The following is a 144179-nucleotide window of genomic DNA, read 5'->3' on the forward strand; positions in this document are numbered from 1 at the left end:
AGTGCTCAGTAAATACGATTGAATTATTGAATTGAATGAATGAAAGAAAAAATGCTCACCCGATTGTTTCTATCAGCAGGGGTTAAGGACACCATAAATCTTATGAAACAGAAACACAGAGAGAGGTAGGAGCTCCTTGTTGAAAGAGATAAGCAGAGGCCCCTGGAAAGCACAAGACTTGCCTAAGGTCACTGGGCAGATAGGGGGCATTGATAAGTGGAAGTACTCATCTTCTCAGAGGAAGCCTTCCCTCCCTAAATAGCACCAACCCACTATCCAGGTCCCTCTGCTCTTCATTACACTACACTATCACGCTCCATCACTTACAATAACCTTCCCCTGTTAATATTGCTCTGTGTTTTACCATCTGAAGTGACAAATGCTATACTTAGATGTACATACGTGCTGAGCATTGAACTCAGAATGATCTGAGAACGATCCCTTGAATTGAAGCCTCTGGAGCTTTGCTTCAGCCCCAGAGTAACTCATTTTCTTGTGGAGGAGAAGACGGGAAGGAGAATGAAATAACATATGTTAGAAACTGTCAGAAAGGTGAGGAATATGTCCAGTTTTGAAAAACCACCGAATGTATTGTTTTTGCCCAAGAATTCCTCAAATAATGGTTAAACGATAGAAGTTGAAACTTTCCACGTGTTCTTTTCCTAACCAAGACATTGGCCCCTTCTGGATAAATTTGGAAAGGAAGGAGAAGGGAAGCGAAAGTTATTGCAAAATCACTTTTTGCTGGGGACCGGTTCAATTTTATCACCTCATTGAGTCATTTGGACATTTCCATAACTATGAAGCTACCAAAACCCATAAAAGTCTTTGCTAGGTAACCTCGCTGTGGTATTTGGCTTCTTGAGGTTGCCAAGTTTGGTTTCAGAAGGAGATTGCAGAAAGGGGCAGCTTAAGTACAGGAATGCAGGGCTCTTAAAATTGTTCAGTACTTACTCCTCCAGGGCACCTGGCCAAAGGAGTAGGTGAATCCATTACCTATTTGTCTCCTGCCAACATGGCCGACAGCCTTTGTTTCCTCTCGGATCTGTCAAAGTGCAGGGAATTGAAAGGAGCAACAGCCTTCCGACCCCATTTTTTCCTCTGAGAAGTAAACTAGGTGCACTGTCTATTACTTCTCCTCTCAGGAAGATGCACAATACTGAACTTTCAATAAGAGATTGCTACAATTAGGAGACTCCTGAAATGAGGCAACTGCTGTAACTAGATGATTGCTGTAATTAGGATAAAATCTTCAGGCACCCTGGGACCTAAAGATGCTACTTTGAAAAAAAAAAAGTCAGTCTTAAAAAAGCTCCAGTAACCAGTGCTGTATATATGTATGAATGATTTTTCCATTTTCCTTGCTACTTCACTTTCCCTGTCTTGTATATATGCTCAGGAAAGTTGGGATCCCATTCATTCATTCAATAGTATTTATTGAGCACTTTCTATGTGCAGAGCACTGTACTAAGCGCTTGGAATGTACAATTCGGCAACGGATAGAGATGATCCCTGCCCAATGACGAGTTCAGAGTCTAGTAGCAATGATATTCGCCTAGCATCCTTCGGGTGCAGGGCACTGTACTAATCCCTTGGGATGTACAAAATAAAAAAGGTCACATTCCCTTCCCACAAGGAGTTGCAACTTTAACTGGGGAGTCTATTGTGGCCAGAGAGGCCAAGCAGTGGACCGCTGATTCCTGGATGATGATGATGATGATAACTGTGGTATTTGTTTAAACGCTTACTATGTTCCAGGCACTGTTCTAAGCACTGAGGTAGATCCAAGATAATCAGGTTGCACACTGGTGGTAGTTCAGGTTAGGAAAGAAGTCTAATCTCTTCCCAGTTGATGATACTTTTCCCAGGGCACTTTCCTCACCCTTCAGAATGTTCTGTTTTTTACCTCGCAATCCCTGGTTGACCCCTATTTTTTTTTCATATTCCACTCATCAACTGTCTTAGCGATTTTATCCATCTGTCCTTTCCAGACTGAGAAAGAGTCAGTCTCTGACTGTCTTCTACTACTGATTTAAGTGTTGACCCTGGAATATCCAGAAAGGGTGAAGAGATCAGAGGGTGGAAGAGGAATGGGCAGTTAACAAGATGCTTCAGCACTGCACAGGAATTTTCTTTGTGTCATTATTTGAACCTTCAAATTTAAAGCAAGGATGCTTTTTCCAGGTGTTAAACTTTGACTTTCTCTCCATTATTACTCGTATCACTACTCTCAAATGACTGAGACACTTATCTTTCTGGCCTTGAAGTTGTCTTAGGTACGAATTCCAACATTACAAATTTCTGGATCACCTGTTGTGACAATATCATAACTTATTTTGCATCTGTCTAATCCTTTCCCTTTGGGAAGAGACCATATGTCTGTTTTTGGCTTCTACCTTCATTTGCAAACACAGAAAAAAATAATTGGCTTTTTTCAAAACTTAGCTCTTATTCAAGTAAACCACACATGCCTTCCCTTTTACATTCTTTGATGTCTCAACTCTCTGATGTCCCATTCACTTTCAATTCCATGTGCACATGAAATTACTTACTTTTCCTAATCTCTGATTCAGCTATATTCTAATTTACACCTGGGTATCTTGGCCCAATTTTTACCAGAACCTGAAGATTACAGATGTCTAACTCCTCTTACCGGCTGCAAAAATGTAACAGAGTCCCTCTTCTAGGCCAGTAGAGACTGGGCCCCCATCTGCTGGGCATTGGAAAGGACTGGATAATTCTTCTTCTTCTTATTAATATTATCATCATCATTGTTATTATCATAGCATTGATCAAGTGCTGAACATTCTGTCAAGTCCAGGGGTTGATACAAGGTCATCAGATTGGACAGTCCCTGTCCCACATGGGGCTCCCAATCTAAAGGAGAGGGAGAATAGTAATTTCAACTCCAATTTACAGATGAGGGAACTGAAGCTTCTTAGCCTAAAGGTGGACTTTATTTTCAGTCCTAACTTCCCTAGCCTACTATTGTCAGCGACACTGAGGGGAATGCTGGGAGTCTTGTCACCATGGCTGAGTGCTAGCTCAGCATTCTCCTCAGAGAGGCAGCACTTAATTATTTTCTTTAAATGGTATTTGTTAATTGCTTACTATGTGCCAGGCACTGTACTAAGCAATGGGGTAGATACAAGCTACTCAGTTTGGACACAGTCCATATCCCACATGGGGCTCACGGTGTTAATCTCCATTTTACAGACGAGGTAATTGAGGCTCAAGAAGTTAAGTGTCTTGCCCAAGTTCACACAGCAGACAAGTGGTGGGGCCAGAATTAGAAAGCAGGTCCTTCTGACTCGCAGGCTTGTGCTTTAACCACTTTGCCACACTGCTTCTGTTCAGGGAACTCTGGGCCCACACTGGGATCTGGGGGTCAAGCAAGTGTTCAGTTTGACCTGGTTGCCTGATATAAGGGCCACTGGTTCTGCCGTGCTCTGATCTGGGGAGGTCCGGGAGTCCCAAAGCGGAACACGGATTGGGACCTTCAGGCCTTCCGACTCCCGTCCTGATCCGGAGATTCACTGTACTGGGTCAATCCTAGGCAAGTCCAGCTGTCCCAACTTTACTTTGGACTGCGTGAACCTGTCTCCGGGAATATCCTGAGTTTAAGTGAAGCATCCTGGGATGATACTTCTGTAGAGCCATATCTCTATCTATCTATGCCCTTAAGGCCCATAGATGATACTTCCAACAGTGAGATTTTATCCTTGTGTGTAGGTGTGGCTGAAAAGATTGCCATATAGCTGACTGCAGGTAAAGATCGTCTTTAGCCTCTGCTCTCACATTCACCAGTAGCTATGCTGAGGTTCCTCTCTAGGGGTCCATGTTATAAGGGGGTCTGGGAATGCTATTCTTGAATTTTTGTTTTCGAATGAACCGCAACCACGGGGGTAGATTCCACCGTAAAAGGCAAAGTAAAATCAGCTATTTTCTACGGCCTCTTCATCCTGGGGAGCCAGCTGGAGGGCAGTGGTGAATGAACCAGAACATGGCACCAGCAGATTTGCAAAGACCTTCCATTATCCCAAGCTAGGATGTCAGCTCACTGGTTGATCTTCCCTGTCACAGAAATATCTTCCAACTTAGTAGGTTCCTGGACCAGTGCCAGTTAAAACAGCATTTTAAGTAGGCACATGCTTGCTTCCTTCCTCCTACCTGTCATTTATTTTAGTGTCTGCCTCTTCTAGAGATTATAAATTCCTTGAGAACAGCAATTGTGTCTATCTACTCTGTTGTACTCTCCCAAGCACCACATCCTGTGCTCTGCCTGGAGTAAGCACTTGATAAATACTATCGATTAATAATTAATCATAACTGTGGGTTTTGTTAGATGCCAAGAACTATTCTAAGCACTGGGGTAGGTACAAGATCCTCAGGTCTCATATGAGGCTTGCAATCTAAGTAGGAGAGAGAACAGGTATTGAATCTCTATGTTGCAGTTGAGGGAACTGAGGCATAGAGAACTTGAGTGAGTTGCCCAGGGTCACACACACAGGCAGATGGCTGAGCTGGGATTAGAACCCGGGTCTTCTGATCCCAGGCCCATGCTCTTCCTTCTAGGCAATACTGCTTCTCAATTGATTGCTTGACTGATTGGAGTTGTCATTTTCATCAAACTTCCTTCAGGACAGGGCACATTTATTTTGTTTTACCAGAATGGGAAGAAATGAGTTTTAGATTTAAGCACCAAGTGGGCAGGGTTTGAAGTGCCTGTTTCACAGCTTTCAAGCTAATTTACGGCACTATAATTCACTACATTACAACTTAGATCATTAATAAATGGTGTTTTATAATGGCGTAAGTGAGAAAGGTTTAAAATGTCATTTTTTCATCATATGCTGGCTACTGGCTCTCTCCCTCCTACCTCACCTCTCTGATTTCCTGCTACAACCCAATCTGCACACTCGGCTCCTCGAGTGTTAAACTACACTCTGTACCTCCATCTCATCTAACCTGCTACTGACCCTTTGCCCAAGTCTTCCCTCGGGCCTGCAATTCCCTCCCTCTTCATCACCAATAGACCATCACTCTCCCCCAAATCCTCCTAAAATCACATCTCCTTCAGGAAGCCTTCCCTGATTAAGCCCTCATTTTCCCTATCTGCCTTCCCTTTGCTATTGACTATGAACTTTGCTGTGTACCCCTTAAATACTTTGATTCATTCAATTTTATTTATTGAGCGCTTACTGGGTGCAGAGCCTGGTACTAAATGCTTGGAAAGTACAGTGATGCTCACCCAGGCTCATAGCACTTATGTGTATATTGTTATGCTCTACTATTACCCCTATTTTTAATTTATTTTCATGTCTCTCTCCCCACATATAAGCTCCTATTATTATTACATATTATTATTACATTTGTTAAGCATTTACTATCTATCAAGTGCTAGGGTACATCAGACACGGTCCCTGTCTCATATGGGGCTTACATCTAAATAGAAAGAGGAGCAATTGAGCAGGGGTCACTTCTACCAACTTTACTGCATTGTACTTTTCCAAGCGCTTTAGTACAGTGCTCTATACCCAGAAAGTTCTCAATAAATGCCATTGATTGATTGCTTAACCATTTACCCGGCTTTCTCTGCTCTTCAGGATAATCAAAATCCCCAGCGATCTTTCTTTTTATGCTTTTTAAAGTCTCTTTTCTCCTGCTTCTATTCCAGACATTTCCTGTCCAAGCCTTTTTCCAAGCTTTGCTGAGTTCGCTCTCCTTGTTACTATCAGTTCTGTTCTTGACCTTCTTAATAGGTCATGTTATCACACATCTATGCGAGTCCCTGTGACTCTAGTGTCCTTGCTTTTATATCTGAGGATTGCCGGCCCGTCATGTCATATCTCTGGTTTCCAAGCATTGCTGATAGAACCCAAGAGCTAAACGACTCCATAACAGTATGGAAGGTCATTAGATAGCCACTAAAACCTCCCCACAATGGACACCAGCTTTTGCCTGATGAAATCCAGTGGGGTTTTATGCAAGAACTTAAATGGACTGCTCTCTGTAAACTCTCCTTTAAAATATAACCTCCTGGAGGGCCCAGTCCAGGGTATATTCTGAGTCTAATAATGATTGTGATATTTGTTATGCGCTTAATATGTGCCAAGCACGGGGGTGGATGCGATCCAATCCAATCAGACAGTCCCTGTCCCACACGGGCCTCACGGTCTAAGAATACGAACAGATAATTTAATCCCTATTCTACAGATGAGGAAATTGAGGCACAGAAAAGTTGACTTGACCAAGGTCACACACGGTAGGCAAGTGGCGAAGCTAGGATTAGAGCCCAGGTCTCCGACTTCCAGTCCTGTGCTCTTTCCACAAGGTCTTGCTGCTTCTGATCTGATCTGAGTCTGATCGGATCGTATCGATCCCAGTGCTTAGCAGTGCATAGTCCCTCTGGACTGTAAGCTTATTACAGGCAGAGAATATATCTGGTAATTCTGTTGTATTGTACTCTCCCAAGTGCTTAGTACAGTGCCCTGCACGTACAGCTCAAAAAATACCATTGGATGTTTGATTAGCACAGTGCTTGGTCCACGGCACATCAACAAATACCACGATAATTGTTATTCACCCGCTGTGCATTCTGAACAGCTCAGGAATCATCGAAGCCCAGCTACACACTAAGCACACGATCATGGATCAGGGACAAAAAAGTGTACCTCAAATTCCCGAGAAGCATCTCCTTCACTGAAGACCCGAGGTGGGAAGCTTAGAACGGGCAAGAACAATCAAAACACAGGGTAACCAGGACTTCGGCAGCTGTTCAATTACCCTGGCAATTCGGGAATCATTTCCAAATTTACCCTACGGGAGAATTGAAAAAGCACAAGCTCTCATCCACACCCAGGGCCAGAACTAATTGGAGTGTTTTTAAAATGCAAACCAAGTAAGAACACAGACCAGGGTCCATTTCAACCGTGGCATGTCATCTGCCCTCTATTTGTGACCGTGAAAGTTGGAGAAATGGACAGCCCAGCTCTAACCGTGTGTTCATTAACAGCTATTAAAGATGAAAGCATTCCACAATGGCTTCCATAATATACCAGCCTGGGCTTTATGGAAATAAGCTGCAGGTTATGGCAGCCCTGCCTGCTCACCACCAACTTAGTCTCCCAGTGTCTAAACATAAGGTTTCTTTTAATATCTGTCATTTTCATGGTAGCATGATCTATTCGGTGTGCCTATTTAAGCCCTAGTGGATTTAGATGGGCGGACCTTTGCCTTCCCTGGGCCGATATTAATAGACGAGGTGACTAAGAGAAGATAGGATTACTGGAACACACATGTTTCGGAGCCTCTTTTTCCCAGGGATAACTCACAGATGCTCTCGCGTGCTCCCAAGAAGACCGCTCCCAAGTTTAAGGTTCTTTTTGAGTGGGGATGGCGATGTTTACAGGCTCCTCAGGTGTCTCCTGGGCTGGACAAATAAAACTGTCCAACCCCTCTAGACTCTTAACTCCTTGTGGGCAGGGAATATGTCTGTTATTATACTGTGCTCTCCCAAGCACTTAGTACCGTGCTGTAGACTGTAAGCTTGTTGTGGGCAGGGATTGTGTCTGTTTATTGTTATATTGATGGTATTCCCTCATCCAAAACCATTGTTGGTAGTCATTTCTAATTGAGCTATCAATTTGCTCACACTGACCTAGGGTCAACTGTTTCTTGCCTACCTTTTTCAATACGTTCACACCACAAGCTTTATAGCATTTTCTGTCCAAAGAATTTTGAAGCTTTCTTTGAACATGAGCTCAATAGCCTTGTCAATTAATCCTTCAGCCTGGCATTCATATATTCGAGAATTCTTCCAACTTCTGTTTTACTAGGACAATCACTACTTGCCCCATTAAGACTCTAAGCTCCTTAAAGGACCCTGTCTACCACCTATATTGTACTTTCCCAAATATTTAGTTCTGTTCTCTGAACAAAGTGAGCACTCAATAAATACCAATGATTGATTGTGATTTAGCCAGGAGTGACTTGGGAATTTTACAGTTAGTGGGCTTATCACACAACCTTCCCAATGGGCAGCCTCTCCTCCTCCTCCCCACAAAACAGAGCACTGTATTGGAACTCAAAGGAATAAAAATGAAGTAAAAGCTTCGGGGTCTTGAAATCTAATGGAAGATGCATAATTACGAACCTGCCATTAAACAATAGAAAGCGCAAGGGCCTGGGAAGAGACATCCGACTAATAAAAATGTACCCAAAATATTGACAGAGCTAAACGTAAATGAAAACTACGAGTACTGGAGACAGGAAGATAGAATGCAAGCAGTCAGTGAATGGTATTTATTGAGTGCTTACTCTGTGCAAAGCACTGTCCCAAGCACTTGGGAGAGTACAATTACAAATGAATTGGTAGACTTGACTTCCTTACCCCAAACTTATAGTTTTTCCACTCCCGGAACTCACTCCTGCATCGGCCCTTTTACTATAGTCTCCCTCTGACTTTCCCTATTCCTTTCTCACACTTCAGAACTTTTTTCCTGTTCTCCCACACTCTGTCGACCATACATCCTTCCCAAAGTGGCCCGATTCTTTTACCTATATCTTTCCCTCTGGCAGCTGAACAGAGAATCCAACTGCTCCCTTGGTCACTTATGCCTGAATGTGATCAGATGTTGCCTTCCAGCACCCCAAGAATCTCCAAAATGTGTGCGCCCATGTTTCCACGGGAAAAACATCATCAGGCAAAACATTCTGGTTTATGCCTGTGTCGGGGCAGGGGAAGCCTAGTACTAAACTCCAACGTAATATGAACGTGTAATGTCCTGGGGAAAGGAGACCAATTTTCTGAATCCACGTACATCTCGTCTCTCCGAGCCTGCCTCAGGAATGTCAATGTCTGCCTTTCTACTTGATTGACACGACGGAGTCTCTGCCACCCCACCCGACTTTTCCCTTCACCATGTTGTCACCCTGACTAGCTCCAGGGCAACCCCAGAATGCAGGCAGGCTGGTTAGAAGGGGTGGAGCACGGAGCCATGGGGCCGGGGACTGTTAGTGAAGCTATTTTCTGGGCCAAATCAGAGGCCCATATGAGGATGAGATCTGATGTACAAATCTCATCTCTACTGTTCTGGATTCCTGACAAAAAGTACAACTGGCATTCTTCCCCATCGTGGGCTATTGAATGAGATAATGATGATGATAATGATAAAGATAATAATAATGATAATATGGTAGTGATAATATTTGTTAAGCACTTACTATGTACCAATCACTGGAGACAGTACAAGATAATCAGGATGGATACAGTCCATGTCTATTCCACATGGGGCTCACAGTCTAAGGTGGAAGGAGAAGACATATTTAATCCCCATTTTGCCAAGGACAAAACTGAGGCACAGATAGGTTGTGACTTGCCCAAGGTCGCACAGCAGACAAGTGGCAGAGCCAGGACTAGAATCGGAGGTTCGTGCTTTTCCTACTAAACCACGTGGCTTCTCTACATCTGAGAAACAGTTCCCGGCCACTGAGAAATAGGCCAAGTCAGGAAAGACCTCTTGGAGAAGCTGAGATTTTAGTAGGGCTAAAAATATTAATCCTGGCCATAGTGCACTTTGTGCCAGACACTGTACTAAGCCCTGGAATAGATACATACTAATCTGATTGGACACAGTCCATGCCCCATGTGGGGTTCACAGTCTTAATTCCCATTTCCAGATGAAGTAACTGAGGCACAAAGAAATCAAGTGACTTGCCCAAGGTCAAATGGTGGAGCTGGGGTTTGAACTCAGCTCCACAACGTTAAGGTGACGAAGCAAGTATAGTGGAAGGAGCCCTGGATTGTGAGTCAGAAGACTTGGGTTCTAGTGCTGGCTCCATTACTTGCCTTTTATGTGTCCTTGAGCAATTCACTTAACCTCTCTGTGCCTCAATATTCTCATCTGTAAGATGGGAATTACATTATCTCCCACCCCCCACCCCCCCACCCTGGGAGAAAGACTCTGTCTGCACTATCTTGTATCTACCCCAGTGCTTAGTACAGTGTTTTGCATATTGTAAGCATTTAACAAATACCATCTGCAGGCAGCAACATTTGATATCCTGACCTACGCCTGATAGAAAGATACAGAAAGCCCTTTCTAAAATATAAAACCAAAATGAAACAAGAGAGCCAAAACAAAGCAATTTAGTTTCTCTGGGGGCATATCAGGTGTATTCTTCAGAGCGATTTGTCACCAGCTACCAGGATATTCAGTGCATATCATGGCACCGGGAACACAAACGGAGATGCTAGTTATTATAGATCACGAACAAAACCTTCCATATTGATTCACATGCATTAAAAATTTTGGATCTTTGTGAGAATGTTGTGTCATTTGTCATTATAAAGAATGCCAACTGTATTAGGTTTCTAGGCAGTCCGTTTGCCAGCCTCAGAGGAATGTCATATTGCACATTCTATATTTTATGTTCCAAGTTCCTCATTCTGCATTTGGTGTTCCAAATTGTGAATTCTGGATGGGCCGCCTGCACCATAAATGTTGCCGGGTTTAACTCTTTTTTTAAAAAAAAAAATCTTTTCCTTTGTGAATCTCAGCTAAAAGAGCAAGCAGGTTTGTATGAAAACAAATGATTTAGTTCAGTGAAGTTGACTACAGGTTATTTAGGGACAATGGAACATCTAGCTTTATTCCAAATAGACTATGTGATGCTACAGTGATGCCCAACATTCTCTATACCTGGAGAACCAGACCAGCCGCACGAGACACATCTCTCTTCTCGAACCGTTTCATCGACCATCGCCAATGGATCACCCTCGATATCAGAGAAGTAGCATGGCCTAGTGGAAAGAGCAGGGATCTGGGAGTCAGAGGATCTGGGTTCTAATATTGGCTCCTCCACTGGTCTGCTGTGTGACCTTGGGGAAGTGACTTAACTTCTCTGTGCTTCCGTTTCATCATCTGTAAAATGGGGATTAAATCCCACTTAGACTGTGAGTCCCATGTGGGAAGGGGACTGTGTCCAATCTGATTATCTTGTGTCTACTTCAGTGCTTAGACTAGTGTTTGGCATAGAATAAATGCTTAACTAATACTGTAATAAAAGTCAGGTTCAGATAAACAACAGCGAGGTCCTGAGGAAGTTACCAGAGCTTGGACAATGTTCATCACAACATACAGCCTTTGGGGCCATTCACATGAGACTGTGTGACCTTGGGCAAGTCCCTTCACTTCTCGGTGCCTCAGTTACCTCATCTGTAAAACGGAGAGTGAGACTGTGAGCCCCATGTGGGACAGGAACGGTGTTCAACCCAATTTGCTTGTATCCACCCAGCGCTTAGTATAGTGACTGACACAAAGTAAGTGATAAACAAATTCAATAATAATAATAGACAGCAGAATTCTTAAACAGCTGCTGTTTGATTAATGGAAAGGGATTTTAGTGTCAAGGAGGGAGGGCAGAACTAAAGTTTAAAGGACACAGGGAATCAAAGTGTCCCACAGGGTATTACAGCAGTGGGCTGCTGGGAGTTAGGAGTAAGCAGACCAGGCTGATGGGGAGGGTTCAGGAGAAGGATTCAGCTAACGACCATGCTAATTAATTTTCCACCAGTTAATGCCCATTAAAGGCTTGAAATGTGAATGTTCTGCACTGGAATGACATGTGATTTGCTCCAGTGACTGGGTGTCAACACGTAGGACTCCATCCGCTCTTCACTGATTAGGTCCATATTTCCTACAACTCTGGGAAAATCAAGGTACCCAACGAGCTGACTCAAAAACAGTAGCAAACACTCGAGACATTTTTTCTAAAATGACATTCTGCTTGGAAGTCTCTCCCTCTTTATACTCAACAGCCTAAAGCTCTCCCCATCTTCAAAATCCTCTAAAACTATGACTCTTTTAGGAGGGTTTTCCTAATTCATCTCTCCTCTTCTCACTTTATATCACTCAAACTACACTATGTCAGAATTTTCACACCAACTCAATGCATAAGTCCTTGAAACACTCTTAGCAATTATGTGTATAACTTTGAAAACTCTGTTGCTTCCACCACCTATAATTTATTATATAATTTTGTAGAGTTCTCTCCCAAGCACTTAATACAGTGCTCTGCACGCAGTAAGCGCTCAATAAATAGGACTGAATGAACGGATGTGTCCTGTTAGTTTGTAAGACTCTTGAGGTCAGGGATCATGTCTACTAATTCACTTTTAACCTTCCAAGTGCTCAGCACAGTGTTCTGTACACAGATGGCTCTCAGTAAATTTAACTGATGGATTAAGCATATCGATTCGTCCACCTACCATTCTTTTCACACTCATACAAATTAGAATTGTTGATGGTGATCTACATTTGCCCAGGGATCATCAGTGGGACCATCCATCCTCCCAAATCAGTCCTATTGCTCTTTTAATCATTTCTGTACTCCTTGACCTCTCTCCATTTTGCATTATAACTCCGTGGAAGGAAGAGGTGTGGTCACATGGAGATTCTGTGGTCAGATGGAGATTTGCGGTCAGATAGAGATTATGTGGTCTAACGGATAAAGGAGAACGGGTATATGGATATCTGGATTCTGTTCCTGTTTTTATCGACATGTGTGACTTTGGGTTACGCACTCTCTTGCGCTTCAATTTCCTCATCTATAAAGTGGCCATGTGTTCATACAACATAGGGACCCCCCACAATGGTGTCATTGGGATTAGTGAGAAAATGTACCAGGAGGAACAGTGCCAGATGCAAACTAGCCAAACCCTTCCCCAGGGCGGGAAAGATGATTGTGGATTCATATGCAGACCCCAAAGGGCAGAGCTCAACTGTCACCCGATAGTCCCTGAAGCATCTGATTCCCCAGGAAACACAGCAAGGGATTAGGTGCACTCTTATCTACCCCGCTGGCCTGAAATCTTTTTAACTATTGCCACTTCCCAGGGTTTCTTGTCCAACTGAATATCTGCTTTATTTCCTGAGATATTGGCTTTGCTTCTCAAAGCATTTAATTTCAGTAGATTTAATTTCCACTAAAGAGCAGGGACTGTGTCTCCTTTGTTATTAGCAGGGCAGGCACTCATCAAAGAAACTGAATTAATTTTCCCGATTTTCTCTCTCTTCTTCCTGGTGTCTGCTCGGCCTCCAACCACCCATCTGAATGCAGAAGCCATTTTCCTTATCCCGCCATGCTAGACTAGCAGCCAACTTGACGCCTTCACTATGCTCATTTCCTTTGGCTTTCTACCCTTCAGAGAGTTTTTTGCTCATGCCCCTCTGATCATCTATCAGCCAAGTTTCAGTGATTTTCTGAGTAACTTCTGGCTCCCCTTTCGTTCCCCTGATGTTTGTCAAAGATTTTATTAACTTAAACTCTTTCGGCAAGCACAGGCTCACTGAAATCTCTTCCCTTCCTTCCCTGAAGGCCCAAACTATATATATATATATATATCTCCCTCACAACCCCCAGTCCCCACCGCTCCTTTCTATTTCTTTTTTCATTTTGTTCTATTTGTTTGGGTTTGTTTTTTTTTTTTACTTTTAGACTTTGGAGTTCCATTTCTAAATCGGCACGAGGTGCAATCACTTGCCTTTTCCTAAACGCACCTCTGTGGTGATGTTTCCTCCCATTTCCAGGCATTCTTCCAAATCAGAAATGCATGCATTACCTCCTCCCGCCCCGTTTTCTCTCGATTACTTAATTCTCTTGACTTCACAACCTTTAAATCAATTACAGTGTCGCTGTGCGTCTCTCTCTCCCTGGGTCTGAATCTTATTATGTTGAATTCGCAAAGCACGTGGTCCCAACATGCTGCTTGGTCTGTCCCTCACCCTTTTTCCATCAATCCTCCTCTTTCCTTGTCCCCAGGGAGTTGGGGACTGCCTCCCTTTGGTAGAAATCACTTCTTTGAGGATTGAGATGATCGCTTCCCCTCCATTAGCCAGGGTTGCCTCCGACAATAGGTGTTCGATTGTGTTTACTGAACGTCTGGTTAAAATCCCCTCTGACAAATCTTCTGGAGCCGAGGGAGGGGGAGAAAATTCCTGGACAAGGTTAAAGCCACTTGAACTTGCTGGATCCTCAGTTCAAAACTGAATTTGAAGCCTTTGTGGTCCAGAGCTCTGCTCTTTGCTGGCAGAGAGAGAGGCTCCTTGGTTTGGAGGGGGAAAAAAAAGCTTATGTAAAATGCTCATAAGGCATCTTAAACATCAAATAGCTCTTACAAAACAGCATTTTGATGAGTTAAGTGTAAATGAATCAGAAACATACGGATTAAATTTCCCTTGAAATACATAGGGGCTTAAAAATTAAGGGAAAAAGTGCCTGGCGAAACGTGTTTTGCATTTTGCCAAATCCAAAAGGTTTGAAAAGCAGTTCAAGATGTTGTGCCAGGCTTCCCATACCAGCAGGGTCTCCCTTCCATCGCAGAGCTGGGGTAGCTCTTTTTGCATTCTCCGTCTGTCCTCCAGTCCTGGGGGTTGTAACAGATGCCTCCCGCAATTCCTCCTTTGTTTCCTACCGCTTGTAGCTTAACATGGGGCCAGATATTTGTTCCTCTTCACACCCCCACATATCTCTTCTGCACGCAGGGCCCGCCTTTGAAGTCAACCGGGAATAAAAATCTGGTCCCTGAAGGCTTTCACCACAACTTCATGTCGAAGTATGCCTACGGTCTCCAGCCGTTTGGTTCGATCTTTAAAGACCATTGCTAAAAAGTCACTGAATCCAGCTGGTGTTTTACATTAGGACTTTAAGATATGCTTTATTCAGACTTAAGCAGCATGGAGAACTGGCAATATTAAGTAGAGGGGTTTTTTTTTGCGTGTTTTGCTTTGTTTTCTACCACATATTAAGTGATTTTTTAAAATACAGCTTAATACTGCTTTGCAGACCAACTTTCAAAGCGTGGTTAGCTGGAATCATCTTTTTTTCGGGGTGAAGCCCAGGAGTTACACGGAAGACGTTTTCAAAGCAGTGTTAACTCTTTCAGGTCACTCTAGATCGTGTCTGATGGCCAGGGCATGCAACCTGAAATGCTCGATAGAGAAGCAGCGTGGCCTAGTGGAAAGGGCACAGGCCTGTGAGCCCGAAGACCTAGGTACTCAGTTCCAACACTTGACTGCCAAGTGACTTTAGGCTTATGACTTAATTTCTTTGCACCTCTGTTTCCTCATGTGTAAAATGCAGATTAAATACCCATTCTCCCTCTCCATTAGACTGTGAGCCCCATAAGGGATGGAGATTGTGTCAGATCGGATTGAATTGTATAGAAGGACCTGGGCTCTGATCCCAGCTCTGCCACATGTCTGCTGTGTGACCTTGGGCAAGTCACTTCACTTCTCTGGGCCTCAGTTGCCTCATCTGTATAACTCGAAGGCAGTTAATAATAATCTGTTAAGCGCTTACTATGTGCCAAGCACTGTTTTAAGCGCTGGGGTAAATACAAGGTAATCAGGTTGTCCCATTTGAGGCTCACAGTCTTAATCCCCATTTTACAGATGAGGTAACTGAGACACAGAGAAGTTAAGTGGCTTGCCCAAGGTCACTCAGCCATGTGGGGCTCACAGTCTCTATCCCCATTTTATAGGTGAGGTAACAGGCACAGAGAAGTGCAGTGGCTTTCCCAAGGTTACACAGCAAACAAGAGATGGAGCCGGGATTAGAACCCATGACCTTCTGACTCCCAGACCCGTGCTCTATCCACTATGCTATGCTGCTGTAAATTAGCCTCACACATCCCTAAAGGTAGTGGGTTGGGCAGGTGACTTCTCCCATCCTTCCGGCTCTAGGATTCTAGGGTTCTCTGATTTGAATCCCCAAAGAAATAGAGGGTTTATTTTTTAAATTGGGCTATGGACATAATGACCTGGAGGGAAGACAGTAAAAGTATATTGTAGAAAACTGATCAGACATTCTACAAGTCATTGGATGATTTAAAGCAATGATAGGGGGAATAATTTCTTGAGGTTAAAGTCAATCCATGAATTGTCCTAGTGCTCTCGGGTGTCTTGGAAAAATCCAGCAGGATTAGCGGCTGCTACTGGAAGAATCCCGGAGTTGTATTTCTCACAAGATCTGTGCTCATAGATATACATTCTCTCACTCACCAACTATGGAATTGAAGAAGCGGCTCGAATCTGGATGGGTTTCTGAGATAACGTGCTTTTCCCTTCCTTTTCCCTTCCCCCTTTTCCAGAGGCTCTAGTTAAGGAAGTCAGGACTAGACGCTGTAGTCTTCCATGCCATTCTGCCCTCCCAGGGGAAAGCTAGGTTAGCCATTAGATGGAAACTCTCCCAAGCGCTTAGTACAGTGCTCTGAACACACTAAGCACTCAGTCAATACCACTGATTGATGGAAACACAAGGCCCACCTGCTTTCCTTTCTAATAATAATAGTGGCATTTGTTAAGTGCTTACTATGTCCCAAACACTGAACTAAATACTGGGATAGATACAGGATCATCAAGTTGGACGCATTCCCTGTACCACACGAGGCTCACGGTCTAAATAGGAGGGAGAACAAGTATTGAATCCCTATTTTACAGATGAGGAAACTGAGGCATAGAGAAGTTAAGATACCCAAGGTCACACAGCAGACAAATGATGGAGGTGGGGCTAGAATTCAGCCAGGTCCTCTGACTCCTAGACCTGGGCTCTTTCCACTAGGCCATGCTGCTTCCACTTTCTAAAATAATTATAGAGCAAGCGGGAGTGTGATATAGGGAGAGGAAATGTTTTTTTAAATAACTTCTCTCTCCTTGATCCCCCACCCCCCCCATTAGAATTCCTAATCCTCAAGGAAGAAGGCTGGATCTTTGATACCATTGTGATTTCCAAACCCTTAATACAGAGCTCTGTGCGGAGTAAGTTCTCAAAAAATACAACTGGCTGATTGATTGAAAGGGAAAATCTTTGAGCAGAGGCCTCATGAAAGGGTAAAGGGGAAACAGTACTAAAAATGGTCCAAAAAGAGGTCTTTGGTACTGCACTCTTAAAGTTAGAATTTCTAATAAAATTGAAGTAGAGAGGACCGATCCATTAGTAGAACAATTTAAGAGACCTTTGGGGAAACAGGAAAATTTTTCAAAAAGAGATGAGATGGAGCCAAGAAATGATTTGACTGATAGGTTTAGTTTTGCTGGTAGGCAACCTTCTAGGGCTGTTAAGAAAGAAGGGAGTGGGAGGCGAAACATCTGGAAAAATATGAGCAGATAACCAATCCACTTGGTTTTATAAAAACTAAATGTTATCTCCAAGGAGGTGTTTTTGATGCAATAAATCAGAGGTCAGATTCAGGGGAAGAGGTGAACATTGCATCTTTCTTTCTTAAAGGTCCTGAAAAACCTGCCAACACAGAACTGGACAAATAACTGCCAAAGTAGCCAAGAAGCATAGCTGGGGAGCCCAAGGAGCTGCCTGGGTGAACAACAACAATAATAATTACGGTAATTGTTAAAGTCTTATTTTGTGCCACACACTGTAATAACTGCTGGGGTGGGTACAGGCAAATCGTGTTGGACATAGTCCCTGTCCCCCGTAGGACTCAGAGTCTTAATCCCCATTTTACAGATAAGGTAACTGAGGCAAAGAAAAGTGCAGTGACTTGCTCAAGGCCACATAGCGGACAAGTTTCCGGACCATGATAAGAACCCATGGCCTTCTGACTCCCAGGAAATTGTGCTCTATCCACTAGGCCATGCTGGTGAACTTGAGATGGTTTCCTCACTCCTTCCAGAGTGCATTATCTCCTCCTCCTCCTTCCTTCTGCTCTTTCCCACTCCCATTCGCTCTTGGAGTAGGAGAGGAGAGGAGCAAGGGAGAATCCCAGAAGGGAGAACAGACCATGTGTGCACCAGAATCTTTAATTCTGACATTTATATGCAGCAGAGACCTGGCAATATTTTCAGGAATATCTTTTCTCCAGAAAGCCTCTCTCTGCCGCTAGCTCCCCTTTAGACTGTGAGCTCCTTATGGGCAGGGACTATGTCTGATTTTGTTATATTGGATTCTCCCATGCACTTAGTACAGTGCTCTGCACACAGTAAAAGATTTACTGACTGAGATAAATCCCCATGGCCACCACTTTCTTCTCTCTGTCCCTGATGACCTCACCTGCTGATACCTTGAGTTGAAAGCTCTGCGTCCACAGGCTCTGCCCAGACCCCGACACCAGGCTATCAATCACTGGAATTTGTGGAGAACGGCATTAGGGCAGGGGCCTTTGACGGGGGCGGATAGTTTCTAAGTTCAAAGAAGAACCCCTAAATAGCCCCAGAGGAGAATGTAGCTGGAGTTCCACTTAATAATAATGACTGTTATATTTGTTAAGCACTTACAGTGTGCTAAACACTGTACTAAGTGCTGTGGTAGATACGATGTAATCAGATCCAACATAAGCAACGTATTCAATCCATTACTAACTCCTGTCAGGCCCACTTTCACTACACAGCGAAAATCCACCCTTTCCTCTCTGTCCAAACCAGTACCATGTTAATACATTCGCTCATTCTATACCACTTGGATTAATAATAATAATAATAATGATGATGTTGGTATTTGTTAAGCACTTACTATGTGCCGAGCACTGTTCTAAGCGCCGGGGTAGATACAGGGTAATCAGGTCCCACGCGGGGCTCACAGTCTTAATCCCCATTTTCCAGATGAGATAACTGAGGCACAGAGAAGTTAAGTGACTTGCCCAAAGTCACACAGCTGACATGTGGCGGAGCCAGGATTAGAACCCATGACTTCTGACTCCTAAGCCCGTGCTCTTTCCACTGAGCCTGCATCAGCCTCCTGCTAACCTCCCAACCTCCCTTCTCTCCCCACTCCAGCCCATACTTCACTCTGCTGCCTGGATCATTTTTCTACAAAAACGGTCAGGACATGTCACCCCACTCCTCAGAAGACTCCAGGGGTTACCCATCCACCTCCACATCGAACAAAAACTCCTCACCATTGGCTTTCAAGCATTCCACCACCTTCTCTTGCTTCTCTCCTTCTACAACCCAGCCCTCACACTTCGCTCCTCTAGTGTTAACCTTCTCACTGTGCCACCATCTCTCCAGTCTCGCCATCCACGTCCTGCCTCTGGCCTGGAACGCCCTCCCTCCTCAAATCCGATAGAAAATTACTCTCCCCACCCTTCAAGGCCTTATTGAAGGCACATCTCCTCCAAGAGGCCTTCCCAGACTAAGCCCCACCTTTCCTCATCTCCCTTTTCCTTCTGTGTCTCCCTGACTTGTTCCCTTTGCTCTTCCCCCTTCCCAGCCCCACAGCACTTATGTACATAACTGTAACATAATTTATTTGTATTCATGTCTGTCTCCCCCCGTCTAGACGGTAAACTCGTTGTGGACAGGGAATGTGTCTGTTGTACTCTCCCAAGCGCTTAGTACAGTGCTCTGCACATAGTAAGCTCTTGATAATACAGTGGAATGATTGAATGAAAGATCCGACACAGTCCCTCTCCCACAAGAGGCTCACGGTCCAAATAGGAAGGAGACCAGGTACTGAATCTCCATTTTCCAGATGAGGCCCAAAGAAGTTAAGTGACTTGCCCAAGATCACACAGCAGGCAAGCCGCTATTAGAACACTGGTCCCCTGTCTCCCTGGCCCGTGCTTTTTCCATTATGCCATGCTGATCCCCCAGGCAATCTCCTTAATCCAGACAGAACTTGGTCCCGGCCCATTGCGGGCAAGGGGATTTATTTGTTTAGAGATCAGGGATCAAATCCAGAGTGAACTCGGCTTTGCATCCACGGTCTTGGGGATGGAGTTCTATTTCTATTCAGTTGCCGCACTCTTGGCCAGCTCAGCCCGCAGTGATCACATAACCCTCTTTGCCAGATCAAACAGCTTTTTATAACCTCTTCCCAACTCAAGGAGTTTCCAAAGGAGCTTTCAGGAGGAACCCCTCTCCAGCCTTGCCGCCTCCACCACCTCTGTTCATAAGGAAAGGAATAGTGAAACTGGCTATAAAATCCTGCCTCGCAGCAGCACTGACCACCTCTCCCTGGGTGACAAGTTCAATCATTGAAAGAGTTTTTACAAGACCTCAGCCCGTGGCCCAATAAAACACTTTACAAACCTTGAGACTTAACAAGGATGAACACAGCTCAACATTTCCCTCTGCAGTATTTTCCAAAGCCTCCTATGATTTCTGAGTTTACATCTTTAACGTGCATCCCTTGAAATAGGACCGGTCCCAAACCCTCCCCCACCGCACAAGCTGGTTTATTGTTCGTGATTTAATTCTGTTTTTCCATGGCACCTTTCCTCCAACAGGCTCATAGAGGATGAAAGGAGGAGGAGACGGGGATTTCGGCCACAGAAACTAACCCTCTGTTTGGAAGTGGGTTCAAGGTTCAACTTCCAAATCCAAGGAGAAGCAGCATGGCCTAGTGGATAGAGCATGGGCCTGGGAGGCAGAAGGACCTGGGTTCTAATCCCGGCTCTGCCGCTTGTCTGCTGTGTGACCCTGGGCACGTCCCTTTACTTTTATGGGCCTCATTTACCTCCTCTGTAAAATGAGAATAAAGACAGCGAACCCAGCGTGGGACGTGGACGGTGTCCAACCTGATTAGCTTACATCTATTCCAGCACTTAGTACAGTGCATGACACTAACAGATGCTATGAAGAAAGAATGCCCCGCATACAGTAAGGACTCAATAAATACCACCGATTGATTCAGAATAATTGGAAAGCAGATCGAGCAGTTGTAGGGCTAAACTTCCTTCATGGCTGAGAATCCTGAATCTACCAAAGATGCCACTTCTATAGCCATTCCATTAATATTCCCTCTGTAGCTGTACCTCACTCTTCAGTCTCCCACCTCCATCCTTCACTAATGTTGTTCCACCAGTTGGAAGGCCCTCCCTCTCCAAACCTGCCAGACCTCTGCTCTCCCCCACTCAGATCCCTCCATAAATCCCATCTCTTCCAGCAAGTTTTCCTCAGTTGATTTCCCAGCACCCTAATCCATATAATCCCATCCGCCAAATCTAGTACTCACGAACCAAACTGCTTAAGCTTGGGCAGCGGCCTCAATGGAATCCCATCCTCAATCCTCCAGAAAGCTACAAGATGACCCGATATTTCCATCTGATCTTTACTTTCCTCTAAGGACTCTTTCTGAAAGCTATAAAAGCCTCTGCCTCTCCGCCTCTCTCTCTCTTCTCCATATCTATCTTTGTTTCCTCAGATAATCCTACTGATGTTCAAGGGATCATATAATTCCCCTTTAGATTGTAAACTTCTTGAGTGCAGGAGTTGTGGTATTGTGGTAGCCATATTTAATTCAGCATAAGTAAGTGTATAAACACAAGCAGACACACACTCACACATTCAAACTCAGCGTTTTTCCTCTCTTCATTTTGAACTCAGGGACAAACTAGGGGCGAGGCATTGTCAGTGGAGCCTAGGTGGATCAGTAGTGAAGTGAGTAGACAGCTGATACTCACAGTGCTCCAAGGATGGGGGGGGGCAGCATAATAATAATAATGTGGTATTTGTTAAGCACTTACTATGTGCCAGGCCCTGTACTATGCCCTGGGGCGCATACAAGCAAATCAGGTTGGACACAGTCCTTGTCCCACATTGGGATCACAGTCTTAATCACCACTTTACAGATGAGGAAACTGAGGCACAGAGAAGTGAAGTGACTTGCCCAAGGTCACATAGACATCTTGGCTCCCCTTCTTATCCCTGTCCAGCTCTGAGGACTAGGTGAGCTAGCTGTGGATGCTCAAATGCTCCAAACAGCTGAGTAGGGGGAAAATGAATGAATTTGTCTCCTTGCTGTCAAATCCATGAGGTGAAGGCACCTCTTGGCCCTATGATATTGGCACCTGAGGCACACACACAAAAACATACATCCACATTGGAGAAGCAGCGTGGCTCAGTGGAAAGAGCCCGGGCTTGGGAGTCAGAGGTCATGGGTTCGAATCCCGGCTCTGCCACTTGTCAGCTGTGTGACTGTGGGCAAGTCACTTCACTTCTCTGTGCCTCAGTCACCTCATCTGTAAAATGGGGATTAAATTTGAGCCTCACGTGGGACAACCTGATTACCCTGTATTTACCCAGTGCTCTGCACATAGCGCTTAACAAATACCAACATTCTTATTATTATTATTATACACACATGCACACTCACACTCACCCATCCCGTAGACTGCATTCAAATTGTAAGCACTCAGTTGTGTGAAAAACAATTATGTTTCAACACTCTGCTGTGGTGTGGTCTCTGGGGCTAGTTATTACTTCAGGCATTTCCATAGTCCTTTATGTTTGCAAAGTGCTTTACAATCATTTTTATTAGTTATTTCTGTTTTATAGTTAGTCGTCATGTAAAGGATACATTATGCAAGTACAGTTGTTAAAAAAAAAAAGAATTCTCTTCTACTACAGACAGGGAAGCCATACTGCAGTCACGCTAGCTCAGCCATATTGGAAAACAGTTGTCAAGCCGGGTCTGTTCTTTACCAACACAATGATAGCTTGCATAATTCCATTCCCAGTAGAGACAGGTCCTTAACTCTCTTGCCATTTAAAATGGAGAGAGAAACCACAACACCATCTTCAGTGTAAGCAAAACTCTTTCACATTTACTAAGTGTTAAGGCAGACAAAAGAGCTTTGATCACTTTCAGTCCCTTTGAACAAGGGACTTGTTTTAATTATAAAATGCTTTAGCGATTACTAGAGTTTTGCCTGGCAGAGAGGGTATATGAGATCATTGCACAAAAGCCCGAGTTCCTTTAGAGCATTCCAGCCCAAGGCACTTTGTCTTAGAGGTAAAGAAGAAGCATTCCTTGGAACCTCCCACTAAATGAGATGCAATGAAAACAATATGGAACTCACTGACTTCAGAGAGATGATGGTAGTAAGACTGTCAACCATGGGGACCTTCCTTGTTCCCTCACGTGCTTACTCGGAGCTTCACCCATCTCTTCTCCCACGTGACAAGGCTCGTGGATGTCTCCATTGTCTTCACCCAAAACTGAGAGGAGCAGAGGTGTCCAGTAACCCCAAGACCAACGCTCATGGAACAAACTCTTATTGTTCTGCCCAGAAATGCAAGGAATGTTTTCCTTTCTCAGAGCTCTGTTATACAGGGCAGTGCTCATGCTGAAGATTGAATATCAGATGAAGTCAGTATGGAAACAAAAGGAGCTTTGGGTCTTCATGCAGTAATGAAGATTAACTGAATGGCTGACCTGATAATGACAAGTAAATGGAATTTAAAGAGTGTATTCCTAATGCAGGATTTCCCCCATCAATATGTAGTATTTGACAAATAAAATAACTGATTATAATGCCGTGAGGGAAAGCATAGTTCCACTGGTTTGCTGTGAAAGCTTTGCTGGGCCTTCAGAGAGTTTGATTAATTATATTGAAATCCTAGCTCTTTATTTTTAGAGCAGCTGTATAAACCAGAAGAGTGACACATCTTATCAGATTTAACGAACAGGCAATTCTTGACACATTCTAATCATCGGCGGTTCCAGAAATCAAAATCAGCTCATCAGCCATCCCAACTTTCAAAATAATAAAAAATAAAAATCAAAAGTTGTCCAGTCACATCGAGATTAAATGTTTGTACACGTGTGTCGGCGGTTTGCATGGGACAAATGCTTTGGTGCAGCTGGACATTCTTTACCTACGGGTTGTGTGGAAGGGATCTCGGTTGAGTACTGGCCCGGTCTCCCACACCCACACATAGAGGTACTCTCTCCGCATCATTATCAACAACACTAAGTGCCTACTTTTACCCAAGCAATGTACGAGCAACGGTAGCGCCATTTTTGACACAGTGAGAGTGAGGGCCCTCCTCGTCCCATTTGAGTGGGATTAGGAAAGCCCGGCTGAGATACCGACCCAGACTTTGCCCCCCGAACCCCTGCGTGGAGCGGTTCTGCCGGGAGCTCCCTCCCACTTCCATTCCGGCAGACCGTTGCTCTCCCCCAATTAAAAACCCCTCTGAAATCACATCTCCTTCAGGAGACCTTTCCCGATTAATCTATCATCACCCCACACTGTACCCACCATCCCCAATCTACCACTTTAGCACTTTGGTATATGCAAGCGAAGGCAGCACCTATGTGCATATCTTCATCCTCTTTTGTTTCCTTTAACCTGTAATTCATCCTGGTCTCTGTCTTTCCCTCGAGGGCAAGGATCTTGTCTTCTAATTCCACTGCCTTCTCCCAGGCACTCAGGACAGTGTGATATAATAATTGTAATAAATACTATTGATTGACAAGGCACATTTCTCTCAAATTTAAAGAAAAAACACACCACACATTGCTTTCCAACTCCAAAAACATACCTCTTATAGGGAAAAATTGCAGACCAATCTCAAGTCTTCCCGAGTTGCGAGCAAGGTACAGCTAGCAGTTGGCTTGGGAAAGAGTTGGGGAATAGATTCTTGAGGAACTCTTGAATCAGGGTAGTCAGTCTGACTCCTCTTTCCTTCCAGAGCCAATGCTCCAACTTTCCAAATACTCCATGGCCATTCTGATGCATCTTGGGATGTCATTGTCTAGAGCAACATTTCATGAGAACTTGGTGCCCAAGTAGCAGAATTTTAATTATCTTAAGCTGCACATCATGGATGCCGAAACAGTGGTGTTAGACTTCAGTTGGAGAATGACTTTGGTCTTTGTCGGACTGATTTTCAACGCAAAGGGATTCCAAGCCTGGGCAAAAAATTCAATAAGCAATTGTCTCTGAGAGGGTTGGCCACAGTTACACAACCATCTGCAAATAGTAACTCATGGAAGAAAGCTTAAACACACGCACTCACTGTTTCCCCCCAAACCCCCCGCCATTTTGTACTAGCATTTATGTTTTCTGGCTGCCTAATAATAATGACTTCTGTTGCCATGTGCCAGGCACTATGCTAAATAAAATTTAAGCAGATCGGACACAGTCTCTCTCCTACATGGGACTCAAAGTCCCATGCTTTAGAGAGGCAGCATGGCAAAGTGAACAGATCTTGGCCTGGGTGTCAGAAGGACCTGGTTTTTAATCCTGGCTCCACCCTTTGTCTGCTGTGTGACTTTGGGCACATCACTTAACTGCTCTGTACCTCAGTTACCCCATCTGTAAAATGAGGATTATGACCGTGAGCCCAATGTGGGGCATGGTCTGTGTCCAACCTGATTGGCTTGTAGCTATGCCAGCACTTAGTACAGTGCTTGGCACATAGCAAGTGCTTAACAGATAGCATAAAAAAGTTTAAGGCAGGAGGGAGAATGGGCATGTTATCCTCATTTTAGAGAATCATGAATTCTGATTTTTAGTTTTTCTATCAAGATCCAGCATTAATTTTGTGTCTAAACCTGAAAATCCCCTAACTTGTCTATGCCCCAAGGACCTACATCTTTAAAGCAAATATAAAAATACTTCTGCTACCGGTAAAGATTTTCTTATAAGTTTATTATTCCTTTTTAAAGGCACAGAACTGCTTCAGGAAGTGGAAAGCATTATTATTGCTTTACTCAGGCTGATTTTGTCTAGATATCTATATACCTGTAAAATTTTTAATTGTCCTTTTAAAAACATTACTATGTAGTGCTATTTTCCAAGAGAAAGAGTGGGGAGAGTGAAAACGAGAGGGAGAGAATACAAGTAACTGTCCGAGTTCAAAGATAGCACAACTGGTGAGATTATCATCAATGTGTGCTAGTCTGGTTAATCAGAATGGTGCATGACTGACAATTGCTACTGAGAAGCTGCTCATCATTTCCTGCATGTGTCCTTGAGTGGTGTTATCTATACCTGCTAGGCAGTAACCCTTGTTTTTTTTTTTTTTAAGTCTTTTACAGTATTCGTTAAGCACTTACTATGTTCCAGGCATTGTCCTTCTAAGCTCTGGGGTAGATGCAAGTTAATCAAGTTGGACACAGTCCACGTCCCACATGGGATTCCCCATCTTAATCCCCATTTTACAGATGAGGGAACCGAGGCATAGAGAAGTTAAGGGATGGGTCCAAGGTCAAACAAGGGATGGAGCCGGGCCAGGTCCTGACTCTCGGGCCCAGGCTGTATGCATTAGACCACACTGATCTCGGGGACGACATGCTCTGGTGATCTGCAGAGTTAGTGAGCTCTTTTTTGTTCTCTCTTTCCACTTGGCAAATGGGCATGTTGACAACAATCCTGCTAAGTCCCCTCCCACTAAATGTATTCCCCAACCCCATCCTCTTTTCTTTAGCTTTTTCTCCAGCATTCCTTATTAGATCAACATGCCGTAGACCGTGGGTGAGGCTATCCCCTAGGATAGTGATGTGTGGCCCAGGTTAAAATGCCCAAGCTGCTCCCTCCTTTTCTCCTTTCCCCACCCCCATCAGCCACAGCCTGCCAGGACGAGGGCCAAAAGTGGCAGGTGGACCGAGAAGGGAGGTGTCAAATTTAGAATTGCTCTCTTCGGCACCATTACTATTCAGCCTGAGATCAGTTCTCTTCCTGGGTGCCGGCTGGGTTTTTCCCCTTAGACTCAGATAATACCGATAACGATAACTGTCGTATTTGTTGAGTGCTTACCAAGTGTCAGGCACTGTTCTAAGCACTGGGGTAGATATAAGCCAGTCAGGTTAGACACAGTCCCTTTCCCACATGGGGCTCATAGTCTTAATTCCCATTTTACCGATAAGGTAACTGAGGGACAGAGTGAAGTGATTTGCTCAAGGCCACAAAGCAGACAAGTGGCAGAGGTGGGATCAGAACCCAGGTCCTTCTGTCTCCCAGGCCCGTGCTCTAGCCAGTAGGCCAGGCTGCTTCAGGTGTGCTCAGATGTCAGCATCCAGAGCACAGTCATCAGTGTATGAAGCTCCTGTATGAGCGATTCCTCTTTTTATATTGTGAGCCCCCTTAGTGACAGGGACTGCATCTAATTCCTAACCGTATACTCTCTTCCCAGCGCTTAGTACAGGGCTCTGCTTCCAATAGGCACTTAATAAATACTATTGCTACTTCAAGTCCAACACGTAATGACTCTCTTTCACTTGCTATTCCCCAGCTCGCTCCCAAGAGTCCATTCCCAAGTTCTTCTTCTAACTCAACCTAATTCTTGACTCTCCCATCCCTGTCCCCTCATTCAGGATGTATATTTGGTCCAAGTCTCCCTCTCCTTCAAGTGTGTCAGACCAGAGTTCTCCCCATCTTCAGAGTCTTCCTAAAATCCCAATTCATTCATTCAATAGTATTTACTGAGCGCTTACTATGTGCAGAGCACTGTTTTAAGCACTTGGAATGTACAATTCAGCAACAGATAGAGACAATCCCTGTCCAATGACAGGCTCACAGTCTAAACCGGGGAGACAGACAGCAAAGCAAAACACAACAAAACAAAAACAAGACAACATCATCAAGATAAATAGAATCAAGGAGATGTACACCTCATTAAGAAAGTAAATAGGGTAATAATCCTTTTTGAAGCCTTCCTGGAAGGACTCACAACACCCTATCCTTCCCTGTCTTCAGGGAGCCCATACTCTAATGGTAGATTAAAACTATTTGCAAGTAGTAAATAGCTGAACAAACTGGACAGGACTTAAAACTTCACTCCACCGAGAATTGAATGGATTAAACAAAGCTGCTTCAATTCTGATGCCACCAGCTAGATGTAAGATCTCCCCTGCTAGATGTAAGATTCTTGAGGACGCTTATTCTACTTATTCTATTGTAGTCTCCCAAGGGCTTAGTACAGTGTTTAGTATACTCAGTATACTCATTAATGGAAGTCTAAAGTTCCAATGCAAAATATGAGGAGTGGTTGAGTTGAAAACAGTATTTGAATCACTGAAGAATCTCATATTCAATGAGAAACTTGTTCTGAATTTGGTTAGGAAAGTTTCTGTTTGCACTCTTTATTCTAGAAAGAAATAATATCAATAAGAGCTTAGTATAGTATCTGGTATACTCAGTATACTCATTAATATCATCATGGAGTAACCTAATTATCTTTTTAATGGTGGCTAGTGCCCAGGTTTGTAAATGTCATCGAATACTTTTGTAAGATAACATCTGAATGTCAGAATAAAACAATGATGCCAAACTGGATCAGACAAGTACTCCATCCTGCCAACTCCTCTGTCTACCATGTTATGTGGTGGTTTTGATGATCAGAAAATATAAATTCTTCTCTGAAGGTAGAGGGAACTTATTTTGTCAAGGCAAATTAATAATAATAATAATGTTGGTATTTGTTAAGCGCTTACTATGTGCCGAGCACTGTTCTAAGCGCTGGGGTAGATACAGGGTAATCAGGTTGTCCCACGTGAGGCTCACAGTTAATCCCCATTTTACAGATGAGGTAACTGAGGCACAGAGAAGTTAAGTGACTTGCCCACAGTCACTCAGCTGACAAGTGGCAGAGCCGGGATTCGAACTCATGACCTCTGACTCCCAAGCCCATGCTCTTTCCACTGAGCCACGCTGCTATACACTTCTGGGACTGAAACTGTGCCCAGGTTGAAGGTAGGAATTTTGCATACCTAAACATATGCTGAAACAACACGTATGATGGAGAAGCAATGTACCTTAGTGGAAAAACCATGGTCTTGGAGTCAGAGAAACTGGATTCTAAAACCACTTCCACCACTTACCCACTTTATGACCTTGGACAAGTCACTTAACTTTCTGTGCCTTGATTTCTTCATCTGTTAACTGGGGATTCAATATCTGCTGTGTCTCCTACAGACTGTGAGCCCCATGTGGGGGCACTGTATTCGATCTATTTTGTATCTATCCCATTTCTTGGCACGTAGTTAAGCGCTTAACAAATGCTACCGCTATTACAATAATGAATAAATTCTAGGAGAATCTGAATAATCCAATTTAGTCAGAAAGGACACCTTTTAGTCATCTGCTAATAGCAGAATAATCTCCTCATTACTAATCAATCAATCGTATTCATTCATTCACTGAAGGACCTGCGTTGTAATTGTGGCTCCGCCACATACCTGCTGCGTGGCATTGGGCATGCCACTTAACTTCTCTGGGCTTTCGTTACCTCATCTATAAAACAGGGATTAAGACTGTGAACGCTGTGTGGGACAGAGACTTTGTCCAACTTGATTAACTTGTTTCTCTCCCACTGCTTAGAACAGTGTTGGCAAATAGTGCCTGCTTACCAAGTACCACAATTATGATTATTATTGAGCATTACTGTGTGTAAAGAACGCTGTACTAAGTGCTTTGGAAAGTACCATATAATATATTGTACAATACAATAGAGTTGGTAGAACTGAACCCTGCCCACAAGGAGTTTATTGTCCACACGGGGAGACAGACAAATAAATTACAGAAAGAAAAAAATAGGGTATAAGGATATTTAGATGAGTGCTGTGCGGCTGGGGTGAGTATCAAAGTGCTTAAGGGAGATTCCACAATGTTTTCCTGCATCACCTTCACTTAATAAAATGAGGCTTCTACACTTTCAGACACTTAGAACAGCGCTCCACACACAGAAAGCACTCAATAAATACTACTGATGATGATATATGTGTTTTCCCTCTTTGCACCCACACAAAGAGGAAAAAAAAAAGAGAGAAAGAAATCAAAACACAAAGAGTTGGCAAGCAGAACTAATACGGACATAGCAGCAAATCTTCCAGTAAACTGGAAGTCAAAAGTTCCATTTCAAAATTTGAGGAATAGTTGAGTTGAAAACAGTATTTGAATCACTGAAGAAGAATCTCACATTGAATGTGTAACTTGTTCTGAATTTGGGAAGGAAACTTTCTGTGTGCACTCTATTTTAGAAAGAGGATAATAGTAACAAAATTAGTGTTTATTGAGCCCCGACTTAAGTGTGATGCACTGTACTAGGTGTTTGGGAAGCACAAAATGAAGAAGTAATACATTTCCTGCCCACAGGGAGCTTGCATGCCAGAGGAGACACAGATATTTTTACAGAATTACTCAAAATAAATGCGTGAATGTTCAATTCTATGAATACAGGAGTACTGAGGATGAGTATATTTACATTCAGAAGTGCTAGAAATGACTGGTAGATTTATACAGCATAGGAGTCTGGCAAATTAATTGGGAAAGTCTTATTAGAGGAAGTGGGATTTTAGAAGGGATTCAAATATGGGGAAAGCTGCAGTCTGTCATTTTTGAAAAGGGAGGAAGTTCCAAGATGAGGGAGTAATGTGTGTGGGCAGAGGGAAGCAGCATGGCCTAGTGGAAAGAGCTTGGGTCTGCGAGTCAGAGTACTTACTAATGTTGGTATTTGTTAAGCGCTTACTATGTGCAGAGCACTGTTCTAAGCGCTGGGGTAGATACAGGGTGATCAGGTTGTCCCATGTGAGGCTCACAGTTAATCCCCATTTTACAGATGAGGTAACTGAGGCACAGAGAAGTGAAGTGACTTGCCCACAGTCACACAGCTGACAAGCGGCAAAGCCGGGATTCAAACCCATGACCTCTGGCTCCAAAGCCCAGGCTCTTTCCACTGAGCTACGCTTGAGTTCTAATGCCGACTCTACTTACTTGTCCTGTGACCTTGGGCAAGTCACTTAACTTCTCTATGCCTCAGTTTTCTCGATTAGGAATGTGGATTAAATACCTGTTCTCCCTCCTTCTTAAACAGTGAGCCCCATATGGGGCTTGACTGTCTTGTATCTACCCCAATGCTTAGTACAGTGCTTGGCACAGAAGGCACTTAACAAATACCATGATTATTATTATCACTACGGAGTCCAATCATGGTCCACAAACGGGGAATCAGTTGAGCAAAGTGGGCTGGAAGCCATAGCTTTCCAAGATTTGTACAGGTTGGGAGGATGAGAACGAAACAGGGTCATTTCCCACTAGAATCCTACCACCGCTCCTTCAAGAGGCCCTCTCATCCTTCATCTCCCCTACTCCCTCTCTCTTCAGTGTCACCCTTCCACGTGGATTTGCACCCTTTATTTACCCCACCCTCAGCCCCAAGCACTTTTATACCTATCTGTAATTTGTTTCATTGATATTAATGTCTATCTCCCCCTCTAGGCTGTGGGCTCCTTGAAGGAAGGGAATGTCTGTACCTATTCTATTGTACTCTCACAAGTGCTTACTACAGTGCTCTGCCCACAGTAAGCTCTCAGTAAATACGAGGGAGTGATCGATTGATTGACCTTATCCTTCCTCTCCACCCCGCTCCAAGTCCTCACTCCAGTCTTAACAACATGTGGGAAAGTGGGGATCCTCATGTCATTTTCACCTCCAACTCTGGGAACAACTTGATGAGGGAGGTACTTATCGTGAAGGCAGAGCTTTCGCGAAATTTTTCATTTTAGCCCTTTTCTGGAAGCCATTACTAGAGTACCTACAATCTTTAGGAAACTTTATGTGTAGATCCATGTACCTTGTCTTAAAAGCCAGCTGGGATGCCGTAAATAGTATCTGTTCTATTTATGCCTGCAGAGTAATTAGAGTGGAATTTAAAGACTCAGTTTATAGATCCAAGACGAAGATTTTCTGTGTACACTAGAAGAATGAATCCTTTCCAGACGACTTCTTATTTGGCTGAAGAAGAACTTGAGGAAGGATTTCATAACATCGGCCAAAGCCATTTTTAAAAAAGACCTGGGTGGGATTCATGCTGTTGATATCCAAATAAAAAAAATGCCTAGATTTTAATCTGTACAAGGTTACTTTGTTGTAGTTATGAAACCATGAATCAACTTTAAAGCTTTCAGGGATGAAAGGAGATATTGAAGCAAGGGCCTGCTATCTTTTTTGTTGAATGGGAAAAGAAAAAATTCGTGAACCAATTTCCTGATGGCTTTGCTTGGCGGGCTCGGCTTTGTTTAGCTGATGTCTTTTTGGAATGCATCTCTGTTCTTCTCTAACCGTGCCCTGCCTCTTAGAGAAGGCCAGTGTGTATGTGTACTATAGAGGGATAAAGGGTACGTGGCCAATACGCCATTTGTTGGATCTGTTGCAGAAGCAGAATAATAAACACTCACTGGTGAGAATAACCTATTGTGGGATGTAGAATCAGAAACAATGCCTCTGTTCATCCATCAGTCAGAAACAAAACTGTCAAATGCTTTCTGCCTCTATTTCTCTTTTCCCCCCATGTGGGTTCATCTGTGAGTGGAATTTTGGCCACCGATTTGGTGTCTTACCGAATTGTACAATCCAGACAGTACAGTGTTCTACACATCGTAAGCGCTCAATAATTGCTATTGAATGAATGTCTTCTTCCCAGTTACTGTGTTTGTGACAATTGTATTTAGAAGAGCTCTTCCTCTAGGCAGCAAGGCCTAGTGGAAAAGTGGGAGTGAGAAGACCTGGCTTCTAATCCAGGCTCTGCCAAATGCTTGCTGTGTGACCTTGGGCAAGTCATTTAACTTCTGTGTTGCTCAGTTCACCTGTTCTCCCTCCTGCTGGGACTGTGAGCCCCATGCGGGAGCAGGACTGTGTCCTATCCAATTCACGACATCTACCCCAGTGCTTACAACAGTGTTGACTCATGGTAAGCACCTAAAAATTCCACACAACAAATACACCTTCATGACTTTGTCTTGTCATTCATGAGTAGGCTCCGTCTACATTGTCCTGTTCAGGATGGTTTACCTTTGGGCTAGTGCTTGTTTGAGGATGAAAGATTCCTTGACCAACACTTGAATTCAGTATCCGGCTGACATTGAAAAGATTCAGTAAAGTGAAATTTTCCATCTTATGTGGACCTGTGCTTCGGGGAGCTGGAGGCTTTGTTGATAGTGAGATGACAACTCTCTTGCACCCAGCAGGTTATCCCCCAGATCTGCAGTGAAGGGTTCCTGCTGGCTAATTCAATAATAACAACAGCTATGGTACTTATTAAGCACTTCCCATGTGCCAAGCACTGTACTAAATGCTGAGGTAGACATAAGATAATCATGTTGAATAGAGCCTCTGTCCCACATAGACCCACAGTCTACGTAGGAGGGAGGAGGATTTAATCCCTGTTTTACAGATGAGGAAACTGAGGCACAGAGAAGATATGTGACTTACCCAAAGTCACCAGCAGACAAGTGGCAGAGCTGGGATTAGAACCCAGATCCTCTGATTCCCGTGCTCTTTCCACTGGGCCATGCTGCTACTCATGAGTCAAGTAAATTCAATCAGTGCTATTTATTGGGCACTTACTCTGTGTAGAGTACTGTACTAAGCACAGTAGAGTTAGTGGACTCTATCCTTGCCCTCAAGGAATTTACAAATTAGCAAAGAGTTGAATCTCTGAACACTGCACAAGCAACTGAATCTTCAACAACTGCAGTTGGTTTGGGGCTTTTCTCCTGCAGCTTGGGTTCAGATTGACAGCAATCCATGGAGGTGACTGAGTTTCATCTTCGGGATGACCCTTAGCTCCTGCTTGTTCCTGCTTCTCCTGGCTCCAAGCCCTTCCCCCCAAGGATCTCAGCTCTGCTGGGTTAAACGGGGCATTTACTGCTTGCGCTGAACTGGGTTTCAGGGTTCTGAGCTACTAAAATCCACACTCCTCTCTCTGTGGACCTCTAAGACAAGTGGCAGTCTGCCTCCCCAGACCCACAAAAAACTCCCAACCTAAGCCTGCCCAGTCTCCAGGGAATCAAAAGTGTGTTTTCCTTCCATGGTATGGAAATTTTAAGAAACTTCTGTAAAAATTTATTTCAGCCACACCCTTATCCTACAACTTCCTAAACTCCAAAGGAACTCACTCATTATTCTTGCATCATCCCACCCCTACGCTCTCGCCTATGTCCCGGAGGCCCAAGAACAGCAAAATGAGGTAGCTGCCAAGGTTTAGTCTGCAAAGAACAGAAACCCTTCCCCGTCACCCTCGGAGCGACTCTGAGCGACAGGGTTCCCATCCAGGGGAACACCTGCTGTAAAGTGTATGCCCATCACAACTGGGGGATTTGCTCGCTAATAATCTAGTATTTCTGGGTATTGGTATTTTCACTAATTAACTTCATCGAATATGTGTACACATGAGGTTAAATGTAGTGACACAGTATATCCAAAATAAACATTCCTGGCCTATTAGGAGTATACATTCCAAGGAGACCAGCTAAAGATGGATCATTCTTCTTATTTCTTTTTTAATTTGCTGTTGCTTTGCAGCCTACAGCATTTCCTGGAGGTGGTGATGGGAAGTGATTTGCTGGTTGGCGTATGCCAATTCCGAGAGAAGTCTCCACTGATTCAGGGTAAGCTTCCTGGAAGTGGTGGGCTAGGAACACATTTTGTACAAGGGAGGGGGTGGGGAATGAAGGGCATAAGAAGGAAAGGATGAAGCCGGTTTGGATACGGATTTTAGGAGGGGCAAATGGGTGATGGGAGCTAAAATAAAGTTGGCTTGCCGGGCCTAAAGACAATGAAATGGCGACAGGCAGAAAGGGATCAGGGCAAGTTAATTTTAGCATCTGTCTCGCCTGTCAGATTTTAAGTTCCTTGAGGGCAGGGTTCACTTCTACTGTACTCTGACAAGTGCTTAGTCTAGAGTTCTTCACACATTAAGCACTCAATAAATACCAGTGGTTAATTGTTTCAAAGAGAGGACATGTGGGAGGACATTCAAGGATTTGAAACTAAGAATGCATAGTTTGGACTCCTGACTCAGAGACTGGGGATCCAGAAGATTGAAACAAATAGGGGGGCAAAAAAAGAAATCAATGAGTCACCTAGGAAACCATTCAGAGAGCGGCGTGAAAATAATCACATACTCTACCTCCTTGGTTCATATATAAAAAAACAATACTTCCAAAACTAAATTCTATTAATGGTAGCCTGAAGATACCTTCCTTCTTCCCCATACTCTAGTGACTTAAGTCTGCGAGTGGGGAATTAATAGAAGAGTTTGTGGTTCCAGGGGTCGCTTAGCAACAGAGAGCAACCAGGTTGTCAGGTCCACTTGCACTTTTGTGGGTTTTGAAACACCGGTGGAAGAATAATATCATATCTGGGGTTTAGGCAGTGAAGTAATGGAGCCACATAAAAAGGAAAAGGGGAAGAGGGAAAAGCAAGGGGGAACGTTCCTACCTCAGCCTTCAAGCACTTTCTGGGGTAGTGTGCCATTTCAAAAGCTAGAAGAAAAGAGGCTGGAGGAGTGGTGCTAAAGAAATGACTATTTCCCCCTTTTATTTCCCTTGGCATTACTGCCGCGGTCATTTTCAGGCTCCCTCTTGACTTTCCCCATCCATTCAATCTCACCGTCCAATGGGGCTCATGCTGTCTATCGGATTAAACAAGAATAAACAAGAACCCTCCTCTATTTTCCGTAGGAGCCTAAATGCCAATTTAATGGGGGTAGTCATGTACATTTGTGCAAAACGTGGGGGCATTCATCTTTCTCCAGGAGGCATACTGTCCACTGGGGCTCATGCTGTCTATCAGATTAAACAAGAATAAACAAGAACCCTCCGCTATTTTCCATAGGAGCCTAAATGCCAGTTTAATGGGGGTAGTCATGTACATTTGTGCAAAACGTGGGGGCATTCATCTTTCTCCATGAGGCACACTCTGACCGGCTCAGAGGCAGCTGCTCTGCGGCAGCAAGATCTCAGATCTTGCTTAAAAGCCGGTCAATTATGAAAGCATTCCTTGGCTGGTTTATACGCACATCATACTCACATAAAAGAGCCTCCAATGGAAGATAAACAAGTGATATTGTTTTTTTGCAGAGCAGAGACTTTCCCCTTCCCAAGTCTCCATTTTGCATACCCTTTACCCAGGCTGAAAGTTCAGAGAAGACTCTAAAGAAGCGGTTGAATTGTGGAATCATTTAACTGCTTTGAAGTGGGACCTTGGGAGAGCCATATTAAGCGATTCCACGCATACGGAAGGGAGTTGCTTATTCGGGGGCCATTGATCCTGATTATTCTGAACTATAGTTCACAAGCAGACACAGATCAGAGTCGGGCTTAGGAGGCTATGGAGGGGATACTCCTGTCAGCTCCAGGCAGACGTCTAGTACTCCAAGCGTGATCAAGTTTGAGTAAAAGCTCCTGAGCATGCCCAGAGATTACGATAATATTTCCATGACTCCACTTTCGGAACCACTTGGGGAATAAAAGCCTTTCCCCTGGAAACTCTCCCAGGAGCAAGAAAGTAGGGATAGAGGAGAAAAATAAAACTTGAGCCACCAAATCTTCTGATGCACCTGAGCGCTGACCTGCTTGAACAATAAGGACATTGTTGAACAGAGAGGTAAAAGGTCAATCACGCAGAACTGTCTACTATAGATGACCTGGGTGAGGACATCCTGAGGCCCCTTAATCACTGGACTTCAATGCTGAACCTTTGTCTTTTTTGTTGTTTTCATCTTTCCTTCTTGTTCTGGCACTAAACCTTTCTTCCCCTTATTCTTAGACTGTGAGCCTCTTTTACTGAAGCTTGTGGAATTTAAAGCAAGAAATATAATAAAAGGGGCCCAGTCGCAGCAGAATTTCTAAAAAATGCCAAGAATTTAGCTTGCCATTTCACTACCTTCATTCCTATTATCAGTGATTAAATCATCAGTGGAAATTATTGAGCATCTACTGAGTAGTGTACTATGAGCTTGGGAGAGTACAACAGAGACATGTTCCCTTCCATCAGGAAGCTTAGAATCAAATGGGGGAAGGCAGGCTGATGCCAATTATTTACAGGGAGTCGGAGCGGGAACATAACAATAAAACAGGATGTGGTACAGATATATCACCTGGGGTATACACCTCCCTCTACCACTGCAGTCCTGGGGTGCATATTTCTAGAAATCTATTATCTCTCCTCATTGTGATTTATTTTTGTATTTATTTCTCTCTCTAGATTCTAAGATCCTTGAGGGTGGGAATAATGCCTACTTTTAGCATTTAGTACAATGGATTACACAGATTAAGTGCTCAATAAATTATATTGACTGATGAAATAACTGAATAAAGAATTGAATGTACAAATACAAAACATGTAAATGTTAAGACTAAGAGAACATATGTAATGCTCATGGTTAATATGCTTTCTCTGCTTAGAGTCTCGAAGTCAATATAAAGGCCAGAAAATGGTATGGTCCGTCCCTCAAAGGTTTTAGGATGATAGAAGACAACCGGTCAAATATTATTTGATTTCTGTACACTGGGGAGAGATTGGGTCTGATTTTTTATGACCAGCTGGTATAGAGGCTCACCCCTTCCTGCCTGTTCCTTCCAATCTTCTACTACAATCCAATCCTGACACCTTGCTCCACCACGCTAACCTACTCACTGTACCTCAATCTCATCTTTCTTGCCACTGACTCCTTATCCACATCCTCCCTCTGGCCTGGAATTCCCACTTCCCTCATAAAGGAATTCCACAGGACCACCACTCTCCCCACCTTCCAAACCCTCCTAAAATCATACCACCTCCAAGAGGTCTTCTCTTCGAATCCCAGCTCTGCCACTTGTCAGCTGTGTGACTGTGGGCAAGTCACTTAACTTCTCTGGGCCTCAGTTACCTCATCTGTAAAATGGGGATTAAGACTGTGAGCCCCACGTGGGACAACCTGATTCCCCTGTGTCTCCCCCAGCGCTTAGAACAGTGCTCTGCACATAGTAAGCGCTTAACAAATACCAACATTAATATTAATTTAGTGCTTTATCCCTTAAGCACTTTGCTATTCACCCCTCCCCCAGCCATCCAGCACTCTCATACATAGTCATCTGTAATTTATTTTAAAGACTGCCTACCGGCCTAATCTGTAAGCTCCTTGTGGGCAGGGATCCTGTCTACCTCCTCCACTGTACTGTACTCCCCCAAGCATTTGGTAGGGTGTTGTGTGCACAGTAAGTGCTTAATAAATATCACTGATTGACAGAGATAAAACATGGCCTATAGACTTCGCTTCTAATCCGTCCTTGTCTACAATGTGACCTTGGTCAAGTCACAGAAATTTTCTGTCTCAATTTCCTCTTCTGAAAAGTGGGGATAAAATACCTGTTCTCCCTCCCCACAGAATGGGACAGGGACTATGTCCAACCCAATTTGCTTGTATCCACCCTAGGACTTAATACAATGCTTGGCACATAGTAAAGGCTTAACAAGTACCACAATTATTATTTTTATTATTATGTGAGCCCCGTGTGTGTCTATTTTCATGTTATATTCATTCATTAGATCGTATTTATTGAGCGCTTACTGTATGCGGAGCACTGTACTACCCAGTGCTTAGCAAACAGTAAGCCCTTAATACATATTATTATTGTTATCATCATTAGTATTACTATTACCTCACATCCTTCTTAGAATGTTGGATGAGACTTGGCAGAGGTTTGGCTATGTTTGCACAGACTCATAGAAATACTCTTCTCATCAAGGTTGACCATGTTCCACCTGCTTCAGGGAACATTTGGTTTGCAGATTTTTGCATTGCTACATAGCTAGAGCGCGCTGAAATTCTTCTTTAGCAAAAAATATTAGGGCATGTGTTTTTGGAGTAGCGGGTCACATGTTGTCTTTTTCATGCCCTGTGCATGCGGTTAGCCAACAAGCAGGCTATCTGAGTTAGAGTCTCAAGATCACTATGAGCCCCATCATTCAAAGTAAGGATGTGCTACCCTAAATATGGTTGGGGCTTTTGAAACACCTCAACTTATTTCTTAAAACTGTTTTCAACTCCACATAATTTAAACCATGTCCCCACCATGTAAGTTTTCTCTTAATTTTTAAACCCAGGGGTATTTTAAAGAAAAATGTAATCCATATGTTTCTGATTCATTTACACTTAAATCATTAAAAGGCTGTTTGGTAAGAACTTTTTGATGTCCAAGAAGTTTCTCTGAGCCCTCTTTATGAGTCATTTAAAGCGTTCCTCTCCACCCCTCCTCTACCACTGAAAAAACAGGAAGTTGCTTTTACCAGGAGCAGATGATCTCGAGTTCCAGAAGATTTAGGTTTTGTTCGAAACCCAGAACCCACAAATATCGAATTGGTTCTAAACATAGGCCAGGGTGCACTCCAGCCCATAATGGGGCTACTATGAGATTTGAAGAATGCTGGCTCCAGTTCCACTTCATAGTGTTCCTAGGAGTATATGGAATTAACCCCTTTTATGGAACTGTTCCACCACACGAAGGTCTCTGTGATACCAATTATGATATAATAATAATAATAATGGTATCTGTTTAGTGCTTAATACATGCCAGGTGCTGTTCTAAGCACTGGGGTAGATACAAGATAGTTGGGTTGGACACTCTCTATCTCCATTTTGCAGATGAGGGAACTGAGGCACAGACAAGTGACTTTGCCCAAGGTCACACAGCAGACCAGTGGCGGAGTCAGAATTAGGACACAGGTGCTTCTGACTCCAAGGCCCATGGTCTATTGGATAATAGGCTACTCTGTTTCTGATTTAAGGGCTGCTCTTTTAGTTTTGACAGTTCAATACTTCTGAATCCAAGAAAACTGGGGTTCGTCTCTCAGAAGGCCACGGTAGGTGATGGCCTCATCCCTAGGCAGTGGTGACCAGGTAGAGATGTGAGAGAGGGAGGGAAGAGTGTAACTTTCTGCATATTTTTTGCTCATATAAAGTTTCCTCACAGAATTACTAGCCCAGTGGCAAATGGTAGGGTAAAGTCCTGAGACACAGCTTTCGCTTTTACAAAAGTCACCATGGATTGGCGTGTGCTTACTGACGTATAACGCACAGTCCCATTTTCATCCTCCCTGCTAGGACAGTAAACAGGCTGCTGCTCCCTGAGAGACAGATTGTCACCGATTTCCCAGCATCCTTCACATTTGGGGAAAGAGGTCCTCCAGTGGTATAGTTCCTGACGATGAACTCCTGCAATCTGGCTTCTCCCACAAAAACTGCCATCTCCGAGGTGACCAACAACCTCCTTCTTGCTAAATTGAGTGGTCTCTACTCTATCCCAACCTTCTTACATAATGAGGAAGATGCCCAACTCTTCTTAAATGTTCCACAATAAATGCTTGATGATGATCCCATGACCCAACCCAGCCCCCACCCAGCCCCCACCCTCCAAATTACTCCTCTGCTAAAAAAAGGCTCTCAGATTGCCTGCTTCTTGAAAGCAGAATGAGTCCTAAAGGATGTGAAGAGGAAAGGCAAGATCTGGAAGAGACCAGCTCAGCCAAATTTCAGGGAGCCATTCCTCCCCTCTCCACTACTGCCGCTTCTGTTTTGGGACCACTCAAACTCCTCCTGCAACCCCTCTCCATCCTATTCAGAGGTTGGCGATATATAGATTTATGTAAAGAGGCTACTCTATAAGCATGAGCATGATAAGTAGACTGGACATTTGGCAATCAGGAGCTCTTCTGGAGAAAAGACTGTGGAAAGATTGGTAGCACATACCCTAAAAATTGTAAATGTATACAATGTATACATTTCATGTATACAATGTGGAATGAAGATTCAGATGTGCAAAGGGCTTTTGAAAGACATCCACCCACCAGTAGGATCTCACAGTCCATGGAGTTATATTAAATATTAAAAAACAAATCAGTAAGTGTCATTATCTAGCTCCTACTGAGTGTTAGGTACTAGGGAGAATACAAGAGTAACAAGACACATATTACCTGAACTTGAGGAGTTTACAATTTAGTGAGAGATGGACTACAAACAGAAGTTATGTATGAGTACATGCACCAGAGTAACAGAAGTCATGTATGAGTACATGCAACAGAGTTTGCATGTATATTGATTTGTTTACGTTCATTTTTTTATGGTTTTTGTCAAGCACTTACTATGTGTCAGGCATTGAACTAAGCCCTGGAGTAGATACAAGCTAATCAGGTTGGACACACTCCCTGTCCCACAGAGGGCTCCCGTACTAATCCCCATTTTACAGATGAGGTAACTGAGGCATAGAGAATTAATTAATTAATGTTGGTATTTGTTAAGCGCTTACTATGTGCCGAGCACTGTTCTAAGCGCTGGGGTAGACACAGGGGAATCAGGTTGTCCCACGTGGGGCTCACAGTCTTCACCCCCATTTTACAGATGAGGGAACTGAGGCACAGAGAAGTTAAGTGACTTGCCCACAGTCACACGGCCGACAAGTGGCAGAGCTGGGATTCGAACTCATGAGCCCTGACTCCAAAGCCCGTGCTCTTTCCACTGAGCCACGCTGCTTCTCTAGAGAAGTGAAGTGACTTGCCCACGGTCACACAGCAGACAAGTGGTGGAGCCGAGATTACAACCAGGGCCTATTGACTTTTAGGCCCATGCTCTATCCACTAGGCCATGCTGCTTCGTCTCTACTCTGTTTCTAAGAGACTCAGCTGGGAGACGAGCTTGATTTCAGAATTGATGTTTCCACTCCATTCTAAAGTACGTGTGCTCATACTGTCGCTGCATCACTGTCCTGGAAGAAACCTTGAAGGTCACTACAGTAGATGCCTCAGAATCAGAATCACCTACTGTTGACTCCCTTGCTGTACTATAAGTTTCTTAGGGGCAGGGAATATTATCGTTCTCTCTCAAGTTCTTAATACAGTGCACTACACACAGTGGACAGTCAGGAAATGTTATTAATTGAAGTCATACTGGAGATATGGAATATGCAGTCTATCTAGAATTTAATGACCTCGATAACCAGTATTGTTATGAGTTATCATTTGAAATGCCAGACGGCAGAATGGATTCTCTCTTTTCTATTTTTGGATTAAATCTCTATAATAAAGTGTAGCGATTCTTCGAGAGCAAAGTCTGTGTTCTTCACTCTTAATAATAATGATACTTGTTAAGCACTTACTTTGTGCCAGGCACTGTACTAAGCACTGGGGTGGATACGAGCAAATCAAGTTGGACACAGTCCCTGTCCTATGTGGCAGTCAATCAACTGATGGTATTTATTGAGTGTTTAATGTGTAAAGGACACTCTACTAAGCACGTTCTCTGCCCACCGGGAGGTCACAGTCTAGAGAGGGAGAAAGACATTAAAATAAATTACGGATCTGTACATAATAATAATTCTTAGTCTTGAAGTCTCGGGACCAAGGCCAAGCTATCCTCCTCAATGGGTGACTCCATCATCCTTAGTCCTTCAAAGGCCTAGTATTGTAGTCCGTGCACAGAAGACACTCCTACTGTTTGACCTTTGCTGGAAGAATTGAGCAACACTCCGAACAGCATTAGACTTTGTAAAACTCCGGCCCGAAAGAAAATGAGCAATTTAAAGTCTCTGTATCTTGGTTTCCTGATGTGTAAAACAGGATTAATGGAAGAACTATAAAGACATATAAGCGTCTACTGTCACAGGAAGTGAGGGAGCGTTTGCTTGTCTCTTCTTAGTAAGTTCTGCTTAATACAGTGTCCGGCACGTGGTAAACACTCAATAAACACCATTTATTGATTGATTCTTCTCCGCCCCATCACAGAAATGTCCTGAATGAAATAAGACTCCAAAGCAGATATCCTGAGTCTCTAATGACCTTCAGCCCTGGACAATGTTTGATTCTCAACAAAGCTTGCAAGGACATTGAGAGAATGCAAGAGTAATTCCTGTGTATGTTTTTGGCTCTTGTGAAGAAAAGTTGCTATAGAAAATTCACATTCTTACTTTAAGGTGGCCTCATTGGTGATTTACTTGTCACCTGCATAACAAAACAGTCACCTTTATTGTACTGCCCCCCCAAAAGCAAATGGATGCTAGGCACAAGTTAAACTAGTTGAAAATAGAAATAAAATCACACTCGCTGTGTCGTTGTGTTTATGAACCGCACTGCTAAAATGGCTGAACGTGGTCTCTTTAGCATGGTCCACCCCATGTTTTCTTGCTATTATAATTTAATGCTACCTTGTGTGATGGCTTAAATTGCATCTATTACAAAGGCTATTGCTGTTCCTGTTCAAAATTGAGTCCCGGAACTGAGATTTTATTTTAATCCAACATTTTCCAGATGTTCTTTCACCATCATCTTTCCCAGAGAGGAAAGGTTTGAAATTGGGCAGTAAATGGATAGGTCACGCATGCTCTCCCTGCAAACACTCCTCTAAACTGAAGTTACTCACAACTATATTCTCCCTAAAGCAGCGCTCAGCCAAACCATTCTTTGCCAAAGAAAACTATTAAACAGCAATTAAGGCCCAAAGCACCCACCAACAGTACAAGACTACACTGCCTTTGATTCATTATTGAAATGGAAAAGAAACCACTTCTCTGGTTTACAGTACACTAACTTCAATTGGCACATGTACAGTGATTGTACTGCAGAGTTTTCTTGGTGTACACTGCCCTGACAGCATTTGTTGCATGCAACTCATTTTCTCAAACAGGCTGAACTTTCCATACGGTATCCAGAACTTGGGACAGAGATGGGACCGTAGTATCCAAAGAGTTAACGGAACAAAGACACTCAAAAATTGGGGAGAAAAGGCACAAAGACATCCTGTGGGAGTCTGGTGAAGATTAACAGACCACCACAAAAAGCCCCAAAGCATCCTTCAAACCTCTGAAAAAATGCACTAAAAATGTTACCATGGGAACAACCAATTAAATGAACCAATAAAAAAGAACAACTATCTACACCTCAACCAAACTACACAAACAAACAATAAAAACAGCACCATAAATCAATCAAGTTCTAAAAGTAACAAGAATGTGAAAAAAATGCAAAACAAAAATTCCTCCTTCCCCAAGGAAGAAAAAGGAAACAAAGGCACAAGGATACCTTGTCTTTCCAGCACCCATCCTGCAGCCACCAGTTCCTCTGCCTGCTCACGGAGGGTGGGTGGGAGGGCGGGATGAGGCAGGATCTGGGAGGAGGGAGGAGGAGAGAGAAGGAGGGAGAAAGGAGGAGAGGAAGAGCAAAGAGTGAAGAGGGAGGAGGGAGTAGGAAAGAGGAAGCAGGGAGGGGATTCGACCACTTAATAAGGGCCACGATTGCCTTCATCATAATTTGCTAATTTTTTTGAATAATATTTAAGTGCTTGCTATGTGCCAAGCACTATACTAAGCGCTGAGGTGGCAAGAAGATAATTAGGTTGGACACAGTCCCTGTCCCAGATAGACTCACAGTCTTAATCCCCATTCTTTACATTAGGGGTAACTGAGACACAGAGAAATTCAAAGACTTGCCCAAGGTCACTCAGCAGACCAGTGGCAGAATCAGAATTCGATTCAGTTGTATTTACTGAGCACACACTGTGTGCAAAGCACTGTACTAAGCGCTTGGGAGAATACAATATAACAATAAACAGACACATTCCCTGTCCACAATGAGCTTATAAACAGTTACAGATATGTACATAAGTGCTGGGAAGTGAGGCTGAATAAAGAGAGCAAGTCAGGGAAATACAGAAGGGAGTGGGAGAAAATGAAAGGAGGGTATGGTGAGGGAAGGCCTCAAGCCCGCGCTCTATCCACTACGCATGCTACTTCTCAGCCTAATTGTTCCTCTCCACTGCCTGTGAAGAGCCAGTGAAAAATGGAGCAGGTGGGTCATTCTGGTTTATCTGCATCACCTGCAATCACCCTTATCATCCCTTCCTCTTCCCCTCTCCCCTTCCCCCAACAAATCACCATTGTGAAGAAGTGGAAGAAGATAATAATGTTGATGTTGGTTAAGTGCTTACTATGTGCCAAGCACTGTTCTAAGCACCAGGGTAGATACAAGGTAATCAGGTTGTCCCACGTGGGGCTCACGGTCTTCATCCCCATTTTACAGATGAGGTCACTGAGGTCCAGAGAAGTTAAGTGATTTTCCCAAAGTCTCACAGCTGACAAGTGGCAAAGCAGGGATTAGAACCCTTGACCTCTGACTCCCAAGCCCGGGGCTTTTTCCACTAAGCCAGGCTGATGGGGAGTCTTTGCCAAATTTGCCTTTTCTGTGACAGAGGAACTGGGATGGTACTTACTAGGGGTCTTATTCCCTTCCTACACCACCCCCCGCCCCACATGATGACTCGGTCCACACCACGCACCTCGAGCTGAGAATATGAAAAAGGAGTCACAGACCTGGGCCTTCCCAATACCTGTTGGATCCCCACAGACAGTAAGTACTCAATAAATATGATTGATTATATCTCCATACTGTGGGGCATGGTGTCACTTGTTGGAAAGGGCAAGAATCTGGGAGTCGCAGGAGCTGAGTTCTAATTCTTCCACTGGTCTGTCGTATGGCCTTGGGCAAGTCACTTAATCACCCTGGGCATCAGTTTCCCCATCTGTAAAACAGGGCTCGTGGTAACTGCCTCTGCCTACCTCATAGGGACACTGTGATGGGCTGGGAACAATACCAACTCTTGTTTATATTGTACTCTCTCAAATGTTTAGTTCAATGCAGTGCACACTATAAGCATTCAATCAATAAAACTGATGGACAAAATGAAGTAATGTACAAGTGCTTTAGAAAATGAAAAGCCCTCTCCACGTTCAAGGCAGAAGAGCAGTGTAGGAAGAAGAGTAAACTCAGAAACCCCTGGATTGAGAGAAAGAAACAGTAAGGGACCAATGGAGGTTTGGCAGGGCTTCTGCTAGGATGTTTCTCTTTCCTCCTTTTAACTTTTCTCGTTTTCTTCTCAGTTAACTGCATTTATGTGTCTTTTCTTCCCCTTTGATGAGAAAAGCTGGCCTGGGTAGGATCTGTGTCTCTAGAGTTCTCAGGTCGTGGAAGCTCCATACCTATGGCAGATCCAAATGCAGGTTGAGACACTCACTCTTGAAAAGCTAAAAAGACAGGAGAGTTCCTGTTGGCACTAGGGAGAATTCAGGGCAGCAGGCTTAAAGGCAAGATTAACTATCATTTCTTTCAAGGGATTTTGCCATAACTGGTCAGGCCATAGCCTGTCAAGTTCTGACCTTTCTGTTTTTATGAATGAATATGAGCCTTTTTGGCCTTGGGATATTTAATCTGACACCTCTAGCCACTTCAGAATTCTCTTCATAAAACAACACCTAAAGCTGAGATATAATCTCAGATGGGGCACCAGGTTTTTCTCACTCTTAATTCTGCCCCCAGCATCTCCTCTGTCCCATTCCCATTAGAGATAATCCAGAATTATAATGCTTAATGACTACAGAATTCCTTTGTGCTTTGTCTCCGCTGGAAGATTTTGATTTGGAGTATACAAACATTTTCCAGTCGCCTATTGTGCTCGGAACGGAATGTTATATATTTAGTGACATTGTTATTTGCCGGTTCCTGTGTTCTTTTAACCTCTGGGGTAATGGACATTTTGGTCTGGCTTAAACTGCAGTCGAAGGCGACCTTATAAACAGATTACATTTTGTGGCGGTTCCAAATTCGTAGGGTCTTTTGCTAGACCAGCATTCACTGGTAACAACCTGAGTTTCAAAACAGAGGCATTATTAGGTCCCTAAGCTGGCTGCCTTTGTGGTATGTGGAGGAAAATCATTCTCTCTGAGGGTGGAGTTCGCCTCTTTCTCTTTGTTTACCCATTGTGGGATTGGAAACATTACTAGGGCACTGTTTTATTAAAAATAATGGAAAACCTCAGTTGGTTAGATGTGCAATAAGCCTGCTTAAAGTAAGGAAGACAGAACTTGTTGTGCTACGATGAGTTGCCTTGCAGAATCCACGGGTTTAGAATTTTAAATCTAACCTGAACTCTTAGCGTTTCAGTTCGCTTAACACTGGCAAAATGCAACTTCCTGTTTTGAGAAGAAAATTATTAGGAAACCTTATTTAAAAGACCTCAGACATCAAATAGCTATTCAATCTTGATATTTTTATGATTTAAGTGGGAATGAATCAGAAACATATGGAATACATTTCACACGATTTTAAAAATTAAGGAGAAGTTTTCGGTTAACACGTTTTTAATTGAAGCTAATGTTTAAAAGAAATAGTAACATCTTGCAAACCTAAAGTCGGTTTGATTCGGCTATCCTAATGCATTTTGCTGACCCCAAAGCTTTTTCACACATGCAGGCAAACAGAGAACTAAACACACTCATCCGGGAATGGTGGCTCCTCACGGAAGGAAATTAAGACCGTTGCCGCCTTCATCGGGCATATACCTGCTCTGCGCAGAACGCTGTATTTGGTAGTTTGGGGGAATTAAAAAATAAGAAAACATGGTCTGTGCTCTCAAGGATCTTTTAATCTAATGGGGGAGGCTGGACAAAATTCAAAGCCATGGCTCACTTATTAGATTAAACAGTACAAGAACTAGTCTTCTTAAGATCATTTTCTGCAACATTTTGGGACAGGATTCAATTCTGTATTGCCAATGAAGATCCCTGGTTGGGTTTTCCCAGCTGCAGCTGGCATCTAACTTTGATCTTCTTCAGGCTAATTGTCAGTTCATTGTGCTTTGCCGATTCTGAGAAATAGTTCATGCGCATCTGCATGTTTTCTTGTGTGAGTGATTCCAGAGACAGACATTTGCATATAGGAGTTATAGAAGGATCTTTGGCCAAGCTCCTCGCCTGCTCAGTTGAATTTCCCAGGGGCTCAGAATCGTCCTGTGGTGCCGATTTCCAGATTTCCTCCTTCAACTATGACTGCTTAGAATAGATTGGACAAGGCTGGATCTAATACTCAACCTTACTTTGCTCGGATGGTGATGGGCAAAGGCTCAGGTCAGGACCCTTCAATCCTGATGTAGTCCCTCATGAAATAGCTCCATATCATCGTGGAGCAATCTTAGGATCTTGATAAATTTCTTAGGGTAGCCAAACGTTTTGACAGTCGCCAGATGGGGTCAAGAGCTCTTGCAAGACCGATGAGCATCACCTGGAGATCGTGATGGTGTGCCCTACATTTCTCCAGCATCTCATGTCCAGTGAAACTCATGACCGCTATGCCCTGCCGTGGCCTGAAGCTGCATAGCATTTCCCGAAGCACAAGGTTGAGGATCTTCTTCAGTAGTCAGTCCAGAAAGACCCTGGCTAGGATCCTGGAGATGCCGGAGAGGGGTGAGCTCTCCTGAGAGTTTCCACAGTCGGTTCCCTCAGTTTTCTTCAAGGTGATAATAATGGTGGGGCCCTATAGCATCCTGTGATGTCTCTTCCATATTTCATATGTTGGGAGAAGCTTTTAAGGCAGTTGAGTGGACTATTCGTGTGCGCTTTTTGATCTAACCAGGTATATCATTAGATTAAGGAACCTTTGCCATTCTTCACGGCCCTTACTGTAGTTTTGTAGCAAATCCACATCCTCACATGTTCATAGATTAATTTTTCTGCCGCGAACATCCTCCTCAATGGTAGAAGTGGTGTCAAGGAAATCATTTGTGTTTTAGCCATCTCTTTTTTCTTCCTCCCTTCCTTCCTTTCTTTCTTCTTACCTTTCTTCCTTTCTCCTTTAGCTTTTCCCTTCTCTCTTCCTTTCTCTCCTGGCTCTGAATCTCTCTCTGTCTTATCTCCGTATCTCTCTTTCCCTCCCCTTCTTCCTGCCCTGCACCTTTGCCTATGATGAGGGTCCAGCCATTCGGGCCCAAATCTCACTATGGGGGAGAAGAAATTACCTGAATTGAAACAGCCAGAAGTAGGAGAAGGACTGCTGAGGGTATGCTACCCGTGGAGAAGACTGCTAATGTAAAACCCCTGAGGGCCCCTTGCATGACAATCTACTAAAGAAGGAGCACGACTTAATGGATAGAGGACGGACCTGAGAGTCGGAAGGACCTGGGTTCTAATCCTGACCCCACCACTTGTCTTCTGTGTGACCTTGGACAAGTCATTCCACTTCTCTATGGCTCAGTTACCTCATCTGTAAAATGGGAATTAAGACTGTGAGCCCCATGTGGGACATGGACTGAGTCCAACTCAATCACCTTGCATCTACTGTAGCACTTAGGACGGTGCCTGGCATAGAGTAGGCGCTTAACAAATGCCACAGTTATTATTACCATTATCATTATTACTCTTTTGCTGTACCCATTGCCCCAGAGGTAATATGACTGGCAGGAAGTGATGAGAGTGTGTGAGAGACATGGAACAATGCAGTAGGACTGTAATCATTCCTCTGAACAAGATTTAGAACAGTCAATCAGTGGTACTTACTGAGCACTTACAATGTGCAGAGCACTGTATTAAGCTACAACAGAGTCGGTAGATGTGATCCCTGACCACAAAGAGCTTACACTTGAGAGATCTGGGTCCTGAAGTTTTTGGAACTGGTCTGAGAGTATCCACTGTCAATAATGGAAGACTCCATCCCCTCCCTCTTTAAGGGTGTTATAACAGCATGTGGGAGTCCATATGACTCTTCAGGGATGTGTTGAAACTCTTGTATTGTTTTCGGTCTGCATATTCTTGTATTCCTTCACCCTTGGCATCCCTCCATTTGTGAACTGTGCTTTTTAACTTGTCCTGAATATATTCACTCATTAAGATTTATTGTGCAAATACTCTATTTCAAGCATTGTATTAAGCACTTGGGACTCTGCAATTAAAGTAAGACGTGGCCGCTGCCCTCGAGGAGTTTACAATATAATGGGAGAGACAAGTAAGCACAAATTGTATACATACTATGGGAACAGAGAGAAAAGCACAGATACAGTGGTTAATACCAAAATGTGAAATAAAATTAGGAGATAAAAATAAATATGCAGAGTGCTCAAGGAGGCTGATGGGATCACAAGAACAGGTGAGATGGGAATTAGTTGGACGAGATCAGCGGGAGGACTTTGAAGGAAGGGAGAGATGTGGATTGGTGGATTTCAAGGGAGAGGAAATTCCAGGCAATAGGGAACACACGCTCAGTGTGTCAGAGAAAGGAGAGTTGAGAATCAGGTACCGTTAGAGGTTAGTTTGGGGAAACAGAGTGTATAAGTGAGGATGGGGGTTGTTAGCTAAGAAATTGGGAAGATGAAAGAAAGCTAAATGGAGAGGTTGAATCCAGTGGTTAAGAATTTCTCCGTGAGACTGAGAAAAAATGACAGCCACTCCAGCTTTATTCTAAAATGTGGATAATAATGCTTGGATTTCTACTTATGTCAAGTTGTTTCTGTGACTGTAAAAATGAGATAAGGAATGTATAATAAGTACAGTCCCCTCTAGACTGTAAGCTTGTTGTGAGCAGGGAATGTGTCTATCAACTTGGTTATAGTGTACTTTCCCAAGTGTTCAGGAAATATGTTTGATTGCTTGATGTGAGACTGCTTTGGGAATAAATGTGCTATATGAAAACCAAGTATTATTCATCGGCTAGATTTTAAACTCCTTGAGGGCAGGGATCATGTCTGCATACTCTATGGTACTCTCCTTACTGTTCAGTACTGCGCTCAATAAATGCTATTGATTGATAACATGAAGAAAAATACAGGTATTATCATTCCATTTTATGAATGAGGAAGCTGAGGTGTACAGAATGATTTACCCAAGGTCACACAGCAGCCTATGCCAGAATCCAAGTCCTCCAACTTCAGGATGCCTGCTCTTTTCTCTAAACCACGATGCGTTCCTATAAAGGTACCAGATCTGATCATTCTTTCACACCATTAAGTAACTATTCAGTGTCGAAATGAGTCTCAGGAGGGGCAGACAAAGATATGCCATATTTTTAAGAGATTCAAAGTTCTTGTGCATAGGATTAATTCCATCATTTTCTAAGGAGAAAATTATGGTAGGATTTTTCAATCCTTCAGTATTATATTGACTCACTGCTCTTCATAATGGAATGGAATTTTATCACCATCAGCATCATCACCCTCACTGTTAATTACACATCTATCATCATCCTCATCTTCATTATTCACGTCAACATCACCATTACCATCATTATAATCATTTAAGTAGAGACCAAAACACTTGGACATTCTGAGTTCATAGATATTTAAGGCTATGTGTGCCTTCTAAAAATTTCAAATGCTTCACTTTCCTTGTCCCTAAAAATACTTGACAGAACTCTTTTTTCAACACAACTTCAATAGCTCACCCAAGAGCTCTGTAGTATTTGCTGGGGAATATAACTTTGGCATAGTCCTTTAAGCCTTTAAATGAGATGAGTATGCCTATAGAATCATATTGCACCAGCTACTTTTGCTAGTCTTCTTGCGGGCTATTTATCATACAGGAAAAGGCCAACAATATGATGTATTCACTGCATGCCATCACCAGGAATGAAAAGCAGAAAAGCCCATACTCTGCTTATGTTAGAATATTCTTTTCTCCCTGCCTTTGCCCAGATTCCAATATCAGTCTCGGTGAATGGAGGAACAGCAATGGACAAGAAAATAAAGATAAATGCATACGGAGCTATCTAACCACACCCATTATTGGTATTGGATGCTTAGTCTAAATGATGTGCACCCTGACTTGAAGGACAGAAGGCTAGGCAAATCCAAAAAACCTAATCAATCAATCAATCAATAGTATTTGAGTGCTTGATGTGTAGAGAACTATACTAAGTCCTTGAGCGAGTACAATACAACTGAGTGGGTAGACACATTTCCTGCCTACAATGAGCTTACACTCCAGAGAGGGAGACAGACTTCGATGTAAATAAATTAATTATAGCTATGTACATAGGTGTTGTGGATGTACACAGGTGCTATGGGAAGAGGAACTTATGTAGGAGAAAGGTAACCTTCTAGACAAAGAAGACTATAAGCTCATTATGGGCAAAAACTGTGTCTGTTACATCGTATGCTCTCAAGTGCTTAATACAGTGATCTGTACACAGTAACCGCTCAATAAATATGAGTGACTAATTCTCATTTAGCCATTTGGATCTCAATACTAGTTGGAAACTGCACTTTTATTTCCTCTCCATTTCAGATGATCTCAAACTTTTTCATGGTATTTGTTAAGCGCTCGCTATGTGCCAGGCACTGTAGTAAGCTTGGGGGGTAGATATAAGCTACTCAGGTTGGACACAGTCTTCGTCCCATATAAGGGTCACAGTCCTAATCCCCATTTTATAGATGAGGGAAACTGAGTCACAAGAAGTCAAGTGACTTGTCTGAAGTCACAGAGCAGACAAGTGGCAGAACCGGGATTAGAACCCCAAATCCTCAAACTCCCAGGCCCGTGCTCTTTCCGCTAGACCATGCTGCTTATCAGATTTCTTTCGGAAATTTTCCCCACATGATGTTCTTATCTTTTTGCTGGATATTTCCCATCGTCCTTCTCCTCTAACATTTTCCAGATACTCTGTTCTCAGTGTGTGGCCTGATATTGTCCTAGGTTTTGTTTTGCTTGGTGGCCTGGGGTTTGTTCACTCTGTATCAGGCCAGCAGACTCCAACACTCCAGTAGTATTTTTTGTTTGGCTGAGAGATGTTTTCCATCCCACATTTGCAATACTCTGATTTTCTGGCTGGGTATTTGTATGCTCCCAGCTTTACACAAACCACATACTCTTTCATCATGAACGATCATTACTTTTGGTTCAGAAGTCAAAATATCACATATAAACACAGATAAGCAAAGGATCTTTAGAACTCAGTGGAAGTCTGAGAAGAGGATCCATCATGAAAGTTTTGAGATGCCCTTGAATAGAAAGGATTACTATGGTACTTTTATAACTACATGTGTCCAAATAACATCTTAATGTTAAAAGGAAATTCATTTTCGTCTCTGCATTGTTGAGTTTGATGACTGGAAAGGTAATTTCACATAGATATAAGGGATAAATGTGCCATTCAACATCTTACATTTTTGTTATTTCAAGTATGCACGTGAAATCATTGACAACTTTGCTAACCCCATTAATTCTAATTTTATGCTCAGGTTCTCCCCTCAGAAGTAGTCTATTAAATGAAAAAGAATAATAATGGTATTTGTTAAGCGCTTACTATGTGCCAAGCACGTTCCCAGTACCATCACCATACTGAAGTAGCATGGCCAAGTGGAGGGAGCACGGGCCTGGAAGTCAGAAGATCTGGGGTTCTAATCCCCTCTCCGCCACTTGGGCAAGTCACTTCATGTCTCTGGGCCTCAGTTGTCCCATCTGTAAAATAGGGATTAAGATTGTGAGCCCCTTGTGGGACATGGACTGTGTCCTACCTGATTAGTTTGTATCTACCCCAGCATGGTAAGTTCTTAACAAATACCATCATAATTAGTAATAATAGTAATAGCAGAAATAGGAACATTTCTAGAGAGAGAAAAGACATTAGTTGAACATTTCTTAAAAAAACACCATAGTATTTACAGCTTTCCAGTGGTCCTGCTGATAAAGATAATCATTCTCAATCTAAGGTATTTACTGAGCACTTGCTGTGACAGAGCACTGTACTGAGCTTGGAAGACTATAATACAACATAGTTGGTAGACACGCCCCCAGCCCACAATGAGTTTACAGCCTAGAGGGGATTAAATAGAGTTGGTAGACATGATCCCTGCCCTCAACTATTTACAATCTAGGAGGGGAGACGGACACTGAAATAGAAGAGGCTCTGCCTTTTAAGCACCATTTCAAAGTGTAATTTAGACATTCCATAGTTGTCCTTCAAGCTCAGAATTCATCTTCAGTGGGATCTTCTTCACTTAGAGGTGTTTTTTAATGGCATTTATTAAGCGCTTACTAGGTGCAAGGCACTGTTCTAAACACCGGGGCAGATACAAGCTAATCAAGTTGGGCACAGTCCATGACCCAAATGGAGCTCACAGTCTTAATCCCCGTTTTACAGATGCGGTAACTAAGGCACAGAACAGTTAAGTGACTTGCCCAAGGTCACACAGAAGACAAGCGACCAAGTCGGGATTAGAATCCAGGTCCTTTTGACTCCCGGGTCCCTGATCTATCCACTAGGTCATGCTATCTCTCGTGTGTTTGACTGAAAAGATCAATATGGGACCACATCCCTCGCAATACCAAGGATGTTCACTGCTATGCTGTAAAGTGCAATGTTTCCAATATTTAGAGTTGTTTACACTTTTGCTTCCTTAAGCCCTCAGTACAGTGCTCTGCACACAAGTGTTCAAGAGATAGCATTGATTGATTGACTTTAATAATGGTAGCAATGGTAAGAGCAGTAAGAGGATTTTGAGTAATAGTAATAATTATGATATTTGTTAAGCGTTTACTGTGTGTTGAGCACTTTTTTAAGCGCTGGGGTAGATACAGAGTAATCAGATTGTCCCACGTGGGGCTCACATTTCTTAATCCCCATTTTTACAGATGAGGTAACTGAGGCCTAGAGAAGTGAAGTAACTTGCCCAAGGTCACCCAGCAGACAAGTGGCGGAGCAGGGATTAGAACCCATGACCTCTGACTCCCAAGCCCGGGCTCTTTCCACTAAGCCACACTGCTTCTCTTACTTAGTAGCATAGGAATAATAATCATAATGTTGGTATTTAAGTGCTTACTATGTGCAGAGCACTGTTCTAAGAGCTGGGGAGAAGCAGCATGGCTCAGTGGAAAGAGCCCGGGCATGGGAGTCAGAGGTCATGGGTTTGAATCCTGGCTCTGCCACTTGTCAGCTGTGTGACTGTGGGCAAGTCACTTCACTTCTTGGTGCCTCAGTTCCCTCATCTGTCAAATCAGGATGAAGACTGTGAGCCTCACGTGGGACAACCTGATGACCCTGTATCTCTCCCAGCACTTACAACAGTGCTCTGCACATAGTAAGCGTTTAACAAATACCAACACCATTATTTTTATACAGGGTAATCAGGTTATCCCACATGAGACTCACGGTCTTAATCCCCATTTTACAGATGAGGTAACTGAGGCCCAGAGAAGTTAAGTGACTTGCCCACAGTCACACAGCTGACAAGTGGCAGAGCCGGGATTCAAACCCATGACCTCTGACTCCCAAGCCCGGGCTCTTTCCACTGAGCCACGGTGCTCACTTGGTGTGTTCCACAGAATAGGCCTTTGGGAAGTACAGAATAATGAAGTGATACAGTCAGTGACCTCAAGGAGCTTATACTCTGAAGGAGACAAGTATAAAAATACAACTAGAGAGGGCAAAAATAAAGAGGACATTTATAGAACTTAGTGTAGTGTGTTGCACACAGGAAGCACTCAGTAAATACGAATGAATGATGTATTCATATATATATATATATATATATATATACACACATATGAGTGCTAAGGAGAATATAAATAATACAGTCATAAATTCTAGCTTTAGCCGAAGGTACGCTATGGCTCAGGGAATTCATCAGAGAAAGCTGGTTGGAGAAGATGGTATTATTAGCAGGGATTTGAAAGTGGGGAGTGTTGAGGTCTGTGTAATGGAGAGGGAGCAGTTCCAAGCTGGGAGAAAATTGTGATCAAAGGATTGGAGGAGGGGATGTCAAGAGCCGGGTACAGCTAGAAGGTTAGCTAGGGCGGAACGAAGACAACAAGTCGGAGAGTAGCCTGAGAAGAGGTCAGGTAGGTTACGCCTCACAATCCTTACAGAGTTCCCCCTCGAAAGGATCTGCTCCTTTAATTCCTGGCCCATCTGCGGTAGTCAACAAGCAATTTTCAGCTGAAGCAGCATTTTCTGCGGCTTTGTTTTGTCATTTCCTTAAAACATTTCTACTTTTCTCCTGGATTTAGGGTTTCCCAATTTCAGCTTGCCATACTGTTTGGCTATCTCCTGTCATTCATTCTCCTCACATGTCCCATCTGAGTTGAGGCGAGCATAGGTTCAGTGCTAGAAGACTGCCTTCATTTCAGGACTTTGCTGTTATTGCTCCTGTTTTGCCTAATGCTGTAGAGTAGAGCCTGTATTTGATACCAACTGAACCACTTAAGAAATCAGGTGTGTAATTGTGACTAGTCCCAGTTTCAAAGCCGTAGAGAAGGTTGAATGGCACTGCAGCTGAATGTAACGTAGCATATCACGGGCCTGAGAGCCAGAGGGCTTTGGTTTAATCCCAGCTCGGCTCATCTGTAAAATGTAGACTAGGACTGTGAGTCCCATGAGGGATTGTGTCTAATCTGATTGCCTTTACCTACCCCAGTGCTTAGTACAGTGCCTGGTACCTAGTTAGTGCTAAACAAATGCCATCTAAAAAATATTAAAATTAAGAGCATTACTAAGACTGTGAGCTCCATGTGGAACAGGAACTGTGTCCAACCTGATTAGCCTATATCGATCTTAGTACTTAGAACACTGCTTGGCACACAGGAAGTGCATAAGAAATATAATCAATCAATTGTATTTATTGAGTGCTTGCTCAATACTTACTAAGCACTTGGGAGAGCACAATATAACACACATTTCCTGCCCACAGTGATCTTACGGTCTAGAGAGGGAAACAGACAGCCCGTGGTTGAGTAGGGATTGTCTCTATCTGTTGCCGAATTGTACTTTCCAAGGCCTTAGTACAGTGCTCTGCACACAGTAAGCGCTCAGTAAATACCACTGAATGCATGAATAATATAACTAAATATATTACCGTGGTCTGGGGTTGGGGGTGGGGGATGGTGAATAAAAGAAGCCAGTCAAGGTCGATGCAGAAAGGAGTAGGAAAAGAAGAAATGAGGGGTTAGTCAGGGAAAACATCTTGGAGGAGTAAGGCTTTGAAGAGGGGGAGAGTAACTGTCTGTCAGATATGAAAAGAGAGATTGATAATAATGATAATGACAATAAATTAATGTCCATCTCCACCCCCTTGCTTGCGAATGCATGTTCCACCCAGAGCAGACACCAGGATGTTCTGATGTTCTTTCCCCACAGAGCAGAGTGTTTTGATTAGTGAATCCTGAAACTTATTACCCCATGTTCATTATTTAATATTAGGGAGCTCCAACAAAGTGTTAGGTATTGTAAAGGGTCTAAAGTTTGTTGCAATCCCCATTAATTGAGCTTCTGATCTCAATTAGGCAGTCAGGGAAAGAATGGAAGGCCACTGGAGCAAGGATTTCTCTATCTCCACCCGGAGACTCTGACTGCAATGGGGGAGCTCCAGTTACCTTCAGAAACTCTAGGGGTTTGAGGTCTACGTGTCTGGAAGAACTCAGGGTGATCCAGAGATTTCCCGTGGTCTTCATTCCCTTCTCTTCCCTTTTGCTCATGGTGCTTCGTTCTTTCTAGTTCACGAATCAGCTCATCTTTCTTTCTTTGCTAAATTCTTTCCATCTTAAATTGAATCATACCTCCTTCTCCATAGCCTCAGAAAGTCATCTTTCTTGGCACTGCACGGTCTATGCTCTTGGATCTGTTACCTTTGGACATTTGATATTTGTCCCACAGCACTTTTGTACCTATCTTTAAATTATTTATTATAAATGACATTCATATTAATGCCTGTCTCCCCCTCTGGGCAAAGAACATGTCTGCTCATTCTTTTGTATTGCACTCTCCCAAGCACATAGAACATTTTTCTGCACATAGTAAGTGCTCAATAAATACCTTTGATTGATTGATTTAATTGATACAGCCATTCTAGATAGAACCCACTTTTAGGCTTTCCGAGGCCTGGCTGGATAGCTCTTCCATGAGAGCATCCCAAGGTCAAACACGGCTACAAACTGTACTAAGCAGTTAGTACGCTGCTCTGTACACAGTAAGTGCTCAATAAATATGATTGATTGATTGGATGATCTCATCTGGCACAGGCTGAGCCTTTCACCTGGCTTTAGAGAAGTGTTCTGGTCTGGGGTCTTCTCTTCTACCGGGGCCCCACGGGATCTCTCTCCTTGGACAGCGGTCCTGGAGGACCCTCCGACGCAGGGGTTTATCATCGTTGAGCTCTGCTGTGTCTGAGCCGGGCTGACGCAGGGCCAATGTGCGGAACTTCCCTTTTAAGGCATCGCATGTCGAGGGTGCATCCAAGCATGCCGGGTGTCAGAGTGGAGCTGGGAAACGATAAACCCCCCTCCGATGAGGTTCCTAGAGGAATGGTATCTGAGAGATACCAGGAGGCGGAGTGCACCGCCTAAAGTGGAGCCATTGAGGGGGGAAAAAGGGACTCATTGAAGGCGACCAGGGCCCCCTCCCCACCACCCCCAGCCCTGCTTATTTAGTCTAGGAGAATGTAAGAGGGCATGCACAGACACACTGGCGTCCCCTTGCATTCCTCCAGGGTAAATAATTTATCAGGACCGATGCTGATTAAGTGTAAATGGGAAGGGTGTCAGGAGTCCAGGTGACATGGTGGTGTGTGCTGCCTTTCACCTCCAAAGAGTGAGGGTCAAGTGTCAGCCCTGGACACTCTCCAAGTGCCTTTTTCAGGAGGGCTTAAGGGGCCTTCTTGTTTGGGAACAGAGATCTTTTGTTAAAAAAAAAAAAACACAGACAGCGCACTAGTCATTCTATCTATAGTTTACAAATACGCAGTATTTGTAAAACCTAGAAGGACTTCACATACGTGAAGTCACAGATAAAGAAAATGCAGCCATCTAGGCCCGTATCCACCTTTAGCATGGGTTTTGGGTGTCTGTTTGGACCCTGAGTGCCTCTCTGACTCTGTTCCTGTGAGAGGTGGCACACAATATTATAATTATTATTATTAGGGGAAGCAGCATGGCCTAGTAGAGAAATCATGGACCCGGGAGTCAGAAGGACCTGCGTCCTAATCCCACTGCTCGGCTGTGTGACCTTGAGCAAGTCACTTAGCTGTTCTTTGCCTCAGTTCTGTCATCTGTAAAATGGGAATGAGACCGTGAGTCCCATGTGGGATGGGATTTTTCCACTCTGCATAGCTCGTTATTCACCGCAGTGCTTAGTACAGTGCCTGGCCCATTGTAAACCCTCATCAAATACCAGAATTATTTTCGTTATTATTGTTATGATTGTGATTGCTCCCAAGGACCGCTGAACAGGTAGGAGAAGAGGTCAGAAGGAAGGTTCTCACCCTATGAGCAGGGTAGGCTCCCTGCCCCACACCCCACCTTCCAGGACAGGTCATGCCATCTGGGAGAGGCTAGTTACTGCTCCCCAGGAGTGAAGAGTTGCCGTGGGCTCACTGGAGACTTGTGGAACCCAATATGCCCAGGCACATCGGGAGTTCAGAATGGCCTCCACTTCCGTAGTTCAACTTTTAAAATGCAAAATACAAAATTTGTCCAGAGCCTGGTGAGGCAACGGTAAGTAACGATTATTTGAGAAGACAAATGATCTTGACAAAATGCTTTTTGATTCTTTGTTCAGCCACTGATTCCCTGTAAGGTAGGTCAGGAATCTCTCCATTTTATGGATGGAGAGACTGAGGCCGGGAGGCACTAGTGGAGTTGGAGCCAGCGGGAGTGTTGGGATCTCTCTCAGTGCTATTCTTGGGTGGTCTTTGCATAAACCCACTAGGCCACACTGTTCCCATTAAGGAAATTGGTATGAAATAAGTTTCAAAGTCGAAGCAAACACAAACCCATTGTGAATTCCAAGCCACAAGTAGTCTCCCAGCTAGCCAAACGCCCTATGAAGCAACAGATTGGGGAAATGGAACAGCGAGATAGAACAGTGGAGGCTTTATGATTAGGGAAAGAGATTGTACTAAAAAGGGGAAAATGCCCATTCAGAAACAAGGTCTAAATCTGATCTCTGCACACTTAGAAATGGTAAATATAAAACACAGAAGGACTATGCTATTTCAGGGAGAGACAGAGGAAGTGAGAGAGAGGGAGAAGGAGAGAGAAAATGAGTGCCATCCTTTAGAAGATATTACTAGTGAAAGTGTCATCCTTAGAAAAGCTGCATGGCCGGTGGAAATAGCACCAACCTGGATGTCAAAGGACCTGAATTCTAATCCCAGCTCTACCAATTGCCTTCTGTGTGTCCTTGGGCAAGTCACTTAATTTCTCTGTGCCTTGGTCTTCTCACCTATAGGGATTCAATACCTGTTCTCTCTCCTACTTAGACTGTGTGTCCCATGTGGGACAGGGCCCTTGTCTGTTGTACTCTCCCGAACGTTTACTACAGTCCTTTTGCGTATAGTCAGAACTCAATAAGTACACTGATGATGATGGAGATGATCATGTCTGGCCTGATTAAGTTGTGTCTACCCCAGTGCTTAGAACAGTGCTTGACACATAGCACATGCTGACCAAATATAATGATGATAATAATAATGATAATCCTTTCCAGTATGGGGATTATTAAAAAGATCAACATACAATTGAGAATTCATTTTCCATTCCTCACCGTGAGTCTTGGTTGATGTCTTTGCCATTGGCAGGACATGTTGCTGTTTTTTCAACTGTCTTTTTGTCTCCTAATTTTCTCCTAACCTCTGCTCAAGTAAATCAGCTCCTCTCTTCATGGCCAACCAACCGGCTGGCCTGCCTGCTGCCGTTATTTCCCAGGAGGCCACAGATCTATGAGACTGGGGTTCATTTAATAATAATAATAATAATAATGTTGGTATTTGTTAAACGCTTACTATGTGCAGAGCACTGTTTTAAGCGCAGGGGTAGATACAGGGTCATCAGGTTGTCCCACGTGAGGCTCACAATCTTAATGCCCATTTTACAGATGAAGTAACTGAGGCACAGAGAAATTAAGTGACTTGCCCACAGTCACATAGCTGACAAGTGGCAGAGCCGGGATCGATAATGTCCACTTTCAGTTCAGCAGAAAGAAACCTCTGGGAAATACCCCTCTTGTCTTCTCTTCTCGAGTATCCTGCCTCCTGAACTATCATTTAAAGTGAGCATTTCCTTGATTCCAGCGGCCTGTGTTCTAGGTCTTTATTGTTGGTACTCTTGTTCGGCCATTTGACAAGGCGTGTGCGTCAATAGTGACGCTGCTCAAGAAGCTGATATGCCCTCTGGGAGAAGTCCGGGTCTAATGATGAATGTTAGATGTTGCATCCAGGAGAGAATTAGGATAGCACCTTTCTGGGCAGGCAGAGAAGAGGAGCCTTCCTCCAGCTCCTGATATGTTTCTGATCCAGGTGAGCCCATCAGTCAATCAATGGTATTTAATTGAGCACTTATTAAGTACAGAGCACTTGGGAGAGAACAGTATAACAGAGTTGGTAGACACATTCCCTGCCCACAACAAGTTCTCGAGACTGCCTTACAGTCTAGAGACGAACTCTGAGCCAGAGACGAGCTTAGTTTCTCCTCCGAAAGTACCAAGGAAGAATTTCCATCATGAGCATGACAAAGCCTCTGATGACCTCTCAGGTGAAAAGTCTATTCACATTAGGTTTCTTCTTCATGACTGATGGTGACTTGATAAATGTGCAACTGAACCCATTTTGTCAAAAAGGCACAACTAGTTTAAAATTGAAATCTGCTATGCCGGTTTGACAAAATGGGTCCACTTGTCTGCTTATTTCCCAGGTGAGCTCAAAGAGTCTCCAGACTCCACTTTGAGGTTTCTTTGCATTTTTTTTTTGTATTTGGCGAGGGTAGAGGTCCTTTGGAAATTACAAATCCACCAATTTCAGAGAATCAAATGACTTGGGTTCTAATCCTGGCTCTGCTATCACCAGTCATTTTACTTATCCATGCCTCAGTTTCCTCCCCTGAAAATGGGGATTAAATACCTTTTCTTCCTCCTATTTAGATTCTGAGCCCCATGTGGGACAGGGATTGTATCCGACCTGATTATCTTGAATTTACCCTAGTGCTTAGGTCAGTGCTTAGTACCTAGAAAATACTTAACAAATACTACAACAAATAAATACGGACAGGAGCTAATGCAGGAATATTTGTGAGAGCCCTTGACAAAATTTAATGTGTTTACTGGGGAGAATGGGTAAGCTAAAAAGGAAAAAAAAAATATAAGGATATTTAATTTTAGAAAAGGAAACTCCTACTAAATGAGAATCTTAGAAGTGAAAAGAGTAGCCATTCAAATCAGTGTCTTACAAGGAGCTTGGAGGCTGTTAATAAATGCCATTTTAAAAGTCCAGATAAAATGTGTACTGTAGAACAAAAACAACAGAAAACAAAAATCAAGCAAGCAAACAGAAACCCTGCATGCAGAGTAAACAGGCTCATTAGCGGGAACAGTCATTCCTTATAAAGTAGCGAACATACCCGAATGAGGAAACTGGAAAGTCTATAAAGAATGGTGGGTTGAGGGCAAGCGGGATGTCACGTGAGTTAAAAAGGGACTGTGAAGAGCATCTCTCCACAGCATAATCGAAAGAGCACAGCCCTGGGAATCAGATGACTTGGGTTCCAATCCTGACCACCCCTGTCCTGCTTTGAGATCTTGAGTAAGGCACTGAACTTCTCTGTGCCTCAATCTCCTCATCTGTAAAATGGGGATTTGATACATCTTCTCCCTCCTACTTAGACTGTGAGCCCCATGTGGGGCAGGGACTGTGTCTGACTTGATTATGTTGTATCTACCCCAGTTTTTAGTACGGTGCTTGGTTCATAGCCATTACTATTAAAATTGGTAGTAATATCAATGAAAGAATATACTCATACATCAAACTCCAGAAACTGGTTAGAGAGCTGGGGTAGTCATTTGTCAGTTAGGTGATAGAAGGAAGAAAGGACGAATCAGAAAACCCCAACAAATTCATTAGTTCTGAAATTTCCTAAGGAAAAAATTAGGGAGATTCCCCATCCAAATTGTTTTTGTGGCAGACAGATATGGAGGGCAGAATCAAACTGTGGGAAGAACACATGATGTTTTAAAGTAATCCGATAACCTAGATACCGATAATCACTGACTCCAGAACTCCTCCAGCCGAGAGGTCGGAAGGTAATGGAGAGAGGAATTGGGAGCACTCCTGGGTAGAGTAACCCATTGTGACAAATGACCTCTAAAACACAGGACAAGTGGACCCCCAGTGTAACGAGAAGCAGCTGTCTGCTGGGACACCCATTCAAATTCAGCATGGCCTCGTGGGTAGAGCACAGGCCTGGTGGTCAGAAAGACCTAGGTTCTAATCCCAGCTCTGCCACTTGTCTGCTCTGAGACCTTGGGCAAGTCACTTGACTTCTCGGTGTCTCAGTTACCTCATCTATAAGATGGGGATTATGACTGTGAGCCCCCAGGGGACATGGATTGTGTCCAAACTGATTACCTTGTATCTACCCCAGCTCTTAGAACGGTGCCTGGCAAATAGCGCTTAAACAAATACCATTAAAAAAAACCCCTCACATCTATGAAAAATGATCTGGAGATGATCCTGGGAAACATAGACTGGTGAAATTGAGTCTATAATTAAGTTTAGATTAGTGAGCACTGATGGGAGACGATCCACTGAGAGGAAAGGCAACATGGTCTCTGTAAAGAGAAATTAGATTTCACTTATCTGTTGGAGTTCTCTGAAGGTGTCAGTAAGAGCACGTAGGAACCAGGGCATGTAATTTCTGAAATCTCTTTCAAAGGGTTCAATACCAAAGGTTGGTTGTTTTTTTTAATGTCTGAGCATGCATCAGATTGGAGGGAATAGTAGGTCATGGATAGAAAACTGAGTAGAAAAAAGAGAAAACAAAGGGCAGGAATATATGTATGTTTCATATTTTAGGGTGGAGAAGTGTAAATACGGGGGCATCCGAGGGATCAGTGCTAGGGCTGGTTTTGCTTAACATCTTCATAAATGATCTGGAAAAGAGAGTGTACAGTGAAATCTCTAAATTTATAGATGACACTAAGCTCTTTTGGGTCATGAAATGACATGCAGATGGGGATTCACTGTAGGAAGATCTTCTAAAGTTGACTGAGTATCAATGTGATCAGGGGCAAGGTAATGTTCCCAAGGGAAAATAATCCAAATTACAACCATGTGAAAGTGGGCTCTGAGCTATCAATCATGACTCAGGAAAGAGAAGCCAGTCATCGCTGACATTTCTTTTAAATCAATGGGTGGTAGGTAGCTGCCAAAAAGGTCCACAGAATGCTGAACATCATTAGCATGGCCAACAAAACCAAAAGCATAACGTTGCCAACTATAACAACACGTGTATATCCACACCTGGAAACCTGCAAGCAGTTTTTGTACCTGCATTTTAGATAAGGTGTAATAGAGCCGGTGAATGTGTAAGGAAAAGTAATGAAGGTGACAGAGGGCTGGAGACTTTTCTTAGTGAGAATAGATTGTTCTGTGCTCATTTTCTCAGGTGGATCATCCACTCCCATGACTTTAGCTACCACCTCTGTGGCGAGGACTCCCAAACCTAACTCTTGAGCCTTGATATCTCACCTGCCGTAAAAACTCAGGGTTCCTCCTGCCTCCAAAAGATCTTTATGTGAATTACCCACTTGCACCTTTAATTCAGTAAGACAAAAACTGAACTTATCTTCTCCCCTCTTAAATAGACACTTATCCCAAGTTACCCATTCCAGAAATGCACAACCTTGGTATCCTCTTGACTCTATCTTTCACTTCCCACATTCAGTATCTCCCTAAATCTCACCAGTTTTTCATCTACATGATTTTGTTGATCCTGATTTCTACCCTTTCAGCTTTTAACCCGTTAAAGTCCTCACATCATCGGCATTTTACCAGTCTCCCTTGCTCCAACCTTCTCTCTCTCCAGTCTGTTTCATGCTCTGCTACCTGAATCCTCTTCCTACATATTCCTTTCTGGTCAGTTCTTCAGCCGTTCAATCAATAAATCAATCAGTGGTATTTATTGGATGCTTACTGTGTGCAAAGCACTGTGCTAAGCTCTTGGGAGAGTAAAATACATGAGAGTTTGAAGACGTGACCCCTAGCCTGAAGGAACTTACAATCCAGTGATTTCAAGCTCTGACTTACTATTCTTAGTACGTACGTTAATGTTGACATATATTCTGCTAAATGATTAAATTATTGATTTTCTGCTACTTTTATCCGTTGCATCTAGCTTTATCCCTCATTCCTATTCTCTGTATATTTGAGTGCACTAAATCCAGCATTAAATGGTAACTTCTCAGGAGGCAGTGTTGCCTAATGGGAAGATCATGGGACTGGGAGTCAGGAAGTAGTAGCACCTCAATTTGCCTGCTGTGTAATCTTGGAAAACTCATTTAACCTCTCTGTGCCTGAGTTCCCCATCTGTAAAATGGGAATAAAGCACCTTCTTGCCCTTCCTTGTAGATTAAGGGAAAAAGGACTCCAGACTGTAAACTCACTGTGGGCAGGAATAACCAAATCTGTTATTTTGTTCTCTCCCAAGCACTTAGTACTGCGTTCTGCACACAATAAACGCTCAGTAAATACCGCTATGTCAAATCTGATTATCTTTGATCTACTACAGTGCTCAGTACATAGTAGGTGTTTTCAAAACTACCACCATCATTATTATTCTTTGGGGGCCCAAACCCAGCCCACACACTTCGCTCCTCTACTGCCAATTTACTCACTGCACCTCAATCTTGTCTATCTCACTGATGACCTCTCGCCCACGTCCTGCCTCTGGCCTGGATTGCCCTCCCTCTGCATATCTAATAGAAAATTACTTTAAAACCTTTTTGAAGGCACATCTCCTCTTCCCAGAGGCCTTCCCTGACTAAGCCCTCTTCTCCCTTTCCTTCCTGCGTCACCCTGACTTGCTCCCTTTATTCACCCCCACCCTCAGCACTTATATACATATTCATAATTTATTTATTCATATTAATGTCTCCCCCCCTAGACTGTAAGGCTGCTGTAGACAGGGACTGTGACTGTTATACTGCTGTGTTGTACTCTCCCAAGTGCTTAGTACAGTTCCCTGCACACAGTAAGCACAAAATATATACAACTGATTAGTTGATGTCAGTGATTTTTGTGTACTGCAGAGTCAAAAGAGAGATAGCTAAAGAAGTGTTTAGAGACTGTGCTTCTAGACTAATTTAGACTCTTTATTTCTGAAAAATGCTAGATCTTCTATATTCCCTCTTTTAGAGAAAGTTATGTGCAGCGTGTCTACTAATGAAAGATGACAGAGCCTCGCTTTTTAAACATTAACGACCACATTCTGAACAAGAGAACTACAATTTCATAATTCCTGGGTGATTCACATATTTCAACTTTTGGCAATTATTACACACATACATCCACACACACACCCCTTACAGTTTATAGAGTCTCCTGGCCTACACTCGAACATGAACAATGCTATCACCTGGAGAATGATATTTAGGGTTGATGAGACACATAGCAACATTCCAAATTTGGGGTGGAAGCAAGGCGTTTTTCTTGTCGAGATCTCTGAGTGGGTTTAGTAAGTTCATGATTCTCCACCCCCCCAACACCACCCCATCACAGCCTGAGGCTGGGCCACGGTGACTGTATCCTGCGGCTTCAGAAAGTTCAACCAGGAGCTTCATGTCTGGTGGGCAGAAATCTGTAAGGGACAAACAATTCCCTCCTCAGTTCTTTCAGTGGAGAGCCTCTGTCGCCACACAGCCTCAGACCCACACTCTTAGAATCTAGTGACCTAAATAACCAAGTATGAGGTCCCTGTTTCCCACCTTCCCCTAAGCCTCTAAGTAATGTTTCACCTCTCCCTTCTGGCTCCTTAGATACAGCGATGAAAGTAGGGGTGGCAAAGGATTGAGAATGGAGATAAAAATACTGGTCTGATTTCACCAGGATTTGAATCATATAGAAGTATGGAAATAACTGGCTTCCTCACTTGCCTGTTGAGTGATCGTGGACAAATCTGTTAACAACTCTGTGCCTCAGTTTCCTTGACTGTAAAATGGGGATTCAATACCTGCTCTCCCTGCCCCTTAGACTGTGAGCTCGATGTGAGTCAGGGTCTGTGTCTGACCTGGTTATCTTGTATCTATCCCAGAGTTAAGTACAGTGTTTGAAACAGTAAGTGCATTAAAAAATACCGCTATTGTTATTATCGTGGTTATCATTATGATTATTACTGTGATTATTAGAATTGAACAACAGCAATCTAGGTAGATTCATCAAGTCAATCATTGCTATTTTCGCCACTGTTTAAATATATGATGGGAGTTGCCAAAGCATTGATGAGCACCCACTGGGTGCAATACTCTGTACTGAGTGCTTGGGGAGTTTACATAAATAAAGGAGAGACAGACAAAAATATTTACAAATAAGGCAATCAGAATAAAGACTGTAATATACAATGGAGTACACATATATACAAAAGTACTGCCGTGTAAAAATAAATAAGTGCTTTATCCATTATTATTATCGGGGTACTTGCTAAGCGCTCACTACGTGCCAAGCAGAATACGAAGTGCTGGTGCAGAAACAAAATAATCAGGTTGGGCATAGTCCCTGTCCCACATGGGGCTCACATTCTAAGTAGGATTTAATTCCCATTTTATAGATGAGGAAATTGGGGAGAGAAGTTAAGTGACTTGTCCAAGGTCACACAGCAGAGAAGTGGAAGAGTTAGGATTAGAACACAGGTCTTCTGATACCCCAGCCCTATGCTCGTTCCACTAGGCCTTGCTGCTTCCCTCGTGGGCAGGGATCATGTCTACCATCTCTGTGGCAACGTATTTTCCCAAGCATTTAGGACAGTGCCCTGCACCCAATAAATGCTCAATAAATATCACCGATCCGTCAATGAGTGTCACTGTGAGAGAATCTCCTGCATACCTGCACCCTTCTCCAGGAAAATCCAGCTATGCCCCTCTTCTAAACCTTGACATTAGGGTGATCTTTGCTTAGACACGAGTTCTAATTCATGCAGACTTATTCACACCCACCCACCATGGAGACTATATTCCAGATGGCAGCAAAGGAATTTCTAATGAGGAGTAGGGGCGGGTGTAAGTAAGGCAGGGCAGCATGATTGGTGAGCTGTCATTTATGAAGGAGCCTTGGAAAAATTCTGATTCACTGATTAAACTCAGGGCCCATAGTTTCCACCTTGGAGGAGAAGATGCCCAGGTCCCCTAGCCTGGAGACTCCTTGTGGGCAGGGAACATATCTGTCAAATCTGTTGTACTGTACTCATCCAAGTGCTTAGTAAAGTGCTCTGCACACAGTAATAATAATAATAATAATTTTGGTATTTGTTAAGCGCTTACTATGTGCCAAGCACTGTTCTAAGTGCTGGGTAGATACAACGTAAACAGGTTGACCCACATGGGGTTCACAGTTTTAATCTCCATTTTACAGATAAGGTAACTAAGGCCCAGAGAAGTTAAGTGACTTGCCCAAGGTCACACAGCAGACAAGTGGAGGAGCCTGAATTAGAACCCATGACCTTTGACTCCCAAGCCTGGGCTCTTTCCACTGAGCCACGCCGCTTCTCGGTAAGAACTTAATAAATACCATTGACGATGATGATGATGATCTGATTGATCGATCGATCAATAAGTAGTATTACTGAGTACAGGGAAATGGGTCCCAAGACAGAATGAGAGGGAGAAAGAGAGAGAGAGAATGCACCATGAAACTTTGTTTACTGGGGAAGCCTTGAAATCGCTTGATAGTTTGACAGTTTCCTCTTCAGTAGTTTCATGGGTTCTTCGAAGATGAAAAGCAGTCCCACCTCTTCTGGAAACAATGCATTATTTGCTCCATCTGCTATTCATAAAACGGACTCTGAAACTTCAGCCTGTGAATTTCCTTAAGTATTTTTGTGCTGTTTTTGACTCCTCCGTTAACGTTTGATACCGGGACATACAGAACAGTCATTACTGTTAGGCTGTTGGTCCTCTGCACTATTCCAAGGGACCGATGGCTTTTTCCTTTTGGAGGTGACATGTAGTAAAAGAGGAACACCGTTCCCCTTCCACTCCTTTGAAAATGCTCTGTGACCTTCGGCAAGTCACTTAACTTCTCTGGGCCTCGGTTACCTCATCTGAAAAATGGAGATTAAGACTGTGAGTCCCATGTGGGACCCGGATGGTGTCTAATCTGATTAGCTTGTATCCACCCCAGCAATAAGTAGTGCCTGACGCATAGCAAGTACTTATCAAATACCATAAAAAGAAAAAAAAAGAACCTTTGGAGACCCTGGTGAGCACACCTCAGTAGGGTGAAGGGGATGTCAGCCAGATTTTGGAGGGTTGAAAAGAGAGTTGACGGGGAGTGAATGGTAGCAGAAATAGTCTCCAAAAAAATGAATACAACTTCCATTTATAACAGTTCTCATTCCAGCATGATTTTTGAGAGTAGGTTAGGTTCACTAGCTCGAACCATTAAAGGCCACTGAAGACCTGGGTAGTTAGAGATCCAATTGATCCAATTCTCTTTTTTAATGGTATTTGTTAAGCACTTACTATGTGCCAGGCACTGTTCTAAGTGCTGGGGTCGATACAAGGGTTGGACACAGTCCACAGTCCATGTCCCATATAGGACTCACAGTCTCAATTCACATTTTGCAGAGGAGGCACCAAAAATGAAGTGACTTTTCATTCATTCAATAGTATTTATTGAGCGCTTACTATGTGCAGAGCACTGTACTAAGCGCTTGGGATGAACAAGTCGGCAACAGATAGAGACTTGCCCAAGGTCGCTCAACAGACAAATGGCAGAGGCAGAATTAGAACCCAGGTCCTTCTGACTTCCAGGCCCATGCTCTATCCATTAGGCTACACTGCTTCTCATTTCTTTTCACCTCCTTCAGTATCATCCTTCTGAATGGGAACAGCGCTGCACTGCACTTCCATATATCCTGACATTAAATGAAAAGTTACGAATTCCAAAAGGTGAAATTCTGGAGACTTATACACTGCATTGACTTCAGTGGGTCCTGACTTCACCTCTTGCATCCTTTGCCAAGTTACCAACAAAAAATCATGGTTTGGGCAAACTTGGGGAGCCTGGTGAAGTAAGGGGAAATGGCCAGATGATTGGATTTATCCTAATTTTTTTACAAAATTCTTGGTCCTGTCTCAGAGCTCGATGCTGTGAAGCACCTTGAGTGATTTGGCAATAATCCCCCATTGTTTGTATTATGATGATGGTATTTGGCAAGCACTTACTCTGTGTCAAGCACTATACTAAGTGCTGTGGTAGATGATCAGGTCGGACACAGTCCACATCAGGCTCACTGTGTAAGTGGAAGAGAGAACAGATATGGAATCCCCATTTTACAGATGAGGAAACCGAGGCACAGAGAAATTAATTGGCTTGCCCAAGGTCACACAACCAGCAAGTGGCAGAGCCAGGATTAGGACCCACGTCCTCTGACTCCCAGGCCTGTACTTTTTGCATTAGGTGATAACTATAATAATAATAATGATGATTGTGGTATTTGTTAAGCATTTACTATGTGGCAAGCACTGTTCTAAGCACTAGGATAGATACAAGGTAATAAGCCTGAATGCAGTCCCTGTCCTACATGGGGCTCACCATCTTACTCCTCATTTTACAGATGAAGTAACTGAGGCACAGAGAAGTGAAGTCACTTGCCCAAGATTACACAGCAGACCTGTGACAGTGCCCGGATTAGAACCCACATCCTCTGACTCCAAGGCCTGTGCTCTATATCTTGGGTGTGCTTCGGAAGCCATAAGAGGTCATGGATTGTATCTATCAACTCTGTTGCATGGTACCCTCCCAGGGGCTTAGCACAGTGCTCTGCACATAGTAAATATCAATGATTGATTCATCTACGTACTTTGAAAGTGACCTAGAAGTTATTTTTGACTCTCTGCCTTTATTGAGGAGAGAGTTTGCACTTTCATGAAGGCGCAACTAAGAGATAAAGAATGTGAGAAGGCCCTTCCTAGATGCTCATGCTATTTCCCACTGTTCACAATGCCCAACAACCATGAGCAGAATATCGTGGTATATACAACGAGGCAGTCAATGATAAACAATCCTCTGGGAGGTCCAATGACATCTTCAGAGAGATTCGGGACTGAAGATAGACCCAAATGCATAACTGGCCTACTGCAAAACTGAGAAAAAAGCATAGCACCTTGTAACTAAAACATGTCATTTCAATATGCTGTCTGGGGGCTCACTGCATCTCCATAATGAAAACACTTCGGGCTAAGTTTTCAACAGATGTGCAGTCATCAGCCACACGATTTTCATTAATGTTCATGGGAATCAAGCAGGAAAAACCCTCAGCGCCTTGCTGAGAATTTCCCTCCATTGTGTCAAATTCCCCCCAGTCATAAATGATTGTTATGTAAAATTCATGTGGCTTCATTTTCCACTTACCTTTCTCCCTCCACCACTCTGGCTGATTCATTTATTGGAGAGATTCTCCCCAGTTTTCCACCCCTGTCGGGAAAGATTTGGATTCATTTGGGTGTCCGAGAGAGACTAGTGTTCTACAGATCTTAAGCTTCTTATTTATTTTGACATTGTGAAAGAGGGAAGGTTGTTTGTCGGAGCTCAGACAGGCGGTAGACCTTTGGCTATTTCTTTGGGAGGGTCACTGCTGCTTTGAATTGCCTTTCTAATAAAACCATCATTGAAATGGGCAGAAGGGGAAAATAAAAAAAAAACACACCATTTCATGAGGCTCTTTCAATACAATGCCCAAAGAAATGAATATGCCATTGCTAAACAAAGATGCTATTATGAAGATGAAACGGGCCAGCCGCAAGCTATCGTATTCTCGAGGCTGATTTGGTCAGCTCTGATCCAAGCACTGTCTACTATTTCCGGATCGGAGCCTCACTGACCGGTCCTGGGCCTCAAAACCACCTGGCAGTAGGGTGCTTACAATATAATTGGGAAGATACGGTGACAGAAAGCCACAGAGTGGCTGGTACCTGGAGGCCAGAAATCTTGTTAGAAGACTGCCGAAACCTTTTGGACCTTGGTAGAAAAGAATCGTGAAGAAAGCTTTATATTTTGGTATCGTGTCAAAGTCTATCTACTAAACTCCTAACTTAGTCCTCAGCTAGAAAGATAAAGCAGGCAGATTTCTGATCGAGGCATTCTCTGAGCACTGCCTTGCCCTGAGATTGGGGAGTGGGGTCAATTCTCAGGTCTGCCAGTGAGCAGATTATACAAAGAGTATTTTTTGTCTAGGGAGAGTTTCTGCTTTCATGTTTGTTGGGCTCTGAAAATGTCGATTGGGAGGGTAGGGTTGATCGACAGAGAATAGGATAGGTGATTGGGCTGAGCCCAATTTATTCCAATTCTACAAGATATCTCTGTAGATTCTCTTTGATACAGCAACTGTTACACTTTGGTGAAATGAATCTTTCTATTTACCACAAAAGCTTGTTGGCCCTTTCTAAATCTAGAGCTTCATCAGGGCTCGCTTGCCACGGAGCCCTGAATTGGGATGAGGAGAGATCCAAAATAGTCATGGCTTTGCCCCGCCAAAGAATCGGTGCCTGGAGTGAAGTCCTATTCATCTTGAAACAGAGGTGTAATCTTGTCATTCTGAGCATATGGACAAACATAGGTTAGGGATTTTAGAGGGGAAGGAAAAAGGGAGGGGACAGGCATAGAAGAGCTGAGAGATGAGAAAGGCACCATTTTTTCATTTCAGATTGGAAGCTCTCAGGTCCTGCAAGAGGCCTGGATTGAGCAAATCTGGGAGTTTAGGTCAAAAAGCCTTATGGACAATTGCCCTACCTCCCCAGTGCTTTGAACTGTGCTAGTCCTCTCCTGGTCCTTTTTTTGGAATGGTATTGGCTAAGTGCTTACTTTGTGCCAAACACTTTACTAAGCACTGGGGTAAGCACAAGATAATCAGGTTGGACACAATCTACACCACACAAAGCGCTCACAGTCTTAATTCCCATTTTACAGATGAGGTAACTGAGGCACAGAGAAGTAACTTGCCCAAGGTCACACAGCAGACAAGTGGCAGAGCTGGCATTCTGACTCCCAGGCCCGTGTTCCATCCATTAGGCAACAATGCTTCTCTTCTTATTTCTTTCAGAACGCTTTTCCAACTATTCCATCTTGGAGGAAACTTCCTCCATCTTGCCTTTTGTCTTTCGGTCAACTCCACAGGACTCTTCATTTCTTCCATTTCTTCCTGAAAAGGCAAGGTCTGACTGGCTCATTTCTGAGGGAGGGGCATCTTGGGTTCCAATGGTTTAGTTTTTGTCTGCTTCTGCAGCAGAAAAGAAGGTGGAAGAACCTGACTTCTCTGGTTTCAGGGAGGAAAAAGAGGGTGGCCCCAAACCATCCAACCAGTATACACCAATCCAAGGTGAAGGGGAGCCCAGCATCGTGTACAAGCTTCCGGGAGTTTCTTCTATGTACGCTTACTGTGTACTGTGTACTGTGTTCCTGTTGGCCCCTTGCCATTCTGCCACAGTGGGTCTTGGACAACGTGGGTGGCTCATTAATCTTGCTAAACTGTGGATTCTTTTTTTAGTACAACAAATGTTATTTCTGGATGAAATTGATCTTTGTCCTCTTTACGATGAAGGGTTGTTGACCTTTCCTAAATTTATGTAATCTGCAATTATCCTTTGTGACCCAAATGAGTGAAATGCGTTTTATCATGAACGTAGTCAGAGAGAAAGGAGAATATTAGCTGACCATAATATGCTATCATATCTCGTACAGGAGAAGTTGAAGAAACTTAGCTGGTGGGGGAAAGTCGTGTCCTTTATGTTGAGCCTCTTTTTTCGTGGGTATTGGCTCAGTGTTTACTATCTATCAGATGCTGTGATCAATACTGGAGTAGATACAAGATAACCAGGTTGGAAAAGTCCCTGTTCTCCCGGGAGCTCACAGTCTAAGTAGGTGGGGGAACACTGTGAAATGTGAAGCGTTCTGCTGGGTGGAGTTGAGGAAGTTTTATAGGTGATTAATAGAATGATTTATCATTCTTTTAGGACATTTCTAGCTCCTAAAATTTTCAATCCGAATCTGAGGACGTTATTGTGGAAAGATTGAGATATCGTTAATGATGCATACATTTGTAATTTCTTTCTTTTAAAATCCAGCTTAACTTCTTGCAATCATCTATTTTTGAATTCAAGCTTATCATGTTCTAGTATTAATGAATGTATTCAGGGGATCGTTGCTTAAAATTTAAAAGGATCAGAACCTGGAAGCATTTGGCAAACAAGAGGAGACAGTTGCTTAGGCATGATTTTTGTCAGCAATTCTCTTGGTCTTTCTCTTAATCTTCCCGTATAAGAAAAGTGACTTTTGGTACTGGGTTCTTCCTGGTGACATAACAACACCTTTGTCAGGGGGTGTCGAGGGTTGGCTTTTATAAATTGTAACCACTGAATACTATAGGGAATTGGAACATATTCATACCCAGCCTCCAAGGGTCCCCTAATCTTTCCTCATTGTTCCAAGCAACACTTCTAAAGAAGAGATGGTGGAAACAGGATCTGAAATCATGGGAGTTTTAATTTGAAATGTCCTTCATTTTCTCCCTTTGTACATTTAAACAGAAATTCGATGAGCAAAGTTAAACCTGGCACGTTAGTTGCTTCAGTCTTTGGACTGTTGCATCATCTAAGCACACAGAGTTTGTGGAATGGGGACATCTATCATGCCAAGTAGCTCATCTGACAACTGTGGATGGGAAGCAAAATGGCCTAGTGGGTAGTCCACGGGCCTTGGAGTCAGAAGAGCCTGGGTTCTAATTCCAAATCTGCCACCTGTCTGCCATGTGACTTTGGCAAGTCACTTTACTTCTCTGTGCCTCAGTTACCTCATCTGTAAAATGGGGACTGCGACTGTGAACCCCATGTGGGACAGGGACCGTGTCCAACCCGATTAGCTTGTATCTATCCCAACACTTACAACAGTGCCTTACACATAGTAAGTGCTTAACAAATACTATTATTATTATATTATTATTATTAAGAATATAAGTTGGTTTGGAGGTCAATAAGGGACTGGGCTGGCACTTCCCAGGGACAGGACTAAAAAGAGGGTGGGAGAGGGAAGAGAATGAGAGAAAAACCATGAATGAGTTGGTAGGGGTATGGTCAAATAGAGGGAGCGATGATGAGATAAAGGTGGTAAGACAGTGAGAAGGTGGTCGGAGAGAGGGGAGAAGGGGAGCGAGAAAAGAGGCACAGAAAATCAAAAGGGAGTCCGATGTCATGGGGAGGGAGTTGCTAAGGAAAGGGAGAGGGCAGATATCCTAAGCCAAGCATGCTCTGGACAGAAGTGTAAAGTTCCCACCTGAACTGTTCTGTGTTGGGCTATTTTTTGGATGTTTCTGGTGCTCAGAAACGTGGATGAGAAGGAGCAGAAGTAGGTGGGGGGAGGAAGGAGGAGGAGGAAGGGAAATATAGTATTTACTGAGCACCTCCTGACCACAGAATGCTGCACATGGTGCTTGAGAGAGTACCATAGAACTAGTAGATATGATCCCAGACTTCAAAGACAATCTAGTGGGACAAGCAATAATTCAGTCAGTCATATTCACTGAGCACTTACTATGTGCAGAGCACTATATTAAGCACTTGGGAAAGTATAATAATAGTCAGCAGGCACGATCCTTGACCCTAAGAAGCTTTCAGTATTCAGGGGGAGACAGACATTTAAATAGATTAGGGTTATGGGAAATAGTAGAGTATAAGAATATTTACATAATCATTATGAGGCTGGTGTGAGTATTGAAGTGCTAAAGGAGTACAATCCATTCAATGGATTTTTCATTTGTTAAACACTTACTGTGTGTCAGGCAATCCACTAAATCCTGGGGTAAATCATGTTGGACACATTCCCTATCTCATGTGGGGCTCACAGTCTTAATCCTCATTTTGCAGATGAGGAAACTGAGGCACAGAGAAGTGAAGTGATTTACTTAAGGTCACTTAGCATTCGAGTGGTGGAGCCGGGATTAGAATCCAGGTCCTTCCGACTCCCAGGCCGTGCCGTTCCTACCTGGCCATGCTTCTTCTCTTTTAATATGAATATTAAAAGGTCATCTCTTGCCACGTTAAGGATTTTAAAGATTTTACTAGTTGCCTTTCCAGTCATTGTTTTTTAATCTTTGGGAATCCCACACTTTCTGAAGTCTTTGTTTGGAGAGAGCGACCGATCTCTTAATTGTCACATAAACTCTGCTATGCTTTCTTGCATTGCTTGAGAATTAGATTTACTGCAAATGTGATATCAAGCTTCCCTGAGCAGTTCCTCATCAACCCATGAGCCATTCACATGCATCCAATGACAAGACAGGATCTCCAACTATAAAATCTTATAATAGTCAGTCTCCAGCACTGAAGCAATGGTCATTACCGACGGTTTAAAGCACTCAATCACCTTCCCTCCCTCCTACCTCACCTCACTACTCTATCACCCAGCCCTCATACTTCACTCCTCTAATGCTTATGAACTAACTGTATCTCAGGCTTGTCTATCTCGCCACCGACCTCTCACCCACATCCTGTCTCTGGCCTGGAATGCCCTCTCTCTTCATATCTGTCAGACGATTACTTTCCCCATCTTCAAAGCCTTACTTGGAGGCGCATCTCCTCCGAGAGGCCTTCCTTGTCCAAACATTCCTTTCCTCTTCTCCCTTCTGCGTCACCCTGACTTACTCCATTTATTCATCCCCGCTCCCAGCCCCACCGCACTTAGCACGAATCTGTAATTTTATTTAGAGTAACGTTTGCCTTCCCCTCTAGACTATAAGCTCGTAGTGGGCAGGGAATATGTCTGTCATATTGTTATAGCGTACTCTCCCAAGTGCTTAATACACTTTTCTGCAGTGTATTAGTAAGTGCTCAACAGATGCAAATGACTGATTGCTCATCCCCACATGGCTTCACTGGATGGGACACGTGAGAACGGATGACAGCAGGATACCCAGGCAGCTGCTGAAGAGTGCGCATTTCCACTAACTTGTAGGTGGCCTAGCAACCACTGACTCAGCAGACCATACCGCAAGAATTTCACAACCTCCCCCAAACCTGTACTTTTTAATAGGGATGAGTGAATTTAGCTTCGTTTGTCAAATGTCTCCCACAATTTTTCCAAACATTTTCAGTTTAGAGAAACCCAGAACATGTTTGCCCAAGAAGTTTTCCCCTCAATTTCTAGGCCCATGTGTATTTTAGAGGAAATTTGATCCATATGCCCCTTGGTTCAATTTACCCAACTCATCAAAATGTTGTTTTGTAAGAGCTAGTATGGGATTTGTGTGTAAATCCTTTCTTTTCCTAATATTAGAAGTCATATTTGTTGACCTCGTGTTTTTATATTTTGGGATTTGGTATAAAATTTAGGATCTATCACATCTGATTTACTTTCAAAGATATCTAAACTTATTAAATAGCCATTGGTCTCAGGCCCCAGAGACTCATTTAAACCAAAGTGGTAAATCATCTTAATAATTTATTTTGTTTTCTCATTCACATTTATAGGTCAATATGGACAGCTCTAAAACCCTTTTACTCTTTCCAAATTTTTATGTGATTTGTATAAGTAACTGAAACATTAATATATTGTGATGAAGGGCCATTTTGTATTTATTGATATATAGCAAATCGGGGTAGCCTGTGATCATTTTTTCAGGTCCACAGATTTTGCAGTTCTTGAAATCTAGTAAGGGGATTTCAACAATTCATCATTTGAGCAGCCATAACCTATTCCCTATCATACCTGGAAGCTAGCAAAAAGCGAAAGTAGCAGGGATTGTGTTTTTTTGATGTTTCTATACATTTAAGGTTGCTTCACAGGGCTTTTCCTTGAGTTTCCCTGGGTCAGCAGTTCCTTCAAAAGAACTGGAGACTGGAGGGACCCAGTAAGCTGTAAGGCCCTGGAGGGCAGGGATTAGGTCTTCCAATTGCACTGTGTCATCTGCACAAAGTAGTCACTCAGTAAATGCCATTGATTACTCTACTGATTGACTGAGAATCCCTGAGAGGCAACTAGATGTCATTACTGATCAATCCAATAATCGACCAATTGCATTTATTGAGTGTGTACTGCATGGCTTAGTGGAAAGAGCACAGGCTTGGGAGTCAGAGGTCGTGGGTTCTAATCCCGGCTCCTCCACTTATCAACTGTGTGATTTTGGACAAGTCACTTAACTTCTCTGTGTCTCAGTTAACCCATCTGTAAAATGGGGATTAAGACTGTGAGCCTACGTAGAGGAACCTGATTACCTTGTATCTACCCCAGTGCTTAGAACAGTGTTTGGCACATAGTAAGTGCTTAATACCAGTATTATTATTATTATTAAAGCAAGAAGTGCAGTAGAGGTGATAAGCAAGATCCCTGCCCTGAGGAAGTTTAAAATCTAATGGGAGAAACAAGCACTTAAGCAAATTACAGGGGTGTGGACCTCCATGTTCCTCTCTCCAGAGGAAGCTTTAGGCTGGGGAAGAGGAAATTCAGGCAGTGAGGATGATGATGATAAAAATAATAATAATAATTTTAAATGGTGGCATTTGTTAAATGCTTGATCTCTCCTAAGAGCATAGCACAGTGTTCTGCACACAGCAAATACTTGATAAATATGACTGATTGATCAATTGGTTGATTAAGTGCTTACTATGTGCCAAGCACTTTACCAAGCACTGAGGTAAATAAAAGATAGGTTGGACACAGCCTATGTAAGTGGAGAACAGGTACTGAGGTACTGAAACCTGTTTTACAGATGAGGAAACTGAGGTACAGAGAAGTTTAGTGACTTGCCCAAGGTCACAGCAGGCAAGAGGCTGAGCAGGGGAAAAAAAATCACATCCTTTGATTTCCCGGTAGCCATCTCCAGGGGTCGAAATGCCAGAGGTCTTCTGGAATAATTGAGGTAAATCTGCAGTAACACTGGGGCTTGACTTCATATACTTTTGCTAACCCTTTGACCCTTCCTTTAATATCTTTGGGCTCTTTGATGGTTTCCCAGGGCCAGATCCAGTTGGTGAAGATAACAGAAACAGGTTTTGTGATCTCATTAGAAATAGGTGGATAAATTGCTGGTTGGTTAACATTTTGCATGCTGAAATAGGCCCAAAATTACTATTGAAATCTTAATACATAAAAATAACAGGGCAATTTCCAAGAGTCTGCACGCAGAGTATGCTGAACCCATTCTGATGAACTGCATTCAATAACTATACTTATTGAAGCAAAGTGATAGGTAGATTTAGAGTCCAGATCTTTGTGGTAGAGCAATGACTTGCACTTGACGGAAATGGTTAAAGCACCTGCCTTTGTCTGACCTTCAAAAACTATTCATTCAATCATATTTATTGAGCAGTCACTACGTGCAGAGCACTGTACTAAGCGCTTGGAATGTACAGTTCAGCAACAGAGACAATTCCTGCCCAATAACGGGCTGTGTCAGAGGAACCCACAAAAATATGGGGGATAGATTGTCTCCTTTACCCTCTACTCCATCCAGTGGCTGAGCCCGTGGAAAAATCAATTAAATTGAAGATATCTAATATTCAGGTTTAACCCATGTTCGAACTTTTCCCTGTTTTTCCATATGCATTACAATGATGGAAATGCAAGATTATTGATCGTCCATCTTCCATTTACCTCAAGTAGGGGACAAATGTTACTTAGTTCATATAGGGTCTTGGTTCAGAAAGGAAAAAAAAGCTGAACTTTTCTTTTTTAAAATATAAGAAATCAGGATGTTCTTATAGGCAAAGTATAAAAATATAAAAATGAGTGATCCTTACTGAGATGCTCCCCCCATCCTTTGTAAGATTTATTACCCAGGTATCATAAATTTGAGCATAATCCTGAGAAGGCATTCTGCAGTTAATCTACATATGTCATATGCAGTTTGCTCTCTCTTTCTCTCTGTATGTATATATGCATACACATAAATAGGGAGAGCATGTATATTCATAAATATAAGTAAACTGGATTTACTCCCACAAGCCTTAGGACTGTTACATTTCTTCTGTGTATATGAGTCAATTATTGAAACATTTTATTATAATGTCAGGTATCTCCTTGGTATAGATTCTTTAGGATACTGGATTTGAATTTTATTTCTGAGTTTAGAGATATACAGGATATTCGCTGTCCTCAAAAACCCTTTCCCCAAACAACTTCTGTTTCACCAAGCAGGAAAGATCAATTCAAAAGGATTTTCTTGGCGAAAACATGACCGATGGAGTTGAATGTGATATCTCTACCATCAGACCTTCAGGGGCAATTCTAATGAAGGGAAAGACAAATAAAATGTGGTATCTGGAATCATCACAGGTGGACAAAGTTTCGAATAATCACTTCCCACCAACAATGTAGGGTAAGTTGTGAAAGTCCTAGTATTCATGTGGGAGCATAGATATGTCCTAATATTCCCTCTAACAAATGCATGGATTAAGCTCTTCTACCATAGAAGTAGATTTGTGGTTTGTCTGCACTCTTCTCCATTTGCTTTTGCTCTAGTCACTTGGATCCAGGTTGTAAAAAAAAACCTCCTTTTTAAAATTGCAGTTCTTCTTTTAATTTGAAGATAAGGACCTATAGTTGCCTTTCTGGGTGATATTTGAAAATTAGATTCTTCATTGCTTTCAGATCCCTTTCGACTTCTGCCCTTGTTAGAAACTCCTGTTATGGGTCACTGATAGTAGGATACTATTTCAATATACCCTTCTTTATATACCATTTAGTAGCTGAAATCACAGAAATTAGGAGAAAGGGAAATTGTCCTGTAGAATTTGGGGAAGAATCATGAAATTAAAATGAAACTGAGGGATAACCAGTGAGGCGACGTAATAGTGACATAACATTCATGGCTATACTCTCAACAGGATGCGTAAAAGTAATAAGTGAAAATGGTAAATGGTAAATATATCTAAACCTGTCTGTAAAATTGCAGTCTTTCAGGCTTCCACATCTTCCTGTTGCCAGTCTAGCATCAAAAACTACTTAATTATGCATCCATTGACTGGTTTTCTTATAAAAACCAATTCTAATATTCTAAACTCGATTAATTGGCAAGAAAACACATTTCATCCATGATTCACTCATATTTGAACAGTTTCACACCGACTTTATCTAAGAAAAGGTATAAGACTAATGAGACCAATTTTCATATTTTTTCCTAGCATCATACTTGGTGAATTTCTATCCTTATCTGTTTTAATGATATTTGTGAAGTGCTTTCTATGTACCAGGCCGGATACTAAGCCTTGGGGTAGATACAAGATAATCAGGTTGGACACGGTCCATGTCCCACAGGAGGCTCACAGTCTTAATCCCCGTTTTACAGATGAGGTAACTGAGGCACAGAGAAGTTGTGATTTGCCCAATGTCACACAGCAGAAAGGTGGAAGGGCGGGATTGGACCCCAGATCCTCGGACGCAAGCCCAGATTCTTTCCACTGGGCCATGCTGCTTCTCATTTTACAAGTTGCTTTCTCTGCTTAATTTGACAGGAGAGGATGTGACCATTTGGAATTGTATGTGTGCGGTAGACAGGGTTTAAGGAGAAGGGGGAACTCCAAACTTGACCTACTGTCCAATTAGACATATTACTTCCATGAACAGAACCTCTGTGGTAGGTATGAAGTAAAAAAAAAAATAAAGTTGCTGGTCTTATACTCTGTGATGGTTAGCCACAAAAAGCTACAAAGTTATACATCAAAACATTCTCCCATTTGAGTGTCTCCCATCTGGTATGCACTTTAGTTATGAAGTTAGTGCAGATTTGGAATGATAAATTCGAGCTTTGTTTTTTTTCCAGTGATCATCAGGGGAACTTCTAAAGGAGAAGGTAGAAATTATTTCAGCAAGGAAAATTCTCCTTTTATTTTACTAGACTGTAAACTGTCTGTGGGCAGGGATTGGGTCTACCGTGTCTATTGTACAATGCCCTCCCAAGCACTTAGAACTGTGCTCTGCCTATTGTAACCACTCAGTAAATTCCACTGATTGATTGTGCTTCAGATGACCATTTTTAACTCCAGTTCTTAAAAGATTTTTCAACAAGTTCTATACAGTGTTGAAAACTGAGCCGAAGCTCTCTGGTAGCTATATAGTGTCCTCTCCTGGAATTGTGGGGTGGAAAGTGACTTTGAAAATTCAGCCACCAGTTGCATACACCTTCCTTCAGATATTTCACAACTAAATTACTCAACTTCTAAGTCCTATTTTTAAGTCACTCTAATGGCAGGGCACTTTCCCTATCAACAAGTATTTATTTATATCCAAGCTCAATCCCGCTTGCTACAGAGCACCGTATCAAGCACTTGCGAGTGTAGAGTACAAAAGAGTTGGTGGACACATTCCCTGGCCCCCAGGAGCTTATAGTCTAGAGGAGGAGACAGACATTAAAATAATCAATCAATAGTATTTATTGGATTCTTACCATCTACAGAGCACTGTACTAAACACTTTGGGAGAGTACAATTCAACAGAGTTGGTAGATACGTCCCCAGTCCACGAGAAGCTTCCAGTCTAGAGTGCATGCCCATTGAAACATAATGTCGGCCCATTTTCCTCTAGTCTTAGAACACTGCTCTTCATCCTAAATAAATATAATTGATAACTATATTGACTGCTCTTTATAGTTACCCTCACTGTATTCTTTTCAAAGTTGATTAATTCCAGTTTCCTTAACTCTTGAGCCCTTGGGTATTTCTAAGTTCTTCTCTATCTCAAAACTCATAATGGGGTCAGCCCTTGTCAGATTTGAAAATTCGCCTTATTTGGTTGGAATTATTTTGCAGAATTCATATTCCTTATCAACCCCAGTAATATCTCAAAGAGTGGATAGAGCATGAGTCTGGGAGTCAGAAGGATCTGGGTTCCAATCTTTTCTCTGCTACTTGTCTTCTGTGCGACCTTGAGCACATCTCTTCATTTCTCTGTGCCTCAGATACCTCATCTGTAAAATGAGGATTAAGACTGGGATCGCCTTGTGGGCCATGGACTGTGTCCAACCTGATTAGCTTGTTTCTACCCCAGTGCTTAGCACAGTGTCTAGCACAGAATAAGTGCTTAACAAATACCATAAAAAGTAGGTTAGCTAGTTTTAGGAGGATTCAAAGCTACCATTTCAGACTCCAATCAGCACAGACAGACTGAGAGGTATTAGACTGAACTGGTACCAACAGGGCATGTGTTCAGGACATTCCATCTGAAAGTGTACCTACTGGGGGAATAATAATGATAAAAAGAATAATGATATTAATATTAATATTTCTTAAGGGCTTACTATATCTTCCAGGCACTGTCCTAACTGCTGTGGTAGATATAAGATTATCAGGTTGGACACATGCAGGGCAGAAAGGAGAAAAGGTTTACTCATTTTGACAGGGAAACTGAGGCTCAGAGAAGTTAAGTGACTTACCCAAAGTCATACAGAAGGCAAGTAGATTGCTACTGCCTGAAAAGTGCTAGAAACACCCTCACTCCAGGACCGGGTGTCTGCTTCTTGGAGCCTACCTTGAGTCAGTGAGGAGGGGAACAGAAATGGCAAAATTTGAAATGCAGCCAGAAAAACCAACTCCCGGTGGCTGATGAGGAGGTTTTGCTGGGGCTGTGCTTGTACTGTGCCATTCTAACATCCCACTTCCCTGCTGATTGCAAAATTTCTGTTAAGTTAGCTTTGTTTTGCTCAAGCATGGGGAAGAGGGAAGGAATACTTTAGAAGAAAAGAACATTTAAGAGGTTTGCCTGTCCCAACCAGTGTCCTGCTATGTTGGAAATACACAATCCCATTTGGAGTGTGCATTGCATCTCTAAATGGGGCTGGGAAAACCCTCAGCAATTCCAAACAGGATCAGATTCTGTATCAATAAACAGTTTCGCTGACTACTCTTTGGTGTGAATGTCTTTGCATACAATGGGCTTGCTCTTAGTTGGCCCAAGCAGGTATTCCACCACCTTTCCTACTGTATTTGAATTCCTAAACTCCAGGCAATAGGAGGTATCTTAGACCAGGTGATGGTTACATACTTTCCCCACCTTCAAAGCCTTATTGAAAGCACATCTCCTCCAAGAGGTCTTTCCAGATTAAGCCCCAATTTTCCTTATCTCCTACTCCCTTCTGCAGCACCCTGACTTGCTCCCTTTCTCCCCCGCCCCAGCTCCACAGTACTGATGTATATATCTATAATTGTATTTATTTGTATTGATGGTCGTCTCCCTCCTTTGGACTGTGAGCTCAGTGTGGGCAGGGCATGTCACTGGTGTTTGGTACTTTCCCAAGTGCTTAGTACAGTACTCTGTATAGAGTAAGTGCTTAATAAATAGGATTGAATGAATGAATAATCTCTCTGGAGTGGGAGAAAACCTTCCTCTGAGGTGTTTTGAGGCTTGCTGTAAGTATGGTTCTGTTCCAGACCAGCACAGAGCAGGTTAACTAGAGAGGTGAAGCTTGACACTCAGGTTAAGTTGACAATCTAAAGGGCCTGGGAATACAGCCAAGTGCAAAAGTAAGGAAAATCCTTGGCTTTTCCCCTTTGGGGCACAAACCCTGGGTCAGCCTGGGGGCCACTGGCCTGAAGACCAGTCAGCACCTACAAAAGGGAGAGATAGATGGGGTGCAGTTACCTATGCATTTTAATTATTTTGTGGTATTTCTTCAGCACTTACTATGTATCAGGCACTGTACTGGGCTCTGGGGTAAATATAAGCTAATCAGGTCACAATAAAGGGGAAGAGGAGACACTAAAACCTCCACGTCCAACTTCCCAACCTGCTGTGGGACTGTGGAGGCTGAATAAAAGCCAATTATTTGATTGCTGTTGTTAAAAGCCCTTTGAACCCTGATGGCTTTTCTTTCACGACTTAACTGGATGATACAGGATGGAGTGTGGCAACTCTTAGCTGGGCATTTAAAACACCTGCAACTAAGAACAAGAGGAAATCCACAGCCAAGGAGCGCTGCCCTGGGTACTGAGGTGGCAAAATTATAGAACTGAAACAGAAATGAAACAGGGCCAACAGTGAAGTCGAGTGAGAATCAGTCAGGCAATCTATGGTGATTGTGAAGTCTTTTAATACAGACCTCAGGATTTAAGGGAAATGTATTGGTTCTATTAAATAAATGGTACATCAGTAGTTTGGGGAAATGGAAGTAACCCCTGACAGAAATATTGACCCACAATCTCCAGGAATCTGAAAAGTGATACCAATCTAGAGTAGGGATATAATAATAATAATAATAATAGTATTTCTTAAATACTTCCTAGGTACCAGGCTCTGTACTAATTGCTGGGGTGGATACAAGCAAATTAGGTTGGTCACCGTCCCGGTCCCATGTGGGGCTCACAGTCTCAATCCCCATTTTTACAGATGAGGTAACTGAGGCACAGAGAAGTGAAGTGACTTGCCCAAGGCCACACAGGAGAGCCAGTATGGTATGCATTTTTCCATGTCAGCAAATACAAAATATTTCATTTCTTTGCTGTCTTTAGGACAATCTCTGCAAATACATTCTCTGCTTTAACATAGTTCTCTGCAAATTTAATATCAACCCTTAAATTTAAAAGGTGAGACATTTTCTTTATCAAACTGCATACCCTTCTGAAACAGCACGAGACTACCAAATCTGCAGAAAGGATAAACTTGTCTGTATGTTTTTCCTGAAAAGAAAAAAAACCACACCAACATATAAATATTAAACATAATTTATGTATGTGTAATATCAAGGTATATATGTGTGTATGTATATGCACATATATGTATTAGAAGGCCCCTGAAATTTCCATAATTTATCCTAACCAAATTATGTTTTTCAGAACTATGCCACTAGTGAGCTTCCCTACTGAAGTGGACATCATGAAATGGTAAAACAATAACCACCAAGCTGGATCAAGAAGATGAGAGTAATTTCTGCCAAGAAAGTAGAAAGGCACTTCTTGCATGTAAACAAGCCAGGTATGGAGTAACTGGCCAGCTCTGATTGAAGTTTTACATCCCACTAAAAGACAGCAACCAGTAATTAGTGGTGAATTTGCCACCTGAAAACCATTTCTCAGAAGAGGGACGGTAATTCCAGAAAAAGGTGCATTCAGTATCTTTCTGCTAATTGTCCTAAAGATGTCAAACTCTCCCTCTTCTGGAAAACAATATCCTTGATTACTCAATTTTTTTTTTTTACAACCACTACATTCAGGCTGTCACCAATTCTTGTTGCTTCTTTTTCTACAGCATCTTCTGGATCTGCCCACCCTTTCCAGTCAAACCGCCACCACGCTTGTCCAGGCTTTTATGTCATATTCCAACTAGATTATTCCTCTTTGATCTCCCAGCCTCCAGTCTTTCCCCTTGCCTGTCCAGAGTTTAGACCCTTTTCCTAAAACATTGTACTGGGCACATCTCTCCATTTCTCAAAAACCTCCAGTGGTTACCTAGACCTCTCTGCAGTAAAAAAAAAAAAAAACCTTCTGACTTTTGGCTTTGGGGCACTTAATCAGCTCTCTCCCCGCCACACTTTTCCTCACTCCTCTCCCACTACCCCATAGCATATACACTTTGTTCTCCTCGTGCTAACCTGGGCTTCATTCTTGTCTCTATCAAAGGTGACCTCTGGCTCACACCATCCCCTATGCCTAGACCTTCCTCCCCCTTCACTTATGGCAGACCGCTGTTCTCTCCAACCCCGAGGCCCACAGCTCCTCCAGGAAGGATTTGCTGATTTATCTCTCAACTCCACAACACATTTTCATTCTAACTACACTTCAGCACTTCCATGTTACCTACCAGTTGGTGACTCAAACCCCTGTAGCACTTATGATCAAACATTTACACTGTATTACTTCCTCCTATCCTTAATTCATTTTAAGTGTCGTTTCCTAGTTAGATTGTCAGCTCCTTGAGAGTAGGGATCATGTCTACTAATTCTGTCGTACTCTCCAGAGTGCTTACGTTGCTCTGCAAAGAATAAGTGCTGAATAAATATCATTGATTGGTAGATTGATTGAGGACTTGTGGGGATCTGGGAAGCAGTTGGAGTTTTTAAGTGGTTCTTTTAATGAAACGGTTAAATCTGTTCATTATGAAGTTCACAGCACAATTGGAATTGTGCACTTCAATTGTAGTTTTTGCCTCATCTCTTCCCTTCCATTAATCGTGTTTGTGTCCATTATTGGTGCTGATGCCTCCAATTTAAAATGGGTATGAATTTTCAAAACAAATACAATATGGTGTTGCTAAAGATGTACATTTGTTATTAGTTCCTCTCGAGTCTTTTTTTAAAAAATTGAACTTTGTGTCCCAGATCACAACAAAGCACGACAAGACAGTCTAACATTTTGCAAGCTTGTCAATAACAAATTCAATATGAAATCCCTGCTGATGTGTTTTCCTATTTTCAGATGAACCAACATCCTGCGATGCTGGGAGTTTCACAATTTGTAAATGTATTTTTCAAAAAAGTCCTCCCGTGGCATGCCACTTCGACTTATCTGGGGTCCCGAACCAACTCACCCCTGATGTTTTCAGCCATTAATCAGCAGTTTTCCTGGAAAATGGCTGACAGAAAAGGTGGAGAAGGACTGGTTAATGGTACTCAAGAGTCTCTCCTGTTTACTGTCATAACCAGTAAGACTACAAGGTCCTGTGACTAAGCAACCTTCTGGAACTTCTGGTGAGGTCCTACATTCTTGCGCTTGCTTCCCTAGAGCTGTTTCCCAGCTGATAATGTGCAGAGACATTGTCTCCTTTGGGTCAAGGCTCATTGTTCAGAACCCGTCACTCCCTCCCTCTCTCTCTCTCAGGAATCTCTCAGTAATCTATCTGAAGTGGCAACCTTTCAGGAATTCCCCACTTAAGAATTCTTGCAAAATTTGTAAGCTTGTATCTTGCCTTTGTTCTGCGGAATAAAGGAAGGTTCTCTATAGAACTGGAAACATTTCCTTTCAAACAAAAGCAACCAAGTAATCCCCAGGGCTAGGAGGGGAGAGATTCATTATCCCCCAAAGACAAAACTGGTAAGGGGAGGGTTGACAGAAGGGGTGAGTACCCCTCTTTCATAGAACTCTACTCAGGAAATGCATTCCCTTCAAAACTGGGGCATTAGTACACACCCAGAGATGTTGGACTTAATTCCACTGCTCTCCTGGCCAATCAGGACATCTGGCCACCCTCTGTGAAAATTACTTTCTTTATTTTACTGTGATGGCTTTTGTACCCTCACTCTTGCCTTGGGTTGAAGGTCTGTATGCATTTTCTTCAGCAAATCTATGAGGTCAGCATTTAAATGAAAAAAGAAAAAGTTGTACGGGTTGCCTGCCACAGAGCACTTTTAAATTGCTAAATAATTGAAGTCAAAACCCTACAGTGTGCAGTACGCAAACAATGATCTCCAGATTGGGAACCTCTGGTTTCTGATACTGCCTTTTCCAGTGTTACCTAACCACCTGCAGCGTAGACCCGGTGAAGACTGAGACAGGTAATTTACAATAATAATGCTTGGAGTGAAGAAAACGTGCTACTTCCAAAATGCCAACCAAGTGACCCTTGTTAGACACCACTACACCCCATGAGGATATATAAATAGTAACTCTCCCTGCCTCCATTTCCCAAACATCCAAACAGGGTAAATGAATTTTACATTTTCCCCAAAGCCCTTTACCTCCCACCACAATTCTAGCAACTGGCCACTCTGTAGATGGAGTTCACCTTTATGTTGTTGCATAAATGTTCCTGCAAGTCTCTTCTGTGTGTGGTGCCCAAATATATGTAGCACTTCATAGAGTGGGACTGTCTTGCAGCTGCTGAGAAAGAACATAGGGTGAGTCAGATGACTGTTCCTTAGTTTCCTCGCTGGTTTCAGAGAACCACTGGATGTTTGGTTTTTATTCAAGAACAGCATTCATTCATTCATTCAGTCAATACCATCTGCAATTAGCTATATAAAATTCGGGGAAAATACATGAATGGGAATTAGAAACAGTCCAAGGCCCCCAAGTGGATCACCATATTAGAATCCACCTTTCCACGGCTTATTGCTTTATTCTATCTGTTATTTATTTTACTGTCTGTCTCTTCCTGTACACTCTAAGTTCCTTCATTCATTCAGTCGTATTTATTAAGCAGTTACTGTGTGTAGAGCGCCGTACTAAGCATGTCGGAAAGTACAATACATCAGTAAACAGTGACGCTGTGGGCAGCAATCACCTCTGCCAACTCATATTATACTTTCCCCAGCATTTAGTACAGTGCCCTGCACATGGTAAGCACTCGATAAAAACCACTGATGGATTGACATCCCAAAGGTCATGGAGCAACACTTTGTTTCCGGTGATCATCATCATCATCATCAATGGTATTTATTGAGAGCATATTGTGGGCAGAGCACTGGATTAAGCTCGTGGGAGAGAACAATACGAGGGAGTTCATAGACATGTTTCCTTTCCAGAAGCAGCGTAGATTAGTGGAAAGATCACAGGCTTGGGAATCAGAGGTCATGGGTTCAAATTCCGGCTCTGCCACTTGTCAGCTGTGTGACTTTGGGCAAGTCTCAACTTCTCTGGGCCTCAGTTCCCTCATCTGTAAAATGGAGATTAAGACTGAGTCTCATGTGGGACCACCTGATTATCCTCTATTATCCCAGCGCTTAGAACAGTGTACAGAGTAACAGAGTAAGTACAGAGCACAGAGTAAGCACTTAACAGATACCATCATTATTATTATTATTATTATTATTCTCACAATGAGCCAGGAACACTGTCTGATTTTCTCACCTGCACATTCTTTCCCAGTGCTTAGTAAAGTGTTCTGAAGGCAATAAGCATTTAAAAAATAATATTACATCTGACTTCTGGATAAGTTAGGAAGGTCATGGTGGAGGTAGAGTGGGGGAATAATAATAATAATAATAATGTTGGTATTTGTTAAGCGCTTACTATGTGCCGAGCACTGTTCTAAGCGCTGGGGTAGACATAGGGGAATCAGGTTGTCCCACGTGGGACTCACAGTCTTAATCCCCATTTTTACAGATGAGGGAACTGAGGCACAGAGAAGTTAAGTGACTTGCCCACAGTCACACAGCCGACAAGTGGCAGAGCTGGGATTCGAACTCATGAGCCCTGACTCCAAAGCCCGTGCTCTTTCCACTGAGCCACGCTGCTTCTCTAATTGGAATGGGAATGGAAAGCAGGGAGTAGCGTGGCCTAGTGGAAAAAGCAGAGCTCTGAAAGTCAGAAGAAGTGGGGTCCTAATCCCGGTTCTGCTACTTGTCAGCTGTGTCACCTTGGGCAAGTCATTTCACTTCTCTGTGCCTCAGTTCCCTCATCTTTAAAAGGGGATTAAGACTGTGAGCCCCATATGGGGCAGGTACTGTGTCCAACCTGATTAACTTGTGTCTATCCCAGTGCCTTAGAAGAGTGCTTGGCACATAGTAAGCGCTTAACAAGTACCATAATTATTACTATTATTATTCATTCAATAGTATTTATTGAGTGCTTACTATGTGCAGAGCACTGTACTAAGCGCTTGGGATGAACAAGTCGGCAACAGATAGAGACAGTCCCTGCCGTTTGACGGGCTTACAGTCTAATCGGGAGGAGCATTTCTGAGTCAGCACTAGGAAACTCCATGATGGCCAGGGAGGGAGGGGATTCTAAGCAAGTGTCTTTTTTGCCCAGGGGACCAGGAAATGGAAACATTCAAATGACTGCCTGATATAGTAATAATGATGGTATTTGTTAAGCGCTTACTATGTGCCAAGCACTGTTCTAAGCACTGAGATAGAGACAAGGTTACCAGATTGTCCCATGTGGGACTCATAGACTCAATCCCCATTTTATAGATGAGGGAAATGAGGCTCAGAGAAGTAAAGTGACTTACCCAATGTCACACAGCAGACAAGTTGCGGAGGTAGGATAAGAACCCATAACCTTCCGATTTCCAGGCCCATGCTCAATCCACTATGCCACGCTGCTCAGAACGATGGTCTTGTGCACCACCATCTCAACAGTTGTATCCCCAAAATGTCTATGAGGGACAGACAGGGGTGGTGCACCTGGCTCTGAGGATGCACAGGAAAACTGGAGTCTGGAAACTGAATCCCTCAGTTCTAAAGCATAGAAGAGATCGAGCCTCTCTTCCTCCATTTCTCCGCTCCAGTCAACTTTCCCATCATTGTGTATGTGTCCTCTAATGCTCTCTGGATCATTGCTTAGGTTTTCCACTGGTACAGAACTTCCAAGCATCAGGCACTCTCCAGACCAGCCCCTCCCAACCTTCAGAGGCCTTCCAAAAAGTTACCTCTTCCCGGAAACTTTCCCCAACAAATTCCACCTTCTATGGGCTTGTCATTCCATTAGTAACTCTTATCTATCATAGGATTTTTATGGGTTTACTATTAATTCATTTAATCATTTCCTTATTGATTTTTACTATGTTTTTATCAGTTGTATCTACTTAACTCTTGTTCCTCTTGTATGTTGCACCATCTCAGGAAGTGAAGGACTGAATATGTATTTAGGAATGTTCAGCTAACAGACTGGAAAACTGCCAAAACAAAGCACAAAAAAATTAGTAAGACTTTTGAGAGCAGGGATTATGCCTTCTAACTTTTTGCATTTCCCAATTTCTTATTACAGTGCTCAACATATATTTATATATGCACACAGTGTAAAATGAGAGTATCTTAGTGTCAGGGCAGCTGGACTTGTTCTAGCAATTGCCAGAGAGAAAGCTTATTCATGATGACTAATTAGTTTTGTTAGATCGATAGGTATCATGTAGAGGTCTTGATTCAGTTTTTCCAGTCCAGATGACCAAATCTGTATCCTGTGTACATCGGAAGAGATCTGGGTTTCCCACGGGTTCTGGTGAAACGTCCTGAGCACCATGAGGGAAAGGGACCACGTTTCTTCCCATCTGTGTATTTTCTTCCAGTGCTTAGTACAGTGCTCTGCACACAGAGTGTTTAATAAATACTATAACTACTTAAAGAATTGGGTCAGGAGGACTCTGGGTAGAATCTCAGCAGTAGTAGAGAACCGTGAGACTGCAAGAGTTTCCACTGTCTTCTCTTTCCCTTTCTTCTTGAAATGATATTAGTGAGAGCCTCTTTGAAATCCTGGGGCATTTCTTTACTGTTCCATAGGTTGAGGCAGGTTCTAAGCAGTTCCACCCCCTCTCCCAACCCTGGCTTCTTGTCTATCTGAGCAGGTTCACCATCAAATCTAGGTCTCTGACTGCTCTCCAAATTCTAATTGTAAACAAACAATGATGATAACAACTGTGGTATTTGCTAAACACTTACTATATGGCAGGCACTGTACTAAACACTGAGGTAGATACAAGGTAATCAGGTTGGACACAGTTCTTGTCCCATATGGGGCTCACATTCTTAATCGCCATTTTACAGATGAGGTAACAGAGAACTGAAATGACTTGCTCAAGGTCACCCAGCAGACAAGAGGCAGAGGGGGGATTAGAACTCGAGTCCTTCTGACTCCCAGGCCCATGTTTTATCCATTAGGCCATGCTGCTTCTCTAATGATCAAGATCAAGATCATGATCAAGAGTATTATTATACTGAGCACTACAGAGTACAGTTTTCTGTACACAGTAAATACTCAATAACTACTATTGATTAAAATTTCATTAACTGTAGGCCTAAAAGCCATTTTCCTATATATCACCAGGCTTCCCATTCTTCATAGAGTCATCCTTAGTGAGGGAAGGTGGGTTAGAAAGACAGTTAATCACCAGGATCCTTTATTTGCATAAGACTTTCACATCAGTTTTCCTACCATCAGAGTGCAGCCAACTGTACAGTTTTTCAAGGAATATAAGTGATTTTGCCACACATATTTGAAAGGAAGAAAGATTTAAAGTGTTGTTGTATTACCATATGAAAAGATTTATTTTAAAATAAAGGCCAACACAAATATTAAATGTATGCATGTTTATGGCTTAAAACCTCAAATACCAGCAAGAATGCAGGTATAGGTTGACCAGGCACCTGTTCTTCATGCCGGTATGTGGCCTGATATTTGAACTCTACCTAAAAGTCTTCATTATTGGTCTTGTATTTTTCATTGTTCTTGTCTCATATATTGTGTTTATTGTTCTTTCTTTCCTTATGAATCTGTCACTAACTCCCTCTTACCCCCACTTTATTCTTATTGAGCATCTAGACAATCTTTTTTATTGAGCACTTACTGTGTGCGGAGCACACTATAACAGAGTTGGTTGACGTGTCCTTCCCACTATGAGCTTACAGTTTAGAGGGGGAGAGAGACATTAACCCAAACAAATTATGGATATAATTTTGATATATTTTGTTATATAATTTATAATTAATTTATTTTATATATGCCTATCAGGTTTTGATTCCCATTACTCTGACCTACCACTTTCTCTGCTCCTGATGGGCCAACTGCTATGCAAAGGCAAACAGTGCTTTCTCTGAATGATTTGATTTAAGCTGAGAAAAAACATTCATTGCTTGAAAAAGTATAGATTGGCTACCACAAAAAAGGACTAGGTCACACGCTCACACCCTGAAATACTTTTGGAGGGAAGAAGAGTGTATCTCAACACTCAGCAAGAAAAGTAGATAATAGTTCTTCTCATCTCCTCTGATGTTTACTGAAATGCCAACAGGTAGAAAAATATAGTTATTTCCTTTGCTTGAGTTCTGGAGAAGTATTTCATCTAAATTGAGAAAATGAAAGTATCATAAAAAAAGCCAAAACACAAGGATGATTGAAGGCTGACATTAAACCAAAGACAAACAAAAATGGAACTAGCTAATCCCGAAGGCCTAAGACAGCTTGGTTGGATTTTCTATTGTGATCACAATAGCTACAGTTTGCAATTAGCTTTTGAAATTAAGTTTTAGAACTCTACATTTAGCAGGCTGCTTAATAGAAACGTATCATGTGTTTCCTTTTGTTCATCTCTCTCTTTCCCTTGTTTCCATTTCTGCCCTTCCACGGTTGATTTTATTCTTTTTAGATTTATTTCAGACATTCGACCTTATCATATCTTGGGGTGTTATAAGATCGAAGTCTGTGTAAGTTTCTCTTGACTGCCATTCTCTGCAACATGATAAAGGCAGCTGGAGAGCTCCAAGATACAAAGATGTTGTTGAGGATGCAAGAGAATTCCTGTCGATAAATTCTTCAACTCTCCTTTCGGGTTTTGTTTTGCTGCCTTCCCAAGGCAAGATGCCTGGGCTCTTCTTTCACTCAAAGTGCAAGAAAGCTGGCTTGACCTTTGCAGACTGTCTTAAATTTTAGGCTCTGTTTGTCAGCTGCTAGAGACCTTACCGGAGCGATGAACTTAGAAACAAAGAGAGTGAAACTACAAATGCTGGGCTGAGAAGGAAGCATTTATTCTAACACAATAGTCCTTTGTCTTTACTGAATTTGGATTGGGTATCTGGTTTACTGTCCGGATACACTAACCATGGACACCTGACTTTCTCAAGGACAAAACTCAAAGAAATGCAAAGGTGATTTTAAATCCAAGCATGATGCAATAGAAAATGCTATGGCTATTTTTTCTTCTTTTTTTTTTTTGACCACCAGGGAAATCTGTGCAATCTACAAGCTAACTCTTCAGATATAAAGCTCCTTCTCATAAGGCTACTTCATCTCCCCTCCCAATCCCACTGAAACTCAAAAACTGTATATTACCTCGATATATCCAATAATATATAGCAAAGCTAGGTTCCAAAAACAGGGCAATGAAAAGCTGCATTGTGCTGAACAAGGTCCTTTAAAAAGAAATAAAATGTTTGTATTCCGGATTTATGGAAAAAGAAATAGGAGTTGTCCTCACTTTTCTGTTCTATTTAACCCCCGCTAAAACAACACAATCGAAACAATTAACTGTCTCCTGTTTATTATTACAATAATATCATAATAATCCCCTGTCTGTGTCTCTATTGTGTTTCTGAGCAGAGTTTCCCTGAATGGGGTCCATCTACTGTACATAAGGTTTCAAATCTGAAGAATACATAGAATAACATTTCAGAGTTTTCATTGTTTCTCGATCTGCTTTTCCTTAGCCTCTCTTAGAAACAATGAAAGATTGCCACATTCTTTATGGGGGGATAAAGGATGAGAAACACATCTATATAGCGTAAGCTGTGCCTACCTCAGTTAAACACTGGAAGAAAGGAATTCTCCCCATCTTGACCAGGCTAAAGAAGAGAGCAGGACTGGATTTAGCCTTGAACCCTGCAGGATTGTCCCAGTTTTCTACCAACCGGGGGTTACCCACCCCAACACATATAAGCATGTAGGATGAATTTAAATTCAGCCATAAAAGAAAAAAAACACACCACCAAAAAAACCCAAAACACTATTATGGGATATAGGGCTTGGGACCGTTATTGTGGAATAGTGTACCATTTTGTTTCAATTACGGAACACAAATAAATCACAATAAAAAATCAATTCAATAGGTTTGGAATAACTCTATACAGTCATAACAGCGCTACCACAACTGTTTAAATCGCCTGTTGAGAACCAACATTGGGTAATGACTAACAGGGCATGGGAACTGACAGCCTCTTTCCCAAAACTTGCTGAAAACCACTAGGTCTCTCAGGCCCTCCTGATTCTTTCAAACAGCCATGAGCACTCTGTGAAAGACTCTTGAAGGATGCAGCGGGATGCAGAGGAGAGGGAGGAGAAGGGCAGTGTTAGATAAAACACTGGACTCTTCCCACCTTCGAAGTCCTATTGAAGGCACTTCTCCAAGAGGCCTTCCCTGATTAAGCCCTCCTTTCCTCTTCTCCCTCTCCCTTCTGCGCCACCCTGACTTGCTCCCTTTATTCATCCTCCCAGCCCCACAGCACTTCTGTACATATTTGTAATTTATTTACTTATTCATATTAATGTCGGTCTCCCCCTCTAGACTGTAAGCTCGTTGTGGACAGGGAATGTGTCTGCTTATTGTTATACTGGACTCTCCCAGGACTTAGTACAGTGCATTGCACACAGTAATCACTCAATACAACCGAATGACTGACTGGAGGGCAGAAGATTTTGATTCCCCCAACCTTGTCTGAGCATCCCTATGCCGCGAAGACCTGGTCATGTCATTTCTCACTGGTTGTATAAAAAACACAGTTTGATGTTTTCCACCTGCCTACCTCACTGTGACATCCTTAAGATGATTGCAAACATATATGAAACACTGGGGGTCTGACCACCTATTGCTCTGGTTGTCAGTTATAGTGTAGCAGGGAGCTAGGGTGAGCAGTCCTGGAAGGAACTCTCACTGCTATAGTAGAGTACCCCCTCTGGAATCCTGCCAGTTCTGTTTCGGCAAAACTGGACACCTCCCGTAATTTCCATTACGTCAATATAGCCATTGTTGCAGCAAAGCATAGAGCATTCATCTCCTTTTTCAGAATTTGTTTGCATCACTCATTTTCCCTTTATTACGCTGGTTACTTGGAAAGCGTGAACTTATACCCAGGAAATAGTTCACTGATAACATAGGAGCCTTCCAGTCTGCAGGGTGTTGCACTAATTTTCTTTAACAAAGAAGTGAGTGTTGGTTCTTCAAATAAAAGTTACTTTTTGCCCCCATGTAATTGAGGTTGAGAGAATTTCCAAATTATGAGAGATATATACATGCACACACATACACATGCTTTTCTTTTGAAACTGCTGATGATTTTTGTGAAATTGCCCTTCTCTTGTTAAGGATTACAGAATCCATCTAACACGTTCTAGGAGTGCACGCAAAAAAATAAATAAATAAATTTACATCACCGAGTGAGCAGAGATTAAGTTATTGGCAGGCTTGAAATAGCTCTTTCTCAACTTCCATTCCCATGAGGTTATCCACATAAAGTTGCTGTTAGTACAAGGTCAAAATGATGAAATTTATTTGTCAAGCCTCTTTGGTGCCAAAGCTTCTGCCAACAATCTGATCTACCTGATAATGGTACTATTTCAGAAATGTCCAGTCAGTAGAACAAATACAATGACTGGGAAGTCTCGTACACTGTTAACAGCTAAAGCTGGAGGCAAGCAAACAAGACATAACCGTTTCCATCTTCTCCTAGAAATGAAAATGCACGACAGTTGGAAACAGAGCTGAAAAGACTTGACATCCTACTTCTTTGCAGTTCTAGAAATGATTAAGCTGGAATTTCAAGGCCTCTGAGGATTCCACAACTATATGCTTGGTGATAATGTGTGGTCATACCATTGTGTGTTCCAAAGATGATCAGAAGCTGTTGCTTTGGCAGACATTCCAGAAAGCCAGAAGCCCATCTGAACAAGTGTCCAGATTTGTATTAACTCTGCAAATTGATGACCCGAGCTTTCTATTGCCAGGCTCCGAATTGCATGTGATTTAGAAAGGCAGATCTGTAAATTGAAGCTTCAGTATGAGGAACAAGATTATATTAATTCAGAGACAAAATCTCCAAACAGCCTGAAGAAAATGAAAATGGAAGAGTTGTGCCTTCAATTAGGCTTTGAAGTTGGGAAAGTAATTGCCTCAGTTACATCACCTGTAAAATGGTGACTAGGATTGTGAGTCCAATGTGGAACAGGGACTGTGTCCAACCTAATTAACTTCTATCTACTCCAGTGCTTAATACAGTGCCTGGCACATAGTAAGTGCCATAGTAAGTGCTTAACAAATACCATCATCATCAACCACATCCCTATCAGTCACTGTGAATCCTTCACTCTGCTGCCTATCTTTTGAGCAGTCTTCTATCTTTGAAAGAAAATTCCCTCCAGTCCCATCACTATTAAAATACTTGATTCACTTTGGTCAGAACCTTATCAAAACTCTCTTGCAAATTGGAATATATTATGTTGCCCACAACCTAAGATTCCAGAATTGAGAAATCATACTTCCTCTACTGCAGGAACCTGTACTTATTTCTCCCTGATCATAATATCAATTATAGGTTCAAACAATGGTTTATGTATATCAGTGGACTTCCAGCATGCATCTTGATCTGAGAACACGTGGCTTTTCTAACAACTATGTTAGCTGGTTCCCTTAGGTCTAGTTCTGCAACAACCCACAAATCCCATTTTAAGTTTGAAGTTGAGTAGAAGAAACATATTCCTTAACCACCCCCTTAAAATATCAGCTATAAATCAATATTTCTCGAGTGCTTACTGTGTACAGAGCACTTTACTAAGTGCAAGGAGCTTACAGTATATTAAGATCTGGAATGAACTTTTTAATTACTTTTTTTCTTCACTCTTCCCAGCTAACTCCTATTCCCACACCTTCCACAACTCTATCACCGTCCCTCTCCAGAAGATCCTTTTGGTTATCCTTAGTGATTTCAAAATTGACCTTCCTATTCTGATTCCCATACCCCTTACATCCCAGCCCAGAAGGTGCCTTCCTAGGAGCATGAGATCTAAATGATGGTCTTGTGCTCTGACATATTTCCTAAAGCCCTGGAAAATTCTTCACAGTGCAAGATCTTGAAGGATAAAGGGGGCATTCCCATGGGGAAGAAGCATGGCATAGTGGAAAGAAAGAGCAAGGGCTAGGGAGTCAGACAGTCTTGGGTTCTAACTCTGCTCCACCACTTGTCTACTATGTGGCCATGGACAAGTGACTTCACTTCTCTGTTGCCTAAGTTACCTATGTAAAATGGGGATTGAAACTGTGAGCCCACATGGGACAGAGAGTGTGTCCAACCCAATTTGCTTAAATCCATTCCAGTACAGTACCTGGTATAGAGTAGGTGCTTAACAAATACCACAATATTTTTATTTTATGGAATGTGAGGGCACAAGAGCACTGGGCATAGGGCAAGTTGGGGAAACCATCAGAACTTTAAGGATACTCCAAAAGATTTTATGGCATTCATTGATCAATCACATCTATTGAACATTTACTGCGTGCAGAGTATTGTACTAATCTCCCAAGTACTTGGGAGAGTATGACATAACAGATTGGTAGACTCATTCCCTGCTCACAACGACTTTACAGTCTAGTAGGGGAGACATACAATAATATGAATAAATAAATTACGGATATGTACACGAGATCTATAAGGCTGAGGGAAGGGTGAATAAAGAGTGCAAAGACAAGGACAAAGCAGAACGATTTTGGGGAAGAGCAAATGAAGGCTTGCTCGGGGAAGAAGATATGTTTTTAATAAGTCCTTGAGGGTGGGGAGAGTGATCGTATGTTGGATTTGCAGAGGGAGGGTGTTCCAGACCAGAGGCAGGACGAGGATGAGAGGTTGACGGAGAAATGGATGAGATCTAGTTATAGTGAGTAGGTTGGCATTAGAGGAGCGAAGTGAGCAGGCTGGGATGCAGGAAATCAGCAAGGCAAGGTAGGAGGGGTCAAGGTGATTGAATGTTTTAAAGCTGATGGTATGGTGTTTCTGTTTGATGCAGTGGTAGCTGGACAACCACTATAGGTTCTTGAGGAATGGGGAAATGAACTGAGCTGTTTTGTAGAGATATGATCCAGGAAGCAGAGTGAAAAATGGACTGAAGTATTATTCATAATCATAATAATTGTTGTAGCATTTGTTAAGCACTTACTTCCTGTCAAGCATTTTACTTAGTGCTGGGATAGATAACAGATAATCAAGTCAGGCACAGTCTCTGTCCAATATCAGGGTTTAAGATATTCCACAAGAAATGAAGTAGAACAATCATTATATCACCCTTGTTGATTTGTCCAAACCATACTCAAAGAGGACAGTGACCTTAATCAACCAACTCAATGACTAATCCCTAGCCCCTGGTAACATATGCCCATGTGGGCACGTACACAGGCAAAAGGTGGAATGTTTTTCACGTTGTTCCCATATTCATTTAATGCTTTTCTTCAAGAAATGGTCACATTTCAATGCTCCATTCCAACACCATAAAAGTTGTTTTCTCCACATCTGACCTTCTCTTTTGTTTTTGTTGTCAGTTTAACCATAAATGAAGTGTGACATGGAAGAGTTTGTCTGATTCTCTCTCTTGCCTTCTCTCTCCCTCTGCCTCTCCTTCAGTAGCGCTTATTTAGTACTTATTGAATGCCTCTTGAGAGCACTGACCATGTTTCCAAACCCTTTTATACTCTCCCAAAGGCTCAGCCCAGTGCTCCATACTCAGCAGGTACTCCACAAATCCACATATTGATTGAGTGCAAAGTAACTGGGAGAATAAAAATGAAGCAGGATCCACATTCTCTGCCTTTAGGTGCTTTCACTTTAATGGGGCGGACAAAGAAGTTATTTTCAAACAGTGGGAGCAGGAGAAACAAAAACAGGTAGCTTTACAAATATAGCAAGATGAAATAAATACTTGATTATGCAATTGGCTATCTCGGTACATAGGTGACGAGGACAGGAATAAAATATCTAAGTGCGAAGAGTGACTGTTGGATTGATGCAACCTGGGAAGGTTTCCTGGAGGAGGGGGGATTTTTAAGATGGCTTAAATGATGGAAAGAGCTGTGTACTGGCTGAGTTCCAGGCTGGGAGAATAGCGACAGAGATGGATAAGAGGAGGGATTTGAGAATGAGGTACACTTAAAATGTGAGATTGGGATGAGTGAAGAGTGTGAATTGGGTGGTATCAGGTGAAGAGAGCAGATGTGCAAGAATAAAAACTATCTGTTAAGCACTTATTATGAGCGAAGCACTGTACTAAGTACTAGGATAGATACAAGATAATCGGGTGGCTGAGTGGATAGCAGCAGTATGGCTTAGTTGATACAGCATAAGCCTGGGAGTCAGAAGGGCCTGGGTTCTAATCCTGCCTTTGACCCGTCTGCTGTGTGACCTTGGGCAAATCACTTAACTTCTCTGTGCTTCAGTGACCATCTGTAAAGTGGGGATAAGAGGGTGAGCTCCATGTGGGACAAAGTACTGTGTACGAACTAGTTAACTTGCATTTACCCAGTGTTTAGAACTGTGCTTGGCACATAGTAAGTACTTAAATACCATTATTTTTATTATTATCAATACTATTAGCTATCGCACTGCCTCAGAATGAGTAAAGTATAATATGAAAGGTGGAGCTACCGCCACCAGGGACCAAAGAGACAGCAGCACTGATCAGGGGCTTGGAATAGGGCATTCTGGCATATTTTCTTATTTAGGAGATGAATTCCCATCAATTCCAGTTTCCTAAAGACCACTGCTCTCAAATTTCCTACACACACACACACACACACACACACACGCCAACTTCCTTCCTAACAAAGGCTCAGAACTGGGCCCATTCTTCAGTAATACCATTTGTGTCAACTCCAGAAGAATGTCAATTCACAATGGATCTTGATTACTAGCTTACTATGTGCCGAGCACCATACTATATGCCAGAGTAGATACATGAAAATCAGGTTGTACACAGTCCCAGTCTCACATGGGACTCACGGACTGAGGGGGAGGGAGAACAGATATTTAATCCCCATTTTACAGATGAGGAAACTGAAGCACAGAGAGGTGAATTGACCTTAATCACACATCAGGCAAATGGTGGAACTGGAATTAGAACCCAGGTGCCCTTTTTCCCAGGCTCCTGCTTTATCCTCTAGGCAATGTTACCTCTCAGAACTCTTGAAGCTGTCACCTCATCTATCCTCTGTGTACCCACGCGGACCTCAGCATGTGTTACAGCTATTAATTTTTATTCGGGGGGCGGGGGCAGCGGTTTAACATACCACAACATGTACACTCGCCTGGGACACAGACACCATCCCCCCCCCCCACAAACACATACATGCCATCTCTCAGAATGTGGAGAGAGACGCAGCTCAAGTCACCCCTCTCCCTCTGCCGCCAACATCTGCCAGCTCGTGTTCCTGCTTGTCCTCTGATCTTGTGGGCAGGGGCTGCTCTCTAGGGTTTCTGGCACCCTCTTGCCCTGCACCGGCAACCACCAGGGAACAACCTCTGTCACTGGCACTGGGAGTGGCAGCAGCTGCCTCTAAATCCTGAGCCTGAACTGGTAGAGATGGCCAGGAATGGTGAAGATGATGCATCCTTTTCTTTTTTCCCCCCTCCTTCCCTCCCTCCCTCCTTCCCTTCTCTATCCTCCTCCTCCTCCGTCTCTCCTCCCCCCGTACCACTTCCCAACTGCCATCTAGATGCCTCGGTTGAGTGCCTATCCAGTCTCTTCCCCTCAGCCTGTGGGCCTAGTCCTCCAGCAGGTAAATTTGCAAACTGCTGAGCTCTAGACTGTAAACTCCTTCAGTGCAGGGAGTGGGTCTACCAACTTGTATCTCCAAGTGCTTAGTACAGTGTTCAGCATGTAGTAAGTGCTCAACAAATACCATTGATGGATTGATTGACATGAGGGCCCATTATTCAACAAAGGCCCATGGCAAGATCCATCTGCCTCTCTCATCTAACTCACTCATTGATTCAACCCTGCAGGAATCAAATTGGACTGATGGAACGAGGGGTTCTCATGTTAGTGGCTTGGGCTCCGGTTATTCACAAGGTCCTGATCTACTGCATTAGTTTCCTTACTGATAGTTGTGCCTTTTGCCGTTCCCCTTGAGTTTATCCTACCCTCTGGTGGATTGTCATCTTAAAATGCTCTTCAGAAGTCTTCATTTTCCTCCTCAGGATCCTCCAATGGCTAAGCATTACTCTCCACATCAAAAAGAAGCTCCTATCCAATGACTTTTCTGTTCTTAACCAGCTATATCCTGACTTATCTCCTCTCGTCTCCTGCTTCATCCCATTTCCTAGTCTTCCCTCCTCTGGAACTAACCTCCTAACCTGGCTCTGGAAACTCTTATCTCCTCCTCATTGTACATCCCCTGTCCTCTGCATGAAACTCCCTCAAATTCACCAAATCTTGTCCCTTCCCACCTTCAGAACCCAACATAACTACTGCCTTCAGAAGACAATCCCCAACTGACTCCCCCCTTCCCCCTACACACACACCACCCTGGTTGTCATCCTATTAGCAACCTTAGCGGTCCTGCGTCTATCAGCTAATTTCATTCTTTATTTTTTGTTTATTAATTTGCCTATTCCTTTTGTTTATTTTTATCGGTCCCATTTGTTTCCGTTTGGCCCACCTGATGTGATTCTGGCCATGCCGGAACCTTCAAGGATCCAGTGGGTATGATATGAGTAGCTCTGGGGCTCCTGACAGAACGTGAGCTACACTGGTGAGAAGCCAGCCAGACGGCCATGTGCAGCAGTTGTGGAAATAATAACTGTAGTATTTGTTGAGCGCTTACTATGTATCAGGCACTGTACTAACTGCTGGGATGGATACAAGCAAATCGGGTTGAATAGTCCCTTTCCCACATGGGACTCACAATCTCAATCCCCATTTTACAGATGAGGTAACTGAGGCCCAGAGAAGTGAAGTGACTTGCCTAAGGTCAAACAGAAGTCGAGTCACAGAGAGTCGGAATAGAATCTCGGTCCTTCTGACTCCCGGGCCCACGTTCTCTCCATTAGGCCAAGCTGCTGCTCAGCAACAGTGGGGTCTAGAGGAGTGTGTGAATGTAGGGGTGGGGGTGAGGGGCAGGGTGTTATTAGTGAATGTGCGCCTTATTGTCTGGGGGCTCCACCCCCATTCAGCCATGATACCACCTCCCAGCCCCACTCCCACCCCAGTCACTTGATATATGCTTTGAAAAGTACCTGGTTTCTAAATCCAGCTCTGCCATTTTCCAGTGTGTGACCTTGGGCAAGTCACTTACCTTTCCTGTGCCTCAGTTTCCTCATCTGCAAAATGGAGGTTAAATTCCTTTTTTTCCCCTCCTACTTAGACAGTGAGCTCCAGGTGAGACAAGGACCGTATCCAACCTGATTATCTTGCATCTACCACAGCGCTTAGTACAGTGCTTGGCACATAGTTAAGTGCTTAACAAGTTTTTATTATTGTTATTATTGGTACTGAGGGCTTTCCATGAAATGACCCCCTTTAAAAATGGACTGTGGCCATTTTAGCAACTCCCAGAGGCAGGGAGTCTGGTTGTGCTGCCAGAGCATTTCAGGAAAGAGATGAGTCCAGAGGAGAAGGGGAATGAGCTAGGAAACGATCTCCACTGCAAGATCACAAGCCCCAGGTCCTTGGGAGCGTCCCTGAAACACTTCATCTCAGGGATCCTATCTCCTGCCAAAGTTTCTTTCCCGCACAGAAGTCCTCGCGTTATCTCTGAGGCAGGCCACCTGCATTTCCTTCCCCTGAGTGGGGGGGTGAGAGAATGGCTCAGGAAAGTCCACGCTAGAAAGCAAAAAGTCAAGCCCTCCGAGCTGCACTGACAAAAACAGGAAACAGCGATCTTAGTGTGCGTACAGTTTGGCTTGGGATAAATTAGCACAAAGACATGCAGCTGTCTGTTGATAATTGATCAGTCCAAAACATTGCAACATAACTTCTGAGACTTTTCCTCCGATTTTGGCAAAGAGCAGGATTTTTTTCCAAGATACTCCTCCTGCTGATTTATTGCATTGTTATTGCAGCAAATCCTAAACTTGGTATGCATGGAGCTGAGAAATATGCATGCAATTTAAGTGTTGTTCATGTGACTGCCTTCTAAGGCTAAAACTATTTTGTGCCACTTGTCCAAAGGGAACTTGTCCTTGCTGGATTATTTCCTGGTGAGGAAGAAAAAAAAACAACAAAAAAGGATGGCTAGATAAATAAACAAGAACTCTGGGCATTAGCTAATTCTGTGGAATGGGCATTCTTCTCTCGGTTCCCAAAGTCTTCAGACATCTAATCAAGCTCTGCCAGTCACGCTATTGTTGATTTTACATTATAAAAACAAGACGGGTGTCTAAAGGTGGCTGGATTACAGAAAGCTTGCAAATTATGGCAGCAATTTCCATTAAAAAGTTTTAATTGCCACACAGCACGAGCCAGGAAATGACAGGATTGCAAAACCTGGATGGTTTAACTGCTGTTTCATGCATTAAGAATCGTCTGGAAAAGACCTCGCCGATTACCTTGGAAAGACGGCTGCTGCTGCAGCATTGAAAACTTTTGAAATGCACCAGAAACTATTTTCTTATCCCCTTCTCCTTCCTTTGTGCCTCAAAACTCATCGCTCCCAAAGAGACCCAGGAAAGAATGCTCACCGTGAGAGTAAATACTTTTGCATATGGAAAGGTTTGAAAAAACACGCTCAGAGATGCTGCTCGGCTGCTACTGTTCTCAGAGGTTACCAGAGTCCTGTTTTCATGGAATTCCAGCTCAAGATTCATTTAGGATGGCACTGATTGGATGGTTCCAAAGGTATGAGGAGATTGTTGTTCAGGAAATCAAAAGCCTCCATCGGAGAGAGTTCAAAATTCACCTCCTGTCATGGAAAATATTTTTGGCCCCACTCCTCACCACTCCTCCAAAGTCAAAGGGGAGCCTCCGAAGCAGCCAACCTTGACTTGGGAGAACCACTGGGCTAAAGGCATGAGAGAGAAAGGGCAGTCTGGTGAGCCAGTTGCAGCTGTCTCTCTTGGAGGGGCTTTACAGTGTAAAGTGACCCAGTGGAAAGAGCACAGACCCGGGACTCAGAAGGACCTGGGTTCTGATTTTGGCTCTGCTACCTGTCTGCTGTGTAACCTAAGGCAAATCAATTAGCATCTCTGGGCCTCAGTTACCTCATCTATAAAATGGGGATTAAGACTTTGAGCCCCACAGGCGACATGGGCTGGCTCCAACCTGACTGGCTTCTCTCGCCACCCCCGCCCCCTCCAGTACTTAGTACAGGGCCTGGCATATAGTAAGTGCTTAACAAATACCAATAAGAAAAAAGAGGATTCTCTGACCAATCTCTCATCTCCCCACCCTATTTTCCTTCTCTTCAGTGTCACCTATGCACTTGGTTCTGTACCCTCTGAGTGGAGTCAAGTGGCTTGAGCTCACCTTTCCTCAGTCTCCAGCCCCCAGCTCATTTGTCCCACCTGTGAGGCAAGAAAGGAGAGGGGACCTTGTGGAGTCTGCCTCCGAGAAGGAGAAATCAGGCTAACAGGAATGGGGAAAGGGGTGACCTGAGTCGGTGGGAGAGCTCAAGAAGAAGAGGGATAGGATACGTGCCATCAATCAATCAGTGTTTTTTACTGAGTGTTTACTGGATTCAGAGCACTGTCCTCAGAGCTTGGTATAAAACAAAAAGGTTGGGAGACATGATCCCTGCCCACAAGGGCCTTAGAGGGGGAGACTCACATAAAAATCAATTACAGGAATGTCTTTCCCCATCTAATATGAACGCTTAGCATGTCTGGCTCAATTTTTCATCCTTTTACAACTATAAATTAATGAGGCTCAATATGTTTGGATCATTGTCTTTCCCTTCCTTTTGTAGCCACTTGGAGTTTTCAGCTTTTCTATCAACCAATCATATGTATTGAGCACTTACTGGGTGCAAAGCACTGTACTAAGCACTTGGGAAAGTACAATAAAACAGTTGGTAGACACATTCCCTGCCCATACCCAGTTTACGGTCTCAAGGGAGATAGAGACATCAATGTAAATAAATATATTATAGATATGTACTTTCCTGTTGTGGTGCTGAGGGGCGAATAAACGGTGCGAAGCAAGTGTAAGGGTGACACAGAAAGAAGTGGGAGAAGAGGAAATAAGGGCTTAGTCCAGGAAGGCCTCTTGGAGGAGATGTACTTAGAATAAGACTTCGAAGATGGGGACAGTGATTATCTGTCGGATATGTAGGGGGAGCGTGTTTCAGTCCAGAGGCAGGACCTGGATGAGAGGATGGTGCCGAGGTAGATGAGATTAAGATACTGACAGTAGGTTGGCATTAGAGGAAGTATGCGGCCTGGATTGTAGAAGGAAATCAGGGAGGCAAGATAGGAGGGGACAAGGTAATTGAGGGCTTTTAAGTCTATGGTAAGGACTTTCTGTTTGATGTGGAGGTGGATGGGAAGGTGCTGGAGCTTTTCATTCTTCAAGTGCCTAACTACTCTCCTACTTGGGAATTCCACTCTTTCTGAGAATAGGCAACCCTGGTGTCACTAATCCATTAATAATAATAATGGTATCTGTTAAGTGTTTACTATGTGCCAGGCACTGTATTAACTGCTGGGGCGGATACAAGCAAATCGGGTTAGACACAGTCCCTTGTCCCACATGGGGCTCCCAGTCTCAATCTCCATTTTACACTTGGGGTAACAGAGGCACAAAGAAGTTAAGTGCCTTGCCCAAGGTCCCACAGCAGACAAGTGACAGAGCCGGGATTAGGACCCTTGACCTTCTGGGTCCGTGCTCCCTCCACCTGATCAACTCGTGGCTGAAATCTCTGGAATTTGGAAGTTGGGAGGGAAAGCGAGTGTCTTTGGTCACAATTCATAACCATAGGAATAGCCATGTGTTCAATGCTATAGTTTTTTTTGGTTTTGTTTTGTTTTTAAAGAAAGGCTACAGTTTGAGATTCATCTTGTAAACAGTGATATCTGCTGAGAAGTGTCTTAGCTTATCAAAGGATGACAGATACAAAGCGCAAACTTTACTGGATTTTAAAAAGAAAAACTGTAATTTTTCCGGGCCATAACGTGTAACTTTTCATTGTGAATGATGACTACATCAGAGGAAGGGACTCTCATCTAGAAGAAGAAGCCCAGAGAGGATCCCGGGACTTTTAGAGTAATGATACTTCAATGTTCCGCACCTCAGCAGGTAGAGTCAATAATTACTTTTGGGATCGGTGACCCTAAAGATAATACATGTCGGGCAAAAAGAAAAATATGTCCTATACAGAGAAATAATTTCTCGTTAATCTGGAGGAATCCTTGGAAGGGCTTAACAAACATGAGGATGTTGGGAGCAGGGAGGAAGTGGACACAATATTCTCAGAATACACACTAGAACACAATATATTTTGATAACCTCTAACAAGGTTGCAAACCAAAAGGCCTTAATAAAACAAGGGGTAGATGTGGTACTGGAGGAATAATACACACTAGAACACAATATATTTTGATAACCTCTAACAAGGTTGCAAACCAAAAGGCCTTAATAAAACAAGGGGTAGATGTGGTACTGGAGGAATGTTCTATCTCAGATAACTTTTTAAAAGGTAGGAAATAAAGTGTAGGAATACATGACAACTCTGGAGATAGAAAATTGAATCAAAGGGCTTTATTTAACATCTTAATAAATGGCCTGGAAGAGGGAGTGGGCAGTGAAATCGAATAATCTGCAGATGACACTAAACTCTTAGGTGGTGAAATGCTGTGTGGGGATAAACTGCAGGAAGATCACCTAAAGCTGAATGAGTAGGCAGAAAAGTGGCAGGTGAGCTTCAATGTGCAGGGAAACGCATCTGGAAAAAAATGATCCAACCTACATCTGCGTGACAATGGGCTCTGATTTAACTGTCACAACTCAGGAGAGAGATAGTAGAGTTATTGCAGACTGTTGCTTCAAATAATCTACCCAGTGTGCAATGGGAAGCAGCAGAATTTAGAAGAGCCTGGCCCTGGGAGTCAGAGGCCCTGGGCTCTAATCCCGTCACCACAACTTGCCTTCTCTGTGACCTGAGGCAAGTCACTTAACTTCTCTGTGCCGCAATTTCCTCATCTGAAAAATGGGGATTAAATACCTGTTCTCTCTCCTACTTAGAATGTGTGGTCCATGTGAGACAGAGATTGGGTCCGACCCGATTATCTTCTCTCTACCGTAGGTCTTAATAATGCCATTTGTTAAGCACCCGGTTAGGGTCAAGCACTGCATTATCATTAATAATGGCATCCAAAAAATCTAACTAAATGTTGGGAGCCTTGGGGAAATGAGAGAGAACAACAACAGAAAAGACATGATTGACCCAATAAAACTAGGAAAAGGCCCAATTCTATAATTTAGTTTTGGATCTGCTTCCCCCACTAGATTGAAGTCTCCTTGAAGGCAGGGATCATGTCTAATAATTTTATTGTACTGCCCCAAGCATGTAGCCCAATGCTCTGTATACTGTAGGTGTTCAATAAATACAACTGATTGATTGAATGGCATACTACTTACAGCGCCAGTCACTGCATTTTTGAAAGATCTAATAGAGCTGCAGAAGGTATGGAAGAGGGTAAATAAAATAATCAAGGAGAAGGAGGCATGTCCATGTACAAATAGATTGAAACGACCCAGATCCTTCAATCAGGAAAAGGCCAAGAGGGTTCATGATTGATCTTTACAAAATTAAAGAATGTGGAGAGGGCACACACAGAAATCTTGTCTCCCAACTCCCATATAAATGTGTGGGGGGCATCCACTTAAGTTTGAATGTATAAGGTTCAAAACTAACAAAAGGAAATACTTTTTCAAATAGCAGGTAAGCATATGGAATTTCTTACCACCAAATTGTGAAAGCAGAAAACATTAATAAGTTCAAAAGGAGTTGGGATCCACACATGAAAGAAAGATCCCTACTGGTTTATGGAAAGGAGGATTGGAGATGAGGAGGATGAAATTAGGGGGACTTCGATAGCACCTTCTTAAATACTAGGATCCATGTGAAGGAGGGCACAGTTATTCCAAGCATTTCAACGCTACTCTTTTAGATAGAATTCTGGGATGACTGAACCATTGTTCTTTCCTTAAATGGCATTTCTTATACCTTTATGAATGGAATTATTTGTAATTATTTTCCTATACAATGTGAGTGGCACATGTGAATAACATTAGAAAGCTTGGGGAGGGGCAGTCAATCTGCAGGACAATCAGATGGGGAAAAACTGTTTCAAAAGGTTTTAAAATGGCTTCACTTTACTTCTCATGGATTTAGCTATAAAGTTGATCGAAATCTACATAGTGAGGTCTTCTAGTATTTTTATTTCTCTGAAACTGTTGAAATCAGGTTAATTGAAATGCATACCTAAATTAAAATTTGAGTGTGAAAATGATCAAATCTATTTTGGTTATCTGGTAAAAATGTTCTAATGAGAGTTTCCAACATACTACCGAATTACCCGAGAAGGTTTTTAAAACTGCTGTTCTCAGAAAGCAAGCATGTGACTCTCAATACTGATTTTAAAGAAGAATTTTTACACTTCACTCCCATTGGCCTCCTTTCTGTAACACTGTAGTTGCTCTGGCCTTTCTTCCTTTGAGGGGGGAACCATAACTACAAAGCACAATGACGCAAATTCTGGAAATGTGTGCGAAAGGCCATTCTTTTGGTTTGTTACTAATCTTGGGCAGCAGCAGAAGGATTCAGGGCAGTAATTCCTTACCAATTATATCCTATGAACAAGGATCCCCAAACCCACTGACCTTTAAGTATGCACGCACACAAAAGCACATATACATGTAGGCACACAAAAACACATATACATACACCACACTCATACACACGTACATATGCTGTGTATAGTCTTTTAAGAAGGTACACAGACCTTCTGAAAGAAATGCATTATTGCATCAAGGGACAATTTTTACACAACCAGAATGTAGAAGGGATTGTCAGATACACATTGATCTTATTAGCCATGTTTGTACACATTGATGAATATATCTGTAAACCAGAACAAAAGCTTTCATATAGCATATAGCCAAGGGTAAATGGTGGTATTTGTTAAGCGCTTACTATGTGCAAAGCACTGTTCTAAGCGCTGGTGGATACAAGGAGATCAGGTTGTCCCACGTGGGGCTCACAGTTTTAATTCCCATTTTCAGATGAGGTAACTGAGGCACAGAGAAGTTAAGTGACTTGCCCAAAGTCACACAGCTGGCAAGCGGCTCCATGTATCCACGGAAGGAGGGAGGGAGTAAATTTTGATTTGAAGGAACTACTAGACTTCTTCTGTCCCAGGCACCCAAGAGTCTTAATGTTGCTTAATCTACAGGGCTCATTAAGAGTTGTTAGAATGTCTTGTCTTTTGCTGTCCGACCCATAGCGACTCCATGGACGCATCTCTCCCTGAACGCATCACCTCTATCTGCAGTCGTTCTGGGAGTGTATCCATAGAGTTTTCTTGGTAAAAATACAGAAGTGGTTTACCAAACCTTCTTCAACACAGCAAACGTCAGTCTCTGCCCTTGACTCTCTCCCGGGCTGCTGAAGCCCAGCACAGGTGAGTTTTGACTTTTGGCAGATAGCCTTCCACTCACTAGCCACTGCCCAAGCTCGGAATGGAATGGGTAGGCCTCTGCTTGACTCTCCCTCCTGTAACCGAGACTGGTAGAATACTGGAAACTCTCTACTGTAATGCGCGATGATCAAAACATATTAAATTCTTTGCTCCTCCTTTCTTTTATTGAATACATATAAATTACAGCTAGTGGCATTCAGGGGATTTTCCAGACTACCTCCAAGTGAACTCTATTTGACTGGCATTAGGTGTAAGTGGAAACTTATGCGTACAGCTGTTCTGTGGAGTCTAAATCAAATTGAGTTAGCAATATTAAACAGCCAATGCTTATACTTAAAAGATGGTCATGTGATTCTGGAAAAACATTCAGGCAAACCAGAAAGGCTAAAGGTTATTGAGAATCTCCACTTTAGGCAACACTAGCGAATTATAGAACGTGCAAAATGAAAGAAAGCTACCTCATGGTGTTTCCATTTCCTTTTGGTTCCATTTTATTGGTCGCTAAACTGAGAATCATTACAACCAAGTCCCTCCAAATTCTCAATCTTCAGGTCTGAGTTTGGGCAAACCCAGGGCAGAAGATGATAATGATGTGCTTGGATGTTAAACATGACATCCGGATTGACATTAAGGGGTGTCTCCTTACTGTTCATTTCATCTTCCAGTTCTGATACCTGGAATCATGGTTTACCCAAGTCTCCTCAAAAAAAAAACCCTAGGGTAGAGTCTTAAGGCCTCAGAGACTCACAAGAGCTTGGGAGAAATTCTGCCATTTCAGTGAGGTAGATATAAAACTAAATGTACAGAATAAAAAGGTAAAAATAAACCCAGACCCAAGGTGATGGATGACACTCAGAGCAGCCTGTGGGTGAACACCGGCTGATGTGTGAGAATGCTGAAGATGCTTATCGCACCTCTGGGAGAACCCAGAGGACAGCTTTGTGTTTGTTTCCTTTACTGTGACACGTTAGCGTGCCAATAGGAGGGAGTTCTGCCCTTGATAATACTGTGCTACTCAGTGAGTGTCCAAACAAAGCCGTCTGAAAATCTTCATTGCTTTAGGTACATATCTACAATTTACTTAATTATTCATATTAATATCTCTCTCCCCCACTATACTGTAAGATCCTTGCAGGCAGGGAATGGGTCTAGCAACTCTGTTGTACTCTCCCAAGCACTTAGTAGAGTGCTCTGCACACAGTAAGCACTCAATAAATACTGCTGAATGATTTAGTGATTATAAAATTGATCATGGGGCTCAATATTCCTGCTGACCAGATGCTCCCAGAGAGGGAGTTTCTCTACTTTCGGAAGCCAGACTGAGTGAGATGAAGCTGGAAGCTAGAAGTAGTAGTGATAATATTTTCTAAATGCTTATTGTGTGCATCATCATCATCAGTGGTATTTATTGAGCGCTTACTATGTGCAGAGCACCATTCTAAGTTCTGGGACAAAATTCAGAGTGATGCTCTGGGACCTTGTATGATTTCAAAACGATTCCAACAGAGCCTCAAAGAGGATTCAGCTTACACAGTGGGAGAATTGGACTTGAGTCAATTTTCTTTCTCGATGAGACAGGCTACCACAAAAGCTTCCCTAAAGCCTGGAGGTTAGGAAGAGCTCAAAAAAACCCCAATTCCCCTAAGCACATCTCAGGGGAATGAGGCATGCAGAGCCCTGGTTGTGCACCTCTTAAAGCGATCAAGACCTAAGTGAAGCTTGTCTTGCCTATGGTGGCCATTTTCCTTCCAAAGGGTGCCTGGTCCACTCTACCCAAAAAGCTCTTCATTCATTCATTCATTCATTCATTCAATCGTATTTATTGAACACTTACTGTGTGCAGAGCACTGTACTTAGCAGTTGGAAAGTACAATTCAGCAACAAATAGAGACAATCTCTACCCAACAACAGGCTCACAGTCTGGAAGGGGGAAGACAGACAATAGAACAAAACAAGTAGACAGGCATCAATAGCAAAAACATGGTATTTATTAAGCACTTATTACGAGCCAAGAACTGTTCTAAGCATTGGGGTAGATACAAGGTTGTCCCATGTGGGGTTCACAGTCTTAATCCCCATTTTACAGATAAGGTAACTGAGACACAGAGAAGTTAAGTGACTTGCCCAAAGTCACAGAGCTATAAATGGCAGAGCTGTGAATAGAACCCATGACCTCTGACTCCCAAGCCCAGGTTCTTTCCACTAAGCCACACTGCTTCTCTTTGTGTGCTTTGCTAGATCAATGGAGGCTCTTCTAAATTCTGGAAAAGGAGACAGCAGCCAGACAAGGTTTAGTTCAGGACTACCTTAGGTGACAACTAGAGTGTCCATTCTTGAAATTTTCTACCGGACAGTCCATTTTTCAGCTGGTCTGGAACCTATCAGGAACTGATATAGCTCCAGACACGCTGAGCTTACTTAAACACCCTATCTCCCTCTGTCTCGGCTCTTGCTGCCAAAACTTGTGTCTTGCGTTTTCAGGGAACTGGAAAAGGAACATAAGTCCTTGGGAATTAGGGAGGAAGTCAGGAGTCAACCAGGTGACAAGCTCATCTACTGCATAAATTCTATAAATTTCCACAAATAAATTCTTCATGTGTGTCCTTATGATGTCCTCATGAAAACCAGTGTGGCTTAGTGCAAAGAGAACAGGACTGGGAGTTAGAAGACCTGGATTCTAATCCTGGTTCTGTCACTTGCCTGCTGTGTGACCTAGTACAAGTCACAACTTCTCTGGCCTTTTGTTCCCTTATCTGTTTGTTTCACGGTACTCGTTAAGCACTTACTATGTGTCAAACACTGCTCTAAGGGTGCGGAACACTGTTCTGGATGACTGTTCTTATCTGTGAAATGGATATCAAATACCTATACTTCTTCTCCCTTAGATTGGGAGCCACATAGGGACAGAGACTGTCCTCACAGTGCTTAGGTCATAGAAAGTACTTAACAAATACCACAATTATGATGACATTACTTTACATTATACCTGCTACTTGCACAAAGGTAAGGGGTTGATGAAAAAATCAATCAATCAATGGTATTTGAGGGTTTACTTTGTACAGAATGCTGAACTAAGAACTTGGGAAAATATAATACACTTGGTAGGCACAATCCCTTCCTTCAAGGATCTTAGAGTCTACGGAGGGTCTGCAGGCCTAATGCAAAGAACACTGGCTTCCAGAGCCAGGATCCCTGAGCCCTCTGGACGAATCATCCCTCTTGCAGACTCAGGCCAATGTCCAGGCTTTAGGAGACCTAAGGCTCTCTTTTTGGAGGTGATTTTTTACTGGTATTTGTTAAGTACTCTCTATGTGCCAGGCACCATACCAAGTAGTGGGATAGATACAAGTTAACCAGTTTGGACGCAGTGTCTATCCCACAGACTTAATCTCCATTTTACAGATGAGGTACCTAAGACCTAGAGAAATGAAGTGACTTACCCAACATCACATAGCAGACAAGTGGCGGACCTGGGGTTAGAAAGCAGGACCTTCTGACTCCCAGGCCTGGGCTCTATCCACCAGGCCATGTTGCTTCTCTAGGTGGTACCTGAGTAGATGGGCTATACTCACACATGTGAAATCTCAGGAAGGCAAACTGAACACACACTGAGGATCCCCAGCACCCAGGTCTCAGGGAGGGGGTTAATTATTTTATTGGCTGCCCTTCTCTCTAGACTATGAGTTCCCTGTGGGCAGGGATTGTGCCTACCAATTCTATTTCATTGTACTCTTTCTAAAGCTCAATACAGTGCTCTGCATACAGTAAGTGCTCAATACCACTGACCGATTAAGAGAAGGAGTCTCCAAAATCAATCAGTAACAGACACAAGACTTGAAAGGGTCAAATTCATAAAGTGTGGCAAACAATTTTTTTTAAGTGCATACAGTGTGGAGTAGTTTTGGTTGTGAATCGTTCTTTTCAGTCCGACTCAAATTCATTAATCGATCAGTGGTATTTATTGAGCAATTACTATGTGCAGACACCGTACTAAGGGTTTGTGAGAGTACTGTATAACAGAATCAGTGGACATGTTCACTGGTAATAACGATCTAACAGGCTACAGGGGGAGGGAGACATTAATATAAATGAATTTACAATATATAATTTAAAGATATGTACATAAGTGTAGTGGGGTTGGGGGTGGGATGAATATCAAATATCCAAGTGCATAGATGACTCAGAAGGGAGAGAGAGCTGAGGGGAAAACGGCTTAATTGGGGAAGGCCTCTTGGAGGAGATGTGACCTTAACAATGCTTTGAATGTGGAGAGGGTGGTGGTCTGGTGTATATGGACGGGGAGGGAGTTCTAGACCAGGGGAAAGATTTAGGTAAGTGGTCGGTGTTGAGACAGATGAGACTGGGACACATGAAGTAAGCTGATGCTAGAGGTGAAGAGAGTGTGGGCTGAAAAGCAGTAGATTAGTGAGGCGAGGAAGGCTGGGGCAAGCTGGTTGATACTCTAAAGCCAGTGGTAAAGAGTTTCTGTTTGATGCGGCAGTGGATAGGCAACCACTGGAGGTTACTGGGGACCATTCTAAATGCTGGGAAGAAATTCACAGTCAGTTGGGCACTGGGTGCTTGTGTGGCCTAATGGAGATTCCAACAGGACATGGACTGAACATTTTTGTAGAAAAATGATCCGTGAAGTATGGATGACTAGAGTTGGTAAAGACCTGGCAGGAGAGACACGGTGATCATGGAGGTGGTTTTCCTAGGGTGAGACTCAGCCACTGAATTCTGGGTGTGCTGACCCCTGCAATGTTCCAAAGGTCGGGAATTCGACAGCATAATTTGTGATAGTGGGGGAAGACTTCATTCGCCTTGACATGATCTTACTGTCAGCAGTATCATTTTTGAAAACTAAAAATAACTCCAGGTTTGTGTATGTAAGTGGGTATCTAGATAGAGTTGTCCTTTGTATTCAAAGACGACATCACTGATGGTGAGGTTCATCTACAAATTCAGGTGTGGTTGAAAAGGCCAGTGTGGGATTCATAGCCCTGACCACACTGTGCAGTCAAAAATGTTTTCTCTTGTTGGAATTACTGTGCTTAATGTTTACAGCACCTGATGCCTGGTTTTGTGTGTGTAATTTCATATATATAAAATTTTATAAATAAAATAATATATATGTACACATATATATATATATATGATGTGTGTATATATAAATATATATATATACACACACACATTGTAATTGACTCCATTGAGCTAGAGAGACTCCAGAGTCAATGGTCAACTGTCAGGACATAAAGCAGATCTGTCTTGAATGCTTTCTCAAATATGTCTCTTCCATTTATTTGTAGCTTAGCCTTTGGGAAAGACTACCTAGGCTGGAATCTTCAAATTAAATTGGCTTCTTGTCCACCCTTGGAGAGGAAGATTATCGGAAAGAGCTGTGTGAATTTGGCTGAGCCATTATCTGGGACTTGTCTTCGTGGCAGCTTGCCTGATCTTCGGGGGATCAGGAAGGGAATATCTGTCTTTATGAAGAAGGTTCATATTACCCTTTATGAGCAGTGTGGTTACGGCCCAGAGATTAGTATGTTTCTTAGGTAATCCAGAGAGAAATGTTATTACTGAGTCAGACCAGCGGTGTCTCCAGCCCAGAATTCTGTCTCCGGAAGTGATAACAGGATGCTTGGAGGAAATGGATGATGGAATCAGCTAACACCCTTGGCCTTTCCCTCTATAACCCTAACTTTCCCCATAATAACGCATTATGGGGCTCTCATCCATTAATTTAGATAGACCTCTGCTTTTTTTGGCCCTTATAATTTTCTGGGGAAACAAATACCACCCACTGACCACCCACCGTGAGCAGAAATGTTTCCTTTTCTCTGGTTAGGATCTGACCACCTTCAAGCTTCAAAGGATGCCCTTTGTTCTGATGGTGTAGGATTTGCTGGATGGCAATAACCTGTTTGATCTGTCCAGACCCACCACAATTCTGTAGGCTTCAATAATTTATAATGGTATCTGTTAAGTGCTTACTAACTGCCGGCCTCACAGTTTTAATCCCCATTTTACAGAGGAGGTAACTGAGGTACAGAAAAGTAAAGTGGCTTGCCCAAGGTCACACAACGGACAAGTGATTTGCCAGGATTAGAATCCAGGTCTTTCCGACTCCCAGGTACGTGCTCTATCCATTAGGCTAGGCTGCTTCTTATTCCAGACAGAAGAGTGGTAATCGTCTCCATCTCTCTTCATCCAGAAACTTCTCCATCCTCAATACTGGTTACCCTTCACTTTACCTACTTCACATCTAGTTTTGCTTCCTAAGGTGGAGCAATCAGAACTGCACACAGTATCCCAAGTACCGGAGAGTCACGGAGTGGTTCGCATTTGATAGAGAGTTGACTCTTTGGGATCTGGTAAAGTTAGCTGTTAAAGATCTGAAGGACGGAATGTGGATAAAGAGCCACATTTTTCTAAGCCTCTAATGTTGCTAGTCTAAACCCTGGCAAGAAATCCTATTTTGGAATCCAGTAACTCTGTAACTGGAAACTGAGTTACTCTTTCACTCTCCTGGTAACACACTCACGGATTGTCCTCTTCAAAACAACCGGAAAATGTAAATTGCTAGAATCCAAGCAAATTCTAATTCACTCTTGTGTAGACCATCCCTTACCACTAATGGAAAAATAAATAGAGTTAAGGGGGTTGAACTCAGTTCAATTTTCCTATTGTAATTCATTGGCTGAGTTTGATTTGAATTGAATAAGGAGGCACCCAACAAGCTAGCTGAAGTGTGCTAGAAAGTCTTAGTACTTTAAGGCTTTTTTTTTTTTTTTTGAGCATGTGGTGAAGAAAATTCCCTCAAAGGTTGTGGCTGAGATTGAGAAACTAGAGAAAGGATTGATTGGTGGGGAAGAAGAAAGAACAGGCTGGTCTGTTCCCAGCATGTGAATAGAGAAACAATGAAGGATGATGGAAAGGGAACATTAGTGGTGTCCATGAATAACAAAGACAAAAAGGACAAAAAGGAGTGTGTGAGCCCCAGGGGAAAACCAGTTCTATCAGGGGACAATCATAGCAGCTGATAAAAATACCTTCTAATGCAACAAAAATAGGGATTACCACCCGAAAATGGTGGGAACTGAGATGTAGGGACTGGACTGTTGACCAGGGGATTTTCTTGGTTTTGTAACATTGAATAAGTAACATTTGGGGACAGAATGCTAAAACGGTTATTTTTCTGGGTGTAAAAAGGAGGGATTCCCACAGCTGTTTGAGGTTAGAAGAAGCAGATGGATGTTGGTGGGCCCAAAATTTACTTTGTCACCTTTACACCTAGGCATGGTGGGCAGAGAACGTGTCTACCAACTCACGGACGTTATTCTCTCTCAAGTGCTTAGTACAGTGAGTAAGCACGATCGATGGGTCGACTGATTACTCAGCTTCACGGATGTGACCGTGATCACTGTTTTGACTGACAGCACTTGTCCCTGTCACAGCATTTGTCCCACTTGAGTCCCTTGAAATGCCAGGGAAGTCACTGGCAGAGCTGCTTACCAGGAATTTTACCCAGGGTTTCCTGCTTTCTATGTTGTGCTTTAATGGCTAGAACACATTTCTTTGCCAACATAAGAGTGAGCCTGTGTTGAAGATGGCTGCCTCCCCATGGAAAAGTGACTGGATGAAGAGGAATTTAACATTCTTAGCCAAACCAAGAAGGCTATAAATTCATACCATAAAGTAGACAGCCAGGGAACACAAGAAGCTGCATTGAACGGCTCAAAAGCTTATTTCAACAGTACAGGGGAACACTGGATGTTGGTGGTGAACAGCTATGCTCCTCATGGCCTAACGAAAGTTCAAAATCAAACAAATCAGAAGGTGATTGTGGTGTCCTGGGAGTTATAAATACCTCCTTGAACATTGATTCCACCCACCACTTCACTCAAGCTACATAATACAGTTTAGCATCCAAACTGTCCCCACAAGACTCGAGGACAGTGGGCAAACACTTGAGGGGAAAAAGTGTCTTAGCTCTCAGGATTGCCACTGCCACAAGCCTAGGCTCAGACCCTGGCAGTGGCTTTTTGCAAACAAGCTGTAGTTTGGATCTCTGGGTTTAACAAAGATCACCCAGCAGCCAACAAGCTAATAAAGCTTAAAAACCACATAAATGTGTGGTTTACGCCCCAGGGTTCTCTCCTCTGGTCTTATTATCACTGACAATGGAGCCAGTGTTGCCAAGAGCAGTGTGTAGTGGCTGAATTGCACATGTGTCATTAGGAAAAGGGGGAAAGAAAATGCTTGAATTTTAAACAGCAAGTTGCACAAAAAATATGGCAATATTGGAAAGATTCCTTAAAGAGGAAGCTGCTGCTTTTTGAGAGCTCTGAAAAGCAATAGTAACTCATAATGAACGAGAAATGAGTGAGACTTGATTTTTCAAAGCAGAGTGTCTTCACCTCTACCTCCCCCCACCCTTTTTTTTTAAGGCACTATATTATCATTCTTTGGGGGAAGGGAAGTGCTGATCTTGGGTTTAGGAGTTTCATCATTTCCTTACCAACACCCACTTATACAGGTACACCCCCCCCCCCCATCCCCAAGCAGTCCGTATCTTCAAACAAGCAGGCATCCATGCAGAGCATCCAAACAATGTGATTGTTATGTAAGCTCCATGAGGGCAGGAATCCTATCTACACTTACTCTATTGTACTCTCCCAAGGGCTTTGTACAGTGATCTTTGTACAGTAACTGTTCAAAAAAAATATATTTTTAATGGTATTTGTTAAGTTCTTATTTTGTGCCAGGAACTGTACTAAGCCCTGGAGTTATACACAGTCCCTATCCCACATGAGGTTCACAGTCTTAACCCCTGTTTCACAGATGAGGTAACAAGTGCACAGAGAAGTGACATGCCCAAAGTCACACAGCAGAGAAGTGGCGGAGCTGGGATTAGAACCCACGTTCTCTGACTCCCTGGCCAGCGCTCTTTCCACTAGGCCACTCTGCTTCTACTATTGATTAAAGTAGGTAAACCAAAAGCCACTCATTCTTATGTAAGTTAACCATGGAAATATTAGAATGCGTTCGCAAACTAATGCAAAATTTGGCAGTGAATCTATGAATTTTTTTCATATTCAGCCCCACTTTTAGCGGGTAGACTTGAGCTAAAAATCCATACCCTCCAGAAGAAGTTTCCATGACTCTAGTCTCTCCAATCACTTCAATATCTCTTAGCATATATTTTCGGTTCTTGATGGGGCCAGGATCAATTCAACCCTTCCAATTCTGTCCTTATCCTAATGGAGCAATCTAATGATTTACTCACTAGGTCCAATCTAGCTCAACTTATTCTACATAACCAGGCTCAAAAAACCCAACAAAGTAGGTTGAAGCTGGAATGAGAATATGATTTTGAGGAGCTCTTTCAATACAACAGACTGGGATATCATTGAACCACACCTCCAGAAGCTTCAACATGTTGAAAACTATCCTCAGGAAGCATACCCACAAGAAGACACATAAGTGATTATGAACTACATCTCAGAATTAGTAAGTCCTATTGGAAGACATTTCACTAGAAGAAGCTGAGGTTAAGTAACAGCCTATATGTGGCTGTCCTCTAACGATGACACATTGTTGAATGCTTCAATGAATTCCGCTATCTAAAACAGCACACTATTCAGTGGTGTTCAGAAAGACAAAAGAGTAGAAAAGTGAATCAAGAAGGCAGTATATCCTTTGAGATACTGATAGACAGCTTGGGTCACTTACACAGTCTCAAGGCATCAGCCCAGCAATCATCTCCCCCCAATTCACCTTCACTGGACGGGATGTGCAAGAAGAATCAGTTACAGCAAGATACCCTAGCAGTGTCTCCATGGTGAACAGAAATAGTGCCACTGTAAATCGAACGGACAGATAGACAGGAGAAACACTCTAGAACATCATCAATGGTATTTATTGAGTGCTTACTGTGTGCAGAGCACTGTACTAAGTGCTCAGGAGAGCACAATGCAGCAGAGTTAGTAGACACATTCACTGCCTACAGCGAGCTTTCAGACTAGAAGGTGAACTTACAGTCTACAGTATGAGCTTATGAAGTCACAAATGATATCTCATAGCTGCGGGGAGTTGGAGAGCAGCTGCAGGTAGATTTACCTGACATACAGGAATTGGAAAAAATGGAGACTGTTTTAGAACAGAGGCTCTGCTCTGCTCCCAGTAGAAACTTAAAAGAGACTGTTGACTGAGTGGCTGACTCTTAGGTTTTCTATTAAACAGCTGTAATTGCTTAATTACAGATCAGTAATGAGCAATATCCCACTGATCTAAGCAAAGTAAGACTTGTCAAGTTAAGCTCTTGCTCCTTCAGAACTTCATCAGGCTGGCAATTAATCTTGACCTCATTCCAGATGCGCTAGGCACAGGAGAGGGGTTTTAAATATTATGTGGCTCCCAGCATTTCCAAAGAATAACATGGCTGGAATGCTTATCCTAAATTCCATCTCATTACTACTCGGGCACGTTCTTGTGAGTGGACTTAACAAAAAACAACCTGCACCACAACACAATTTCATGCTGGGTTTATTCTATTCCTCAGTTAGTCCTTCTAATCTGTGGGCAAGGAATGTGTCTACTAACTCTGTTATACTGCAGACTCCCAAGCTTTTAGTATAGTGCTCTGTACACAGTAAGTGTTCAATAAAGACCATTGATTGATTAACTCTGATCCTGAGAAAACAAAATTCCTTCTCACTGATTTTCTGTATACTCATCTTATCAGATCCCAAACCCATTCCTTGCTGAAACTGTCTCAGAGTGCTTTTGCATCTCTCAGGCCTGGGATGAAGGAATTTTTGGAAGGAAGAATGGTGCTCAAATGATGGTATTTGGTAAGCGCTTACTATGTGCCAAGCACTGTTCTAAGTGCTGGGGTAGATATAAAGTAATCAGGTTGTCCCACGTGGGGCTCACAGTCTTGATCCCCATTTTACAGATGAGGTAACTGAGGCACAGAGAAGTTGAGCGACTTGCCCAGGGTCACACAGCGGACAAGCGGAGGAGCCGGGATTAGAACCCATGATCTCTGACTCCCAAACCCGTACTCTTTCCACTAAGCCATGCTGTTTCCCAATTCAGAGCATCTGGAGTTGCCCTGTAAACTATAACAAGCCCTCATGACTTCCATTTTCTCCCTTCAGCCCTCCATGCAAGGGTAGACCAAGATCATTAGATTTCAGAAAATGTTTACGGGCAGGAAATGTGTCGAACAACTTTCTGTGTTGTACACTCCTAAGGACTTAATACAGTGCTTTGTACAGAGTAAGTGCTCAGTAAAATGCCACTGATGATGAGCCTACTCTCAAAGAAAGTGCATTGAACCCAGGTACGGAGAGCAGGGAACAGCACGTTCTTCAGCTGCCTCTTGAGGTCTGGGTCTGTCAGGAGGCAGTGGAAACTGACTTTCACATTTTCCAGGGATGAATCCATTCACTTCCACACTGGAATAATGTTGGATTTCCTTGCAAGTATTTGTACTTTTCCTTCTAGGAAAATGTCACTGTGTGCCCGTCAGCTCTGCCATTCCACTTCACACATCCTCCCCAAGGGAATAGAGTGATACCTTCTATCCCTTAGGTTTTGGCTGCTGGGAGAAGTCGGTGTGATGTAGTAGGGTTAGAATGAAAGGAAAAAGAAATGAGGAAGTGGCTTTAAAGCACTCCATCACCTCAACCCCTCCTACCTCACCTCGCTTCTCCCCTTCTACATCCCAGCCTGCACGCTTCGACTTTGCTGGTACTAACCTCATGGTGCCTTGATTTCTCCTGTTTTGCCACCAACCCCCTGGCCCACGTCTTACTGCTGGCCTGGAATGCCCTCCTTCCTCAAATCCACCAGACAACTACTCTCCCCTGCCTTCAAAGTCTTATTGAAGGCACATCTCCTCTAAGAGGCCTTCCCAGACTAAGCCCCAAATTTCCTCATCTCCCACTCCCTTCTGCATCACCCTGACTTGCTCCCTTTGGTCTTCCTTCCTCTCCCTGGCCCACAGTATTTAAATGTATATCTGTAATTTTATTTATATTCATGCCTGCTTAGTTGTACTGATGTCTGTCTCCCCATCTCTAGACTGTGAACTTGTTTTGGGCAGGGATTGTCACTCTTTATTGCTGCACTGCACTTTCCCAGTGCTTAGTACAGTGCTCCACACAGAGTAAATGCTCAATAAATAAACTGAATGAATGAGTCAGATTAGGAAGAGACATTTCCTGGGAATCACTGAGTTATTCCTACAGTGACGTGCTTAGGAACGTTGGCAAAATCCCGGTATGCTTTGAAGAGAGAGTTTTGTTATTGCTCAGGTCCAATTTCATTTCAAAGCAAAATGTTTGCGGCTGGCAGGGCAAGGAGGGTGACAAAGTGATGGATGCAAGATTTCACAATTGTCCAAATTGGAGTAAATTCTGCATTCCTGGTGTACAATCCATATCTATTGATCTATATGTGCATATCTGCACATTAAACTAGATGCAAAACAGTCTTGTGTATTTTAAGTGATGTACATGAATTACACCCCCGGTGCTGACCCTATCTATGCATGACACGGTGGCTGAAAAAAAAAAAATATATATCAATCCTCCATTCCCCTCTGCATGTAGGCAGAGATTAGCCTGTGCCACGCTGATATTCCCTTTTCCCTCTTTGAATATGCTTCTTGGAAGAAGAATACAAAAAGTGACATTTCAAGGTCAGCCAATGGTCAATCCAGGCCAACATTCTGTCTTTGACAATGGCAACAAGATGTTTGGAGAAAATGTGAAATTTGGTGAAGAACAATTGCAGTTTCCTCGGCTATAACCAATGTGATTTATAGGCTGCATTCATATCCCTACTTCATATTTGTCTTCCTTCATATAAAAGCTTGTCCATGCCTCTGATCATCTTGGTTGTCCTTCTCCAGCTCTATTATAGACATCCTAAAATGTGGTGATCAGAATTACACTCAGAGCTCTAGTTGGGTGTACCACGGGTTCCAGGGGTGCTAATCTATACCTTTGGTTTGGTTTTGAGTGTCTTTGCTGAAACGGCTTAGCATTTTGCTGACCTTTTTGACTGGTGCTCCGCATTGAACCTTTAATTTGAAGTACCACTCAACAGTGACTCTGAGATCTCTTTCCTGGGTTGTGATTGATAGCTCAGAGATCATCAGCATGTAGTTGTAGTTTGGATTATTTTTCCCTAGATGCAGCATCTCATATTTGCTCATATTGAAGCTCATCTGTCATTTTTCAGTGCACTCACTTTTCAAAGTTTAGTCAGTTTATCTCCATCTGCATGGCATTCCACCACCTGGAAGTGCTTAGTGTCATCTGTAAACTTGGAGATTTCACTGCACACTCCTCTTCTAGATAATTTGTATGTATTGCAAAACTGGTCCTAGCACTGATCCCTGGAGTACCCAACTATTTACACTTTTCCCATCCTGAAAAAAAGCACTATTTATCGCTACCATCTATTTCTTATCTTTGGGTAAGTTTTCTATCTGACACTATTCCCCTGATATCTCAGTTAAAAACAACAACAACAAAACTGTGGTATGGAACTTGGCCAGTGTACTATTGAAAATGTAAGTCCGGCGCTTTCCCTCTATGTAGATGCTTGTTGACTCTTCAAAACAACTCCAGGAGACTGAGGTGTGACTTTCCCTTGCTGAAACTATATCTCCCCACCCCAACATATTACGTTTTCTATGGTGCTCGTTAATTCTGAGCTTAATTACAGACTCTCCCAACTTGCCAGGTACATCTGTGAGACTCTCTGCTCTATAAATTCACCTCTGGAACCCTTCTTGTAAATGAGAGTAATGTTAGAGAGCCTCTATCCAGTTCACTGGCCATTTGTAACAATAAGTCAAACACTTTTGCCAGGCAATCAGTGACTTCCCACTGAATTCTTTCAGCACTTTCAGGTAGACGCTCTCTGGCCCCAGTGATTTTTTTTTAAAACATCTAGTTTATCAATGTCAACTTTAAAGATCCTGGCCGGGCTCGTTTGCTGCAGATGGTTCCACAACAACCGCGTGTTACGGTATAAGACTATGCCACTACATTTAAAATGTTTCTTCGGTTTTCCCTACTTACACATGTCTCATTTGAGTTCACCATACGGCAGCCAAGTGTATCCTAGCATTCTCTTGACTCCCATGTCCTGTGTCTAAACCAACAAGATGGCTTAGTGCTAAGCTCCTGGAGGAGAAAGACATCTGGAAGGAAATCCACATCCACGTGGAGGACTAGACTGGCTATGATTGAGCTATGGCTGCTACTCCTGCTTAGATTTTGTTTGCTTCTGTGCTCCCCTCAAACTAGCGTTCTTCCCCTCTTTTGGAGATGTGTTCGGATAGAAACGCAAAAAGGATACTATCAACACTCTCGTCAACTTGTATCCAGTGTTATTAAAAAGAGGATTTAAATTATTCAGGCTGGTAATACCTTTTTTAATATCTCGTGGTTTCCATAGTAATCGCTCACTTCTGAGCAGAGAGGCTGTTGACACATTTATCCACTGGGAACTTTATACAGTTTGATTCATCACTTTTTGGATGGTCACCATTAGTTTTCTGATCTCAAAAGCAAAACAAGGGGAGCACGTGTTGAAAGACGGAAACCTTTGAGGCGCTCTGCCTCCCGGGTAGCTCTCGGTTTAGGCGCTCCCTAACTGTCTGAATCCTCTCCCCATCTCCTCCTCCATCCGTTCTCAGAACCGCAGCCCTTGTGGGCTTCCACCTTATCTCCCAACATCAGGGCTTAACTTCAGGAGAGAGTCCCATGCAGCTCTCATCCAAACCTCTTGAAAGTGACTAGGGTAAGAGAAAATACACCCTCAGTTGGCATGGTGGGAGGCAGGAAGAGGAGATCTGCTCATTTTCTTCTACCCTTAAAGAACTGATTCAGACATCATCCTGGGCAACAAACCTACACCAGTAGCAACTAGTCCTAAAAGGGAGACAGTGGGATTGGAGTGACTCACGAAAACCCTCAGAGGCTCTGAAGAAAGTTATCTGCTACGTGTTGGCAGAGTTATGGGCCATAGAGAGGCATGAGTAACCTCTGCCACTCATCATCAGAACTTTGAGAGCCCTTAGGAGACACTCTCTAATTTTCCCACATCAATGCTGACTACATCTTGTTTTTAGGGGGGGTGTTAGTTTAAATGTTGGATGACTCAGGACCTCCTGATGTCTCCTTGTAATGTGGGCATGTCATTAGTAGAATTCAGTGTTATGCTTCTTAACTTTTCTTTAAAATGGTATTTGTTAAGCACTTATGTGCCAGACACTGTACTACACGCTTGGGTTGATGGCAAGAAAATTGGATTGGTCACAGTTCCTACCCCACATAGGGTTCTCAATCTTCATCTCCATTTTACAGATGAGGGAACTGAGGCCCAGAGAAGTTAAGTGATTTGCCTAAGGTCACACAGCAAACAAATGGAAGAGTCAGGATTAGAACTCAGTTCTTTCTGACTCCCAGGTCTGTGCTCTGTCCACTAGGCTATGCTACTGCCTATATAACGTATGCCTTCCACTTTTTTTGTGGCAACTTCAAATGGAGATTCACTTGTTCCTTCCTAAGAGATGGCCCTTGTCTCAGATCATGGTCCCATAGCTTTCCCTTCTGGTAGTCTTGGCATTAGGTTGTGGCTTAGGGGTTACTGTGCTCAAGCAATTTGATTAGGATTTCACAGAGGGTGACAGAATAGAGTCAATGATGCCTCCTTGGGTAGGAATGCGGGGATGAGAACTGGCAGTTGTGTTACCGAAATCCTGGTCATGCTGTTCACTACAACCTCCTTTGCATTCATAAATAATTAATAATCATTCATGGGCTAAGTGCTGTGCTAAGCCCTGGGGTAGACACACGATAACCAGCTCAAGACATAGTCCCTTTCCCACATGGGGCTCATAAGGTAAGGTGGAGGCAGAACAGGAAGTTAGCCATTACCTGATCTTTCTCTCTCATATGTTGTTTCCATTTAATAACACTATACTATATTCACTCGTTAATGCTTTTTCCAAGAATTCATTGATAATTCACAACTTTGTAAAACACTCAGACTGCATACAAATGTTCCTATGTCAATCAGTAGTATTTATTGAATACCTATGATGTGCTGAGTGCTATAATAATAATGTTGGTATTTGTTAAGCGCTTACTATGTGCCGAGCACTGTTCTAAGCGCTGGAGCACTGTTCTAAGCGCTGGGTGCTATACTAAAGAAGCCTCAGTGAATTTACGGTCTCAAGGAGAAGATTACTCTCTAACTCATCCTCAGGAATATTTGAAATGCCTATCTTCAAGAGATTCAAAAAAGGGAAATCCAGATTACAAGAGATCAAGGAAAGAGCCAGGAGAGGGTGAGGGCATCAACAGTGTGATTGCTGAAGCCTCGACAGGTAGAACTGTGAGCAGGCAGGACATGGATAAAAAGGAAACCCAGTAATCTCTGACCAGAGGCCCAATTTGATTCCTCCCCACTTTGAGAAGTTGGTCTTCAAGGGAATCTAGAGGAAACCCACCCTGAGCCCCCATTACACATAAAAGTCAAAAATCCAACCTTCTTTTTTATCTCCATTTGGTCTCTTGCCTCATCCCTTGCCACAGGCTATAAAGTGTTGCTACAGGTCATTCAATGGGACATTTGGGCACAACCCTCCCCCCTCAGGGCCCCGTAGAGTTGGACCAGTCTTCCCAGATCTGAAAGGAACAGTTGAGACCAATAACACAGAAACTGCTGCTAGCATGTTGGTGTAAATGTGTCTATAACATTGCCTTCGGGGCTTCCTCAGGATCACCAGGAGGGAACACAGCATGGAGTTACCACTGAAGCTCTGTGCTAGAGGGCCGAAGTCTGCGTAATGACATAGCCTGTATGATATCAAATATTCCTTGGCTCTTGGTTCCTGTAGGGATTTTATCGATATTTTATGGCATTTGTTAAACACTTACTATGTGTCAAGCGCTGGGATAGGTACCAGTGAATTAGGTCGGACACAGTCCGGTTAACGTCATTATTGGATTATTATCAATGCTACAGGAAGAAAAAGGCACAGTTAGATCCCAAGCTCTTATTTCTCCTGCAGAGGTGCCTCTGCCTATCCGTTGTTAAATTCTGTAAATTGTTAAAACTGGAACCATAACCCAGTATTTGATATTCTACTCCATGTGCCGAAAGGCTGGCTTCCTATTACTGTTCTAAAGTGTGCCAGTTCTTAGAGCATATTCACTGGCAAGACTGAAGCCTTTGAGATTTTCATTGAAAATTTTTTTATTTCTTTTAACAGACTGTTTTACTAGGCCAAGGAGAATATTCTTGATACGACTCCATTTATAAAAATCCACAAATATAACCCAGGGAAAATATGTGAAAGGAACTATGTCTTGAATGTAACTAATGTTGAATTTCACAGTCTTGAGAGGAGGGAGGGCAGAATCTCAATATCCAAAGGTCAGTTTCTTATTGAAACATAATGCAATTTGGGTCCCCTTCCCTAGAAACTCCTGGGGCAGTAGCATGTTCCTTTTTCATTTAGTTGGAGGAATCTGCATCTCAGCACAATAAATATTTTCACCAGATTTCCAGTCATCCTTAATTTGGGATTCAGGGTCTGTTGGTATAGGAAATTAAGTGGACACTTCGAAGACTCCACAGCTAACATGAAGCAATAACTGGTGTGAGTCTCCTCCCCCATTCAATTTTCCCTCAGGCAGTTGGGTAAAAAGCAAGGGTTTTGGGGTCTTGAGTCTTCACTTTGGCAATGGGACTGGTTTAAAGAACTGCTCATGGCCAGATGGAGAGGGGAAGAAAGGACTCAATGAGAACCATATTTGGCTATCATGGTTCCAATCAGGCCACGCAGAGCGAAATAATGCCATTTCCCCTCTCCTAAAAGCCCCTGGAAGGAATTCAAAGCAATGGATGGCACTGATTGACAGTTCTCTATCCCTGGTAGGCCCCAAATGGTGAGCAAGATGGGAATTCTGTCAACTTGCTTCTCCAATTACAGGTATCCAGGCATACCGCATACCCACCCACACGTGTACATATGCACATACATGCTGTACAATAGTCTTTCTATTCGATCAGCCCCATAATCACCACCATTTATAAAGTCGATCAAGAGATAAGCTTGATAGGACACAGCATTCCCCTGGAACTTGAAGAATTCCCCTCATTGCTTCACCAATATCACCACCCTCTTCTTATCTATCCAGGCTTTAATCTCATGGTAGATTTTTGTGATGTTACCACTGCTTCCATGTTTTCTCTTCATTGATGTAGAAATTGTTCGGGACAGGATACGCCATTTTCCTCTCTCCACTGCCTCTGTCAGTCATTCAATCAGTGATATTGTTGAGTGCTTACTCTGTTCAGAACACTGTATGAATGCTTGGGAGAGGAAGTTGGCGTGATCCCTGCCCAAAGGGAATTGACAGTTTAGTGAGTGACTTTAAAATAAATGACAAGTATGTGAAACAAATAAATATAAAGGTATGCAAATAAGTTTTATAAACTGGGGGAGGGGGTTTGTGAGTGTTTATTACATAGGGGGTACCAACTCAAGTGTATGGATAATGAAGGATGGAGGTGAAATAGGATGGGGAAATGAGGCATTAGTCTGTTCCCTCTCTTCTCTTATTCTTAGCCTATGATCCCCTTAAGGCCCGGGGACTGTGCTAATTCTCACCTGTGTAGGTTTTCCCAGTGCTTTGTAGAGAAGCAGCGTGGCTCAGTGGAAAGAGCCCGGGCTTGGCAGTCAGAGGTCATGGGTTCGAATCCCGCTCTGCCACTTGTTAGCTGTGCAACTGTGGGCAAGTCACTTAACTTCTCTGTGCATCAGTTACCTCATCTGTAAAATGGGGATTAACTGTGAGCCTCTCGTGGGACAACCTGATTACCCTGTATCTACCCCAGCGCTTAGAACAGTGCTCGGCACATAGTAAGTGCTTAACAAATACCAAAATCATTACCATTATTATTATTAAAAGCACTGTCAGCACTTATAGATACTATTACTTCTACTATGACTTCTGGATGATTTGAAGTTGGGCTAAGCAATCCAGCTAATTGGATTAATTGAATCTAAGCAAATTCTCCCATTTTCTACCTTCCAGTCTCTGAAACAGTAATGTTTTCTAACAAAAACAGAAACTAGAGATTGCATTCCTATTCAATAATACCATTTTCTATAGTACAAAGGACGTATAGAAAGTTCAGGAACACTGACTTCAAAATAGTTTATATACAGGAAACATGGCACTAATGTTTCTTCTCAAGAAGAAATTTAACTCTCCAAATTCCACCCTACTCAAAGAGAAAATAGAGGTTTTCTTTGGTGGTTGTCACAGTTGGAGCAATTCAAAAGGTACCATAATTTTATATATTCCCTTAGAGATGATTTTCCAGTTGAATATCCTAGAAATCATCATGTAAACTGCTATCGGCAACCAAGGGGAAGTCTAGAATTTGAGAAGCTTAAGTCCTCCCTTGAAAAGTGCTAAATGAAATTCCATTTACATGCACCTATAAAGTAACTCAAGTAGAAAACCTGAAATCAAACGGCATCTTAAATGTTCACCTCTGGGCACTCACCCAGTACCCAGAAAAGCTGTGTCTTCTGCAAGACTGTCCATCTTTTCTCCTTCCAAGACCAGTCACCAGCTCAGCAACCAAGAGCCACAGGCCCCACTCACCACCAGGAAGGGCTATTGCCCTCACCTGAGACAGGCTCCTCCTCCTCCTCCTCCTCCTTCCTGTTCACTGCTGGAGCCCCCCTTTGCCCTCCCCCCCCCCAGCTCAATAGATCCAGCCCCACTCCTAAATCCTAATTCAAACATCCCTGTTAACTGAAAACAGCAGCCTAAAGGTAAATGAACAGAGGAGCAAAAATGTTATTTCTATTTCAGGAACACTCTATTCCAGCCCACTTGCTGCCTGTACCTTCAGTAAGGAAAAAGGGGAGGAAGTAGACTAAATGCTCAGGGAACCGTTCTTCCTTTGTTTTGGCTTCATCTCCTTCAAGTCACTGCTAAAGCCCAAAGAAAGAACGATTAAGATTGCACTTACCTCCTGCTGGGAATTCCTCCCTCAGGTAGTTGGGCTGAATTTAGAGCAGGCACCTAATATGCACCTACTAGTCATTTAAAGGGACCATTCCACCTTTAAGCTTCGGACCTGCCATGCTGAAAAACACTTTAATAAACTTGGTGATTCAAATGGGTGGACCCATTAGTTTTTAAAGCTGTTGGGGTTCCAGGAAGGGAGGTCTTGAGCTGGGTAGACTAGTCCCTGAAAATGTGGTCTATTCAATACTCTAAGCCCTTGGGGAAAGAGAGGAAATATATATACTGGACCTTGAGTCTAACAGGGCATTTGGGCCGGTCCTGCAGGACAAGTGAATTGAGTAATCAATTATTTGAATGAATAACTCCTAGACTGCCACTGCTGTGCAAGTGTATGATTGTGAGAGAATTATTTTCAACTGTAACACATCACAACTGCCAGCCTACTGGGTTTGTCCCTACCTAAAAGGACAAGGTGATGATTTAGGACCAAAAAATATTGATGAAAATTTGCAGAATTACACTCTGAGCCCCCTGCTGGTTGACCAATGAAACCTTCCTCGACCGATTTGCTTTTGCTTTCCTAGTAGGGGTTTCAAAATTGGGCTAATTTACATTATATATATATATATATATATACATATATATATATACACACACACAAACACACACAGCAGCCCTTTTGGTTCACAGCTGATGCTATTAGAGAAAGCAGCATGGCACAGTGGATAAAGCATGGACCGGGGAGTCAGAAGATCATGGGTTCTAATCTGCGCTCTGCCACTTGTCAGCTCTGTGACCTTGGTCAAGTCACTTTGTCGTGCCTCAGTTACCTCATCTGTAAAACGGGGATCGAGACTGTGAGGCCCACATGGAACAGTGAATGTGTCCATCTGGATTTGCTTGTACCCACCTCAGTACTTAGTACAGTGCCTGGCACATAGTAAGCACATAAATACCATCATCATCATCCGAGGGGCAGATTTTATCAGTGTGAGCAAGTTTGATTGATAACCAGTACATGACTGACAATCCCACATTGTGTGCTTGCCAGATCATCTTTTGCTTGCATGGTTGCAGTTGCCAGTCATGGGGCCTGGCCCGTTGGCAGTTTTTCGTCTGTGGGTAGCAGTTTTCTCACAACCTTGATTTAAAGCAGGTTTTCATTTTGAATTTCTGCATGTTGGTTTGGTCTGTCATCTTCTACTGCTCCCAACCGTACATGACTATACCAGATCTTCTGAGGTTTGGCTTCATTATGTCTTTAAAATGATTTTTTGTCCTTTCTGCTTATTGGTTTCCCTATTTCAACTTAACCTAAAGCACCTGCTTGGGTATCCTGCTCCTATTCATTTCCCCCAGCGCACTGCCCAAAAAAGGCTAGAAGGGATGAACATTGCCTTGAGATTGGCATTCTGACGGTGATCCAGGTCTTCCCAGGAATCCTGTTTTGCCTTGTGATGTTGGGTATGATGTGTATCCTAAGCCATCACAGAATGCTTCTTACCAAAGAACATGCAGCATGGTGCAGTTGTAGACTTACTCCTTTAAGCGTGAACGGTGTAAAAGATACTTCTCTAATAACGCACAGCCTAGCTCTCTCTGGAAATAGGTGCTTTAAATGGTAAAAACAGCCATGCATGTAGTCAGAGGACTGTAATATATGGCCCACAAAACCCTGTTCCAGTCTTTGCATCTCCTCTCTGCAGCATGAGTGACCTAGCCTGAGCTGTTTCTGGAGGAAAAGGCAGGAGTGACTGGATTAAAAAATTTTGTTCAAATGTTTCAATCAATCCACCCAATCAATGGTGTCTACTGAGTGCTTACTGGGTACAGAGCACTGTACTAAGAGCTAGGGAGAGTAAAATGCAATACAGAGTTTGTAATCTAGTAAAGGTAGCTTTCAGTTTCAACCTCACCCTCATATTCTCTTTGGGGAAGGCCAGAGTGATTGCAATGAGTGGCCACATCATCACTCTTATCTAGCTGCCAGCAACCTCTGAAACACCTTCTTCGCCCAGAATAAGCAGTTCTCTCTGAACCTCTGTTCAAATCCTTTTTTTTATGGTATTTGTTAAGGTCTTACTATTGTCAAACACCGTTCTAAGAATTGAGGGAGGTCCTTGTTAGGACATTTAGGGTCGTTGTCTCACATGGAGCTCACAGTCCAATGTAAGGGAAGACTTCCGTTGTGGGAAGATCATCATCCCTGCATCCATCCCTGGAGAGACCACACTGACATCTCTCTGTACCCTTCACCCAGCCTTCAGGGAGGATAATGGGCTGCATGATTTTATAGCTTATCCATTCATTATTTCAATCAGAGGTGTGTGAAGACTATATTGTGTTTTGATGCATTGATATCTGAAGACATTAACAAAGTAAACTTGGTCATCCCTCAGTACCAATCAATCCTTGTCTTAAATAAGGCAAAAGCTCAGCTGGGAGATACAAAGGGGGCAGGAAAGGCATCTGAATCAACACCCGCCTTGAGGATATTTCTACTTCATTCACAGAACAATAACTGATTTTACTGTAATTTCTTCCAATGAATAAAAAAGAACCAACTGCAATAATTAGATCCTTCTCTACAAAATGTTGCCTTACATGTTTAGCTGGGCTCATAAAAATGCCAAATATAAGACCATAAAGCGATCTGTGGCAGTGGTTAGCCTTCAGTGACTAGTAGAGAGACTGGAACTAAATAATCATTCCTAAAGAGGCATTCTTCCCCTCAGAGAAAGAGTGAAGAGAATCACTGGTATTAACTGAGAATGTACTGCCTACAGAGACCTGTACAAAGTACTTGGGAGAATACAACAGAGTAGGTAGTCACAACTTCTCTGGGCCTCAGTTACCTCATCTGTAAAATGGGGATTAACTGTGAGCCTCACGTGGGACAACCTGACTACCCTGTACCTACCTCAGCGTTTAGAACAGTGCTCTGCACGTAGTAAGTGCTTAACAAATACCAACATTATTATTTTAAAAAAGCTTACAGTCTAGAAGAGGCTACAGAAAAAAAAAATCAATTATAGGTACGTAGGTGCTGAGAGGTGAATATCACCTGGTTAAAGGGTACAGATCCACCAACTGCACTGGTGAAGCAAAGGGAGGATTTAATTGGGGAAGGCCTTTGGGAAGGGATGTGATTTTAATAAGGCTTTGAAGGTGGGGAGATTGGTAGTGTTGGGTATAGGGAAGGGGAGGGAGGGAGAATATGGGAAAGGGGTTGGTGGTGAGATGGAAATCAGCAAGCTAAAGTATGGGGCTACTGATGAGAATACTTCAAGCTTCCTGTTATCAGTGTAGGGGAATAAGTAATGAACCAATTGATCAATTGTATTTACCGAGTGCAGAACATTGCACTAAGCACTTGGGAGTGAACAGTGTAACCAAGCTGATAGACATGTTCCCTGCCCACAAGGAGCTTTCCATCCAGAGGAGAAGACCACATCAATGCAAATAAAGAAATTAAGGATCTGAACATAATTGCTGTGGAGCTGACAAAGCAATCCGAGAAGCAGCGTGGCTCAGTGGAAAGAGCACGGGCTTTGGAGTCAGAGGTCATGAGTTCGAATCCCAGCTCTGCCACTTGTCAGCTGTGTGCCTGTGGGCAAGTCACTTCACTTCTCTGTGTCTCAGTTACCTCATCTGGAAAATGGGGATGAAGACTGTGAGCCCCACGTGGGACAACCTGATTCCCCTGTGTCTGCCCCAGCGCTTAGAATGGTGCTCGGCACATAGTAAGCGCTTAACAAATACCAATATTATTAAGTATTAGATTGGCTGGACTAGTGACTGCATTTCTTCATTTAGTCAAATAATAGCATTTGAGCTATCATATTCCGTGCAGACACCCTAGTATGTGCTTGGGAGGATGCAACTGAGTTGCAGGCATGATCCCTGCCCTTGAAGAGCTTTTAGTCTAGCAAAGGGGCCAAACACTAAATTATAAGTAGAGACAAGCTAAAATAATTTCTTGGGGCTGACTCACATCAGATAAAAGCGCTGAGCAGATGATATTCCCCTTAAAGGCTAGCTTTCCTGCCCAAACTTATTAAGGAAATCTTCACTCTGAATAAGCATAACCAATGTAAATCTTTGCGAGAATTAGAAGGGAAAGGCGGCAATGAAAATCAGACTATATTTTAAATGGAAGAGAAGCAGTGTGACTTAGTGGAAAGAGCATGGGCTTGGGAGTCAGAGGTCATGGGTTCTAATTCTGACTCCGCCACTTATCAGCTGTGTGACTTTGGGCAAGTTACTTGGCTTCTCTGTGCCTCAGTTATCTCATAGGTAATGGTAATGAGCCCCACGTGGGACAATTTAATTATCTTGTATCTACCCCAGTGCTAGGCACATAGTAAGCACTTAAAAATATCATTATTATTAATGCTCTGAGAGTAAACAGCCTTGTGTACATATGCGCCAAATTATCAGTACCCGCTTATCCTTTAGACATCATTGGTTTGAATGATGGAAGAAAACAGAACTTCCCTCTTTTTCCCCCTGAAGGCACAGAGATTGGACAGTCACATTCATTCAATCACATTAATCGAGTGCTACTGTGGGCAAAGCATTGTATTAAGCACTTGGGAGAGTACAAGACAACAATAAGCGGACACATTCCTACAGCTCCCAGAGTACCTGACTGAGTAGTTGGGCCTATGCATAGTAGGGTCACGGTTTGATGCCCAGAGGAGCCATCGGTAGCACAGTGAAATAATAATGTTGGCATTTGTTAAGCGCTTACTATGTGCAGAGCACTGTTCTAAGCCCTGGGGTAGGTACAGGGTCATCAGGTTGTCCCACGTGAGGTTCACAGTCTTAATCCCCATTTTACAGATGAGGTAATGAGGCACAGAGAAGTGAAGCGACTTGCCCACAGTCACACAGCTGGCAAGCGGCAGAGCTGGGATTCGAACCTGTGACCTCTGACTCCCAAGCCCGTGCTCTTTCCACTGAGCCACGCTGCTTCTCAATGAATTCAGCTGTGGGTCTGACCAGCTTCTTCAATGGCAATGGTCAGGCTCCTAGATTTATTCCTCCCACCTGCAAAACATTTCTGCAGGAATAAGGCCCAGCACATGTCGTCTTTGGGTCTAAGGTGGTTGCCTGTTGGCCTGAAAGGGAAACAATTAGAACTTGATTTTATAGAGCCCTCTTATTTCAAAACACTTTCATATTATTCAGAATAATCTGTGAGGGCAGGGCAGGTAGGATTATCCCTATTTTGCTGATGGAGAAACTAAGGCATAAGGTTAGGTGACTTGCCCAAAGTCACGCTGCCAGAAAGTGGCTGGGGTTCAAGCCCAGATGCTCCAGCTGCCAGATCTATGCTCTTTCTACTGCACCCTGTAGATTGGAGAAGCAGCGTGGCTCAGTGGAAAGAGCACGGGCTTTGGAGTCAGAGGTCATGAGTTCAAATCCCAGCTCTGCCACTTGTCAGCTGAGTGACTGTGGGCAAGTCACTTAACTTCTCTGTGCCTCAGTTACCTCATCTGTAAAATGGGGATTAAGACTGTGAGCCCCACGTGGGACAAGCTGATTTCCCTGTGTCTACCCCAGCGCTTAGAACAGTGCTCTGCACATTGTAAGCGCTTAACAAATACCAACATTATTATTATTATGAGGCAGAGAACGTGGCTATCAACTCTGTTACCCTGGAATCCCCTAGTACAGTTTTTTTTAACACCTAAGTGCTCAATAAATGATTGATTGATGACACGTGGTGATTCCATTTGCCGATCAGATGGGAAAGCTAATGTGAGACTTCATGGAATATAGCCCCATGGACACATTCCTCATGATCCCTGGCTTTTTCTTCTGCCTTGGGGACCTGTTTATCTCCTAACTTTAGGCATTGGTAAACTCCATGAGGGCAGGGCTTAAGAGGACCAATGCTAATGTACTGTACTCTTCCAAGAGTTTAGTTCAGTCCTCTGCATACAGTAAGTTCTCAGTAATACCATATTATTATTATTATTCTATTTGTTAAGCACTGTGTATCAAACACTCTTCCTAATGCCAGGGTAGATACAATTTAATCAGGTGGGTCATAGTCCTCATCCCACATGGTTCTCAGAGTCTCAGGAGGAGGTAGAATAGGCATTGAATCCCCATTTTACAGATGAGGAAACGGAGGCACAGAGACTATAAGTGACTTGCTCAAGGTCACAGCAGGCAACTGACTGAGCCGGGATTAGAAGCCTGGTCCTCCGAATCCCAGGCCTATGCTCTTTCCACTAGGCCCCACTGCTCCTCACTGATCGTTTAGACTGTGAGCCCGTTGTTGGGCAGGGATTGTCTCTATCCGTTGCCGCATGGTACATTTCAAGCGCTTAGTACAGTGCTCTGCACACAGTAAGCGCTCAATAAATACCACTGAATGAATGGTTGACTGAAATCAGTCTTCTTCCAGGCCAGCCGCCTGTAGGAGGGGTGGGGAGAAGAGCAGGACTGAGCCTAGGGAACTAATCAGGACGGAAGGAAGTTAAGAATGATCAACTGTTACTGACCACCTCCTCCCCTGCCACCCCCAGCCACTTTATGCACCGTTTAACTCCTAGGGAGGCCTCCAGCTGTGTAAAGTCCTGGTTTGGAGCACACTCTGGGGAAGGAATTAACTGTATTTGGTCACACATTCTTGAATTTGCATTCACTTACAGTCAAGTGGGCTAATAAATGCAAAGCAGGGTGTGCCCAGATTGCTCGGTTTGATTCCTGCTTACATTAATCTTTCTCTTTGCCTCTTATCTGCTTGCTTTACACTTCCAATTGGTGGTGGTGGGGTCCCCAGTTAATATTTCTAGGAAATGAAAAGGAAAGGACTCTTCTGGAACTTCAAATTGTTGCGGTTCAGTTCCATTTTGGACAATATTTGGGTCAACATTTTCTCATTCTAAACTCGTTTGACCTTTGCTAGTCAGTTTCTCATCTCCTGAGCAATTGCTGACAAACTGACAACTGATGCTACTTTGATTTCCAGGGCTGGAAATTTGCAGGTAGCTCACAATCCTCCAGGGTAATTTCAATAATAATGCAGTTGGTACCCTCTTTGATTGAGTCATAAATAATTGTCATATCTGTAAACCCTATAGGAATTAAGAATAGGTTAGTTATGAGGTGGGAGAGAAGAGAAGGGTTAAGCATTGAATTCAAGGACACTTTTTTTTAGACTTGGAAGGAAGTTTGTAACACTTAGCTTATTATTATAATTGCTTTTTTAAAATAGTCTTTCTTGTGATTCAGTAACCGGTCGTCACTGAGCTGTGTGGCGTGAGCTGTTAACAGAACTTCACTGAGTATCTGGAGGGCAGGGACTCTGTCCGTAAGATTGACACTTGTAATTTTATAAATTTGAGAAACCAGTGTGCACGACTGTGGAAATCACGCATCTTTAATTACATTCCGATCGTGATGACCTTTCTTGAATGTTGACAACACGGTTTACAGCACAGATATCCGGAGGGTGGTACTCTGTGGATCTATCCAGAAGCACCGCAACAGTTTCAAACAAAAATCTTCCAGTTGCCCTATCGTGAACAGAAGAGCAGGGAAGGATCAAATATGACCTGGATCCTAGGGATGCTGAAGAGGCCATAGAGCTCTGTGCCACGGTCTGAGGACACACCGATTTTTCACATCCATCTAGAACAAGTCCTGGCTCTACTCTTCCTTTCCATTGAGTCATTAAAGTGAAACCTTGAAAAACCATTACCTGGACTGGAGACCAGAGCTGGTTGATCTCAGATCATGCCAAACCCAAAGCGGAGACCACAGCTTTCTGTGGTTTATTTCCGAATTAAAAGTCAATTCTTCTAGATCTTTTCCATCATATTCATTTCGATGGGGGAATTTTCCCTTGTAGCTCTCATTTCCTCCATTAAAACCTGCAAGAACTAAGTTTAAATTTAGAAATCAATCCTGAAGGGGGAGGGAGGACAGGTATTTAATCTTCACTTTACAGGTCTTAGTACAGACGTACTAGGCCACCCAGCTTCTCAAGTTCAGGCCAAGTCCTGCTCCACCATGAACACAAATGCCATCTCCTACCATGCAGTTGTGATTGCTGTAACCAATGCCTACTGCTATATTTGGTCTTTCCTTTTTAGTCTCATGATCGCCTCAGAGCTTTTCCACTGAAAGAGCTACTCCTGGTTCTCAGTAGAGAAGCAGTATTACCTGGTGGATGGAGCAGGGACCTGGAAGTCAGAAGGATCTGGGTTCTAATTCCAGCTCTGCCACGTCTGCTGTGAGACCTTGGGTAAATCTCAACTCCTCTGTGCCTCATTTACCTCATCTGTAAAATGGGGATTAAGACTGTGAGCCCCATGTGGGACATAGACTGTGTCCCACCCAATTTGGTTGTTTCCACCCCAGTGCTTAGCACAGTGCCTGGAACACAGTAAGCGCTTTACTACAATTATCATTATCAGAGAAGCAGCCTGGCTCAGTGGAAAGACCAAGGGTTTGGGAGTCAGAGGATGTGGGTTCTAATCCCGGCTTCGCCACTTGCCTGCTGGGTGACCTTGGGCAAGCCACATAAGTTCTCTGTGACCCAGTTACCTCATCTGTAAAATGGGGATTGAGACTGTGAGGCCCACGTGAAAACCCGAATACCTTTTATCTACTCCAGCACTTAAAACAGTGCTCAGCACATAAGCACTTAAATTCCAACATTATCATTGTTATTAATATTATTATTAGGTGGTCTTTCTGCTTCAGTTGTCTCCAACGTTCTGCTGTGATGTCATATTAACCTGGGCTGAATTTCTACCATTTCCTATTTTTGTTCACCCCATTTCAACACACCGTAAGAATGGGTGTTCCTGCATCCTAGCCATTCATTTTATGCACACATACTCCCATTCAGAATAGCTTTGATAGGTGAGCATGGCCCTATCATCAGTAGTATTTATAGAGTGCTGACTGTACAGGGTACTCTACTAAACACTTGGGAGAGTAGAGTAGAGCAAGTAGACAAAAATCCCTGCCCTAAAGGAGCTTACAACCTAGCGGAACGTTCAATTGACCGCCACCATTTGGAATGGGAAAGAGCGTTTGCAGTGGGGGAAATCTCTTGCCTTTACAGCGGTGGCTTGTCAGAAGACTTCTCCTGTTTGGAGGAGGAAAAGTCGTGAACCTGATCTGTGAATTCACTTGGCCATGGCTCTAGCCAAGAATTTCCACAGCTGGGAAATCATTGAACTTCAGGAAAGTCACTCAATAGCCCTAACAGCTTCCTTCCGAAAGGAAGTAAAACTCGAGCAGTGCAGAAACTGGTAACTCTGCACTGTCATTACAGAGAAGTCTCCCTAGCCTGGCAGCCTCGATGTAATATGATGAAAAATGGGAGTCTGTGGAAAACGTTTTTTTGCCCAGCCAATTTTTCAAGAAACCCATCGAGGTAGCCACAGCGTTCCTTTGAAATATCCCCCAAACTCTACCCCAGGTTGCATTTATGGAACCGCTCTCATTTTCCTACATGTAGGTCAACAGGCATATCTGGGCCCTTAGAATCAGGCACAGAGAGGTTCCAAATTCCAGTTATGGTGTGAAGTGCCATCATGACTCTAAGGCCGGCCGGCATTTTTGAGGGAAACCTCAGCGCCATTTCAGAGGAGGAAACGTTAGAGGGGTGGAAAGGGAGTCGGGCCTTCAGGGAATGCGGGGGAGACGGCCAGAAACACGGCCTTGCTCCAAACGGTCTTCAGAGAGAAGCCGCTTCTGCCCCTCGGTCCCCCGTGAGGGGCTGAGGGGTGTAATATGAGTGGGGAACAGAGCTGGAGAATTTACGGTGTAACCAAAGAGTCCAGACTATGCAGTGGCCAGGTCCTTTGTAGGCCAGTTCTCTATTTCTCCCAGGGGCACCTAAGCAGAGGAGACAAATAGGAATAAAAAGGAGAAATGGAGACAGATTTTTGGCGACTTTGGTTACTAATCAATTGTCCCGAAAATTGCATGACTGGAGCTGTAAAATGCTACTGACATCACGAATCCTTTTAGTGTACGGGGATGGGTTAGCAGTGGTGCTTCCCCTGCCACCCCCCCCACCTTTTAATCACCCTGTCTTTTCAATAGGAGATTCTTGGCTTGGAAACCCAGTTCTCATTTTAGACAAACTTATCAGTAAATGGCTCTTAGTTTCTTTTCTATACGGATATATAGTCCAGAAACACTCTATTTTGTTCATTGTTGTGTGATATACCACTTACAATAGAGCCTCTGCCAAACTGCACTGAAAGTCTGGGATCTCTCACAGGAGCCCACAGTGGAAACTGCAATCAAAGAGGCATGCGGAAGAAGAGGGAAGTGAACTCTGCTATTGCCAGCCTAAGTGGAGAGAGTTAGTGACAGAAATGAGAGAAAGGGTGCTTTGCCTCATGTTTGATAGATTTTGGGGGGGGGGGGATTTATTTGGGGATTTGGAGTTAGAGGTTTTGTAATCATATTATATATCCTCTCTCACCTAGTTACTATGGCTGGAAACCCCTCTGCCCTTCCATAGAGCTGAGGGTATAGAGAGAAATCACATGACTCAAAACCCTCAAGAAATCTATTCACTGGGACTCTGGTCTCCCTTTCCCTTGCCGGAGGAAGCTGTGACCTTCATAAGACTGGGGAAGACTTTTACCTTTTAAATCAGGGGTCTGCAGGTATGGGTTTCAAGCCCCCTCCCCAGTGGCTCTGAGAATCTGGGGCCTTTCCCAGCCAACCTCTACTTAGAGTGATCAGATTTTCTCAGGTTTAAGGAAGCGCTCAGTAAGTCGCCGATAAGTACGACTGAATGAATGCCAGGAGCGTGCACTATCCACTTTGCAGTGCTGTTTCTCCAATGCCATTCAGAGCATATCCCTCCCCTCTTCTGACATTTCTTCTCTCCAAAAACAAAAACTCTTGACCATTACTTTTAAGCCTCTCCACCACCAATCTACCCTCTCCTCCAGCTCCACCCCAGGGCCGCTCTTCACTCACCAAAGCTAAAACTAACCATACCTCCTCACCCACCACATTCCCGTCTCTGATCCAGTGTAAGTGCCTTTCCTCCTACATGAAACTCCCCCTCCCACTCAAATCCACCAAACCACTTCCCTCTCCTTCTTCAAAGCCCTCCTTCAAAGGCACTTCTTCTAAGAGCATTTCCTAATGAATCCCTGAGCTTCTCGGTCATGGCTCCACTTCAGGGCCCAAACTCTCGTGTCTGAATCTGGTAGAAATTCACTGATTTATTTATTTTTATCATTTGTATTTATTCTTTCATTCTTTTACCTACTTTATGTTTGGCGGTCTGTCTGCTTTACTCCTTCAATTATAAACTCCTCGAGAGCAGGAACAGTACCTTTTACAGTGTGGGCTGGTGGAAATAGCATGTACCAGGCACAGGCCTGGGAGTCAGAGGACCTGATTCTAAATCCTGGCTCTTCCCATTGCTCTGCCAAGTGTTTGCTGTGTGATCTTGGGCAAGTCAATTCACTATGCCTCAGTTTCCTCAACTGTACAATGGGGATTCAATACCTGTTCTCCCTCCTACCGCCCCCCCTTCACCTCTCTGCAGCTTAACCCTCTTTTCCCCCCATTTCCCTCTGCTCCTCCCCCTCTACCTTCCCATCCCCTCAGCACTGTACTCGTCTGCTCATCTGTATATATTTTCATTATGCTATTTCTTTTGTTAATGAAATGTACATCGCCTTGATTCTATTCAGTTGCCATTGTTTTTACGAGATGCTCTTCCCCTCGACTCTATTTATTGCCATCGTTCTCGTCTGTCCGCCTCCCCCGATTAGACCGTAAGCCCGTCAAACGGCAGGGACTGTCTCTATCTGTTGCCGACCTGTTCATCCCAAGCGCTTAGTACAGTGCTCTGCACATAGTAAGCGCTCAATAAATACTATTGAATGAATGAATGAATACTTAAGACCGTGAGCCCAATGCAGGACAGGGACTGTGTCTGACCAAATTGCCTTGTACCTACCCCAGCGCATAGAACAGTGTGTGACACATAGTAAGCTCTCAACAAGTACCATAAAACCTGTAATACAAAAGCCTGGGAATCAAGAGATTAGGGTACTAATTCTAAGGATTGGGTAGATACAGATTGATTATGTTAGACACAGTCCCTGTCCCATACAGGGCTCACGGCCTAAGCAGAGGGACAGTGGGTGTTGAATCATTTTATAGTCGAGGAAACTGAAACACAGAGAAGTTGTGACTTGCCTAAGGTCACACAGCAATCAAGTGGCAGAGCTGGGATTAGAACCCAGGCTCTCTGATTCCCAGGCTCTTTCTAGTAGGTCAGGCTGCAGCAGCCACAATGGCTGAACTGAACCCAGTGGGTCATGGGTGTGAGTATTCAGCATAGCAGAAGCCCATAGTTTCAACTGAGGCCCGAAACATTTAATTCCACCCATGCAGCTCCTCCTAGGGACCCTGAAGAAGAGTCGAAAGAAAAATAGGAAACTGGATGACCACTTTCTCCCTTTCCTGTCTCCTACTCTGTTAATCCTATCATAGCAGAATTATCCTCTCCACATCTCTGGTTGGTGGAGGGGAGGGAATCAGCCCAAGCGTCTCTCAAAACCCTTTGACGCATTGGACTCACAAATTCACGAATGTCCAGTTGAAAATGGACTGCATGTTTAGTCCACTGATTACCTCAGCTCCCAAGCACCAACCTGGTTGTAATGAAAGTCAGGGAAGGAGTTGGAGAGAGTCTTCATGAATCTTATAATGCTGGGGAATCTTCTGATTCTTCAGTGAAGGTGGAGGTGGATGTCATCATGTGATCTAAGCAGCTTTTAAAATAACATTGGTCTAAATGTCTGTTCCCCGTTTCTGTGCTTGCCTTCCCCTTTGGCCCACTGTGTTCAAGGACTGTCTTAAATTTAAATTTTTCTTTGTGTATTACCAAATCCTTAGTTCAGCATTACATACCTTTGAGGATGCTCAATCACTATTTCTTAATTATTCAAAATGATGATGATGATGATGGAGATTTTCATGGTCCAGAGCCCCAGTCACAGATGAGGGAAGTCTCCCCCCACTCCACCCACCCTCTCATCATTGGGAAAGTTGACTGAAGCCCAAGAACATAAGGTTCCAAGTCCATGGCAAAGACTGTGGAGGTCATGGAAGGTAGACCGAAGGCTAAGCTCCTTCTCCTCCCCTCCTACCTCCATGGGTGCTGAAATCCTCTCTCACTGTTGCTGGCAAAGGGAGAAATCCAGGACTGTTTGTTTAAGAACTGCTCATCCGTTCATGATTTGAATTCTTTAAGCTCCTGAGCTGAAAGGAGCCTCTATTGGGTCCTAATGGAATGCCCATATGACCTAATTTTGCAGGAAACCCCCGAAATTTTGGACTTTCCCTCCAGCCTGTGAGGTTGCTGATAAACATCAAAACACCCCATCCAGAGGCTTTGGCATAGTGGGTTATTTTTCACTTCTCCCATTCCAAGCTCAGGGTGAGGAAGGCCCCATTTGCTTAGTTTAGCACCTAATTATGATTATGATCTGGAAATGTCCCCTTTAACAATGAAGAGAGTTGGACATTTCCTTAAACCAGTGATTTTTCACTGCTCTTGAGGTTCCTAAAGGGAGCATGGGCATCACATAAGAGAGAGCACCTGCTCCTACATACTGCTCTGACACTGACAACTGATATTACCAGCTGTTTGCCAGGCAAGCCACTGAAACCTTACAGTGGATCTGGAAGAACTGAGCACCTGGTTAAAAGATTGTTTCCAGAATAAGCGAACGGTCTGGGTCTTTGAAGATGGGGGTTGTTAAATATCCCTATCAC

General features: G+C 43.1%; 1 long non-coding RNA gene and 1 other non-coding gene across 2 annotated transcripts; one reads left to right on the top strand and one right to left on the bottom strand.

Annotated features, from left to right (window-relative positions):
- Window positions 1–24292: 24292 nt before the first annotated feature.
- Window positions 24293–90801, bottom strand: LOC114811278. Its single transcript, XR_003758939.2, has 3 exons — window positions 90722–90801; window positions 87972–88066; window positions 24293–24657 (listed from the first exon to the last, which is right to left on the bottom strand). It is a non-coding gene; the product is annotated as an uncharacterized LOC114811278 (long non-coding RNA).
- A 24150-nt stretch (window positions 90802–114951) lies between these two features.
- On the top strand, window positions 114952–115111 carry LOC114811503. The gene has a single exon (XR_003759201.1). It is a non-coding gene; the product is annotated as a U1 spliceosomal RNA (small nuclear RNA).
- Window positions 115112–144179: the final 29068 nt, after the last annotated feature.

This window comes from Ornithorhynchus anatinus, chromosome 4, assembly GCF_004115215.2.
Source record: "Ornithorhynchus anatinus isolate Pmale09 chromosome 4, mOrnAna1.pri.v4, whole genome shotgun sequence".
In the NCBI taxonomy this organism is placed as follows: domain Eukaryota; kingdom Metazoa; phylum Chordata; class Mammalia; order Monotremata; family Ornithorhynchidae; genus Ornithorhynchus; species Ornithorhynchus anatinus.